The sequence below is a fragment of the Pristis pectinata genome, chromosome 40 (assembly GCF_009764475.1).
Source record: "Pristis pectinata isolate sPriPec2 chromosome 40, sPriPec2.1.pri, whole genome shotgun sequence".
Classification (NCBI taxonomy): Eukaryota; Metazoa; Chordata; class Chondrichthyes; order Rhinopristiformes; family Pristidae; genus Pristis; species Pristis pectinata.
Window position 1 is genome coordinate 905,419 of NC_067443.1, and position 138,617 is coordinate 1,044,035.

At 50.0% G+C, this 138,617-nt stretch overlaps 2 protein-coding genes and 1 non-coding gene across 4 annotated transcripts; 1 reads left to right on the forward strand and 2 right to left on the reverse strand.

Annotated features, from left to right (window-relative positions):
* Positions 1-20,093: 20,093 nt before the first annotated feature.
* LOC127587486 (sorting nexin-27-like) lies at positions 20,094-75,499 on the reverse strand. 2 transcript variants are annotated; one of them, XR_007958785.1, is made up of 14 exons: positions 75,228-75,499; positions 65,056-65,287; positions 62,798-62,990; positions 61,386-61,450; positions 59,703-59,807; positions 56,778-56,856; positions 52,164-52,327; positions 48,393-48,482; positions 47,370-47,519; positions 26,536-26,664; positions 25,713-25,772; positions 23,304-23,366; positions 20,788-21,747; positions 20,094-20,724 (listed from the first exon to the last, which is right to left on the reverse strand). XR_007958785.1 is itself a non-coding variant. In XM_052045842.1 (13 exons), exons 1-13 carry the CDS (start codon positions 75,467-75,469, stop codon positions 21,700-21,702), a joined length of 1,620 nt encoding a protein of 539 aa, XP_051901802.1. In that variant the 5' UTR covers positions 75,470-75,499; the 3' UTR covers positions 20,094-21,699. The 2 variants fall into 2 exon arrangements, 1 of the variants encoding a protein (XP_051901802.1); XM_052045842.1 differs by having other exon boundaries at positions 20,094-21,747.
* Positions 75,500-80,484: 4,985 nt separating this feature from the next.
* On the reverse strand, positions 80,485-106,144 carry LOC127587490 (zinc finger protein ZFP2-like). Its single transcript, XM_052045847.1, has 2 exons — positions 106,077-106,144; positions 80,485-85,040 (listed from the first exon to the last, which is right to left on the reverse strand). Exon 2 carries the CDS (start codon positions 85,021-85,023, stop codon positions 83,422-83,424), a length of 1,602 nt encoding a protein of 533 aa, XP_051901807.1. The 5' UTR covers positions 85,024-85,040; positions 106,077-106,144; the 3' UTR covers positions 80,485-83,421.
* A 15,708-nt stretch (positions 106,145-121,852) lies between these two features.
* trnar-ccu (transfer RNA arginine (anticodon CCU)) lies at positions 121,853-121,925 on the forward strand. Its single transcript has one exon. It is a non-coding gene; the product is annotated as a tRNA-Arg (tRNA).
* The last annotated feature ends 16,692 nt before the right edge of the window (positions 121,926-138,617 follow it).

The following is a 138,617-nucleotide window of genomic DNA, read 5'->3' on the forward strand; positions in this document are numbered from 1 at the left end:
GAGCGTATCGCTCTGTAAGTGATGAAGTTATGATATTATTAGGTTCCCTGATGGGGACCATTACATCCAACCACTGAACACAAGCTGCACTTATTTCATAATTTAGTTTCTTTATCCACTAATCCATTGAAAAATGTCCACGTTTAACTTCCAACGGATGGACCACAGAACTGAATGTAAGAGGTCTTGGGAGTCACCAGATGTCATCTGGAGTCACGAAATGAACATGTATCGGCAAAACACTCGCGTTGTCTGGTTTCCTCGGAGTGTAACCACGGCCCAATGTGATGACAAAAAGTGAGCATTTTCCCCAACCGATAGCATTGCGAAAAGAAATAACAAAAGTTGATGTTTAATGCCTCTAACCCACTGTTAGTCTGGTCACTCACTTGTCCCTTGTCCGTAGATCTCACTCCTCCGAATGGTATAACAGTTAAAATTAAGCTCTTATTAATTAGTTTCCGGTAATTCGGTTCACGGCACGTCAGTCATCTTCCCGTGTGGAGAGTACTATAAATGCAATCAATGATGGCACCGGTGAGGTATTGATTCTGCAGTTTGTAACTTGCTGGATCATCAACAGTTTTATTTTCTGGCAAGGAAGCGGCCATAGACAATTAAATGCATTACCAATGTGGTATCTGTCGGGCTTGAAGAAACAGTGACAGTGCGGTCAGTGATGGCCGGTCCATCATCATCGATAGTAAGTTTGTGCTGAGTGACATTGTTGATATGTCTGTGGTAGGACTGCGAAAGGGGCAACATTACCAGTGCAGTCAGGGTTAGTAATGAACAAGCATTCAAATTATCTGTGTGCTCAGTCGTGGGCCTGAAGTCTCAGTGATGATATCATTGCGGTCATTGCTGGGACTAGACAAGCTGTCATATGATCTGTGTGGTCAGCGATAGGTTTGAATAAGCAGTGTGGTCCATGATGTGCTTGTCGGATCAACGACAGTTCCTTGGACTGCAATCCGTTTGAAGAAGGAAACTACCAGCGATCTCTCTCACGTTCCAGAAATGCAATTAAGTTATTTGTCTCGTCTCTGTTATCCTTCTCAGTCGATGGTGAAATATTATTCGGCTCTTTGGAAAGGTTGCTCTCATTCGAGCAACACCTGGATTTATATATGTTTTCAAAATCTTATAATGCATGTGTTATTGCCATTTTTAAACAAAGAGATTGTAGCGTGGATGCCACCACTACGGTTACAGCCCGCTCGTCCTGCCTGAACTATTGGTAACATCGAATGCTGTGTTGCCATCAATGCCCAGCTTTCATCTGAGTCTCTGTGACAGCAATGTGATTTTCGCATGTGTGACTGAACGTGCTCTGTTTATCGACAGCATTTTTCAGGCTCCTTGGGTTAACGTATTAGCAGGGCGAACATGCATTACTCTGGTGTGCATATTCAAGTCTGTTCTGGCTCGGCAGACTAGACTGACGCTATTTCTCAACCCTAACACTATTAGCACTCAGTGCCCCTTATCTGAGTGAATAAGTCTGAACACTCCCAACAAAGGTAGCAGGCACATGACCCGCCGCGATCGTTTTGAACCGGGTTCGGTTCAGGTGAACAAACTCCGGATTGTACCGGACAACTTTCCCCAGAAACAGTGCCTTTGCAGCAGGGGTCTGAACTCCGGAGACGGTTGTTTTATTTGATGGCCAGTGAATCGCCTGAAGAATAAAAACTATTACCCTTGTTGTCAGCGATGCTCATGGAGGGGAAATGATATTGTCGGCATGGAAAATAATGGCTGGTAATCAGTTACTTTAAAACTGTGGTCAGTGAAGGGCTTGGATAAGCAGTGACATTTTCAGTGATTGATCTCGATAAACATTGTCTATATCAGTGTGTTGAGTGTTGTGTCAGGATGAACGTTGGCATTAACAGTGTGGCAGCCGATGGGCCAGAATAAACAGTGGCTTTATCAGTGAGATCAGCAAGGTGCCTGCATAGACTAATATCGTGGGCATGAACAGTAACAATATCTATCTGTTCAGTGGTTGGTGAGAAAAGCTTTGTCTTTGTCAATCTGGTTAATAATCGGTCGGATTAACAGTAACTTTACCAGTGTGCTAATTAAGTGGTCTGGATAAGCAATGGTATTATTACTATGGTCGAAGATGTACCAGAATAAGGGACAGAATCATTCATTACATTCGTCGGTGATTGACTATGATAAACCCTGACATTATTTGTGTGGTCATTTCCTGGCCTGGAAAAACAGTGCCACTTATTGTGTGACCAGTAAGGGATCTGTACAGCGGTGACATTATCAATGCGGTCAGTGATGGACCTGTATAAGCACTGACATTAACAGCGTGGTCGGTGAGGGGGACTGGATAAACAGCGACATTATCAGCCTGGTCACTGATTACCCACGTAGAACATTGATGTTGTCCGCGTCGACAGTGGAATGTAAGGATGGAAAGTCGAATTGTTAATGTGCACACTGATTGGCCTGGAGAAGCGTTAGAAACGTCAACGTGGACAGTCTGTGTCTGAATAAGCAGTGGCATTATCCGTGCGGTCACCGAGGATTTGGATGTGCAGTGAAGTTATCAGTGTGGTCAGTGATGGGTCTGGAAAATAGTCAGTACATAACTCTGGTCACTTTGGGGTTTGAAGAAGCGGTGACACAAGATACTCCAGATGCTGGAATCTGGAGTAGAAGCAACGTGCTGGAAGGAACTCATTGGGTCAGGCCTCCATCACCCAATGTCGACCAGAATTATCGACTGTCCCTTTGCCTCCGCGGGTGCTGCCTACTGTTCCTCCAGCCTTTTTATTTTTCGTAGGTGGGGTGGATGGGAGTTTGATAGGAATTCCTAGGTTGGAATGCTGCCCGATTTCCACGTGAACTGCCACTTGAAGCTGCTGAAGAAATAAGTTTTTTTTTCTCTGCCTGCATTCAGACAATATGATCGTTGGTATTTTGACCCGGACGCTAAACCGCTTGGAGGCACCGTGACGCGGACGCATATTATGTTGATGCAAACGTGATGTTTTATTGATATATAAGGAATTTGTTCGTCAGTTACGTCGAGAACGACGCCATATATTCACAGACAAAATTGTCCTTCTAAGTCTGACTTTTCGACGCTTTTATCACTAAGAGAATGTGCACGGGCTGCGAAGCTGGATAAACTGGTAATTTCATTGGTAAAGTTGAAAGTTGGCTGTGGTGGTGGCAAAGTTGTGACAATTCTGTCGTTTTACACGCTGCCTCAGTTTGCTCTGCTGTAACACTCCACCCTTGTGTTGCCCGACCACGACTAGTTTAGCACTGTGTCTTGTTTTGGACCAGTTTACCAGCTCAATGTTATTTTGCTGGAGAGAAACAGCAGCATTTTGGGCAGTTTCACAACCTGAGTGACCGCATTACTTGGAGAGTTGCAGTGACTCAAAACGTCCCTTTGGTCTATGGGCCACTATGTTTTCAAGCTACACCAGTTTGTGATGATCGAATTTAAACCCGACTCCTGCTTTTTTTGGATTTTATACCTGAATAGATAATACGGCTTTATTTTATTACAAATGCTCAACTAAACCTTGTCTGTTCAGTATCTGTAATTAATCTCATATGTAATGAGCACTGACTTATCTTGTATCTACATCAATTCTGGTAAACACTGCAGATCCAGGCACATTGCTTTGCTGCATTCATCATTGGTGACAATGATTGAAATAGTAAACACTCGGTTGAGATATAAAGTTGAAATTATGACACATAATGTCGAAAATGAAAGCGATGCCGTTAGATTTGTGAAGGAGAGCACTGTCGCCCAGTGGAGGATATTAATTCCGCCACTGAATACAAGCTCTACCTCTGTTCACTTGCAGTTCTTTTTTTGCAGTACGATTTGTTTCAAACCAGGCAACTGCTCGATGATAATTCAAATCCACAGGCCGGACAGCAAGGTCGGTGTTAAAGTAAAGAACCATCTAATTCGTCTGGACGGTACGGACAGCTATTCAAAGCGATCTCTTGCACTCTCAGATATCTGAGTGTTTCTGCGCCCCGGTAGTCAATGAAGAGGGTATTTCTTCCCACATCGCACACGCGAAACTGAAACAAAACTTAAAATAATCAACAACAAATATTTTTAAAATATAATGTATGTCAGACCATTGAATCATTTTGCCGTTTACATGCAAAGTTGGAGAAAAGTCAACGCCCGTTCACATTTAATTCCTGTGATGCCAAGGCTAGAACTTAATGTTTTTTTTTCAGATAATGTGAGTTACTGAAGCTTGCAGTCCCACTCCACGAGGGTCAATAACAGTTAATTCCTTCCAAACATTCGGTTCTTGAACCAACTCTAAAACCCTGATCACTGCAGTTTAGCAACGGGATGACCATTTTGATCACTTGGCACTGAAATGACTTTGATTTTTCTTGTTCAAATTGTGTCCTTTCTTGTAAAATTATGCATTATTTACATGTAATTCATGTGTTTCTTGAGAAAGCTGCTTATGTGATGTTATGTGCTGTGATACTACAGCAAGTAACCTTTTCATTGCACCTGTGCATACATGTAATTATGCATGTGACAATAAATTCAAATGTGACTGATAAACAATAGATGCACAGACCGTTTCAAAACAGTCGGTATCAGGTCATTGATGTACCTGGCGCACTTTTCAGTTGAGGCCGCTGTGCTTGATTGGGAGGGATATCACGTTTGATTTCAGTGAAGTACCTTTGCACTTGCAAGTGAGATTAACAATGCACTTGCTTTATTGGTCACACTAGCTTTCAGGCTTTGTCACTGTGGTGCAGTCAGTGTTGTACCTGCTCAGTAGCTACAACTGGGTGAGGCCGATCCAAGAGCCTGAGAAAAATTACAAAGCAGGTGATTGGAGTAATATGTCACAGATTCGTGGAGTCGGAGATACAACTTAGCCTGTCCATGCCGATCTATATGCAACATGATGCTAATCCCATTTTCATGTTTTTTTCCTCAAATCAGTCAATTACCTTCCTGTCCCTGCACCTTTGCTGATGTATTTTAAACTCTGTGATTGTACCTGTATCGACAAACTCCTCAGGTAAATTGTTGCATGTTCCACCACACTTCGTGTGAAAATAATTACCTCTCAATTCCTTTATTTTTCCCCATCACACAAAACTTATGTACTATCAACATTAGTGTGGTCAGTAATAGGGTTGTATCAACAATAACACCATTAGTGCTGTCATCCATAGGTCCAGGTAAGCTGTGCTCTTTCTCAGAGTGCTCAGTGAGTGGTCCAGATAAAGTTATTTAAGCAGAGTGACAAGCCATTTCGCCCACGACATCGTTGCAGCTCTCAGTTCATCCCCCTTATTTCTGATGCTTCTCGCATTCAACTAAATGCACTTCAGCCCATCCACCTTACTACTTTTGTAGCCTGTACTCTGCTTCTCCTTCCTCAAAGCCTCTCTACCTGTCAGATCTGACTTTTCCCCATCCCCTTCTACCTCTGACCTACTTCTCCGGTTCCCTTCCCCCTCGCAATCTAGTTTAAACCCTCCTGAACCACCCTAGCAAGCCTGGCTGCAAGGACATTGGCCCCCCTCAAGTTCGGGTGTAACCTGTCCTCTCTGTGCAGGTCCCACCTTCCCCAGAAGAGATCCCAATGATCCAAAAATCTAAAACCCTCCCTCCTGCACCAACTTCTCAGCCACACATTTATTTGCCATCTCCTCCTATTCCTACCTTCACTATCGCGTGGCACTGGCAGCAACCCTGAGATCGCTACCCTCGAGGTCCTGTCCTTCAGCCTTCTGCCTAGCTCCCTAAACTCACTTTTCAGAACTTCAACCCTCTTCCCACCTACGTCGTTGGTACCAACATGTACCAGGACTTCTGACTGTTCTCCCTCCCGCTCTAGAATCCTGTGGACCCGATCAGTGACATCCCGGACCCTGGCACTTGGGAGGCAACAAACCATCTGGGATTCATACTCACTGCCACAGAACCTCCTATCTGTTTCCCTGACTATCGAGTCCCCTATCACTACTGCCTTCCTCTTGTCCCTTCCCTTCTGAGCAGCAGGACCGGTCCCAGTGCCATAGACCTGGATACTGCTGCAAGGCCCCGGCAGGTCATCTCCCTCAACAGACTCCAAAGCGGAAAACCTGTTACAGAGGGGAACAGCCTCCGGGGTCCTCTGCTCTATCTGTCTGTTTGTTTTCTGTTTTCTTTTCCCTCCCATGACAGTCACCCTTCTATCTACTTCCTGGACTCCAGAATTACCTGCTCTAAGGGAGGTGACCGTCTCCTTATGTACAATATCTACAAAACTCTCCCCCTCCCTGATGCTGCGCAGTGTTTGAAGCTGTAACTCCAGCTCATCGATTACGAGCCGAAGTTCCTCCAGCCTCAAGCACTTACTGCAGATGTGGCCATCGTGGACCGCAGCAAGGTCCACGAGTTCCCACATCAAGCAGCTGCAGCACACTATCATGTCCTCCATCTGACCTAATTCCATTTTTTTTCCTCCTAGTTTTTCCTACTTAAATATTTATCACAGATAACAGGTAAACCTTACCTTTTACTTACCTACCAGCTACTCACCTGCATTGCCCTTTACGCCGAAGCCCCTTAAGCCAAAGCCCGACCACTCTGCTCCCTCTCACTTAGCTGCCCGCTCCGACGCTGCCCGCTGGATATGGCTGTTTGCTTTTTAAACTGCCCGCGCCGCGCCAAGCCCAGTCCAGCCCCCACTCTTCCCGACTAAGACTTATAGAAACACTTAAAAAAGAAAATTATAGAAATCTAACCCTAATAATCACAACCCATTAAAAACTAACCCTTATAATTAAAATCCAACTAAAAGATAGATTGAAAAGTAAAACTTAAAAACGTCTCCGCTCCAAAGTCTTCCAAAGCGAAACCCACGAAGCCTCGGAAGACTTTTTCTCCCCACTTTTCAAAATGTCCATGCCGCGCCTGCGAAGTCAAGTCCCCACTCTTCCTGACTAAAGCTTATAGAAAGACATAAAAAAGAATCTTATAAAATTCTACTCATAATAATCACAAACCTAAACTAACCCTAATAATTAAAACCCCATTAAAAAATAGATAAAAAAAAGTAAAACTTGAAAAATTATCTGCTCTGAAGTCTTCCGAAGCGAAATACTCACAAAAACACTCAAATACACTCAATAACACACTAATGCTAACGAAAACAAACAACACAAAAACACACTAATAGTAACAAAAAACACACTAATGCTCACAAAACACACTAATACAAAACAAACTAGTACTGATAAAACACACTAATACTCAAAAAAACATACTAATACTCACAAAAACACACACTACCACAAAAACAGTAAAACTGAAAAAAAAACACAAAATACTCAGAAAAACACACAGATGAACAAGAACACACCAATACTAATAACACACTAATACTCAAAAGAATACACTAATACTCACAAAAGTACATTAATACTCACAAAACACACTAAGACTCACAAAAACACACTAGCACAAAAGCACACTAGTACTAACAACAACATACTAATACTCACAGAAACATTAGTGCACGATTATTATTGCACAGAATCCAAGTGCCACACAACAAAGCACCGTGGAGCCGAATCGAGGGCCAGCACTCGTAGCAATGACACACAGAGTAACACAAAAACACACTAATACTATCAAAAACACACACAAGCACAAAAACACACATATACACAAAAACTCACACCAGCACAAAAACACTTTGAAACTAAAACAAACTAATACTCACAGAAATACACAAATACTTATAAAACACACAAGCACAAAAACACACAAATACTCACAAAAACAAACTAATACTCACAAAAACACAAATACTCACAAAAATACACACAACCACAAACACAAATACTCAAAAAACACACTAACAAATACTAACGAAAATACACACTAGCACACACTATAAAACTAACAAAAGCACATTAATACTCACAAAAACACAGTAGCACAAACATTCTAAAGCTAACAATAAAGCAGTAATACTAACAGAAACACACACTTAGCAGAAAAATACACAAATACTCACAAAAACACACAAATGCTAACAGAAGCACAACAATACTCAGAAAAAGACACACTAGCATAAAAACACACCAATAATCACAGAAACACACGAATACTAACAAAAACACGCTAGCACAAAAACATTCTGAAACTCACAAAAACACACTAATAGTCACAAAGCACACAATCGCACAAACACTAATACTCACAGAAACACAGTAATACTCACAAAAAACACATTAATATTCACAAAAACACACCAGCACAAAAACACACTCATAAACAGAAACATAGAAAACCTACAGCACAATTCAAGCCCTTCTGCCCACAACGCCGTGCCGAACATGTCCCTACCCTAGAAATTACTAGGCTTACCCATCGCCCTTTATTTTTCTTTGCTCCATGTACCGATCCAACTGTCTCTTAAAAAACCCACCCCTGCACTTCCTCATCCAGGTCGTTTATAAAAATCACAAAGAGTAAGGGTCCCAGCACAGATCCCTGAGGTACACCACTGGTCACCGACCTCCACGCAGAATATGACCCTTCAACAACCATTTTTTGCCTTCTGTGGACCAGCCAGTTCTGGATCCACACTGCAATGTCCCCCTGGATCCCATGTCTCCTCACCTTCTCCATAAGCCTTCCACGGGGTACCTTCTCAAATGCTTTGCTGAAATCCATATACACTACATCTACTGCTCTCCCGTCATCGATGTGTTTTGTCATATCCTCAAAAAAATTCAATCAGGCTCGTAAAGCAGGACCTGCCCTTGACAAAGCCATGCTGACTATTCCTAATCATATTATACCTCTCCAAATGTTCACAAATCCTGCCTCTCAGGATCTTCTCCATCAGCTTACCAACCACTGAGTTGAGACTCACTGGTCTATAATTCCCTGGGCTATCTCTACTCCCTTTCTTGAATAAGGGAACAACATCCGCAACCCTCCAATCTTCCACAACCTCTCCCGTCTCCATCGATGATGCAAAGATCATCGTCAGAGGCTCCGCAATCTCCTCCTTCACCTCCCACAGCTGCCCGGGGTACATCTCATCCGGTCCTGGCGGCTTATCCAACTTGATGCTTTCCAAAACTTTCAGCACTTCCTCTTTCCTAATATCTACATGCTTAAGCTTTTCAGCCCGCTGCAAGTCCCCACTACAATCCCCCCAGATCTTTTTCCGTATAGTATTCATTAAGTACCTCTGCAATTTCTTCTGGATAAATACACTTTCCCACTGCTGCACTTGATAGGCCCTATTCTTTCGCATCTTATCCTCTTCCTCTTCACATACCTGTAGAATGCCTTGGGATTTTCCTCAGTTCTGCCCGCCAAGACATTCTCATGCTCTCTTCTGGCTCTCCTAATCTTCTTCTTAAACGCCTTCCTATTAGCCTTATACTCGTCCAGAGCTCTAAGATTACCGAGCTCTCTGTATCTTTTGTAAGCTTTCTTTTCCTTTTGACTAGATTTATTATAGCCTTTGTACACCACGGTTCCTGTATCCTATCGTGACTCCCCTGTCTCATTGGAACATGCCTATGCAGAACACCACACAAATAGCCCCTGAATATCTGCCACATTACTTCCGTACTTTTCCCTGAGAACATCTGTTCCCAATTGAATCTTCCAATTTCCTGCCTGAGAGCCTCATAATTCCCTTTACTCCAAGTAAACGCCTTTCTAGTCTGTCTGTTCCTATCCCTCTCCAGTGCTAACGTAAAGGAGATAGAATTATGATCACTATCACCAAAATGTTCACCCACTGAGAGATCTGACACCTGATCAGGTTCATTTCCCAATACCAAATCAAGCACAGTCTCTCCTCTTGTCGGCCTATCTATATATTGTGTCAAGAATCCTTCCTGAACACACTTTACAAACTGCTCCCCATCTGAACCCCTCACTGTCTGGAGGTGCGAATCAATGTTTGGGAAATTAAAATCCCCCATCACAACACATCTGTTATTCTCACACCTTTCTAGGATCTGCTTCCCTATCTGCTCCTCAATATCCCTGTTACTATTGGGCGGCCTATAAAAAACATCCAGTAAAGTTATTGACCCCTTCCTCTTCCTTACCTCCACCCACAGAGACTCCATAGACAATCCCTCCGTGACGTCCACCTTTTCTGTAGTCGTGACACTATCTCTGATCAACAGTGCCACTCCCCCACCTCTCTTGCCTCCCTCCCTGTCCTTACTGAAACATCTAAAACCCAGTACTTCAAGCAACCATTCCAGTCCCTGAGCCATCCAAGTCTCCGTCATGGCCACCACATCATAGCTCCAAGTATTGATCCAGGCTCTCAGCTCATCCGCCTTGTTCACAATACTCCTTGCGTTAAAATAGACACATCTCAAACCGGTCTGAGCACGTCCCTTCTCTATCAGCTGCCTATCGTACCTACTAGTAGCTTTCTCTATTTGAGAGCCAAACACCTCTTCCCCAGTCTCTCCAGTTCGGATCCCACCCCCCAACAATTCTAGTTTAAACCCTCCCCAGTAGCCTTAGCAAACCTCCCCGCCAGGATATTGGTCCCCCTGGGAGTCAAGTGCAACCCGTCCTCTTTGAACGGGTCATACCCGCCCCAAAAGAGGCCCCAATAATCCAGAAACCTGAATCCCTGCCCCTTACTCCAATCTCTCAGCTACGCATTTAACCTCCTCCTCATTCTGTTCCTATACCTACCGTCACTTAGCATAGGCAGTAATCCGGAAATTACTACCTTTGAGGTCCTGTTTCTCAACTTCCTTCCTAATTCTCTATAGTCTCTTTTCAGGACCTCATTCCTTTCCCTACCTATGTCGTTGGTACCAATATGTACCACGACCTCTGGCTGTTCTCCCTCCCCCTTCAGGATATCTTGGATGCGATCAGAAACATCCCGGACTCTGGCACCTGAAAAGCAAACTATATTCCGGGTTTCTTTCCTGCGTCCACAAAATCGCTTGTCTGCCCACCTAACTATAGAGTCCCCCATCACTAGTGCCCTCCTCTCTCATTCCCTAACCTGCTGAGCCTCAGGGCCGGACTCTGTGCCAGAGACACTGCCACTGTTGCTTCATCCAGGTAGGCTGTCTCCCCCAACAGCAGTCAAGTAGGAGTACTTATTGTCAAGGGGTACAGCCACAGGGGTACTCTCTGGTACTTGACTCTTCCCCTTCCCCCTCCTGACTGTGACCCACTTGCCTGATTCCAGTGGCCTCGGTGGGACAACCTGCCTATAACTCCTTTCTATCACTTCCTCATTCTCCCTGACCAGACGAAGGTCATCAAGCTGTACCTCCAGTTCCCTAACACGGTCCCTCAGGAGCTGCAGCTTGACACACCGGGTGCAGATGTAGCCTTCCCGGAGGCAAGGAGATTCCGGAAACTCCCACATCCGACACTGAGTACAGGAAACCCCAATCATACACGTTCCTTTCCTCAAGTCACCTATTATAGGTCACTTATAAAACAACTTAAAAAAGACACACTAGCACAAAAACACACCAATACACCAAAACACACACCAGCACAAAAACACTGTAAAACTAACAAAAACGAGCTAATACTCACAAAAACACACACATACTCGTAAAAAACACACCCAGCCACAAAAACATACAAACACTCACAAATACTGACAAAAACACAAACTTAGCACAAAAACATTATAAAACTAACAAAAACATACTATTACTCAGAAAAACACACTAATACTCAAAACACTATTACTCACAAAAACACACTGATACTAACAAAACACACACTAGCACAGACATTCTAAAACTAAAACACACAAATAACAAAAACACACGCTAGCACAACAACACTTACACTAACAAAAACACACACTGACACAAAAACACACTTATACTAACAAAAACACACTAATACTAACAAAAACACACAATAGAACAAAAACACACTAAAACTAACAAAAACAAATACCCCAAAAGACACACAAATACTCATCAAAACACACACGAAAACAAAAACACACAAATACTCACAAAAACACACTAAAACTAACAAAAACAAATACCCCAAAAGACACACAAATACTCATCAAAACACACACGAAAACAAAAACACACAAATACTCACAAAAACACACTAATAATCACAAAAACACACAAATACTCACAAAAACACATAGCACCACAAACACTCTAAATGTAACAAAACACACTAATATTAACAAACACTCACTAATACAAACAAAAACTCATACTGAAACCAAAATACTACAAAACTAACAAAAATAAACGTATACTCTCAAAACAAACTAATACAAAAACACACTAATAGTCACAAAAACATACACCAGCACAAACATTCTGAAAGTAAAAAAACACCACTAATACACAAAAACTACTAGCGAAAAACACAATAAAAACAAACCAATACTCACAAAAACGCGCACATCCACAAAAACACACAAATATTCAACAAAACACACTAATACTCACAAAAATACGTTAATACTAACAAGATCACAACAGCAGAAAAACACACTAATACTCACAAAATCACGCTAATACTACCAAAAATCTAACCCTAACCCTGACACTAACCCTAAACCTACCCTAACCAAAAACACAGTAATACTCACTAAAGACACACAACAGCACAAAAATACACTAATAATAACAAAAGACACATGAACACTGACAAAAACACATTAGTACACAAAACCACACTACTAGTAACAAAAACACACACTAGCACAAAAAACACTCTCTCACTAACAAAAACACTAATATTAACAAAAACACACTAATACTCACAAAAACACACTAATACTCACAAAAACACACTAGCAGAAAAAAAACACTAATACCCACAAAAACACACTAATACTAAGAAAAACTAATACTAACAAAAACACACACTAGAACAATAACACACTGATACTCACAAAAACACACTAATACTCACAAAAACACACTAGCAGAAAAAAAACACTAATACCCACAAAAACACACTAATACTAAGAAAAACTAATACTAACAAAAACACACACTAGAACAATAACACACTGATACTCACAAAAACACACTAATGTTCAGAAAAACACAACAGCACAAAACACACTACTACTTACAATAGCACGCTAATGCAACGAAAAGCATACTAGTACTCACAAAAACACACGCCAGCACAAACACTCTAAATCTAGCTAAAAAAAACACTGATACTATCATAAACACACTAATACTATCAAAAACTCACACTGCTACAAAAACACTTTAAAACAAAAAACATAATACTCACAAGAACACATTAATACAAAAACACACTAACATTCACAAAAACACACACTAACACAAACATTCTAAAAGTAAAATAACAAACTGTTTTCCAAAAACACAACAAAACGGCCAAAAACACATTAAAACTGACAGAAACGCGGAATAACTCAAAAACACACTAAAAATGTCAGCAACGCAAATAACACAAAAAAAGCACTGAAACGGCCAAGAACAGATTAAAACTCAGGATAACTCAAAAACGCAATAAAACGGCTAAAAACACACTGAAACTGAAAGGAACGCAGAATTACACAAAAACTCACTAAAAGGGCCAAACCCGCACTAAAACTGACAGAAAGGCAGAAGAACTCAAAAACACACTGAAAAGGCCTAAAACGCACTGAAACTAAGACAAACGCTGAATAACACAAAAAACGCAATGAAAAGGCCAAAAACACACTAAAACTGACGGAAATGCTGAATAGCGTTAAAGCGCACTAAAACGGGCAAAACCACACTAAAACTGTCACAAACGCAGAATAACACAAAAACACACCAAAAAGGCAAAAAAAAACTGTCAGAAGGGGAAGTGGAGGAAGGGGGAGGGGTGGGAGGGGGAGGGGTTAGTGGGGATGGGTGCTTACTCGTTTGGTAACAGTTATTCGATTGTACAACCTAATCCTGAAAAATTATTTGCAATGGCATCACAAAACTTCCAAATTGCCTAAAACTGCATTTTCGAAGGAGAATGCATCAATTCATGCCATTGTCACTTCATACACTTAACCCATGCAGTAACTTGTTGAAAACCACTTTATTTTACGTATTTCATGGTGCTGAGTCGTTTGGTAACATTTATTTGTTTGTACAAATTAACCCTCAAAAGTTAATTACAATGGTATCACAAAACCTCCAAATTGGCTAATTCAGTGTTCTCTAAGGGGACTGCATTAAATCATTGCATTGCCACTTTCTGCAATAAAACTATGTAGTGACCTTTATTTTAAGAATTGTGTGGTGCTGAGTTTAATGGTAACATTTATTGGATTGTACAACTTATCCCTGAGGAGTTAGAGCCAATGGTATCACAAAACCTCCAAACTGGCTAAAACTGCATTTTCGAAGGAGAATGCATCAATTCATTCCATTGCCACTTTCTGCAATAAAACTTTGTAGTAAATTGTTTCAAAGTACTTTATGTTGCATATTTCATGGTGCTGAGTCAGTTGGTAACATTTATTTGATTGTACAGCTTAACCCTGAGAAATTAGAGCCAATGGTATCACAGAACTTCCAGACTGGCTAAGTCAGTATTTCATGGTGCTGGGAAGATCAAGCTGCATGGGATCCACAGTGACTCGGCTGTTTGCATTCAGAATTGGCTCACCCATAGAAGACAGTGGTCGATGGGAGTTATTCTGGCTGGAAGTCCATGACCAGTGGTGTTGCGCAGGGATCCGTACTGGGACCTCTGCTGTTTGTGATGTATATATAAATAACCTAGATGAAAATGTAGATGGGTGGATTAGCAAATTCACAGACAATAACAAAGATTGGTGGTGTTGTGGATAGTGTAGGAGGTTGCCAAAGGATACCGCAGGGAGATGGATCTGTTGGGCGGAGAAGTGGCAGATGGAGTTTAATCTGGGCAAGCATGAGGTGTTGCACTTTGGGAGATCCAATGTCAAGGGACGGTGCACTGTTAATGGCAGGACCCTGAACAGTGCTGTTGTGCAGAGGGATCTTGGGATCCAAGTCAATAGTTCCCTGTAGGTGACTGTGCAGGTTGATAGGGCGGTAAAGAAGGCGTACAGCATGCTTGCCTTCGTTAGTCGAGGCACTCAGTTCAAGAGTCAGGAAGTTACGTTGCATCCTTATAAAATTCTGGTTGGGCCTCATCTGGAGTATTGCATTTAATTCTCTTCACCCCGTTACAGGAAGGATGTGGAGGCTTTGGAGAGGGTGCCGAAGGGGTTCACCAGGATGCTGCCTGGGTTAGAGGGCATGAGCTATAAGGAGAGGTTGGACAAACTTGAGTTGTTTTCTCTGGAGCAGCGGAGGCTGAGGGGAGACCTGATAGAAGTTTATAAGATTCTGAGAGGCATAGAGTAGACAGCCGGTATCTTTTTTGGCCCCCAGACTCGGAACATCTAATACTAGAGGGCATGCATTTAAGGTGACAAAGGGTAAGTTCAAAGGACTTGCGAGGGGCAAGTTTTTTTGTTTACACAGAGAGTGGTGGGTGCCTGGAATGCGCTCCGGGGGGCAGACAGAAGATCTCTAACCCTGTGAAGTAAAGTTGGAGAGACAGGGTGGTCTCCTGGAAAGGGGCAGGTTTAGGGCACATTCAAAGTTCAAAATCAGCGGTGGTTTGATGCGGTAACTAAGGAGGAACCGTTGCCAGTGGCAGGAGAGTCAGTGACCAGAGGAGACATGGTCAAAGATCAGGAGGCTGAGAGGGGGAGATGGGGAGAAGTTGTGACCCAGGACACCCTGCTGACGTAATGGGAGCTTTTCAAGGGGGAGTTGGGAAGTGGTTAAGTGGTAAAACACCTGGGGGAGAATCACTGGGACAAGTTGCAGAGCTCGTTCACTAACCTGGCACAGGCTAACTGGGCAGAATTTGCCTCCCCTCTGACCCTAAACTGTCTGCTCCACATCCAGCAGCAGTGTGAGCCCCGAAGTGACGAACCACTCCCCCTGCTGTGATCATCTGAGACTTGTCCAGCGCAGAAACAGGCCGTTTGGCCCACTCCGTCCCTGCTGTCCGTTGTCCCTCCGCACATCGATCCCACGAACCTGCAAATTTTGTCCATTTACAGTGGAAATCAGCATTGGTCAGAGAGGTGAACATGTCCTCCTCACATCCCCCTGATCCAGGCACTGCCTCTCTCCCCACTGCCCTCTCTTGCATGGCTGATGATGTAAACCCTCATGAAAGGTTTCTGTTGGACTCGCTTCTTCTTCCTCTGCTCAGTTACCACCAACTCGTCCATGTCGACCTGAGTCAGTCCCGTTTGCCCGCGTTTGGCCCATATCCCTCTCCTATCCATGTACCTGTCCTTTAAACCTTGTAATTGTACCCGCCTCTACCACTTCCTCTGGCAGCTCGTTCCATATAGGAAGGACGTGATTAAGCTGGGCAGGGGGCAGGAAAGATTCACGGGGACGTTCCCGGGACTGGAAGGCTGGAGTTACAAGGAGAAACTGGACAGGCCGGCACTGTTTTCCCTGGAGCAAATGAGCCTGAGGGGTGACATTATGGGGGTTTATAAAATCACGAGGGGCGTGGATAAGGTGGACGGGCTCAGTCTTTTCCCCAGGGGAGGGTAGACTGAAACTAGAGAACACAGGTTTAGGGTGAGAAGGGGGAGATTTAAAGGGGTCCTGAGGGGCAACTTCTCCCCACACAGAGGGTGGTGGGGATACGGAACGAGCTTCCAGAGGAAGTGGGAGAGGCGGGTACAGTTACAATGTTTAAAAGAAACACTTGGGCAGGTACGTGGATGGGAAAGGTTCAGGGGGCTATGGGCCAAACGCGGGGAAATGGGACTGGCTCAGGTGGACACCCTGGTCGGCACGGATGAGTTGGGCCGAAGGGCCTGTTTCCCTGCTGGGCTCTAAGACCAGCCGCTCTGGTCTGTTGACGGACCAGGTCTGCCTGTAGTTCCTTGTGTTCTACCCTCAGCCTATGGGTTGAGAGGTTGACCCCGCTGCATGGACTGAAGCCTGGGATCCCTGACGTCGCCGTGGGCGCCGCTCTGGCCAAGGAGATGCTGCGGTTGTTGTACGGATCAGCCCGGTGAGTCTGCTCTGGCACCCAGTAACACCAGTGTGATCCTGCCGCCCCTCCAAACCCCCCCCCCCCCCCCCCCCCCCAGCCTGGGGCCCGTTCTGGTCACTAACAGAGAAAAGTTCCTGATCGTCACTGTCTGTGCTTTTGAAGTGTTCCTCCTCTGTCCTGCATGGAACGGCACAGGAACAGGCCCATCAGCCCACTATGCCTATGCTGAACTAAACCAATCCCATCTGCCTACATGTGATCCATATTCCTCATTGCCTGCCTGTTCATCTGTCCGTCTAAATGCCTTTTAAACATTGCTCTTGTACCTTCCTCCACCACCATTCTCTGCGTAAAACAAAGACGTGCCCCGCACGTCTCCTTCAAACTCTCCTCCTCTCACCTTGAACGCGTGCCCTCTAGCATTTGACATTTCTACCCTGGGAAAGAGATTCCATCCAAGGGAAATAGGAATAATCCAGGCCAGTGAGCCTCAGCTCAGTGGTGGGGAAGCTATCGGAGAGGGCACTTGAGGGATAGGATTCGTGCACATTTGGAAAGGCGCGGCCTGCTTAGAGACGGTCAGTATGGCTTCATGCGGGGCAGGTCATGCCTTACAAACTTGACTGAGGAGTTTGAGAAGCTTGATGAGGGGAAGGCAGTGGACATTGTCTGCATGGACTTCAGTGAGGCATTTGACAAGGTCCATCATGGTAGGTTGATTCAGAAGATAAAGATGCATGGGATCCAGGTAAGTTGCAAGTTTTGGAACTGGCTTGCCTATAGAAGACAGAGTGTAGGGGTGGAAGGCTGTTATTCTGGCTGGAGGTCCGTGACCAGTGGTGTTCCGCAAGGATCGGTGCCTGTAATGTATATCAACGACTTGGATGAAAATGTAGATGGGTGGATTATAGCAAGTTTGCGGATAATATCAAGGTCAGTGAAGCCATGGACAGTGTAAGTGACTATCAAAGCGGTATTTCGATCAGTTACAGATATGGGCAGGGAAGCGGCAGATGGAGTTTAATCTGGGTAAGTTTGAGGTGTTGCACTTTGGGAGGGCAAGTGTAAGGAGAAGGTATACAGTTAATGGTGGGCCCCTTAACAGCATTGAGGAACGGAGGGATCTTGGGGTCCAGGTCCACAGTTCACCGAATGTGGCTACACAAGTGGGTAAGGTGGTAAAGAAAGCATATGGTATGCTTGCCTTCATTGGTAGCGGCATTGAGTATAAGAGTCAGGAAATCATGCTGCAGCTGTATAAAACTTTGGTCAGCTCCAGCACTTGGAGTATTGCGTGCAGTTCTGGTCTCCCCATTCTCGGAAGGGTGTGGAGACTGTGGAGAGGCTACAGAAGAGGTTCGCCAGGACGCTGCCTGGATCAGAGGGCATGAGCTATAAGGAGAGGTTGGACAAACTTGGGTTGTTCTCCCCAGAGCGTCGGAGGCTGAGGGGAGACCTGATAAGAGGCACAGATAGGGTAGACAGTCAGAATCTGTTCCCCGGGTAGAAGTGGCAAACACCAGGGAACATACTTATAAGGTTAGAGAGAGGAAGCTTAAAGGCGACGTGAGGGGGCAAGTCTTTTTTAATGCAGAGCGGCAGGTGCCTGGGATGGGTTACCGGGGGTAGTAGTGGAAGCGGGCAGTTTGGTGAAGTTTTAAGAAGCTTTTAGACAGACACGAGTACGGAGGGAATGGAGCGACGTGGATGATACACAGGAGGAGGACATTTAGTATAAATTGGCATCAACAACAGCATAACATCATGGCCGAATGGCCTGTCCCGTGCTGTACTGTCCTATGATGTACATCTAACCTAATTTCCATACTGGAAATTCACATTGGAAGCCCTCGGAGCGTAAATACAATATGATGGCTCCACTTCATCAGAATGCCAACCTTCTTTGCCACTGCCATCTTCTTAAGCCTAGTTGTTTCATCGTCTTTACCTAACCTATCGGGTCTCCCCTCAGCCTCCACTGCTAAAGAGAAAATAGCCCAAGTCTGTCCGACCTCTCCTTGTAGTCATTCCGCCTCCCCTCCCTTCACCCTTGCCCGTCCGGGAGAAGCCCTGCCTGTCACGTCAGGCGGACGCCAAAGATCCCTCCACTCCCAGTTGGCCAATAACTCCACAGCAATGTCGGTCATCGAGCCGTTCGATTGGCTGGTCACCTCCTGAGAAAACAAAAACCGACTGCTCAGCAGTCCGAGCAGCCATCTGTGGAGGGAAAGGGACGGACAACGTTTCGGGTCGACACCCTGCTTCGGGAGTGCAGAGGGGTGAGGCAGGAGCTGGTGGGTGGTAGGTGGAGCCATACAAGGGAGGGATAAGGGGCAAAGAAACCAGGCTGGGGTTGGGGGGGTGGGGGGAGGTGAACGAAGGGGGAGAGGAACACAGAGGAGTGGGTTACCTGGAGCTGGAGATTTCATTGTTCGTACCGTTGGGGTGTAGACTCCCCAGGCGCAACGTGAGGTGCTGCTCCTCCAGCGTGCATTCGGCCTTGCCCTGGCAGTGGAGACAGCCTGGGAATGGGGAGGGGAGCTGAAATGACCTGAACCAGGAGCTCAAGGCGGCTCGGATGCTCTGCAGAGCAGGTAGCCGGGTCTGCACTTGGTCTCGCCGACGCAGAGGAGGCCACGAGACGAGCACTAAGCCCAGTCGACCAGCTGTGGGTGGTGATCCTCTGCCCGGCACTCTCACCCGTCGCCGTGAAGGAACGTTCCGGAGCTTCTTTGCTCAGTCATTCTGCCCGGTCCAATTTAAGGCCCCCTGGCAACTCTTGTCCTGATACCCCAGCTGGATGGGAGCTTGGTTGGGAGGTCCCAGAGACACGGAAAGGGGCCCTTCAGCCGAACTGGTCCACGCTGACCACAGTGCCGACCCTGAGCTGGTCCCTGCCCGTGTTTGGCCCACATCCCTCTGAACCTTTCATATCCATGTACCTATCCAAGTGTCTTACAAGGTCACCCCTCAGCCTCCTATGGTCCAGGAACCAATGAAGAAACGTCATTAATCTGCAGAGCCACCGCTGTGCTGTTGCGAATAATCAGATTTATTTAAAATATGTTACAGTTTAATTACAATGAACCGCATTTTTGGTAATATTTTTTTACAGAGGAAGGTATTAGTGTTGTTAGAAGAGGATTATTAAAGGGATTTTGAACACAACTGAGGTTTACTCTGCTGGGTCAGCACGGAGGAGTGGGGCCGAAGGGCCTGTGTCCATGTGGTACAACTCTCCGACGATGAGACTGGCGATCCACATTGTATGAAATGGATGGGACAGAAGGGGTGGGTGACCGTGCGCTCACTGGCTGGGGTTCCGCACCGCACCGCTGGGCAGCGACGATCCCCACTCACTGCCCCGCGAGACATGGAGACCCGGGTTCGATCCCGACCACCGGCACCGTCTGCGTGGAGTTTGCCGCGTTCCCCCAGTGACCATGTGGGCTCCCCCCCCCACCCCGGCCGCTCTGGTTCCCTCCCACATCCCAACGGCGTGCGGGGTCAGTGGGTTAATCAGCCGCCGTAAATCACCCCACCTAGTGTGTGGGTGAGGGGGAGAATCTGGGGGGTGGGGGAGAGTTGGTGGGAATGGAATGGGATCGGTGTAAATGGGTTCGGTGTAAATGGGTTGGCACAGACAGGGTGGGTCGAAGGACCTGTTTCCCTGCCGGATCACATCGGTGTAAATGGGTTGGCACAGACAGGGTGGGTCGAAGGACCTGTTTCCCTGCCAGATCTCTCCGTGACGACGAGTTCACTGCTGGGACCCGTGACTCTGTGACTGTTCCACCGGTGAGGCTGTCACCTGTCACTGTACCCTGGGCTGGGCTGGGGCCACTCGCTCACTCACCCACTCACTTGAGGCATTAGAGGCAGCTGAGACAGGACTGCCTGCCAGGAAGGACCACCCCTGCCCAGCTCCACGGTCGGGGGCATTACCTCCTCAAACAACAGCGGGGCGAGAATGGCACCAACACCTTCAACTGGCTCGCACAGAGACATGGCTGGACTGACGGTGGGGAGGGGGGTGGGGGAGCCGCAAACCGTCGGGGTACCCCACCCACTGACAGACAGTGGTTGGGGGCCCAAGGCGGGGAAAGTGAGCTGCTGCTCAGTTTGAGGGGTAATTTGATGGGGTGGGGGGGAACCGGGGCGGGGTTAAGAATGGGGAGAATGGACCTCGCCTCTTCCCGTTTCCCTGGCACCAGACCACCCCCCCCCCCCACCACCCCCGCCCCGCCCCGCTGTCCGAGTCCTCACACTGCAACCGGAGCAGGGGGCTGCAGCCTGAGCCAGCTCCCTGCGTTCCGTTGCATGGGGGGGGGGGGGGGGAGAGAAGCCCCAGCGATGCACGGAGAGGTGGGGTACAGAGACCTGGACGTGGGGCAGTGCACTGGGAACCCTCCCCCACCACCATCAGTGCCGCCCTTCCCCAGTCCGACACATCCCTCTGACAGCGCGGTGGATGGACAGATGAAAAAGGACTCCGTGTGTGACCCAGGGTCCCGGCAGATGGGTCCACAGGTTCAGGGCAGCAGCAGCTTTCTCTGTTCAAGTGCTTGGAGTTACTTGGTCTCCCACTCCTGGCCAGCACACACACACACCATCGCCAGCGGCAGGCTGTTGGGGGGCTAGGAACTGGCCGACCTCTGCTGGGAGCGCAGAACCTGGAAGATATTCTGACAGGGAGAGAAAGACGCAGTCAGTGTCCGGACTCCGGCAGACCTTCTGTGCACAGCAAGATCCCACAAAATGTGATAAAATCCATTCCAAAGTTGGGCCCAGGAGGAATTCCCAGCACACCCCAGGCCGAGGGATGATCCACCTCACCGGGATTGGGTTGATGTGTCTGTGGGCAGGTGACACAGCGGCACACCCTCAGTACTGCCGTGGTCAGCTGGAGCCTCTGCAGTGGACCCGAACACAAGATGTCCCGGGTCCCAGGTGAGGGAGCACTGAGCACAGAGTCCTGGCTGATACTGGCCATCCTGGAAGGCAGGGTGGTGGGTCAGGCTGCCCGCTGGAGGAGCGAGAAGAGGTGGGGTTGGTCAGTGCCGGCACTGCGGTACCGATCCCACACACAGGAGCACGGGCGGGGGATCCCCACCAGGACACTAATGGGACCGCGACACCAGGCTGACAATGTGTGTGTGAGTGCCCTTCTATTCCACCCACCCCGCCAAACATTCTGCACCAAGCCCCATCTTCTGCTCCAACACCAGGACAGAAACACGGCAGCCACCCTCCTCCCAGGAGGCGAAGCAATGCAGCACTCAGCCCTGCAGGGCGCTGTAAGGGACATAACAGGTCGGACAGAGAGAGAAGCTCCCTCCGCACCGTCCCATCACACACTCACGGGGTCACACGCAGTGACGCTCCCTCCGCACCGTCCCATCACACACTCACGGGGTCACACACAGTGACGCTCCCTCCGCACCGTCCCATCACACACTCCCGGGGTCACACACAGTGACGCTCCCTCCGCACCGTCCCATCACACACTCACGGGGTCACACGCAGTGATGCTCCCTCCGCACCGTCCCATCACACACTCCCGGGGTCAGACACAGGGTGAAGCTCCCTCCGCACCGTCCCATCACACGTTCCCAGGGTCAGACACAGGGTGAAGCTCCCTCCGCACCGTCCCATCACACACTCCCGGGGTCAGACACAGAGTGAAGCTCCCTCCGCACCATCCCGTCACACACTCCCGGGGTCAGACACAGGGTGAAGATCCCTCTGCACCGTCCCATCACACATTCCCAGGGTCAGACACAGGGTGAAGCTCCCTCTGCACCGTCCCATCACACACTCCCGGGGTCAGACACAGGGTGAAGCTCCCTCCACACCGTCCCATCACACATTCCCAGGGTCAGACACAGGGTGAAGCTCCCTCCGCACCGTCCCACCCACGGGGGGGATTCAGCATTTACCCCTCTCCCTCCAACTCCCCGTTTTGTGAATGTGACTTGGGAGCTCCCATCACAGAGTCGCCCGTTTCTTTTTGGGCTAGAATGGGGGCAGACCCTCCCTCTCCTAGGTCAGTACCAGTGCCATCACTGACACACGTGACTCGCCCTCTGCTGACAACACGACCCCTGAACCAGCAGCTGCTTCCAGGCACTAACCGTCCTGCTGCATCATTACATCCCCCCCCCCCAACTCCTACGGCTCGGCTGGTACACTGGGACCCTTCAGCCACGGAGACACCTCCCCCGTCAGCCCAGGGACTTACCTTGCCGCACACGTTGGCCTCGTTGCAGTTCTTGTTGTCCTTGTCGGAAGCCTCATTTTCAACCTGCGTGGAGACAGGAGGTCAGGGTGAGACCGGGACACTGGCAGCTGCGGGCTCAGTGTGCCCACAGCCCAACACGGGAATCACCCAAAGGTTTCCTGCAAGGCCCTACATGGATGGCTGTCTGTCAACTGAGTTCGTGGAACTGGGGGGGGGGCGGGGGAGGTGGAGGTTGTGGAGTTGGTAAAGTGGACCAAGAGCCGGTTATCAGACGGAGGGCAATGGGTTGACAGGGGTCAGTGCTCGGGACCCAGGTAATCAATACAATCTGACCACGTCACCCTTCCGAAGAAGTGTCTGCCCCCGTCCCGGCCCGAACAAGAAACAGGTGATTGTGACGGGGGCTCCTGAGTCACATTCACAAGACGGGGAGTTGGAGGAAGAAGGGTAAATAGTGAATTTCACCATGGATGGGACGGTGTGGAGGGAGCCCCCGATCCGTGCTCTCCCAACCCTGTGTGGCGGGACGGTGTGGAGTGAGTTCCCGATCCGTGCTGCCCCTGTGTGATGGGACGGTGTGGAGGGAGCTCCCGATCCATACTGCCCGTGTGATGGGACGGTGTGGAGGGAGCTCCCGTTACGTGCTGCCCCTGTGTGATGGGACGGTGTGGAGGGAGCTCTCGTTCCGCGCTGCCCCTGTGTGATGGGACGGCGTGGAGGGAGCTCCCAATCTGTACTGCCTGATTAAATTACACTCGCCACCTTCAATCCACTGGAACAGTTCCAGGGTGTTGGAAAATGATCACGATTCACAATTTCTATAGCCACATCCTACGGGACTCCGGATGGCAGCTGTAAGGGCAACAAACCACTGGAAGAAATCAGCCGGTCTGCCAGCATCTGTGGAAAGAGAACCCAGTTAAGATTTTGGGTCAGCGACCATTCCTGACCTGAAATGTTTCCAGTTTCTCTTTCCACAGACGCTGCCCGCACAGCTGAGTCCGTCCTGCGTTCCTGGCTTTGTTCAAGACTCCAGCATCTGCAGTTCTATCTGTTTCCCGGACGTGGACTATGGGGCCCTGGGGATTTATCGCTCTTTGACCCCAGGACCATTTCCCCACTGACACCGACATTTTGCGGCTCGTCCCTCTCACCACACCCTGTGCTCCCCAACATTTCTGGGAGGTTATTTATCTTCTCCTTTGAGAGTGAGACCTGCTCCACATTTGAACGTTTCTGACCGTCTTCACTGATCATTTTCTCTTCACGTCGCCACAGGAGCTTGTCCAGCCTCTCCTGACAGCACAAGACCTCTAATCCAGGCAGTGTCCCAGTAAACCTCCTCTGCACCCTCTCTAAAGCCTCAACATCCTTCCTATAGTGAGGTGACCAGAACTGCACTCAATACTCTAAATGCGGCCTAACCAGAGTTCTATAGAGATGTATCATAACTTCTTGACTCCTGTACTCAATACCTCGATTAATAAATGCAAGCATTCCATAAGCCTTCTTAACCACCCTGTCTACCTGTGTAGCCACTTTCAATAAGTCATGGACTTGCACCCCAAGGCCTCTCTGCTCTTCAACACTTTTGAGGGTCTTGCCCTTAGGGTGTCCTGCCTCTTGACAGTAGACCCACCAAGGTGCAGAACCTCACATTTATCCGGGTTAAACTCCATCTGCCATTTCTCTGCCCACATCTGCAGCTGATCTATATCACACTGTATCCTTCGCCAGTCTTCTACACTATTCACAACTCCACCAATCTTGGTATCGTCTGCAAACTTACTAACCCACCCATCAACATACTCATCCAGGTTATTTATGTACCTTCATCACGTGAACCTCTAATCCCCTATTTAATTCCATCCCTGTACATCATCCCAAATCACGGAGCTAACACCCTTCCTCACTGCTGTATCGATCACCTCTCCCACTAACAACGCTACCAAACCTATTTGTGCCTGTGCTTCCTGAGTGTCCCTGGACATTCAGATTCCTTCCCCGTCCATCTGCACCACGTCTCCAGAACCACACTGCATCCACTTGCACGATGTGTGGATCTGAGACACATCTTCAGGCCTTGGTCACCTTGGCTTATTCTGCACTGTGGCCCCGTTTGTTCCAAGCCCACCACCCCTGCCTTACCTTTCCCTCAGTCTCTCCTCTTGGGATCCCACCCCACCCCCCCCCGGCCGTCTATTGCTTAAGCGGTGTGGGATCGCCTGTGTCAGCGTGGCCCGGCCTGCAACGGCACGGTTCAGCCCTTGTTCAGTCCGTACCGGTACGGTGGCTCAGAGATGTTGCCTGCCAACCCCTCCGGTGCCTGAACCGGGTGTCGGCGGGTGAGGGTTGATGGCTCGCTCTCCCGCCCAGATGTTCCGTGAACGCCCCACCACCGACACTCACCTCTTGGTGCCACTTCAGCTCGCAGAAGACCCGCTCGAAGCACTCGTGCATGTAGTTAAACTGCAGAGAGAGAGGGATGGGCATCAGTGGGACAGTCCTGCAGGAGAAAGGCTGCAGGCTGGGGTTAGACGAGTGCCCGGTCCGTCCCCATCCCTGCCCTCCAGGGAGGGGCTCTGTCGCTCAGAGACATGCCAGGGGCACTGGCGGGAGCCGAGCTGTCCGTCGGGGAGGGAGGGAGGCAGTGACTAAATGAGCGAGGTGGGAGGGAGGAGGGGCTTTGCTTTAATCCCTCATCTGTAAGATGTTGGGAGGTGCCCCCGACAGCACGGCACTCCCTCAGTTTCACGACCTCCACTGATCTGCACCCACGGCACCAGAGAGATGACTTCAGCTTTAAACTTTACTTATACAGCACAGGAACAGGCCCTTCCAGCCCAACTACACCCTTGTTAACTTCCTAACCCGTACGTCTTTGGAACGTGGGTAGAAACTGGAGCACCCGGAGGAAACCCATGCAGATACGAGGAGACTACAAACTCCTTACAAACAGCGGCGGGAATTGAACCCGGGTCACTGGCACTTTAACGGCTCCGGCACCGGATCCACCGACCCTGCCCGGTGGACTCGCACCTCACCAGTCAGCCCGCGCACCACCACCGCCAGGGATCTACCCCCCCCCCCCCCCCCCAACAACGGTCCCCCACAGGTCTCCTCCCTCCCCGGAGCCCCGCACCACAGGGCCTCTCTGGGCACATCAGCGGGTGTCCTGCCCTGGGATGTCCCTCGCCCACCGGCGGTGTTCCTGGCTGCGACCGGCACTCACGTAGGGCGTGAAGATCTTCACCCATCTCGGTTTCTTCTCCCCTCGAGCGTACTCGAAGCAGAATGCCATGCCCTCCTCGTCCGTGTCCCACCGCTGCATCTCCTCCCACTCAAAGGTTATGACCTGGTTCTGGAGACCAAACACGGTGGGGCTGAGGCAGTTATGGAGTAGTCAGCTGCCCTGCCATCACAGAGCACAGACACAGGCCCTTCGGCCCAACTCATCCATACTGGCCAATGTCTACTTGAGCCAGACCCACTTCCCCATGTTTGGCCCATATCCCTCTGAACCTTTCCCAGTGTCTTTTAAACATTGTAACTGTACCAACCTCTCCCACCTCCTCTGGCAGCTCGTTCCATATCCCCACCACCCTCTGTGTGAAAAACTTGCCCCTCAGGTCCTCTTTAAATCTTGCCCCTTTCACCGTAAACCTATCCCCTCAGACTCCCCTGCCCTGGGAAAGAAACACTGTGACCGTCCACCTTATCTATGCCCCTCATGATTTTATAATCCTCTATAAGGTCACCCCTCAGCCTCCTTCACTCCAGGGAAAACAGTCCTGGCCTGTCCAGTTGCTCCTGATAACTCAAGCCCTCCGGTCCAGGTAACATCCCCGTGAATCTTTCCTGCACCCTCTCCAGTTTAGACGCCCTTCCTATAGCTGGGCGACCAGAACTGCGCACAGTGCTCCAAGTGCGGTCTCACTGACGACGTGTACAGCTGTAACAGGACGTCCCAACTCCTGTAGTCAGTGCCCTGACCGATGAAGGCCAGCATGCTCCCTTGTGCTGCCACATTTAGGGAACTGTGTACCTGCACCCCTGGGTCCCTCTGTTCTACAACACTCCCCGGGGCCTTGCTGTTACGCGTGGCAGGACCACAGCCATGGCCCTTCAGATTTCCATCCCTTTGCATCTTTTGGAAGGGGGCCCCATTTGGGAAGGACACTTCTCTCGGAAGATGGGACTCAAACCAGAGCAAGCACCCTGCCCGAGCCAAGCGATCTCAAACTGGGCGCGTCACAGTCTCAGAGTAAATGGGCAGGCCAACAAAGCCAAGGAGTGTCTTCATCAAGATTCAGCAGTTCCTTGGAATTCCCTGACCCGGGAGCTGCCATCGACTCACAGCAGACAGGGGCAGAGTTTCAGGTACCGAGGGAACCGGTGGATGTGGGGGGAGTGCAGGAAAGTGGTGCTGAGGGGAAGGATCAGCCGCCATCGTCTTCAAGCAGGAGAGAAAGGCCTCCTCTTGCACGAGATGCGGCGCACCGTGCTCACCCAGGCCAGTTCGACAACACCTCCCAAATCATAGAATCATAGAACAGTACAGCACAATAGAGGCCCTTCAGCCCACAATGTTGTGCCGACCTTTAAACCTCGCCTCCCCTTCCCTCCACATATCCCTCTATTTTAAATTCCTCCATATGCTTATCTAGCAAGCTCTTGAATTGACCAGTGTACCTGCCTCCACCACCACCCCAGGCAACGCATTCCACGCCCCAACCACTCTCTGGGTAAAACACCTTCCTCTGATATCTCCCTTGAACTTCGCACCCATTACTTTAAAGCCATGCCCTCTTGTATTGAGCATTGGTGCCCTGGGAAAGAGACGCTAGCTGTCTACTCTATCTATTCCTCTTAATATTTTGTATACCTCTATCATGTCTCCCCTTGTAAAAGATAGCTGGGAACACAAGGGTTAATGACTGGCAGTGTAAGAGTATGCTTCTTAGTATGCTTTTCATTGTAAATGGGTTGTCAAGGTAAAGAATGATCTCACGTATGGTGTGATTTAGTTTTGTCTAGTTTCAATGCCAGATGCAAGTGGGGAAGTAGTTTTTTAGACAAATCTTGTTACGCTAGAAACTTTATGTAAACAATTGCCTGTGTAAGTGTCACTCCTCACCTAGTTTTCCCACGAAAATGGTACACTGTAGCCGAGTCTTCTTTCAGTGGGTTTCAATATAGAGTTACATGGTTTACTCTCTTTATTCCCCCACTCCCGCTAGCAAAAGCTAACAAAACATTTATCGTAAGTTCTTTGGTTCTGCTGTTGTCTGATTTTTTACAGAAGCGCGGGTCGACTTTGACATTTGGCGTAGTCGGCAGGATTTCACATGGACCTGGATACCTCCGGACTGATTAAGTGACAGACAGCGTTCAGAAGGTCAACGGGAGGAAAAGGCGCCTTCAGACCCCTTGTGTCTTACTCATTGACCCCCAGACACTGTGGTCCCTCATCCGAGGTTGATCTGGTTCCCCGGTCGAAATCCCAAAGAACCAGCAGAGAGATTCACAGGTAGGAGGATGTTATTTTTTAAGAGATAGTTGTATGGTGAAAGAAAAAGAGTTTGTTTTGTGTAACACTGGGGCACAGTGATACAGGGGCGGAGATCTAAGTACTTAGAGTTCGTATGGTATAAGTTCATTCGGTATTAAAGTTCATTTGGTGTTGGAATTCCTATGGAGTAAATAAGTTCATTTGGAAGAATAAAGTAGTACTACAGAGTTTGTTTGGGAAACAGGGTTCGTTTTTAAAAACTGTTCGTTTGAGAAACATAGTCTGGGATAAATTGTAATTCGATCCAAGGCAGTGAGGCCAGGGAAAATTGTGATTCGGACATCAGACATTAATCAGAATGGGACAGTCTCTTGATAAAAGTGAAGGAGGTACCCCGGTGCAGCGGATGTGTTACCTGCACCCAGAACATCAAAAACAGTTTCAACAGAGCTTCAAATGAGAGATTAGGTAATCAAGAGTGGCCGATCGGTGGTACAAGGTGCGCATTAAGTCATCTGTGCAAAGGACGTCAAGGGAGATATTTAATTTAATTTCTTTTAAGGCTCTAATTTCCATCATCTTATTTCGTGCTATCTTATAATTTCATGTTAAGTCCACTCTTTAATGTCAAGAGTGCTTTTCGTTTGTGGTAGGAATTTATGTTTTTTTTAAAAGTGATACTTTTATGTACAAGTGTTTTTGGGTCATTTTTGTTGTTCATATTATGTAAGATTTTTTGAGAATTGAGTTCTAATAAGTTAAGTTTTGAATAGTTAATGAGCAACATTGTGTACGAGGGAGGGTGCACCTAAAAACTGGGAGGCTGAGTGTGGATGGTATGACAAACAAAAACCAGGAGCGTAAAGATAACAAAGTACAGCATCAATTGACTAATAAAATGGCCAGAAGTAGTGAAATTGATAATGACCCCGGGGATCCACTGTCAGGCATGGCGACCCTCTTCTTGCAGAATGATGAGGATGAGGAATTGGAAGATTCCTTGTGGGCGAGACCACCCCCGTATGCCCCTCAGGCACCCCTAGATTACCAAGCTCCAGCACTGCCAGCACAGCCGGAGCCATTACCTCAAGCTCAGGCTCCCGTCAGGGATGAGCAAGCGATACAAACAATAGCTGATGGTGTGAAAGTAGCCCCCCAACCAACGAGAAAGGAAGTCCTTGAGGTAACAATGCACCCTGTTCGAGTACTCCCCAATCCCTGAGTGGGTGCTCAGGGCCAGGCAGACACTGCGGAGCTTTATACGCTGTGGAAACCTCAAGAGATGTTCTTAATTGCTCATCATGCCCCAGATAGAAACAAGATCTCATTGGATTCGTAAATTATATACGATCTACCCAGACCATGTATGGGGCACAACCACGAGATCTCTTTTCCCTCTGTCATGCTGTACCGAATCCTGAAGAGAATATTAAGTGGAAGGCAGCAATGCTGCTTCCTGCAGGAGGGGAGAAATCCTATTGCTACATATGAAGATTTAAATCAGAAAAATGGCAATCTGAATCAACAAGTTACTGTCATGTTAACAGCTCTCTCGGAGAGTTTAAAACGACCAATTGATACGAGCAAGGTTCTGGAGTGTAAACCAACCCCTAAGGAGACAGCCCAGGAATTTTGTGAATGTTTTACTACAGCATATCAGACATATGCTGGAGATCAGGCATACAATAATGGACAGCCGTCCGCCCAGTTTAATGCAGTGCCTCCCAGAGAAAACAGCATCATTAGTAAAGACTAACCTGGACTGGTGTGATAATACAAGGGAACAATCCCACAGGGCAGTGCTGGCTTTTTGGCCCGACAATAAAGAGGAAACTGGGTCCTCAGCTAAACCCCGTGTGAAGTATGAGCCCCCCCACCCACGTGCACCAATGGCAAATACTTGGGATGATTGCTCATACCCCAGTATTGGTGGTCCTCCAGAAGGACCAGCACAGATTCTCCTCCAAAGGTCCTATCAGCAAGGAAGGAGAAGGCCGTGGGGGCGGGGTCAGGGACCTCAGAGTCGCCCTAATGGACCGCCTGCTTTAATTGCGGTCGAGAAGGACACAGGCGACGTGAATATCCCTTTAATTACCAGGAGGATATGGACGGCAGGTATGAGAGAAGGAGGGCACTCTTCACCACTAACAACCCTTTCAGACGATGACTCGAGGTCACAGGAAGGGCTCTGCCACTCACAGCAAAAGGGAGAAGTGAAGAGCCCATTGTGATGATGAAGGTGCAGGAAGTCTCTCTTCCATGTTTAATTGATACAGGGGCAACCTCGTCCACCCTGGATCAGGAACACGTGGAGGAATATGGATTCCCTGTAACTACTCACATTGTTCAAATGTCTGGACTGGAAGGTAATCTCAGAGACCATCCAACCACAGCACCTTTACAAGTAACTTATGATTATGCTACCCATTATGCTGCCTTTCACTATTACAGCAAATCTGGGTTTGAAGGGACTTGGAGTGGAAGTATTGTGCACCGATAGGGGGCTCTATGTGAGTTCACCCTGTGTACAGCCACGAGTCCTCGTGGCAGTCAGCCCTCTCCAATGGTGGTCAGTAGACCTTCCCCCGGAGCCACTCTTTTCTGGCCTGCCTAACCCCCATGTCACCCTGTGCCATGATCCCACTGGTCACGTTTGGGAGAAAGAGCATTTCTACGAGGCGTATGAAGGACACGGTAAATGTGCGCTTGACAGGGAAAGTTGAGGGACGGCAGGGAACAGCCCTGATTGCAGAAGTGCCAGAGATGATGCGGAAGCAAACAAGATTGATCCATCCGCATGTTACACTCACTGTTAATAAGGGACATACGGCTAAGGAACTCGGTGTTTTAGTAAGGCTTAGTTTTTAATAGAGTTGTAATTTATTAGGGTTAATGTTTTTATAAGGTACTTTTATAAGGGTGTAAAAGCTTTTAGTGGTCGAGTGGGGGCTGGATTGCGCAGGCACGGCGCGGGCAGTTTAAAAAGCCAACCACCATATCCAGCAGGCAACGTCGGAGCGGGCAGCAGAGTGAGAGGTAGCAGAGTGTTCTGGGCTTTGGCTCAAGGGGCTTCGGCGTGAAGGGGCGAGGAAAGGTAGGTGACTTGAGTTAAGGAAGGGGTATGAGTGCGCTTTCCTGTACTCGGTGTCAGACGGGGGAGTTCCCGGAGTCTCCCTGCCTCCGGGAGGGCTGCATCTGCACCCGGTGTGTCGAGCTGCAGCTCCTGAGGGACCGTGTTAGGGAACTGGAGACGCAGTTCGATGACCTACGTCTGGTCAGGGAGAGTGAGGAGGTGATAGAGTGGAGTTATAGGCAGGTGGTCACACCAGGAACATCGGAATCAGGCAAGTGGGTCACAGTCAGGAGGGGGAAGGCAAAGAGTCAGGTACTAGAGAGTACCCCTGCGGCTGTACCTCTTGACAGTAAGTTCTCCTGCTTCAGTACTGTTGGGGGAGACAGCCTACCTGAGGGAAGCAACAGTGGCAGTATCTCTAGCACAGAGCCCAGCCCTGTGACTCAGATGGGTAGGGAAGGAGAGAGGAGGGCACTAGTGATGGGGGACTCTAGAGTTAGGTGGGCAGACAAGCGATTCTGCGGACGCAGGAAAGAAACTCAGAAGGTAGTTTGCCTCCCAGATGCCAGGGTCCAGGATGTTTCTGATCGTGTCCAAGATATCCTGAAGGGCGAGGGAGAACAGCCAGAGGTCATGGTACATATTGGTACCAACGACGTAGGTAGGGAAAGGAATGAGGTCCTGAAAAGAGACTATAGAGAATTAGGAAGGAAGTTGAGAAACAGGACCTCAAAGGTAGTAATTTCCGGATTACTGCCCGTGCTAAGTGATGGCGGGTATAGGAACAGAATGAGGAGGAGGTTAAATGCGTGGCTGAGGGATTGGAGTAAAGAGCAGGGATTCAGGTTTCTGGATTATTGGGGCCTCTTTTGGGGCGGGTATGACCCGTTCAAAGAGGACGGGTTGCACTTGACTCCCAGGGGGACCAATATCCTGGCGGGGAGGTTTGTTAAGGCTACTGGGGAGGGTTTAAACTAGAATTGTTGGGGGGTGGGATCCAAACTGGAGAGACTGGGGAAGAGGTGTTTGGCTCTCAAATAGAGAAAGCTACTAGTAGGTACGATAGGCAGCTGATAGAGAAGGGACGTGCTCAGACCGGTTTGAGATGTGTCTATTTTAACGCAAGGAGTATTGTGAACAAGGCGGATGAGCTGAGAGCCTGGATCAATACTTGGAGCTATGATGTGGTGGCCATGACGGAGACTTGGATGGCTCAGGGACTGGAATGGTTGCTTGAAGTACTGGGTTTTAGATGTTTCAGTAAGAACAGGGAGGGAGGCAAGAGAGGTGGGGGAGTGGCACTGTTGATCAGAGATAGTGTCACGACTACAGAAAAGGTGGACGTCACGGAGGGATTGTCTATGGAGTCTCTGTGGGTGGAGGTAAGGAAGAGGAAGGGGTCAATAACTTTACTGGATGTTTTTTATAGGCCGCCCAATAGTAACAGGGATATTGAGGAGCAGATAGGGAAGCAGATCCTAGAAAGGTGTGAGAATAACAGATGTGTTGTGATGGGGGATTTTAATTTCCCAAACATTGATTCGCACCTCCAGACAGTGAGGGGTTCAGATGGGGAGCAGTTTGTAAAGTGTGTTCAGGAAGGATTCTTGACACAATATATAGATAGGCCGACAAGAGGAGAGACTGTGCTTGATTTGGTATTGGGAAATGAACCTGATCAGGTGTCAGATCTCTCAGTGGGTGAACATTTTGGTGATAGTGATCATAATTCTATCTCCTTTACATTAGCACTGGAGAGGGATAGGAACAGACAGACTAGAAAGGCGTTTACTTGGAGTAAAGGGAATTATGAGGCTCTCAGGCAGGAAATTGGAAGATTCAATTGGGAACAGATGTTCTCAGGGAAAAGTACGGAAGTAATGTGGCAGATATTCAGGGGCTATTTGTGTGGTGTTCTGCATAGGCATGTTCCAATGAGACAGGGGAGTCACGATAGGATACAGGAACCGTGGTGTACGAAGGCTATAATAAATCTAGTCAAAAGGAAAAGAAAGCTTACAAAAGATACAGAGAGCTCGGTAATCTTAGAGCTCTGGACGAGTATAAGGCTAATAGGAAGGCGTTTAAGAAGAAGATTAGGAGAGCCAGAAGAGAGCATGAGAATGTCTTGGCGGGCAGAACTGAGGAAAATCCCAAGGCATTCTACAGGTATGTGAAGAGGAAGAGGATAAGATGCGAAAGAATAGGGCCTATCAAGTGCAGCAGTGGGAAAGTGTATTTATCCAGAAGAAATTGCAGAGGTACTTAATGAATACTATACGGAAAAAGATCTGGGGGGATTGTAGTGGGGACTTGCAGCGGGCTGAAAAGCTTAAGCATGTAGATATTAGGAAAGAGGAAGTGCTGAAAGTTTTGGAAAGCATCAAGTTGGATAAGCCGCCAGGACCGGATGAGATGTACCCCGGGCAGCTGTGGGAGGTGAAGGAGGAGATTGCGGAGCCTCTGACGATGATCTTTGCATCATCGATGGAGACGGGAGAGGTTGTGGAAGATTGGAGGGTTGCGGATGTTGTTCCCTTATTCAAGAAAGGGAGTAGAGATAGCCCAGGGAATTATAGACCAGTGAGTCTCAACTCAGTGGTTGGTAAGCTGATGGAGAAGATCCTGAGAGGCAGGATTTGTGAACATTTGGAGAGGTATAATATGATTAGGAATAGTCAGCATGGCTTTGTCAAGGGCAGGTCCTGCTTTACGAGCCTGATTGAATTTTTTTGAGGATATGACAAAACACATCGATGACGGGAGAGCAGTAGATGTAGTGTATATGGATTTCAGCAAAGCATTTGAGAAGGTACCCCGTGGAAGGCTTATGGAGAAGGTGAGGAGACATGGGATCCAGGGGGACATTGCAGTGTGGATCCAGAACTGGCTGGTCCACAGAAGGCAAAAAATGGTTGTTGAAGGGTCATATTCTGCGTGGAGGTCGGTGACCAGTGGTGTACCTCAGGGATCTGTGCTGGGACCCTTACTCTTTGTGATTTTTATAAACGACCTGGATGAGGAAGTGCAGGGGTGGGTTTTTTAAGAGACAGTTGGATCGGTACATGGAGCAAAGAAAAATAAAGGGCGATGGGTAAGCCTAGTAATTTCTAGGGTAGGGACATGTTCGGCACGGCGTTGTGGTAGTGATTTCCGGATTACTGCCTGTGCTAAGTTACAGTGGGTATAGGAACAAAATGAGGAGGGGGTTAAATGTGTGGTTGAGGGATTGGAGTAAGGAGCAAGGATTCAGTTTTCTGGATCACTGGGGCCTCTTTTGGGGCAGGTATGACCTGTTCAAAGAGGACGGGTTGCACTTGAATCCCAGGGGGACCAACATAGTGGCGGGGAGGTTTACTAAGACTATCGAGGAGAGCTTAAACTAGAATTGTTGGGGGTGGGATCCGTACTGGAGAGACTGGGGAAGAGGTGTTTGGCTCTCAAATAGAGGAGGCTAGGAGTAAGTACCATAGGCAGAGAAGGGACGTGATCAGACAGGCTTGAGATGTGTCTATTTTAACGCAAGGAGTGTTGTGAACAAGGCGGATGAGCTTAGAGCTTGGATCAATACTTGGAGCTATGATGTGGTGGCCATTACAGACACTTGGATGGCTCCGGGGCTGGAATGGTTGATTCAAGTGCCGGGTTTTAGATGGTTCAGGAAGGACAGGGAGGGAGGCAAGAGAGGTGGGGGAGTGGCACTGTTGATCAGAGGTAGTGTCACGGCCGCGGAAAAGGTGGACATTGTGGAGGGATTCTCTACAGAGTCTCTGAGGGTGGAGGTTAGGAACAGGAAGGGGTCGATAATGGTGCTGGGTGTTTTGTTTTTATATAGGCCGCCCAATGGTGACAGGGTTATTGAGGAGCAGATAGGGAAGCAGATCCTAGAAAGGTGTGAGAATAACAGAGTTGTTGTGATGGGGATTTTAATTTCCCAAACATCGACTGGCATCTCCAGACAGCGAGGGGTTTAGATGGGGTGGAGTAGGTCAGGTGTGTTCAGGAAGGGTTCTTGACACAGTATGTAGATAGACCTACAAGAGGAGAGGCTGTGCTTGATTTGATATTGGGTAATGAACCTGGTCCGGTGTCAGATCTCTCAGTGGGTGAACATTTTGGTGATAGTGATCATAATTCTATCTCCTTTACGTTAGCACTGGAGAGGGATAGGAACAGACAGACTTTACTTGGAGTAAAGGGAATCATGAGGCTCGCAGGCAGCAAATTGGAAGATTAAATTGGGAACAGATGTTCTCTGGGAAAAGTACGGAAGATATGTGGCAAATATTCAGGGGATATTTGTGTGGAGCTCTGCACAGACATGTTCCGATGAGGCAGGGGAATCATGATAGGATACAGGAACCGTGGTGTACGAAGGCTGTAATAAATCTAGTCAAAAGGAAAAGAAAAGCATACAAAAGGTACAGAGAGCTAGGTAACGTTAGAGATCTGGAGGAGTACAAGGCTAAAAGGAAGGAACTTAAGAAAGAGATTAGGAGAGCCAGAAGGGGACATGAGAAGGCCTTGGCGGGCAGGATTAAGGAAAACCCCAAGGAATTCTACAAGTACGTGAAGAGTAAGAGGATGAAATGCGAAAGGATCAGGCCTATTAAGTGCAGCAGTGGGAAAGTGTGTATGGATCAGGAAAAAATAGCGGAGGTACTTAATGAATACTTTACGTCAGCATTCACCATGGAAAAAGATCTGGTGGATTGTAGTGGGGACTTGCAGCGGCCTGAAAAGCTTGAGCATGTAGATATTAGAAAAGAGGTGGTGCTGACAGTTTTGGAAAGTATCAAGTTAGATAAGTTGCCGAGACCGGATGAGATGTACCCCAGGTTGCTGTGGGAGGAGACTGCGGAGCCTCTGACGATGATCTTTGTGTCGTCCATGGAGACGGGAGAGGTTCCGGAAGATTGGAGGGTTGTGGATGTTGTTCCCTTATTCAAGAAGGGGAGTAGGGATAACCCAGGGAATTATAGACCGGTGATTCTCACCTCAGTGGTTGGTAAGCTGATGGAGAAGATCCTGAGAGGCAGGATTTATGAACATTTGGAGAGGTATAATATGATTAGGAATAGTCAACATGGGTTTGTTAAGGGCAGGTCCTGCCTTACAAGCCTGATTGAATTTTTTTGAGGATGTGACTAAGCACATAGATGAAGGGAGAGCAGTAGATGTAGTGCATATGGATTTCAGCAAGGTGTTTGATAAGGTACCCCATGCGAGGCTTATGGAGAAGGTGAGGAGACATGGGATCCAAGGGGACATTGCAATGTGGATCCAGAACTGGCTGGCCCACAGAAGGCAAAGAGTGGTTGTTGAAGGGTCAGATTCTGAGTGGAGGTGACCAGTGGTGTACCTCGGTACTGGGACCCTTACTATTTGTGATTTTTATAAATGACCTGGATGAGGAAGTGGAGGGGTGAGTTAGTAAGTTTGTGGATGACACGAAGGTTGGGGGTGTTGTGGATAGTTTGGAGGGCTGTCAGAGGTTACAGAGGGACATAGATAGGATGCAGAGTTGGGCTGGGAAGTGGCAGATGCAGTTCAACCCAGATAAGTGTGAAGTGGTTCATTTTGGTAGGTCAAATATGTTGGCGAATATAGTATTAATGGTAGTTAATACTATATTCGCCAACATATTTGACCTACCTATATACTTGGCAGTGTGGAGGATCAGAGGGATCTTGGGATCCGAGTCCATAGGATGCTCAAAGCGGCTGCGCAGGTTGACTCTGTGGTTAAGGCGGCATATGGTGTATTGTCCTTCATCAATCGGGGAATTGAATTTAGGAGCCGAAAGGTATTGTGGCAGCTATATAGGTCCCTGGTCAGACCCCACTTGGAGTATTGTGCTCAGTTTTGGTCGCCTCACTACAGGAAAGATGTGGAAGCCATAAGAGAGGGTGCAGAGATTTACAAGGATGCTGCCTGGAATGCAGAGCATGCCTTATGAAAGCAGGTTGAGGGAACTGGGCCTTTTCTCCTTGGAGAGACGGAGGATGAGGGGGGGACCTGATTGAGGTGTATAAGATGATGAGAGGTACTGATAGGTTAGATAGTCAGAGGCTTTTCCCCAGGGCTGAATTGGTGGCCACAAGAGGACATAGGTTTAAGGTGCTGGGAAGTAGATATAGAGGAGATGTCAGGGGTAAGTTTTTTACTCAAAGAGTGGTGAGTGCCTGGAATGGGCTGCTGGAAACGGTGGTGGCAGCGGATGCGATAGGGTCTTTCAAGAGACTGTTAGATAGGTATATGGAGCTGAGTAAAATAGAGGGCTATGGGTAAGCCTAGTAATTTCTAAGGTAGGGACATGTTTGGCACAGCTTTGTGGGCCGAAGGGCCTGAATTGTGCTGTAATTGTTCCATGTTTTGACACAGTGCTTGGTGAATCTTGCTGATCCTAATTTGACTACTAAGCAGGAGGTCCCTCAAAGTGTGTTGACATATTGGATGACGGCTCAGGAGGTTTTCGGCATATTGAAACACCATCGGTCACAGGATAAGAAGGAAATTCCTGACGAGGTCTGGTCTGCATCTCCATATGAGGTAGGAAAAACTACCTGTGCGCCAGTACGCATATTGGTAAAACCCGACACCCAGCCGCTGTCAATACCACAGTACCCTTTAAAGCCAGAAGCACGTGAAGGCATAAGGGAGCTGGTGCATTCGTTGGTACGTCAAGGTATTCTCGTACCCTGTCATTCACCCTGCAACACACCGATTTTCCCAGTTCCGAAACCTGGACGCTCTGAGTGGCACCTAGTGCAAGATTTACGTGCTATCAATGACATTGTGATGCCAATGCATCCTATTGTGCCAAATCCAGCTACTATATTGTGTCTCATTCCTGCAACATCTACGGTATTTACAGCATGCCTTCTTTGCAGTTCCTCTACACCCAGACAGCCAATATCTTTTTGCTTTCACACGAGCGACAGCAATATACATGAACGCGACTTCCGCAAGGTTTTATTCATTCACCTACAATTTTCTCGCAGACCCTTCGGGAACAGCTGACATCATTAACTCTTCCTGGTGGTTCCACTGTCATTTAATACGTGGATGACCTGTTGCTGGCCAGCCCGGACAAAGAGACAAATGACAGGGATACTGAATCTCGTGAAGGCACTGCACGGATGGGGATATGTCATTCCCCGACGGAAGGTAACGCAGGGTAAAATTCTTGGGAATCATGTTGAGCGCCACAGAGAGAAAACTCACTCCAGCTCGCACTACTCCCATCACTAATTACCCTGCCCCTCACACACCGAAACAAATGTTGGCCTTTTTGGGGTTGGTAAATGAAAAGGAGCCTTGCGCTCTGCTCTCGCACTTGGATGACCTCTCTATGACCGCCCATTCCAACTTTACATTACGGTTACGCAAGGGTGCGCCACAGCTGTGCTTACCCAATATCATGGTGATGTCCGGAGACCTGTAGCCTATTTTTCTGTCAAACTGGACCCTGTGGCACAGGGAATGCCTCCGCGTACACAAATTTTACCGGCTTTACATGACATTGTTTCTGCAGCTGCTAACACTACCCTACACCAGCCGGTTCAGGTTTACATGCAGCATTTGGCCGCTGCCCTGATAACATCAGAACTATCTCGCCACTTGACTCAAGCACGACTAGGGAGATACAAGGTCTCCCTGCTGGCCAATCCATACCTGACCTTCCACAATTGTACAACTGTTAATCCAGCTTCTTTTCTGACACAGCCACCTTCAGAAATCTCGGAGCCTGATCATGACCGTCTACAGAGAAATCATCTTCTAACTTCAGCTCGTGAGGATTTAAAGGACTGTCCGATTGGTGGAGCCGTAACCTGGTTTGTGGATGGCTCATCCTTTATAGATGACCAAGGCCAGCGATGATCTGGGTATTCAATCGTACTGGGAACTGATACAGTAATAGAAGCCGCAGCCTTTCAGCATCTCTCTGCACAACAAGCTGAGATGTTTGCTTTAACACGTGCCTGCATCAAAGGAAATGGTATTTCCCTTAACATTTACACAGACTCGCAATATGCCTTTGGGGTTGCCATGACTTTGGTGCACTATGGCAGCACCGTGGATTTCTGACTTCATCAGGCACTCCTATTAAGACTGCTTTGTTTATTTCAAACCTCCTGGCGTCCCTATCCCAACTAGCAATAATCAAGTGTGATGCACACACTAAAGACCAAGATCCCATTTCCCTAGGAAATGCCTACATGGATACAATCGCAAATGCCGCTGCTATCCAGGGACCCCTTACTGTTTACTCAGACGGAGACAAACAACTCTTGAATAGAACGGCCCTGCCTGACGTGGGGAGTGTAGTGAAACGTCAGGGGGACGCCCCTGCAAATCAAATTGAACTATGGAAACAGAGAGGGCGCACCAGAGATCCTGACACACGGTCATGGACCACCCCTGCTGGATAAGTTTGTGTACCAGATGCATTTTTGCCTACTTTACTGAATTACATACAGGCAATGACTCATCGGGGCAAGGAGGGGATGGTGGGAGTGGCACTACAAACCTGATGGCTCCTCAATCTGAGGAAGGAGGCACAAAGAAAGGCATAAGAACGTAATATTCGCCAGAAGAATAATCCTGGTAAAGCAGTTAAGTGTCCTCCGGGTAGGACAAAAATGCCTACAGGCCCGTTTGAGCTCATACAGATTGATTTTATAGAATTGCCTAGAGTACAGGGTTACAAGTACTCTCTTGTTATTATTGATCTTTTTAGCAGGTGGATAGAAGCAACACCGACAGCGAAAGCCACAGCAGAAGCGACGGTAGGAATTATACTACGGGGAATAATACCTCGGTTTGGGCTTCCTACCATTATTAGTTCAGACAATGGGCCACATTTTACTGCTGAGATAAATGAGGAGTTATGCCAGCATTTCAAAATAAAACAACAATTTCACTGCACCCATCATCCACAGGCAGCTGGGACTGTGGAGAGAGTAAATGGTACACTAAAGAATAAGTTGGCTAAATTAACTGAGGAGGCAGGATTGAATTGGCTGAAGGTACTGCCTTTGGCCCTCTTTGAAGTAAGAATTACACCACACACTAGTACAGGACTAACTCCAGCAGAAGTACTATTTGGAAAACCGCTGCGCACACCATGGGCTGCAGATAAAAACATAGATGCGTGTCTTGACCTTCATGCCCTTAGTGAGAGAATGATTACTTATGTACAGAAATTAACTGATGTTCTTAAGATTCTACATTCACAGGTTCGTAACGCTCAGAGAAGAGGACAACACCAAGGAATGGAGAATCCAGCCTGGAGATTACGTCTTGATAAGAAATTGGGAGCGTAAAAAATTGTCACCAAGGTGGAAAGGCCCCTTTCAAGTGCTACTCACTACGCCCATGGCGGTAAAGGTCGAAGGGCAACCTCGGTGGATACATCATTCCGACCGCAAAAAGATTGTTCGAGGGAAAAGACAACATGTTGGGGGGAAAATGGACAATTAGTGCATTCATAAGTATTCTGGGACTAGTTTTTAAACAGTATTATTATTGTTGTAATCATTCTAGCACGCTATCTCTTTCTGTTAATAGCACAGTATTGTACTCGGTCTCTCGCTTTATAGAACTGTTTATCATGAAAAGATAGAGGAGGTAATATAAAAGATAGCTGGGAATGCAAGGGTTAACAACTGGCAGTGTAAGAGAATGCTTCTTAGTATGCTTTTCATTGTAAGTGGGTTCTCAAGGTAAAGAATGATCTCACGTATGGTGTGATTTAGTTTTCTCTAGTTTCAATGCCAGATGCAAGTGGGGAAGTAGTAGTTTTTTTTCTGAGACAAATCTTGTTATGCCAGAAACTTTATGTAAACAACTACCTGTGTAAGCGTCACTTCTCACCTAGTTTTCCCATGAAAATGAGTATAAAGGTACACTGTAGCCGATTCTTCTTTGAGTGGGTTTCAATATAGAGTTAGGGTTACATGGTTGACTCTCTCTCTGTATTCCCCTACTCCCGCTAGTGAAAGCTAATAACGCATTTATCGCAAGATCTTTGGTTCTGCTGTTGTCTGATTTTTTTTAGCAGAAGCACGGGTCGACTTTGACACCCTCATCCTCCTCCTCTTCAAGGAGTAAAGCCCCAGCTCCCTTAGTCTCTCCTCATAATGCGTACTCTCCAAACCAGGCAGCATCCTGGTAAATCTCCTCTGCACCCTTTCCAATGCTTCCACATCCTTCCTATAATGAGGCAACCAGAACTGGACACAGTACTCCAAGTGTGGTCTAACCAGAGTTTTGTAGAGCTGCAGCATTACCTTGTGGCTCTTAAACTCGATCCCACGACTTATGAAAGCTAACATCTCATAAACTTTCTTAACTACCCTAACCACCTGTGAGGCAACTTTCAGGGACCTGTGGATATGAACCCCCAGATCCTTCTGCTCCTCCACACTACCCAGAATCCTGCCATTTGTACTCTGCCTTGGAGTTTGTCCTTCCAAAGTGTGCCACCTCACACTGCACCAGACTGAACTCCATCTGCCACTTCTCAGCCCAGCTCTGCATCCTACCAATGACCCTCTGAAATCTTCGACAGTCCTCCATACTATCCGACCTTTGTGTCGTCTGCAAACTTGCCAATCCGCCCTTCTACACCCTCATCCAAGTCATTAATAAAAATCACGAAAATTAGAGGTCCCAAAACCGATCCTTGTGGGACACCACTAGTCACAGCCCTCCAATCCGAATGCACTCCCTGCACTACAACCTTCTGCTTTCTACAAGCAAGCCAATTCAGAATCCACACGTCCAAGCATCCCTGGATCCCCTGTCCTCTGACCTTCTGAAGAAGCCTACCATGTGGAACCTTGTCAGACGCCTTACTAAAATCCATGTAGACCACATCTACTGCACTACCCTCATCAATCTTCCTGGTAACCTCATCAAAGAACCCTATCAGGCTTGTGAGGCAAGATCTTCCCTTCACAAAGCCATGCTGGCTGTCCCTAATCAGACCATGATTCTCTAAATGCCCATAGATCTTATCTCTAAGAATCTTTTCCAACAGACGTAAGGCTCTCTGGTCTATAATACCCTGGACTATCCCTACTTGCTTTTTTGAATAAGGGGACATTTGCCACCCTCCAATCCTCTGGAGCAAGGATCAGACTGCAGAAAGGGTGGATAATGTAGAAGGATCCTCTCTAGAGTCAGTATGGGTGGAAGGTAGGAACAAGAAAGGAGCAGTTACTCTACTGGGAGTATTCTGTAGTCCCCCTGGTAGCAGTAGGGATACTGAGGAGCAGACTGGGAGGCAGATTTTGGAAAGGTGCAAGAATAACAGGGTTGTTATCACAGGAGACTTCAACTTCCCAAATATTGATTGGCACCTGCTTAGTGCCAAAGGTTTAGACGGGGCAGAGTTTGTAAAGTGTGTCCAGGACTGAGTCCTGTCACAGTACATTGACAGGCCGACTAGAGGGAATGCCATATTAGATCCAGTATTAGGGAATGAACCGGGTCAGGTGACAGATCTCTCAGTGGGTGAGCATTTGCGGGACAGTGACCACTGCTCCATAACCTTTAGCATTGTCATGGACAAGGATAGGAGCAAAGAGGACAGGAAGATATTTAATTGGGGAAGGGCAAATTATGAGGCTATAAGGCTAGAACTTGCAAGTGTGAATTGGGATGACAGTTTTGAAGGGAAATGTACTATGGAGATGTGGTCGTTGCTCAGAGATATCTTGCAGGATGTTAGGGATAAACTTGTCCCGGTGAGGCAGAGAAAGAATGGCAGCGTGACGGAACCATGGGTGACAAGAGAGATGGAACAACTAGCTAGGAGGAAGGCGGCAGCATACATAAGGTTTAGGAAGCAAGGATCAGATAGGTCTTTTGAGGAATATAAGGTAGCAAGGAAGGGGCTGAGGAGAGCAAGAAGGGGACATGAAAAGGCCTTGGTGAGTAGGGTTAAGGAAAATCACAAGGCTTTTTTCACTTATGTGAAGAGCAGAAGGATGACGAGAGTAAAGGTAGGACCGATTAGAGACAAAGGTGGGAAGATGTGCCTGGAAGCTGTGGAAGTGGGCGAGGTCCTCAATGAATATTTCTCTTCAGTATTCACCAAGGAGAGGGGTCTTGATGACCCTGAGGACGTGTTGGTAAGGGTAATGTTCTAGAGTACTTAGCCGTCAAGAGAGAGGATGTGTTGGAGCTGTTAGAAAGTATTGGGACAGATAAGTCCCCGGGGCCTGACGGAATATCCCCCAGGCTGCTCGTGAGGCGAGGGAGGAGATTGCTGAATCGTTGGTTAGGATCTCTGAGTCCTCGTTGTCCATGGGAATGGTACCAGAGGATTGGAGGGTGGCGAATGTTGTCCCCTTATTCAAAAAAGGTAGTAGGGATAGTCCAGGGAATTACAGACCAGTGAGCCTAACGTCTGTGGTGGGCAAGCTGTTAGAAAGGATTCTGAGAGATAGGATCTATGTGCATTTAGAGAATCATGGACTGATTAGGGACAGCCAGCATGGCTTTGTGAAGGGAAGATCTTGCCTCACAAGCCTGATAGGGTTCTTTGATGAGGTGACCAGGAAGATTGATGAGGGTAGTGCAGTAGATGTGGTCTACATGGATTTTAGTAAGGCGTCTGACAAGGTTCCACATGGTAGGCTTCTTCAGAAGGTCAGAGGACAGGGGATCCAGGGATGCTTGGACGTGTGGATTCAGAATTGGCTTGCCTGTAGAAAGCAGAGGGCTGTGGTGGAGGGAGTGCATTCGGATTGGAGGGCTGTGAGAAGTGGTGTCCCACAGGGATCGGTTCTGGGACCTCTACTTTTCGTGATATTTATTAATGACTTGGATGAGGGGGTGGAAGGCTGGGTTAGCAAGTTTGCAGACGACACAAAGTTCGGTGGTGTTGTAGATAGTGTGGAGGGCTGTCGAAGCTTGCAGAGGGACATTGATAAGATGCAGAGATGGGCTGAGAAGTGGCAGATGGAGTTCAATCTGGTGCAGTGTGAGGTGGTACACTTTGAAAGAACAAACTGCAAGGCGGAGTACAAGGTTAATGGCAGGATTCTGGGCAGTGTAGAGGAGCAGAGGGATCTGGGGGTTCATATCCACAGATCACTGAAAGTTGCCTCACAGGTGGATAGGGTAGTTAAGAAAGCTTATGTGATGTTAGCTTTCATAAGTTGTGGGATCGAGTTTGAGAGCCGCGAGGTAATGATACAGCCCTACAAAACTCTAGTTAGACCACACTTGGAGTACTGTGTCCAGTTCTGGTCGCCTCATTATAGGAAGGATGTGGAGGCGTTGGAAAGGGTGCAGAGGAGATTTACAAGGATGCTGCCTGGTTTGGAGAGTATGGATTATGAGGAGAGACTAAGGGCGCTAGGGCTTTACTCTTTGGAGAGGAGGATGAGGGAAGACATGATATACAAAATATTAAGAGGCATAGATAGAGTGGACAGCCAGTGCCTCTTTCCCAGGGCACCAATGCTCAATACAAGAGGTCATGGCTTTAAAGTAATGGGTGGGAAGTTCAAGGGAGATATCAGAGGAAGGTGTTTTACCCAGAGAGTGGTTGGGGCATGGTATGCGCTGCCTGGGGTGGTGGTGGAGGCTGATACATTGGTCAAGTTCAAGAGATTGTTAGATAAGCATATGGAAGAATTTAAAATAGGGGGATATGTGGGAGGAAGGGGTTAGTCAGTCTTAGGCATGGTTTAAAGGTCAGCACAGCACGGTGGGCTGAAGGGCCTGTGTTGTTCTATGGTATTCCCGTGGACAAAGAGGACTCAAAGATCCTAGCCAACGGTTCAGCAATCTCCTCCCTCATCTCGCGGAGCAGCCTGGGGAATATTCCGTCAGGCCCTGGGGACTTATCTGTCCTACTATTTTCTAACAGCTCCAACACATCCTCTCTCTTGACAGCTAAATACTCTAGAACATTACCCTTACCAACACTGTCCTCAGCGTCATCAAGGCCCTTCTCCTTGATGAATACTGAAGTATTCATTGAGGACCTCACCCACTTCCACAGCTTCCAGGCACATCTTCCCACCTTTGTCTCTAGTCGGTCCTATACTCTCGTCATCCTTCTGCTCTTCACATAAGTGAAAAAAGCCTTGTGGTTTTCCTTAACCCTACTCGCCAAGGCCTTTTCACGTCCCCTTCTTGCTCTCCTCAGCCCCTTCTTAAGTTCCTTCTTTGCTACCTTATATTCCTCAAAAGACCTATCTGATCCTTGCTGCCTACACCTTATGTATGCTGCCGCCTTCCTCCTAGCTAGTTGTTCCACCTCGTCACCCATGGTTCCTTCACACTGCCATTCTTTCTCTGCCTCACCGTGACGTTTATCCCTAACATCCTGCAAGATATCCCTGAGCAACAACCACATCTCCATAGTACATTTCCCTTCAAAACTGTCATCCCAATTCATACTCGCAAGTTCTAGCCTTATAGCCTCATAATTTGCCCTTCCCCAGTTAAATATCTTCCTGTCCTCTTTGCTCCTATCCTTGTCCATGACAAAGCTGAAGGTTAGAGAGCGGTGATCACTGTCCCGCAAATGCTCACCCACTGATAGATCTGTCACCTGACCCGGTTCATTCCCTAATACTGGATCTAATATGGCATTCCCTCTAGTCGGCCTGTCAACGTACTGTGACAGGACTCAGTCCTGGACACACTTTACAAACTCTGCCCCGTCTAAACCTTTGGCACTAAGCAGGTGCTAATCAATATTTGGGAAGTTGAAGCCTCCCATGATAACAACCCTGTTATTCTTACACCTTTCCAAAACCTGCCTCCCAATCTGCTCCTCAGTATCCCTGCTGCTACCAGGGGGCCTATAGAATACTCCCAGTAGAGTAACTGCTCCTTTCTTGTTCCTAACTTCCACCCATACTGACTCTAGAGAGGATCCTGCTACATTATCCACCCTTTCTGCCACTGTAATAGTATCCCTGACCAGTCGTGCCACCCTTCCTCCTCTTCTCCCCCCCTCCCTATCCCTTTTAAAACACTGAAATCCAGGAATATTCAGTATCCATTCCTGCCCTGGTGACAGCCAAGTCTCTGCAAGAGCACAATATCATAGTTCCATGTATTTATCCAAGCTCTCAGTTCATCACCCTTATTCCTGATACTTCTTGCATTTAAGTAAATGCACTTTAGCCCATCTACCTTTCTACTTTTATACCCTGTACTCTGCTTCTCCTTCCTCAAAGCCTCTCTGTGTGTTAGATCTGATTTTAGTTCTTCCAATGACCTACCCCTCTGGTTCCCATCCCCCCTCGCAAACTAGTTTAAAGCCTCCTGAACCACACTATCCCCGACCGACTCTCCCGGGGACAAAAGGCAGCAGAGGAGCACCACCTCAGGCTCCCCACATCCAAACCCCTCCACAACACCCAGTGAGAGGGTTTTCACCACACTGGGTCTGCCCCACCCTGGAGGGGCTTTGCCTGCTTCCCCCTCCCCTCGCTGCACCCACCTCCAGCTCTCCAGCATCCGTACAGGCGTGAAGTTTAAAGTGCTTGATGCTGATGGCGGTGATCACATGGCCTCTGCGCCGTGAGTCACAGGCGCAGTGCGGGAAGATGATCTCGTTGTAGCCTTCACAGCTTCGAACCACGTTCAAGTACTAGGGACAGAAAGAAGTGCGGTGAATCCATCATGCACGACACTACCTGGTTAATGGCAAAGCAGTATTACAGCACAGCTGACCAATCACAGAGGAACCCAGGCTCCTGGACCAATCGCAGCCCGGACCAATCATAGGGAAACCCAGGCCCTGACCAATCGCAGCCCATCCAGGTCCCCCAGACCAATCTCAGAGGAACCTAGGCCCTGACCAATCACAGCCTGGCCAGTCTGACAGCACGCCGGACCTGATCCCGGACAGACCAACACTGGATCGTGAACCGCAGACTGACCGTCATCAAGGCCAGTGAATCCACATTCTCCAACTCGCTACACATCAGGAATTCCTGACGTCCTACATCACCAGCACCAAACCAACCAGCTCTGGGTAACGAGCTGCGCTGAGACAGGGTCTTGACCCAAAACATCAGCTATCCCTCTGCCTCCACAGACGCTGCCTGCCCTGCTGAGCTCCTCCAGCACGTTCCAGCATCTGTGGTCCCTTGTGTCTCAATTCTAAGTTATTGGGACACAACCCTGGATCATTAGTCCCAGATCAGCAATTCCTGACCAATCCAGGACCGACCGACCGACCCTGCGCCAGCCGACCCCGCGCCGGCGATCCTGGACCAGCCGACTCCATGGTCAATTATTCCGGACCGAACAATTCTCCGTCAAAACTCCAGTCTACCAGGCTGCCAATCCTCGTCCAATTATCTCTGGATCAGACTTCCAATCCCAAACCAATGGAATTGAGATTTTGAATCCAAAATCTCCAACCCTTTCAGTTAGCATCCTCATCAACAGATCACATGCCAGTGCCCTGAAATCCCAGTGACAATGGTGAGCAGACTTCAACAAAAGCACATTTTACCATGATCATCTTACGCTGTTCTGCCAGTCTCTGCAGTTGGTACGTCTTCTCTCCCGGCTTGATGGAGCCCTGCTTCACGTCTTCGACAGCCTTATGGAGTGAAAGATGCCAAGTCAGGAACAAAACCATCAGGTAGTAAAACCTCCACAAATATCTTCTGCTAAGCAAGTTGGAATCCATCGTTCCCCAGGACATCCCTTGGTGCTCCCAATAGTCTGCTCCAATTTATCCCGCTCCCTTACCATTGAACCTATTTCCAATGCCCATCAGGCAGCGCTGCATAAAAAAACTTTCTTCCTCTTCACCGAGGCCTGTCACTGAAGGCAGTTCCTTCAGATCTAGACTGTTGAACATAGACATAGAATATTACAGCACAGAACAGGCCCTTCGGCCCACAACGTAGCTAATCCCTCCGACCTACAGAATGCCCATGTCCCTCCATCTTCCTCTCATTCATGTGCCCATCCAAGCCCCTCTTAAAAGCCCCCAATGAATTTGCCTCCACCACCCAATCAGGCAACGCATTCCAGGCATCCACCACTCTCTCAGTAAAAAACGTACCCCTCACACCTGTTTTGAACCTATCACCTCTCCCTTAAATAAATGCATGCCCTCTGGTAATGGATCGCCCAATAATGGGGAAAAGATATTGCTTGTCCACCCTATCTACGCCCCTCAATTTTAATACACTTCCAACAGATCACCCCTCAGCCTCTGCTGCTCCAGACAAAAGAGCCCAAGTTTGTCCATCTTGTAATGTGGAATGCCTCCATTAAATCTCCTCTCAACCTTCTCTGCTCCAAGGAAAACAATCCCAGCTCCTCTGCTCTCCCCACCGTCTTAAGTCCCTTATTCCTGGGACAATTTTGGGAAACCTCTAAAGGCTTAACATCTTTCTGAGAGTGCAGTACTCAGACAGAGCTGGGGACAAAGTAGGACAGGATTTAACAAAAGTTTCTTGCAAACGGGCTCAGGGAGTTTGATGGACGAGTTATTTGTTACGGACAAGGCCAGTGTTTACCTCCATGTAACAGCACTGTAGAAGGTGAACCTGTCTCCACGAACCACTGACAGCCCACAACATCCTGCTGAATCTCCTCTGCACTCTATCATCTGTTCTGTAGTGCAGTGACCAGAACTGTCCAGCCATGGTCTGACCGTGACCTGTTCTCATTTCCCTCTGCCTCAACGAGTGAAGCATGCCTGACGTCTTCCTCACTAACCGATCCACCCGGGCTGCTGCCTTCAGGTATCCTTGGACTTGTCCACCAAGGTCCCTCTGGGTCCTCCAGACTCCCTGGAGCCCCACTCGTCCCTCCAAAAGGAATCCCCACACATCTCATCTGCCGTTGCTCTTCTCGACTTACCAGCTGATCAACATCGCCCTGCAGTCTAAGACTGTCCTCACCACCCACACCACCAATGCTCACGTCATCTCCAAATGCAGCCCATGTATACAGTATATCAGTGAGGGTCCCGGCACCGGTCCCTGTGGCACCCTGCTGGTCACAGCTTCCAATCACTCCAACTACCCTCTGTACCCGATTACCAAGCAAATTCTGAATCCAATTTGCCAACTTCACTTGGATCCCATGGGCTCTAGTCCTTTGGATAAGCCTTCCATGCAGGACCTGGTCAAAGGCCTTACGCAGACTACACGGAAGTAAACTGTTGCCATCACACAGACGTGGATGAAAGAATAGCAGGGCTGGCTTCTCACCATTTCAGTGCACACAATCTCCAGACACGACAGGGAGAAACAGAGAGGAGGGGAGCATTGCGATATTAAGGAGCCCGTTGCAGCAGTAACAATGGTTGAGCGAGCTAGGGCTTTTCTCTTTGAGGAGGAGGAGGAGGATGAGAGGTGACTTGACAGAGGTGTACAAAATGATAAGAGGCATAGATCGAGTGGACAGTCAGAGACTTTTTCCCAGGGCAACAATGGCTAACAAGAGGGGACATAATTTTAAGGTGATTGGAGGAAGGTATAAGGGGGATGTCAGGGGTAAGCTTTTTTTTTACACAGAGAGTGGTGGGTGCGTGGAACGCACTGCCGGCAGAGGTGGTGGTGGCAGATACACTGGGGACATTTAAGAGACTCTTTGATAGACACATGAATGATGAGCAATGGGTGGGGGGAGGAGGCTATGTGGGAGGGAAGAGTTAGATAGATCTTAGAGCAGGATAAAATGTCAGCACAACATTGTGGGCCAAAGGGCCTGTACTGTGCTGTAATGTTCTATGTTCTATAGGGATTGCACAGGATATTGGTGAGACCATGCCTGGAGCACCGTGCACAGTTCTATATTCTGTAGGGTTCACTAGTGTTGGAGGCAGTCCCACGAGGGCCGATCTTACTGAGAGGCACAAGATCCTGACGAGGATAGTGGGGAGATGTCAGGGCGTTTCCATTAGTGGGAGAATCTCAAACAAGGGAACATGGTCACACAAGGTACAGGTGGTTCCCCGGGTTACAGCAGGTTCCTGACCCCGAACAGTCTGCAATTCGGAAACCGGGCCACGAACTGAGTTCCCAGGTGGCAGAAGGTGCCTGCAGCCCTGCTGCGGATATCAGATCCGCCCCACCAGCCTCCCCAACACAGGGAGCACCTGAGAGGGGGGGACTGTTTGACCCTGAGGATCGTGGGGGGGGGGGGGGGGGGGGGGGGGGGTGCGCAGTGGGGTGGTTATTGGCAGACTTCCAGAATTCTCTACCCCAGAGGCGCTGTGGAGAGGGGTGAGGGCAATGGGGAAATGGCACAGGAGTTGCTGAGGCCTGGGGCAGATTAGCCATGATCACGTTCAACAGCAGGGAAGGCTAGAGGGGCCGAGTGGTCCTGCGACCTCGTGCATCATCAGTAAATTTGCGAAGAGTGCATCATCCGGTTCCTCCATCAGACTCATTCACATGGATGGTAAGTGGTGAGGCCCAGCACTGACCCCAATAGTCTCTGACCTCATCCTCCCCACGCGTCCCGTCAGAAAGCGACCCCTCCACGCTGATGGACTTCCGTTGGTGAGGCGCTCCCTATCCAGGCCAGACACTGGCCCCCATCGCACGCCCTCGTCTTCCACAGGGATTTTATTTCTCTCTCTCTCTCTCAATCTGCACTAATGCCATTACACTTATTCTGTGCAAGTTACGTATAATTTATATTAATTTACGTTTATTTTAACTTATGTTAGTCACGTACTGTGCTGCTGCAAACAGCTCATTATACCCAGGGGACGTCTGCCTAAGGCAATAAACTTGAACTTGGCATCTTTACTGATTGGGTTCTGGAAATTCAAAGAGAGAACATCTGCTGGTTCCTCCTGACCCACCCTGTTACACCCTCAAAGGACTAATTTGTCAAATACAATCTCCCTTCCACAAAACCATGCTGACTGCTCGATGGGCTGACGACCTCCAGCATTTTCCCCGACAGTATCTGACTGACCGACAGTTTCCTGCGTTCTCTCTCCTTCCTTTCTCAGATACATTGGCCCAGGATCTTCTGAATTCATGGAACACACTCCCAGTCTCTGCCAGCTGCCCTCAACCGTTTAACCCTTTAACCTGCTCTTCACATGTAACTCCGGACACTGAACACCAGGCATCACTCACCCAACCCTGCCTCTTCCTTCTCCCCAGTTTAAATGCACCGGGCACTGTTCCCATCAAATCCTTCAACTACTTTGGAAGGGTAGGAGGTGGTGCTCAAAGTCCAGCCTGGAAGGAACCAGCGCCGATGATTTAACCCCTCGGGCGCCCAGAGGATGGCTTGTTACCTGGTAGAAGAAGTAGATGACAGCGAGGGCGCTGTCGTTGAGAAGGGCCTCCTCCTCTATGGTGAAGAGCCACTTTCTGACGGTGAGGCAGGTGCCAGGCACAGCCGACATGTAGTTCTGGACGTACAGCTTGTGAGGGAACTCGTTGGGTGCCAGCTTACGCACTGCAAGAGGCAAGGAGGATCATCTGGTCAATGCCACGAGTGCAGAACTGCCTGCTCGAACGACGGGGGAGGGTAAAAGAGGGCAGGGTATGGATGCGTATGGGGTACGAACAAGTACTGGACAGAACAGGAGTTCAAACCTCACTGCGGCGTGCCACCAGGACTGTGCAGCACATGGCCATTCAACCCATTGTGCCTGTGCTAGCTCTTTGATAGACCAGCCGGATTAATCCCCTCACACTGGTCTTCCCCCACTGCCTTGCATTTATATCCCTTTACAACTGCTTATCAAGTTTCCTTTCGAAAGTTCCTCTTAAATTTGCTCCTAACACCCGGTGTGTTTGAGGTCACAAAGTTTATCCTCCCTCTGCTGTCATTTCCATACAGGAAAAGATGAATAAAAAATGGTAAACTGCAGAAAATTTAAGATTGAGAAAGTGCCCAGAATCATTCAAGGGGGAAACGGAACTTCAAAGTGTATTCTGGTGCTGCTCACAAAGTGGGGAGGAAGCTGGAGATGACACAGGGTAGGACTAGCGCACACGGGTGCAGATGGTCAGTGCGGACATGATGGGCTGAAGGGCCTGTTTCTGCACTGTTTGTGTGCAAAGTGATGCATTTTATAAGATATAACAGAGGATATCTTTATTAGTCACACATAAATCGAAACACACAGTGCGTAGTGTTCTGGGGGCAGCCCGCAAGTGTCGCCACGCTTCCAGCGCCAGCATAGCACGCCCACAACTTCCTAACCCGTACGTCTTTGGAATGTGGGAGGAAACCAGAGCACCCGGAGGAAACCCACGCAGACACGGGGAGAACATACGAACTCCTTACAGACAGCGGCTGGAATTGAACCCGGGTCACTGGTGCTGTGTTAGCATTAGGCTAACCGCTGCACTACCGAAAAGAATAAGGGGATTGGACACAGTTGGGATAATAAGCGTTTAGGGTCAGAGGAGTGAGGCAGTGTTGACCCAGAAGCTGTTCTCTCCTCCGGCAGGTGGAAGGGCTGGTCACACACTGCTCTTAAAAGGGATATCAATAGTTTTCTGGACAGTAAAGGGAACAAGGGACACGGGGATAATGCAGACAGTCATCTTCAGAAGCCAACGGGAGCAGCTGCCTCACAGCTCCAGAGACCTGGGTTCGATCCCGACCTCCGCCGCTGTCTGTGTGCGAGGAGTTTGCCACGTTCCCTCCCACATCCCAACCACGTGCAGGGTCGGTGGGTTAATCGGTCGCTGTGAATTGCATCCACCACCAACCCCGCCCCCCCACCCCCCCCCCCCCCCAGGGTGTGGGTGAGGGGCAGAATCTGGGGGAGTTGCCAAGATTGGGGAGAATGAACGGGTGCGTGACGCAGACGTGTTGGGCTGAAGGACGTGTTTGTACACTGCACAACACAAATGTCAGCCCAACACTGGGGTTAGTGCTCAGAGACCAAATGTAAAGCAGGAGTGTAACGCTGCAGTTGGGTAAAAGGATCAGGGAAGACCGATAGGTTGGGGTTCTCAGCCCCAGGAATGTCCTGACATAGACAGGTGTGAGGCAGTAGACAGAGAAGGCACTTCCACTTTTGGTGTCGGAGGAACAGATGAAGCAGCGTCGACAAATCCCACCAGGAAGCTTATTAACCAGGAGGGGGGGTGGGGGAGTGAACGTTGAGCGCTCCTACAGGGAATGCTCAAGGTGAACATCAATGGATTCAAGGGAAGCCTGGATAATCACAAGGGAAAGAGGAACAAAAGATAAGGAAAGAGATGGAGGGAGCACGGGCAAGTACAAACATGGAAATAACTGGTTAGAACTTCTATCCTGGGGCTGGTGACCCCAAAGTCCCCAAGGGTCTGAGACTTGAATAACGGAGGCGAATTAGAAAGTTCATCAGAGAAAGTAAAGACAATATGCTCGGCTCACCAGCTACCCTGCCAGTTGGGCTGCTTACAATTCCCCGTGTAGCCCAACTCCTGGAAGCAGACTGGGGTTGGTGTGTAAAGAATAGCCTACCTCCTTTCTGGAGGCGAGGAAGGGAGGGAAGTGTAAACAAGTGGGGCTGTCCTCCAGAACCACTCGGAGCTGGGCTTTGGGTATGAGGTGTCACAGTAACACAGCAGTTGACACTGCCACCTTGTAACTCCAGGGACATGGTGTCCATCCTGCCTTTGGGGAGTCTGCATCCTACATCTGTGGCCACTTTAGTTCCCCGCCTCCACTCCCCCATCCACCCCCCCCCCCCCCCACCATCCCAAGCATTCTCGGGTCTTCTCACCTCCCAAAGACATGCGGCAGAAACCCTGCAGTGTCTGAATTTTCAGATTCTCATCCTCCTGGTCTCTCTCTGCAACCCCCCGCAGCTCTTCCGCCTTCACAGATCGACATGGCCCTCCAGCAATGCCCACATCGTCATCCCCACTTTTAACTGCCAAGACCTTGTGTATGGGAATCCCGCCGACCCTCACGGTGTAGAGGGAGCGTCACTCTGTGTCCAACCCTGGGATTGTGCGATGGGACAGTGTAGAGGGAGCTTCCCTCTGTGTCTGACTCCCTACCTTGGGAGTGTGAGACAAGACACTCGAATTCACCATCACACTCTGATCTGTCTGTGGCCTCCTGCGCTGTTACAACGAAGCTCAACACAAGCTTGAGCAATGACACCTCATCTTCCGTCTGGGCACGTTCCAGGCATCCCGACTCAGTACAGAATTCTCCAACTTTAGATAACTCGCTCTTTCTTTCTAACTTAGTGGAACTGGTTATTTTTGCCTGATAACTATTTTCCTGTTCCGTTTTATCCTGTATGGTCAGGCTACAAGACCATCAGATATAGGAGCAGAATTAGGCCATTCGGCCCATTAAGTCTGCTCCGCCATTCAATCATGGCTGATTTTTTTTTTTAAAAAGCTCCATTCTCCCACCTCCTCCCCGTAACCCCCTTTACCAATCGAGAACCTATCGATCTCTGCCTTAAATACACCCAATGACTTGGCCTCCACAACCCTCTGTGGCAACGAATTCCACACATTCACCGCCCTCTGGCTGAAAAAATTCCTCTTCATCTCAGTTTTAAAGGGACGTCCCTTTATTCTGAGGCTATGCCCTCAGAATAAAGGGACGTCCCTTTATTCTGAGGCTATGCCCTCAGATCCCGGACTTTCCCACTGATGGGAACATCCTCTCCACATCCACTCTATCCAGGCCTTTCAGTATCCATTAAATTTCAGTGAGATCCCCCCCTTCATCCTTCTGAACTCCAGCGAGCACAGGCCCAGAGACATCAAACGCTCTTCATACGTTAACCCTTTCATCCCCAGGATCATTCTTGCGAACCTCCTCTGGACCCTCTCCAGGGCCAGCACATCCTTCCTTAGATATGGGGCCCAAAATTGCCCACAATATTCCAAATGCGGTCTGACCAATGCCTTTATAAAGCCTCAGCATTACATCCTTGCTTTTATATTCTCGTGCTCTCAAAATGAACGCTAACATTGCATCTGCCTTCCTTACTACCTACTCAAGGAACCTTTAAGGAAACCTGAAATCAGACTCCCAAGTCCCTTTGCGCCTCCGATTTCTAAATTTTCTCCCTATTTACAACATTAGCAACATATTACACAGATAAAAAACTCAATCTCATCTTAGCTGCTCTATTGTTCTACCTTATCAGAGAAATTCCTTCTGACCCATCCACACCCCTCAAACCTTCTCTGAAACATTAGTCATTTCTCTTTCCACACAGCCTGACCAGCTGAGTCTTCACTACAGTGCAAGTGAACTTCACAGAGTAGCCACTTCAGATTTGCTCTGTGTCTAACCCATTTTGAGCTGCGCAGGATACAGAAAAGATCCACGGGGACGTTACCGGGACTGGAGGGCTCGAGTTACAAGGAGAGACTGGATAGGCTGCGAGTGATTTCCCTGGAGCAAAGAAGGCTTATAGGAGTTCATAAAATCATGAAGGGTGTAAATAAGGTGAATGGTCAGTCATTTTCCCCACGGTAGGGGAGTTTAAAAGTAGAGGGCCAAGGGAAAGATTTAAAGGGGACCTGAGGGGCTATGTTTTCCCACACAGAGGATGGTGGGGATATGGAACGAGCTGCCAGAGGAAGTGGTTGAGGCCGGTACAACTAAAACATTAAGAAGACAGGTCCATGGATGGGAAGGGTTTAGCGGGATATGGGCCAAATGCAGGCAAATGGGACCAGCTCAGGAAAGCACCATGGTCGACACGGATAAATTGGGCCAAAGGGCCCATTTCCGTGTCGTACAACTCTGTAACCCGAGCTGTCCCTGCCCTGGGAACATGTGACTGGACAGTGTTGTGGGAGCCTTGCTCTGTACCTGGCCTGGCAGTCTGCGACACCCATGCCCTTCCCAGAACCCAAACACAGACTTTGGAAGCTGGAAAAGAGTCGACAGTTACTCAGATTCCCGAGACTAACTCACTTACCAAATGAGTGATTCACCACTTCAAATAAAGCAAAGTAGTTTGCTGTGATACTGTCCATGCCAATCTGGGATGCAACAGCCTAGAAAACACACAGCCACAGTTAGCAGAAGAAACTGAACATAAAAGTTAATAAAATAAAAATACGATATCTCTATCAGTCACATGTACATCGAAACACACAGTGAAATGCATCTCTTGCGTAGAGGGTTCTGGGGGCAGCCCACAAGTGTCGCCACACTTCTGGCGCCAACATAGCACACCCACAACTTCCTAACCCGTACGTCTTTGAAACGTGGGATGAAACCGGAGCACCCGGAGGAAACCCACACAGACAAGGGGAGAACATAGAAACTCCTTACAGACAGCGGCCAGAATTGAACCCGGGTTGCTGGTGCTGTAATAGCATTACGCTAACCGCTACGCTACCGTGCCTGCCCTTGATGACCCAGAGTGTTCCAAAACGGCAGCAGAAAGGAAAAGAGGGAGCCAATTCACACACAGCGAACTCCCCCAAGGATCAATGAGCAGTGACATTGGTTGACAATAAACAGTGGCATCAGGACAACGAGGAGCTCCCTGCCTCCCTCCTCCATTCGAGGCCACAAGACCCTCTGACCCACCCAAGCGAAGAGGTGGGTGAAAACCCCTACTGCCCTGAACAGAACCGCACTGTGCCTCCAGGAAACGTGGAATGACTTTCTCAGCACCAACTGACTGATGCCGCCACACAGCGAGAGGTGTGAACATTGGGGCTCCACATCGAAGGAGCCAGGAGCAACGTATACCTTCAGCTGTATGCAGAGCTCAGGGTGAGTGGCCCTAATGAAACTGCCAACATCAGAAACTAACTGCTGGAGGAACTCGGGGGGGGTTTGTCGAGCTGCATCGGTGGAGGCAGAGGGAGGGGCGATGTTTCGTGTCGAGACCCTGCATCAGGACTGAGAGGGGAGGGGGCCGGTGTGTGGGAGGGGTGAGGCAGGCTCTGGTGGGTGACAGCCTTTGATGACCCAGAACATTGCAAAACAGCAGCCGACGAGGAAAGGAAGGAGCCAGTTCACTCAGAGTGAACTCCCCCAAAAGATCAACAAGCAGTGATGCTGGTTGACAGTAAACACTGGCCTTGGGACAGCAAGAAGCTCCCTGACTCCCCCCCCGCTCCTCCATTTGAGGCCACCTTCCTCTATCCGTTTTCACCCATCACCAACCAGCTCCCGTCTCTGTATCCCCCCCCTTTCCTGACCCACGTCTACCTGGCCATCACCCCCCCCCCCCCCCTTGTCTGGTTCACCCCTCCGTCATCTACCACCCCGTCTCTGGACCCCCCACCCCTCACCGGGCTCTACCTGCTGTTGGATTCAACTGTTTTAAACATGTGTGGTGTTTAATACGCCTCAAGTGTCTGCACAAAGAATGGCCACTTCCTAGCTTATTGGTTCGTCCATCAGGTGAATACCTGTTTTCTCATTGGTTGGTTTTGTCACAGGTATCTAACAGGCTTTCTGATTGGACAATTGTTATCTCTTATCGGGTATTACAGGTGTCATTTTTTGTTAATCTCTCACTTTCTTTCCCCCTCCCACTAGCTCATCTTTAGTTCCTTTTGTCTGGGCTCATCTCCCAGTAGTAAAGCTAGTGCCATGTGCTCTGTGACTCTTTCTTTGTTTTAAAACTTTTCCAATAAAACTTTGTGAAGCACCAAGTTGTTTCCAACTCATCCTTGGACTCCTGAAAGAACCTGCGGACTCGAAAGTATCCACATCCGACACTGCCCATCACCCCGGCCTTGCATGGTTCCACATCACCTATCGGCCCCCATCTTCCCCCACCTCCCCCTACAGCACCTGCCCACCACCCCTCCCTCCCCTGGTTCCACGCGTCACCTCCCAGCCTGTCTCTACCCTTCCCCTCCCCTGGTTTCATCTGCTCAATTTTCTTTCCTTACCTGTTTCCACTAATCACCCACCAGCTCCTGCCTCACCCCTCCCTCTCACTTCTACACACTGACCATCTCCCCTCTACACTCAGTCCTGATGCAGGTCTCGACCAGAAACGTAATTGGTTTATTATTGTCACATGTACCGAGGTACAGTGAAAAGCTTTGTTTTGCATGCTGTCCATACAGGTCATTTCATCACATCAGTCCATCGAGGTAGTACAAGGGAAAAGCAATGGATGCAAAATGTAGTGTTACAGAGAAAGTGCAGTGCAGACAGACAATAAGGTGTAAGGTCATGACAAGGTAGATTGTGAGGTCAAGAGTCCATCTAATAGTATAACAGTGGGACAGAATCTGTCTTTGAGCCCAGTGGTACAAAAGCCTGAAAGCACGCATCTTCTGCCGGATGGGAAGGTGGGGGGAGAATACAGAATGTCCGGGGTGGGGTCTTTGATTACGCCGGCTGCTTTACTGAGGCAGCGAGAAGTGTAGACGGAGTCCACGGAGGGGAGGCTGGTTTCGGTGACGTGCTGAGCTGTGTCCACTTCTCCCTGCAGTTCCTTACGGTCCCCAGCAGAGCAGTTGCCGTACCAAGCTGTGATGCATCCTATGGTGCATCGATAAGTCAGTGAGGGTCAACAGGGCCAAGCCGACTGTCCCTCTGCCTCCACAGATGCTGCCTGACCCACTGAGTTCCGCCAGCGGTCTACTTTTTGCTGCAGATTCTGGCATCTGCAGCTTCCCGTCCCTCAGGCACGAGCTCCCTGCTACTGGCTCACTGTAGGCGCCGCGCTGAGGCGGAGTAAGGCCGCTCCCGGGACACGTTGCTGTCGGCACAGCCGGGTCACCGAGAGGGCACGAAACATTAGACAGCCCAGGCAGGTGGCCGGAGGCACGATGCCACTCACTCACGGGCACAGGAGGGGTGCCAGCAGAGCTCCGGGTGACACAGCCTCTCCCCTCTGGTGGCTACACAAGGAACCACCTACCTGGTACACCTGGTCGGTGGTGCTGTTCTTCTTCACCTTCACCGTCACCGTGGTCTTGTCGGGTAAGGCGATCCTGAGCTCCACGTCAGACACCCCGTTGAAGTTCTGCGCCAGTAATGAAAGGAGGCAGCGTCTTAGACAGGTTAGAGCAGAGTCATGCGGCATGGAACCTGGCCCTTTGGCCCAACTCATCCACGTAGACCAAGTTTCTTACCTGACCTAGTCCCATTCACCTATGTTTGGCCCATATCGCTCTAACCCCTTCCTATCCATGATTCCGTTCAAATGTAACTGTACCCACCTCTCCCACTTCCTCTGGCAGCTCGTTCCTTATACCCACCACACTGTGTGTGTAGAAAAAGAAGTTGCCCCTCAGGTTCCTATCAAATCTCTCCCCTCTCACCTTAAACCTACACCCTTTAGTTTTAGACTCCCCTACCCTGGGGAAAAAGGCTGTGACCGTCCACCTTATCTGTTCCCCTCACGATTTTATAAACCTCCATAAGGTCACCCCTCAGCCTCCTTTGCTACAGGGAAAACAGTCCCAGCCTGTCCACCGTCTCTTTATAACTCAAGCGCTCCAGCCCCGGTAAGATCCTAGTGATTCTTTTCTAGAGCTTAACGACATCCTTCCTGTAGCTGGGCGGCCAGAACTGCACACAATACTCCGTGCGGTCTCACTGATGTCTTACACGTCTGTAACGTGACGTCCCAACTCCCGCACTCAGTGCCCTGATTGAAGAAGGCAAGTGTGCCATACACCTTCTTCACCACCCTGTCTACCTGTGTTGCCGCTTTCAGGGAACTCCATACTTGTACCCCTGGCTCACTCTGTTCGACAACACTCCCCAGGGCCCTGCTATCTACTGCGGTTTACACCCTGGTTTAACTTCCCAAAATGCAAGACCTTACACTTGTCCGAGTTAATTCTTTGGCCCAGTTTCCCCAGAGGATCGAGATCCTGTTGCAGTCAGATCTCAAACAACCAGAACCACAGGTGTAAAGGGTTGATAACCAGCAGTAGACAGACTAAAGAACCAGTAGTGAGGTGGTGCTGGTTTGGGCTGTACTGCCTGACCGGTGGAAGAAGCAGTAGGGAATTGGGCAGTTACTGAAAGGACACACTTCACAGCCCACAGGAGGAGGTGTTCAACCTGCCAACACCAAAACCACGGCCGAATGACCTCTTTCAGTGCCAAGGGACTGAAAAGACAGATCAGGAACCCATCTTCAGAGAACAGAGTGGTCAGTTGGGAGTAGGTGTACTGGAGAGGGTGGGAGACACAGGCACCCTTGGGTGGGGCCCTGAGAGAGAGAGAGCCTGATAGAGAGAGGGGCTGGCAAATAGATGGAGCACGATGGACTGAACGAAGGAGGCAATGAACAAATGAAATATAGGACAGAAATGAGGGAGTGACACGGTACGGTGGACCGGGAGTTGGGGAGCAGAGCCTGAGAGAGAGATTACGGCCACAAGAGCTGCCGTTTCGTGTCTGTATCAGCTGGGTATTCACCGCACGAGAACGGCAGACGCAGGAGGCAGAACAACAGTGAGGTGGACTGCACAGACATGGACTCCGGCTTATTTTAGGGAAGCGACGGGTGCTGTCCTCACCCTCTGGTGACCACTCCCCAGGACTTGGGACTCTCAGCCATCCCATCACCGACCACCAACTGACTCACCTCATCGGACTCCGAGAGGAATTCCTGCACGATGTCACTTTCGCCAATAACACGCACGGAACACACTGCAGAAACAGACAGGACAGGCTCTTAGTCCAAGGATGGAAGGAGGTCAACTTCTGCCACCCCTCATCCCACAGTCAATTTCCATCCCTTGCACATCCCGCTCCAGCTCCTTCACACCTCCATGGCCACTCGGCCCCTCCAGTGCCCTGCCAATCTACGTGACCATGGCTGATGTGCCAGGTCCCCGTAACCAGCAATTCCTCAAACTTTCAAATACTTATTGAAATTCTCCTTAAATACACCTAATGGTCCGGCCTCCACCACCCTCGGGGGCAGAGAATTCCAGATTCACCACCCTTGGAGAGAAGACATTTCTACACACCTCAATTTCAAATGACCAGCCCCAGATTTTGTAACCACGTCCCCTTGTTTGTGACTGCCCACTGGTGGAAACATCCCAACGTCTCTCCGCCAAACCCCCTTAGGATCTCCTGTATCTGAATAAGGTCACCCTGCATTCTTCTAAAATCCAAGGCATGCAGACCTAAACTGGCCAGTCTCTCTTCATAGGACAACCCTCTCCTCCCAGGGAGTTGGCCTGGTGGCTCGCCTCTTGACTGCCTACAATGTCCTTTTTTAGGTTTGGGGGCCTACACTGTGTGACCTCAGCAATACCCTGTACATCTGGAACCAAACTGCCCTGTTCTGAAGCTCCAACCCCTTCACAATACGCACACTGTTTGCCTCCTTAACTACTTGTCAGCCTCCCTAACATTTTGTGCTTCCTGCAACAGAACATCTCGATCCCTCTGAACACTCACCTGCAGTCTCTCTCCACTTGGGTAATAATCCGCCTTTCGATTCCTCTCACCGAAGGGCATGACTTCACACTTCCCCGCATTGCACTCTGTTGGCCAGGTTTTCACCCGATCACTCAATCTATCCAGATCCCATTGCAGGATCACAACGTCCTCACCACAACTCGCCCTTCCACCCGTATCATCGGCAAACTGGCAAACCTTACACTTTGTTCCCTCCTCCAGGCCATTAATGGAAATAGTAAACAGTTGAGGGCCAAGAACCGATCCCCGAGTTACTCCATTAGTTACATCTCCCCTACCTGAGCTGGACCCATTTATTCTGACTCTGTTTCCTTTGTGACAGCCAATTTTCAATCCTGGCTAACACACGTCCTCCAATACTTGGGCTCTTCATTTGTGCACCAGCCTCTAATGTGGCACTTTGTCGAATTCCAGTGTGGAAATCTAAATACATCACATGTACAGGTTCTACCACACCTACATCTATCGATTCTCTCTGTTTACATCCCCAAAGAACTTGTTCCTGTCAGTCACACCATGCTGCTGGGATCTTGCTATGCAAGAGCAGTGCACAGCAAGGCTCACCTTTCTCCAGGTACTCCTCCAGGCCGCGCCGGCGCACATCCAGCTGCTGTTCCGACAGGGTGAAGGGCCACTTGCCCGGTGGCCGAGGAAACCCAAAGTCTGGGAACTCCCGCTTGAGGTTCTGGTGCAGGATGGCGAACTCTCGGTACCGCTTGGAGCACAGCTGGCGGCCAGCCACGTAGATGTTGTAAACCTGGGAAGATTGGGGGTGGACAATATCAGGACACTTGGCAGTGTGACCGAGGGAAGGTGTGAATCCATTGGTTCAATGGGCGGGGCAGAGGCAGGTGCCCTTTAATCCTGACAAGTGAGAGGTGAGGCACTGTGGGAGGACTAACAAGGGGAGGGCAGACACAGCAAGTGGTAGGGCCCTACAGAGCGTTGAGGAGCAGAGGGATTTCAGCGTATGTCCAATCCCCAAGGTGGCAGCACAGGTACAACAGTGGACAGGATGGAGTCACACAGCCCAGTAACAGGCCCTTCGGCCCAACCACTCCGTACTGACCATGGTGCCCATCTAAGCCAGTCCCATCTGCCTGCGTTTGGCCCATATCCCTCTAAACCTTTCCCGACCACGTACCTGTCTGAGTGTCTTTTAAAATGTTGTTAATGTACCTGCCTCACCCACTTCCTCTGGCAGCTCATTCCACATATGGACCACCCGTTGTGTAAGACAGTTGCCTATTAAATCTCTTCCCTCTCACCTTAAACTTATGCCCTCTAGTTCCTGATTCCCCAACCCTGGGGAAAAGATAGGATGAACGCACTCAATCTATGCCCCTCATGATTTCATACACCTCTATAAGGTCATCCCTCAGTCTCCTACGCTCCAAGGAATAAAGTCCCAGCCTGTCCAACCTCTCCCTATAACTCAGTCCCTTGAATCCTAACAACATCCGTGTAAATCCTTTCTGCACACTTTCCAGTTCAATATCATCTTTCCTACAGCAGGGCGACCAAAACTGAACACAGTACTCCAAGTGCGGCCCCACCAGCGTCCTGTACAACCGCACCGTGACCTCCCAACTTTCATACTCAATGCCCTGACTGATGAAGGCCAGCGTGCCAAACGCCTTCTTCACCACCTTGTCCATCTGTGACTCCACCTTCAGGGGACCAGGTACATGTACTCCAAGGTCCCTGTGTTCTACAACACTCCCCAGGGCCCTACTGCTCCCTGTGAAAGTCCTTCCTGGATTTGACTTTCCAAAATGCAACACCTCGCACTCATCTGAATTAAACTCCAGTTGCCATTCGTTAGCCCACTTACCCAGCTGATCAAGATCCTCCGGCAATTTTTGATAACCTCCTTCACCATCCACCACAGCCTACCATGCGGAACCTTATCAAAGGCCTTACTGAAGTCCATGTAGACCACTTCTACCACAGTGCCCTCATCGACCTTCTTAGTTACTTCTTCAAAAAACTCTGTCAAATTCATGAGACATGACACACAAAATGGTGCTGACTATCCCTAATCAACCCCTGTCTTTACAAATGCATGTACATCTTATCCCTCAGAATCCCCTCCAGAAACTTACCTACCAGAGATGTTAAACTTATTGGCCTATAGTTCCCAGATTTTTCTTTGCAGCCCTTTTTAAATAAAGGCACAAAAATCAGCCACCCTCCAATCTTCCAGCACCTCACCCATGGATAACTATGATGCATACATCTCAGCAAGGGCTCCCACAATTTCCTCTCTAGTTTCCCATAGTGTTCTTGGATGTACCTGATCAGGCCCTGGAGATTTATCTACCTTCGTACGTTTTAAGACATCCAGTACCTCCTCTGCTGTAATTCAGGCTATCCCCAAGACATCCCCATTAACTATCTGAAGTGTTCACGTCCTTCTCCACGGTAAAACCGGAGAAATACTCATCGAAGACCTTGTGGCTGTGGCTCAACATGAAGATGTGCCCTTTGGCCTTCGAGGGGCCCCTATTTATCCTCTGCCTAGTTTGAGGAGATGGAGATGGGAGGAGCTGGAGAGAAGTGGAAACACTGGCCTCCCTTGCCATTCTTCCTGTGACCGAGCCTCATCCCAAAGGTGTGCAGGTTGGTGGGTTAACTGCCTACTGTGAACTAGCTGCGGTGTAGGTAGGTGCTTGAAAAATCAAGGTGGAGGTAATGTGCATGTGAAAAAGAATGGGTTACAGGGAAAGAGCAGGGCAGTTGGGATGGCTCAGGAAGCCGGCACAGACACGATAGGCCAAAAGGCCTCCTTCTCCGGCATGAGAAAACACAACGGTACTCACGACAAATTTCTCCCCATTTTGCTCCACATGGTTGTAGCTGGGAATGGAGATGGGAATGGACTGTTTCTCCGTGTAGTCGTAGAAGGACTGGCCCCAGGAATCGTCACCCGGATCCAGGCTTTCCACCTCGTGCGGCGGCACAGACAGCAGAGTGAGCAGCAGCTCCTTGTCTCCAGCCCGGATCAGGTCCACCACTTGCTTGTGCGTCGCCCCTTCCACATTCACGGCGTTGCTAAGGAGAGGGAGAGGGGATTGGGGGGTTGGGCAAGGCAGAAAAGCCGAACAGTCAGGCGAACTTTGCCCACATATGTCAGCACGGGCGGCAAGACAGGATACAGTTAGTGCCGTGGCAACGTCCAATCACGGCAGACGTACACTGCAGAACGCTACAGCACAGCAACAGGCCCTTCGGCCCACCCACGCCGATCCCACTTGTCCGCATTAGACCCCCATCCATCCACAGCCTTCCCCATCTAAATATCCGCCCAAACACCTTGTCGCTGCATCTGCCCCCAACGGCAGCTCATTCCAGATAACCGCCACCCTGGGTGTAAAACCTACCCTCGCTCTAATCCCCTGCCCCATGCAAGTGCAGAGTGGCTTCTGACACATTCTCAGGACGCCCCCAAACACTCACAGACCCTCAAAGGAAAACAGGACACCCCAGCAAAGGAGGTGGCTGACTGTCCCGCCAACGACGTCACGCACACAAGATTCCTCAGATGCTGGAATCTGGAGCAACACACACACACACACAAAATGCTGGAGGAACTCAGCAGGTCAAGCAGCATCCGTGGAGGGAAATAAACAGTCGATTTCCCTCCATAGATGCTGCCCAACCTGCTGAGTTCCTCCAGAATTTTGCGCGTGTTGCTCCACCGAAGCTGTGACCTCCTTCAAGAGTGCAAGCTGTGCCTGGCTCAGGGACTGGACCTTCCTGGGCTGAACATTTCTGGAGATCAGCTGAGCCCAAGATCAACTGACCAACCCCTCCTCCTCCTTCAGCCCCTTCTGTCCCAGGTCACTGCCATCACGTAGTTACCCAGCTCCCGTCCAAAAGCTACCATTACACATGTATCCATCACCCCAATACTCAGGCAATTGCAAACCATGCTTTGGAACAAGACTATTGAACACGCTGCCCCCAACTCGAATGGGTGGTTTCGCTTTCAGTGTGGTTGTTGTAACACTGGAAGCAGGACACCAATTTACACAGAGCAAGCTCCCATTAAAAAAACAGGATCAGGAAAAATCAGAAAAAAACTGCAGATGCTGAAAATCTGAAATAAGAACAGGAAATGGTGGAGGCAACAAGAAATTCTGCAGATGCTGGACTCTGGAGCAATACACAAACAGTGCTGGAGGAACTCAGCAGGTCAGGCAGCATCCATGGAGGGAAATAAACAGTCGACGTTTCGGGCCGAGACCCTTCATCAGGACTGGAAAGGAAGAGGGCAGAAGCCAGAATAAGAAGGTCGGGGAGGAGCACACGCAGGCAGGGGACAAGGCGAGTTCAGGTGAGAGGGGGAAGGGGGAAAGAGGTAACAAGCTGAGGTGAACGGTAGAAGAGGCAAAGGGCTGAAGGGGGAGGAGTCCGGTAGGAGAGGGCAGTGGACCATGGAATAAAGGATGGGGGAGGGGAAGAGAGGAGATGGGCAGGGGAAGCGAGCCACGGAAATAAGGGAAGCCAAATGAGTTGTTCGGGGGGGGGGGGTGGGTGGAGAAAAAGAAGGGATGGGGTTACCGGAAGTTAGAGAAATCGATTTTGAGGCCATCAGGTTGGAGACTCACAAGGCGGAATATGAGGTGTTGTTCCTCCAACCTACGTCAACCTGGGTCAGTGGAGAGGAGGGCAGTTAACGATTCAGGTCAAAGATACTTCGTCTGGTGTCAACCACACTGCCTGATCTGCTGAGAGCTTTCTGTTTCAGGCACAAGATCTACATTCTTACCCCCCCCCCCCCCACCCCAAATCCCCACCCCAACAGAGTAAAAGGATAAATACAAAACTCCTGATTCTCAACACAACAACGGGCACGTTGCACCCAGACAGGTGCGTGGTTTGACAGTTCAGGGCATTAACTCCAGGTGCAGTGCTCCCTCCAAAGTGTGGGCCTACACCAGCCGTTGCATTTGTAAGATGGGTTACAAAAAGGGATTCCTTTTAAGGAGCTACATTTCAATTCAGCTGAAGGAACTACAAACTGACTGACAAACTCCAGAAGAAACTTCTACATTCGGACAAGCTGCACCCACCCGGTCACCGTACAGGAACGGAGTGAAGAACGTTAAATCCCCAGCCATTTCAAACAGTCATTAAAAAATGCAAGCTGCATCATACAGCCACAAGAAGGCTGTGTTAGAGAGCGGCAGACCCGTCCCCACCAGTACCGTACCCCGATGTTATACAGCCACAGACCCGTCCCCGCCGGTACCGTACCCCGGTGTTATACAGCGACAGACCCGTCCCCGCTAGTACCGTACCCCGGTGTTATACAGGGACAGAGCCGTCCCCGCCGGTACCGTACCCCGGTGTTATACAGCCACAGACCCGTCCCCACCAGTATTGTACCCATGTTAGTGACATACCCCAGATTCTATAATGCCACTGCTGTTCCAGTGAGAGACCAATACCAGTAATGAATAATCTTAAATCACAACCACCTCGTTGTCAGAAGCATCATTTTGTAGAGCATCATAACATCTCCTGACAGAGAGCTGCTGTGTAGAAAACCTCGTAAGCAGATTTTATGCTTACCTATCGCTCCAGCTTGTAGCGACTCACCATCCAGGCAAGCGACCTGGCTCGGCAGTCGGGTCGCACGGCGTCAGAGTGGTGAGGCCCAAGATGGCGGCGGGCCTTCGTCTTCCCCGAGCGACGGGGAGAACCCGCACGCGGGTAAGACTTGATGACATAGCATATACGTCATTGCCGGTTGCATTGGGCGGGAACAGTCTCCCTTAAAAGGCCCGCGCAAGGCGGGAAAATAAACCAGTTCTGTTCTGAAACTCTACGACTCGCGTCTTGTGATCATTCTGCTGTAGCAACCGCTACATTGGTGACCCCGATGGTCCAAACGGATTTTGGACCTGCACAATGGACGGCAACGCAGCATCCAACGCAGTGGCACTCAAGCTGCCCACCTTTTGGACGCTTCGTCCCAGCGTCTGGTTTCACCAGGCCGAAGCGCAACTCCACCTTCGGCGGATCACCTCCGACTCCACAAAGTACTACCATGTGGTCAGCTCTCTGGACCAGGAGACAGCCGCCCAGGTCAGTGATTTCATCCAGTCCCCTCCGGAGGAACGTAAGTACCCGGCTTTCAAAGACCTTCTGATTCGGACCTTCAGCCTCTCCCGTCGTGAGCACGCCACCCGCCTGCTTCATCTCGATGGCCTGGGGGACAGATCCCCATCTGCGCTAATGAATGAGATGCTGGCATTGGCCGAGGGGCACAAGCCCTGCCTAATGTTCGAACAGGCCTTCCTCGAACGACTACCTGATGACATTCACCTGCTGTTGGCCGACACTGATTTCAGCAACCCTCGTGAGGTGGCTGCCCGAGCAGACGTCCTGTGGAAGGTCAAACGCGAGCACGGTTCGTCCGTCGGCCAAAGCGCCAGGCCGCGAGCCCAACGCCTGCCTGAACCAGTCCCAGTAACCGGGAAACCACACCCCAGAAACACAGACGACGACACTGTGTTTCTACCATCAGAGGTGGGGCTCGGAGGCCCGTCAATGCCACCCACCCTACAAGTCAGGGAAACACCAGCGCCAGCCGCCGCTAACAGCTACAGCGGCTGGCCACCGACAAAGCCTCCTATTCGTTCGGGACAAGCCGTCCGGCCAGCATTTTCTCGTCGATGCTGGAGCAGAGGTTAGTATTTTGCCCCCGACCGGCCGCGACACTCATAACAGGCAACAAGGTCCAGTACTCAATGCCGCAAACGGCACAACCATACGGACTTTCGGTACCCGTACACTTCAGTTACAATTCGGCAGCAGCCGTTTCACCTGGACCCTCACCCTTGCCACCGTCGCCCGACCACTCCTAGGAGCCGATTTCCTTCGGGCCCACAACCTGTTAGTCGACCTGCAAGGGAAATGGCTAGTCCACTCCACAACCTTCCAGACCTACCCCCGAGAGAAACCAGCCTACCAGCCCCGCGCTTGGACTCCATTTTCCTGTCCGGCAGCGAGTTCACCAAGCTCCTAGCCGAATTCCCATCAGTTTTGGCACCTCAGTTTACGAATTCTATGCCCAAATACGGGGTCCAACACCACATCATTACCACAGGGCCACCACTTCATGCCCGAGCTCGACGCCTACCTGGCAAAGGAAGAGTTCCGTCGCATGGAGGAGCTGGGGATTGTTCGCAGGTCAGACAGCCCCTGGGCCTCCCCCCTGCACATGGTCCCCAAAGCCACCAGAGGGTGGAGGCCCTGCGGCGACTACCGCAGGCTGAATGACGCCACCACCCCGGACCGCTATCCCATCCCTCACATCCAGGACTTCGCAACGAACCTACATGCGGCCCGCATCTTTTCCAAAGTGGACCTCGTTCGGGGATACCACCAAATCCTGGTCCCTCCGGATGATGTCCCCAAAACTGCAATTATCACCCCATTCGGCCTTTTCGAATTCCTTCGAATGCCATTCAGCCTTAAGAACGCCGCGCAGACCTTCCAGCGGCTGATGGACACGGTAGGCCGAGACCTGGACTTCGTGTTCATTTACTTAGATGACATACTAATCGCCAGCTGTGACAGCCAAGAACACCTTTCCCACCTCCGCCAGCTGTATTCTCATCTCCATGATTTCGGCCTCACAATCAACCCGGCCAAGTGCCAATTTGGGCTTGACTCTATCGATTTCCTCGGCCACAGAATCACCAGCGATGGAGCAACACTCCTACCTGCCAAGGTGGACGCTATCTGCCATTTTGCCCACCCCAGCACGGTCAAAGGCCTACAGGAATTCCTGGGGATGGTCAACTTTTACCATCGATTCATCCCTGCAGCAGCCCATATCCTGCGCCCTTTGTTCGCGCTGATGTCTGGCAAGGGCAAGGACATCGCCTGGAAAGACGAGGCTGCGGCTGCCTTTGTTAAGGCCAAGGACGCCCTAGCAAACGCCACGATGCTTGTACACCCTAGGACAGACGTCCCAACCGCCCTCACGGTGGACGCATCCAACACCGCGGTCGGTGGGATACTGGAACAACTAATCGAAGGCAGTTGGCAACCCTTAGCATTTTTCAGCAGGCACCTTAGACCACCCGAACTGAAATACAGCGCTTTTGATCGGGAACTTCTAGCGCTGTACCTGGCAGTCCGGCATTTCCGGTACTTTTTGGAAGGCAGGCCTTTCACCACCTTCACCGACCATAAGCCTTTGTCCTTCGCCTCCTCCAAAGCCTCTGATCCCTGGTCAGCTCATCAGCAGAGACATTTGTCCTATATTTCCCAATTCACAATGGATGTCCAACATGTCTCTGGGAAGGACAATGTCATTGCTGACGCACTTTCCAGACCAACCATTCATAGCTTGTCCCTGGGTATCGACTACAAGGCCCTGGCTGCCGCACAGCAAGCCGACAGCGAGCTGCCCAGCTACAAAACCGCAATCTCGGGCCTGCAGCTCCGAGATTTCTTGGTTGGTCCTGGTCAGCAGACCCTCCTTTGCGACATCGCAGCAGGTCAACCCCGCCCTATAATTCCTGCAGCCTGGCGGAAACACGTTTTCGATTCGATACATGGGTTGGTGCACCCATCCGTCAGATCCACTGTCCGGCTGGTTGCCAGCAAGTTCATCTGGCATGGCCTGCGCAAACAGGTCAGAGAGTGGGCCAGGAATTCTCAGCACTGCCAGACATCGAAAATCCAACGACACACCAAGGCTCCGCCACAGCAATTCGAGCCTACCCGTAGAAGGTTTGACCACATCCACGTCGACCTCGTAGGCCCTCTGCCGGTTTCAAGAGGGGCTCGGTACCTCCTTACCATCGTGGACCGGTTCACGAGGTGGCCAGAGGCAACACCTCTATCTGACATCACGACTGATTCCTGTGCCCGGGCACTGCTCACAACTTGGATTTCACGTTTTGGTGTTCCAGCTCACATCACTTCAGACAGAGGCACACAATTTACCTCCAGCCTCTGGTCTGCATTAGCGAACATGCTGGGGACGCAGCTGCACACCACCACGGCCTACAACCCTCAATCAAACGGGTTAGTGGAACGTTTTCACCGCCATCTGAAATCAGCCTTGATGGCCCCCCTGAAGGGTCCTAACTGGGTTGACGAACTGCCTTGGGTCCTGCTCGGCATACGCACTGCCCCCAAAGAAGACCTCCGCGCTTCGTCAGCTGAGCTTGTGCACAGGGCGCCCCTAGTTGTCCCAGGGGATTTCATACCTGCCCTTCGAGACCAAGGGGAACAACCCCCAGCAGTCCTACAAAGACTGCGCGAGAAGCTCGGCAACTTGGCCCCGATCCCCACCTCGTGGCACGGTCAAGCCCCATCCTGTCAGCCCGAAGAACTACGAGACTGTAAGTTTGTTTTCGTTCGCAGGGGCACACCTCGGGCGCCGTTGCAACGACCATATGAGGGACTGTTCCAAGTCATCAGGAATAATGGATCCACCTTTACTTTGGACATTGGGAGCAGGGAACAGGTTTTCACGACGGACCGCCTCAAACCAGCCCATTTAGATCTGCAACAACCGATTGAGGTTTCAATGCCGTGACGCAGAGGCCAACCCAAGCGGCGGCTGGCACAGCCCGCGGACCTTGGGGACTGTATCGCTGGTTCTGGGGGGGGGGGGGGGGGGGGGGGTTGTGTAGCAATTCACCATCCGGGCAAGCAAACCGGCTCGGCAGTCAGGTCGCACGGCGTCGGAGCGGCAAGGCCCAAGATGGCGGCAGGCCTTCGTCTTCCCCGAGCAACGGAGAGAAACCGCGCGTGGGAGACTTGATGACGTAGCATATACGTCATTGCCGGTTGCATTGGACGGGAACAGTCTCCCTTCAAAGGCCCACGCAAGGCAGGAAAATAAACCAGTTCTGTTCTGAAACTCTACGACTCGCGTCTTGTGTTCATTCCGCAGTAGCAACCGCTACAAATTCTTTAAAGCCTTCAACCACCTCAGAATGTCCCAATATGCTTTACTGCCAATGAAGTATTTACAATGCAAAAACTGCCAATCTGAAATAAAACCAGACGACACTGGGAATACTCAGCAGGTCAGGCAGCATCTGGGGGGGTAGAGAAACAGAGCTGACGTATCAGGTCGAAAACCCTTCGTCGGAACTGGGAAGGAGACAAAAGCTCGTAAAGCTCCTTCAACAGTCTCCGTTTCAACAAATGAAGCAGGCGCACTAATGGGGCCAAGCAGAGATCGGACTACAGAGATCACACTCACGCTAAGTGGCACAGTCGGGCCCAAAGGGCCACACCTTTCGACGTTTCTTCACACAATCGCAATTCCAATTTGTTGGTGGCAAACTCACACAGACAGCTATGGTCGGATGGGTTTTAGTGAGGCTACTCGAGAGAGGTTTTGACCTCAGGTTGGAGATTCTTGCCTACTCTCTAGACACTGGCAGAGAATCTTTCACAGCGCAATAAAGAGGTTGGTTTAAAGTCACATCCAACAAAAGTGAAGACTAAATTTTCACACAGTCCTCAGTAAGGCTACCACAACCTCCTCATTCTTGTGCTCCAACGGCCTCCCAATGAAGGTACCCAGAGCTGTCTCAGACCCGCATATTAACCTTGTGACTTACAGACAACGTTGCAAAAAGTGCCAGCTAAACACATCCTTCGATGAGAGGAACCTCCAAATTGTTTTAGTCAGCACCTTACATTTCTACAAGATTATTCAGCAAACAGATGTGGCAACATTTTCACACAGTGCAACAAACATTGCTGCTTTTAATGTGAACTGCAGGTACAAGTTCGCACGCAATAATCAAACCGATCAGAACCAGCAAGGACCAGGTATCACTCGCGGAGAATCGGGCAGCATTCCAGTGACTTGCGGGGACACGTCAAGAGATCCTCAGTGAAAATATACATGGGTAATAAATCAATCACCCCACCACTCCCCACATTTGATACCATCTCAAAAGGTTAAGAGGCAAATTTTTCCCCTCTCAGAGGGCTGTGTCTATAGAATGCTCTTCCTAAAGGGGCAGTAGAATGTAGAACATAGGACAGCACTGGACGGGCCATTCGGCCCACGATGTTGTGCCCTTCATTTCCTCTTAAACTCCACCAAGTTACCTGCGTCCACCACTAGCCCCCAGTAACCTATTCCGGGCACCGACCACTCTCAGTGTAAAAAAACTCACCCCCCCCCCCCCCCCCCCCCAAACCTTAAAAGCATGCCCTCTGGTGTTTAACATTTCTACCCTGCCGAACAGATTCTGACTGCCTACCTGGGCAGCAGTGGCTTCAGTAGAAGCAGTGGCTTTGTATATCTTTAAGGCAAAGGCAGGTAGAAGCCGGAGTAAGCGAGGGAGTGAAAGGTTACTGCAGGGATGCTGAGCTGAGGTTACAATCAGGTCAGCCATTGACTTATGAAGAGGCAGAGCAAGCTCAAGGAATGGCCTGTTCCTGCTTCAAGTTCATATCCTCAACATCCCTTAGGTACGGGATATCATTGCTGCCAAGCTATGCAAGTACAGAAGGAAGCCAAGTTGAACCTCCTTCGACATCTCAACGTAACAAAGGTGCTAGTTTGCAGGCCAGCCATCAGGTTCTGTAACACACCACCATGACTCGATTCAATCCCTCCCTCACCTTAGGGCTGCGGAATTGGGTCATCTGCTAGTTCCCATTGCTTACACCATGGAATCTCAGCTAGCAAAAGATCTGGGCTTGGAGGGAGGCTGGAGGAGGAAAGGCAGGGAGAAAGAGGAAGACTGGCAGAGGGAGAAGACTGGGGGGGGGGGGGGGCTGTTTTCCCCGGAGCGGACGGAGTATTATAGAGGGGTAGGGTATTGTAGGTTGCTTGCCCAAAGACTACAGACTCTGGCCCTACTGTGCCACACAGAGACTGGGCTTCAGCCCTCTACAGTTGGAGGGTATCTCACAGAGATGTCCAAACTCCTGGTGGCATCAGGGAAGGAAGCGGGCGGTGGGAGGGACGGGGAGCCAACACTGAGGTAACATGGCAGCCCTAGTCTTAGCAAAGGGCTCCTGGTCGTCACAGGCAACCTCCGCCCCTCCCCCCCCCCCAACCCCACCAACACAAACAGGGCCCTGCCCCTGGTCCTGACACCCACCATAGGGCCCTGCACCTGGGTCTGACACCCACCCTCCCACAGGACCCTGCCCCTGGTCCTGACCCCCACCATAGGGCCCTGCACCTGGGTCTGACACCCACCCTCCCACAGGACCCTGCCCCTGGTCCTGACCCCCACCATAGGGCCCTGCACCTGGGTCTGACACCCACCCTCCCACAGGACCCTGCCCCTGGTCCTGACCCCCACCATAGGGCCCTGCACCTGGGTCTGACACCCACCCTCCCACAGGACCCTGCCCCTGGTCCTGACCCCCACCATAGGGCCCTGCACCTGGGTCTGACACCCACCCTCCCACAGGACCCTGCCCCTGGTCCTGACCCCCACCATAGGGCCCTGCACCTGGGTCTGACACCCACCCTCCCACAGGACCCTGCCCCTGGTCCTGACCCCCACCATAGGGCCCTGCACCTGGGTCTGACACCCACCCTCCCACAGGACCCTGCCCCTGGTCCTGACCCCCACCATAGGGCCCTGCACCTGGGTCTGACACCCACCCTCCCACAGGACCCTGCCCCTGGTCCTGACCCCCACCATAGGGCCCTGCACCTGGGTCTGACACCCACCCTCCCACAGGACCCTGCCCCTGGTCCTGACCCCCACCATAGGGCCCTGCACCTGGGTCTGACACCCACCCTCCCACAGGACCCTGCCCCTGGTCCTGACCCCCACCATAGGGCCCTGCACCTGGGTCTGACACCCACCCTCCCACAGGACCCTGCCCCTGGTCCTGGCTCCCACCTTCCCCGGCACTCACACGGCGAGGATGCGGTCCCCCCCCCCCCCCCTGTCCTCCCGCTGCCCCCCCCCGGTACTCACACGGCCAGGATGCGGTCCCCCCGCTGCCCCCCCCCGGTACTCACACGGCCAGGATGCGGTCCCCCCGCTGCACGCCGGCCCGCTCCGCCGCGCCGCCCGGTAACACGGCGCTGACGTGCTGCAGCGGCGCGTACAGCTCGCCGTTGATGCTGCGGAGCTGGCCGCCCTCGCTCACTTGGCCCCGCACGTTGAAGCCGTAGCCGCTGTCGGACTTGAGGACGCGGACGGTGCGCGGCCCCACCGCCGGCCCGGGACCCGGCAGCTCGCCGTCCTCCTCCTCCGCCATCTCGGCGCCCGCTCCAGCGGCGGCGGGAGGGCCGCGCGCCAAGCCTGCCGGGAGTTGTAGTTCCGGCCGCCACCTCCCCCCATTGCGGCGCCGCACTACGGACTACACGTCCCAGCAGGCATCGGGGCGGCGCCCGGGTTCCCGCCGCCGGTTGCCCGCTGGGAAATGTAGTCAACCGCGTCTCCCACAAGAGCCAAACCAACGTCCAGCAACCAGGCAGGTTCACTCCCCACAGAGGCTGCCTGACCTGCAGGGTATTAACTGCTCTCTTCTCCGCATTGATCCATGTTCTTGACTTCGATGCATTTAAATAGTTGAGAGTGGACCAGACTGTCCAGAAGTCCTTGGCTGACTGCAAATTGTGCCCCCCAAGTTTTATCCAATCTTTGGCACCCATTGACTTCAGTCTCACCTGGGCTCTGTCATTCCATCAGATGGCAAGGGCTGCCCCTCTCACTTCACACTCGAGCTAATGACGGGAGGAGGCGCCAAGAGCACCCTCAGAGATGGCAAGGGGCCATTTCGTTGCCCGTCACCAGTCACAAAGCTGTCGAGGTTTGGCTCTGATCCTTTGGTGGGTGAACCTGCCGTCGCATGCTGTGCTGCAGCCCTACAAAGCTGGCACCATTAGGCATGCCCTTCTTCACTCTTAGCTAGGATATATCCATAAGTCGGGAGACACAGGAGCAACAAACTATCTGCTGGAACGACCTTGCAGGTGTCGTGACGACAAGCTCTCCCTCTACGTCACCAGAACAAAAGAACTGGTCATGAACTTCAGGAAGAGGGGCGGAGTACAAGCCCTGTCTGGATCAATGGTTCTGAGGTGGTCGTGGTTGAGAGCTTCAGTTCGTAGGTGTAAATATCACCAACAATTTGTCCTGGTCCAGCCACACAGATGTTATGACCAAGAAAGCACACCAGCATTTCTACTTCCTCAGAACGTTAAGGAGATTCAGCATGTCCCCATTGACCCTCACCAATTTTTACAAATGCACCATAGAAAGCATCCTATCTCGATGCATCACGGCTTGGTATGATAACTGCTCTGCCCTGGACCACAAGAAGCCTCAGAGAGTTGTGTACACAGCCCAATCTACCATGAAAACCAGCCTTGACTCTGTCTACACTTCCCACTGCCTCAGGAAAGCAGCCAATATAATCAAAGACCCCTCCTGTCCCAGACATTCCCTCTTCTCCCCCTCCCATTGGGCAGAAGATACAAAAGCTTGAGAACAGGTAAAGAGGCTCAGGGACAGCTTCTATCCCGCTGTTATAAGACTCTCGAATAGACCTCTTATATGATAAAGATGAACTCTTGACCTATCAATCTACCTCGTTGTGGCCCTTGCACCTTACTTGTCTGCCTGTGCTGCATTTTCTCTGCATCTGTAACACCATAGAACTATATTTGCATTCTGTTTATTCTTCCTTTTGTACTACCTCAAGTTACTTCTGTATGGAATGATCTGTCTGGATGGCACGCTAGCAAAAGCTTTTCACTGTATCTCAGTACATGTTCCAATAATAAAACAATTACCAGGTTGAGCAGCAGTGGGGATGGGGGTGGGGTGGGGTGGGGTGGGGTGGGGTGGGGGGGGGGGGGAAACAATTCCTCTCTGCCCACAGATGCTGCTCGACTCACTGAGTTCCTCCAGTAGATTGTTTGTGAAGCTTTGATGTGACGGCTGTAGACTGGACTGGGTATGGATAAAGCTTTCACAATAAGCAGGTAATTCTGTGGTCCTTATTACTAAGACAATTTTTGTTTAAATTCCAGATTACTAAATCTAATTAATAGTCTGTTTTTAAAACAAAATAATGTTAATTAATCCATTAAAATAATCAGACTCTCATAAAATCCCATCTGGTGCAAGGGGGCAAACTGCCATCCTTAGCCACTTCAGCCTATATGTGTCTCCAGATCCATCAATGTGCTTGACTCTTACATGCCCTCTGTAACAGCAAAGCAAGCCATCAGTTCAAGGGCAAATAGGGACGTGCAATAAATGCTGGTCTAACCACTGATGTACAGATCCTGAAAAACTGTCAATGTATAAAACTGCCCATAGTACCAGTGAGGAAAAGCTCATCATTGTATAACACAGGCACAGCACATTTGGGCTCCAGGTTTCTCATTGTGCAACCCTCAATACAGATGTCTCCAAGTCTGTCTGATGTCATTCAGACAAGTACAGCAACCCCACATATTCTCACCTGGGTGACCAGAAAGTGAGGACCCTGCAAAATCATGGGCAAGATTTGACAAAAGGATGAGTTCTCTGGTGTTTTGGAGGGGATGGGTGCCTTCAATCACTCTGCTCAAAGAACCACCCATGGTGCAAAACAATGTATTCATCAGCCAAGAATTGGGAGGTGAAGGTTGTTGCAATGTCCGAGGTTGAGGCAGCCTCTAGATTAATCACATCACCTCATTCAGTAGTGTTCAAGGGCAAGTTCCTGACCTAGAAATAAGCCCAAATCTGTTTCCCTGCCACTTGTGTGTCACAGGCCAACAATAGTGAGAAGCATAGATAGCATCTTTGCTTCCTTAGGAGGTGAAGGAGGTTCAGCTTGTCACCGAACATTCAAACAAACTTCTACAGATGTACTGTTGAAAGTGTCCTGACTGGTTGCATCACGGTCTGGTACAGCAATTTGAATGCGCAGGAATGTAAGTAGCTGCAGAGAGTAGTGGACTCAGCCCAATACATCACGGGCACATCCCTCCCAGCCATCGGGAGTATCTACAGGAGGCACTACCTCAAGAAGGCAACGTCCATCATCAATGATCCCCCACCATCCGGGCTGTGCCATCTTCTCACAGCTCCCATCGGGCTGGAGGTACAGAAGCCTGAAATCCCACACCACCAGGTTCAGGAACAGCTACTTCCCTTCAACCTTTTGGTTCTTGAACCAACCAGCACAACCCTAATCACTACAGTTTAGCAACAGTGTGACCACGTTGCATTAAGATGGACTTTTTTTTTGTTCTAATTGTGTTCTTTCTTAGAGAAATTGTGCATGATTATGTCTAACATAGAACACTACAGGCCCTTCAGCCCACGATGTTGTGCTGACATTTTATCCTGCTCTAAGATCTATCTAATCCTTCCCTCCCACATAGCCACATGAATGATAGAGAAATGGGGAGCTATCTAAGAGTCTCTTAAATGTCCCTAATGTATCTGTCCCCACAATCTCTGCTGGCAGTGTGTTCCACGCACCCACTTCTCTGTGTAAAAAACTTACCCCTGACATCTTCCTCCAAAAATTATGTCCTCTCATGTTAGCCATTGTCACCCTGGGAAAAAGTCTCTGACTGTTCACTCGATCTATGCCTCTTATCATCTTGTACACCTCTATCAAGTCACCTCTCATCCTCCTTCTCTCCAAAGAGACAAGCCCCAGCTCACTCAACCTATCCTCATAAGACATGCTCTCCAATCCAGGCAGCATCCTGGTAAATCTCCTCTGCACCCTCTCTAAAGCTTCCACATCCTTCCTATAATGAGGCGACCAGAACTGAACACAATACTCCAAGTGTGGTCTAACCAGAGTTCTACAGAGCTACAACATCATCTCATGGCTCTTGAACTCAATAACCCAACTAATGAAGGCCAACACACCATACGCCTTCTTAACAACCTGCATGGCAACCTTGAGGGATCTATGGATGTGGGCCCCAAGATCCTTCTGTTCCCCCACACTGCTAAGAGTCCTGCCATTAACCTTGTATTCTGCCTTCAAATTCGATCTCCCGAAGCGTATCACTTCACACTTATCCTGGTTGAACTCCATCTGCCGCTTCTCAGCCCAGGTCTGCATTCTATCAATATCCTGTTGTAATCTACAGCAACCTTATACGCTATGTTGTCGGAATTTGTTATTGTGAATGCTGCCTATATGATGCTCTGTGTCTGTGATGCTGCTGCAAGGAAGTTTTTGATTGCACCTGTGCACACGTGTACTTGTGGATATGACAATAAACTCCACTTTGACCTTGGAAATGAAAATCAAAACAAAAACTGTAGGTGTTGGAAATACAAGAAACAGAAAATACTGGAGATACTCAGGTCAAGGAGCATCTACAGAACAAACATTTTAAGTCAAAACTGGGAAAGTGAGATCCGGACAAGCAGCAGGAGAGAAAAGAGAATGCAGGTCACAGAATGGAAACCCGGATCATCCAGGTGACAGCCATGCTTAATATCATCTACCGGAGGACAGTGAAACTCATTACACTGAACTTAGCACAGGAACATTCTCCAAACAGGAGAGCTGGTAACAGGAACGTGAACGAGGGCAGAAACAAAGGACAAGCTGGAACAGTGAGATGCAGATCCCGCCAGTTGCTGGAAATCTGAGGTGGGATGCTGGAAATCGTCAGCAGGACAGATCAGGTAGCATCTGCCTCGTGAGGAACATTGAGGAAACATTCCAAGAGGGAGGGGGAGTCCTGGCTAACACTGTCCTCTCCTCGCCTAGAGAACTTCAGCTCTCAGGCCAGCTATTGACTCACTCTGTGCCTCGTTGTTGGAAGGTTGCGGGATCAAGTTCCACTTTCATCCACAATCCAGGCTGATGTTGCCAGCGTCAGTATTACAGCAGCGTCTAGGTGTTGTCTATCAGATGAGATGTTAAACCAAGGGCAAGTGTCCAACCAGTGTCCATCCTGCCCAACCAAAGGCTGGAAATGTTCAAGAGCTCCCTTCAACACGTGGCAATTGCTGCCCGGTCAGAGGTTTAATGTTAAAATATGAGCATAATTAACAAAAATCGATGGTTTTAAGGTGCAAGCAAATTGTCACAGATCACCCAGGACACAAACGGTGGAAAAGTTCCAGGCCAAATTGTCCACCAGATGTTCTACTCATTCTTCACTGTTGTCTGTGGGGTCCTGCTGTGCATATACTGGTCCCATTTCCTCGGAGAGCAACGAGTTATCGTGTTGGCTACAGGTGCTTTGAGATGCACTGGGGCTGTGTAAATGAATTGTTTTGGGGGCAGCGGGAGCAGGTTGGGTGGGGAGACGAGAGGGAAGACACCAAGCTGAGAATGATTCACGTCTTGCTTTATTGCAGGAGTGTAACAGATACCAAGGATTCAATCGGCCTCCCGAAGTCACACAACTCCGACAGCAGCACTCCCTGCTCGGGAGAAGATGGCAGTTTTCCAGAACAAGGCTCCGACAGGAAGTGTGGCTCCGTTAGTCCCAGCCTCCCCCGGCAACTTGCCGTGTAGTGGGAGAGATCCCACTGGCTTTAGCCAAAGATCCACCTCATCCATCCAGTGACACCGCTTGGGCCAGTTGCAGGCGGATCCTCAGCAGGAAGTGGGGCCTCTCCTCAATATTGGTGGGTCAAGGCAGTGGATCCAGTACAGCTGGTTATTAGTGCCGCTCAGTTGTGACATTTCTGCTCACTCCACGTCCCAAATGTTCTAACACTTCCTTCCCTGGGCACCATCTTCCTTCCCTGGACACCAACAACCTGCCCAAGTCCTACCTAGCACCAAATCTTGTTAACCCTTGCTGATCCGTACTGAGTCCCAGTTTATCAACCTTCTCACCCTTTGCTTCCAGGGTCTGGACCCAGCCCACCCTTTTCTCTGTAACCTGCTCCATCACCACAGCCCCTCAAGAGCTTGGGACTCCTCCAGCTCCCGTTCTTTCGCTCCACAACTGCCAATTGTGCCTTCATCTACTGGGGCCTGCAAACTGGAGCACCCCCCCCCCCACTTCCTGAGCCCTAACGGACATCCCCCTCATCAATCATCCTGACTTTGGGTACACGTTGGCGTCCTTCGCTGTGTCAATACTGCCACCTGACAGCACCGCGGGAACACCTTCAGTGCTCTGCAGTTGCCTTCTCGAGGACCGCGAACGTCCGACCTGCCCACAGACTGCAAGGTCAACAGGTTCACTGGAAACCCAGCCTGTTCCCTGCCCCCCCCCCATTGTCCTCAAACCCCAGTCTCAAGGCTCCAACTCCCACCTGCAGGGGCTGATCTTTCAACACCAGCTCATTCAAGAAATGAAAGCCCCTCTTTCGGGGACCGGAGTTCAAAAGAGGACAGTCACACAGCACGGAAACAGATCCTTCGGCCCAACCAGTCCTCGCCAACCAAGATTTCCATCTGAGTCAGTCCCATTTGCCCACATTTGGCCAATATCCCTCTAAACCTTTCCTGTCCAAGTACCTTTTAACATGTTTTTAAACATGGCTTGCCCTTGTTGCATGCACCCTCAGACATGTAGAACCTTCCTTTGTTAAGGATACCTCAGGAAATTTGAGAGAGGCAAGTCTTATGGAATCTCACAATTCAGATGGACATTTGGCCCCATCAAACCTGTGCCCACTCTGGAGACATTTTCAATCAACCCTACTCACCCTTCTCTCTCCCCACAGCCCTGTAAATGGAACCACAGAATTTCTGGGACTTCAGCATGCGCCCCATGCGGACTCAGCCCGACCAACCCCATTGCCCTGCTCTTCCAAAGGGAATTGACTGAGGTTGTGGCAGAAGATCCACAGGAGACTGCGGATGCTAGAATCCGCAGCGACAAACTATCCGTCGGAAGAACTCAGCGGCTCGAGCAGTATCTGTGGGAGGAAAGGAACGAGGAATCAGTCCTGATGCAGGGTCTCGATCCAAGACGTCGATAACTCCTCTCCTCCCACGGATGCTGCTCGACCTGCTGAGTTTTCCCAGCAGGTCGTTTGTTGTCGCTTTTGAAGATCAATTGATTCTACACACAAGGAGACAACTTCCCTGTAATTCCTCATCGGAACCTCCTCATGATCTCCCCTCAACCTGTGCCAGTCTAACGCTGGAGCAGAAATCGCTCACCCTTGGTACCTCTGGTAAACCTCTTCTGCACCCCCCCCCCCCCCCCCCCCCCCCGCCCCCACCGAGACCTTCAAGTACTTTCTAAACTGCGCTCCGCAGAATTGGACGCAGAATTCCAGTTGGGGGCTGAGAATTATCCAACTGCTTCCCCACCCCCCCCCAACCCACCCCTGAAGGGTCCTAGAAAATCTTGGCTCTTTCAGGGCACACATTCCAAATTCCCACAACTCATCTCTGCATTTTATCCTTCTCCCATTTACGTTAAATCCACAGCCTGTGTTCAGTGACTCCCCTGCCGCTGGAAATTGTTCCTCCTCACTCTCTGTCTCAGCTCCGTGGGATTTTTAATGCCTGAACCTCCCTGTAATCTCTCATCCCAGGGGAACTATCCCAACCTCCCCACCAAGCCCCTCATTCCAAGGTCCATTGTGGGACACGGCCCCTCTCAAGAGTTGGCATCCTTCCTGCACGGGGAACCCATAAATGGCCACAATGGTCCCGGTGGTGAAATCAGACGCAGATGAGGCAACAAGAGAAGTGGCACTTGGGGCAGGAGGGAGGGGGGGGGGACCCTGGGGAGGAAGGCGGAGAGGCATTTGGGGGAAGGAGGGAGGGAGCGAGCACTTGAGGGAAGGAGGCACAGCCTGGGGAAGGAGGGTTTGGGCATCTGGGGGAAGGGGCACAGGGTGGGGAGGGAGGGAGGAGGGGGCACAGGGCGGGGAGGGAGGGGGCATTTGGGAAAGGGAGGGGGCACAGGGTGGGGAGGGGGAGGAGAGGGCGAGAGCATTTCGAGGAAGGGATGGGTGGGAGGGAGGGGGCACAGTGGAGGGAGGAGGGAAGGAAGGGGGTTCTCGGCGTGGGTCAGGGAGAGAGTGGGGGGCACAATGTGAGGTGGGGAGAGGGGGAACCCAGGGTGAGGGGGCACCCGGAGTGAAGGGGGCTCCTGGGGTGAGGGGGGGTGAGAGAGGAGGGACTGTGGGGCAGGAACCGGGCTCCCAAGGTGACGGTGGGGGGGTGGGGGGGGGGGGGGTGCGTACAGGGACCGGGCTCCTGGGGTGACGGTGGGGTGGGGGTGTACAGGGACCAGGCTCCCGCGCCCCTCACCGCAGGTGGATGCGCCGATGCCCCAGCAGGTTGGAGGCGCTCTTGAAGCCCTTGCCGCACTGCGCGCAGCGGTAGGGCCGCTCGGCCGAGTGGGTGCGCTGGTGCACGGCGAGCGCCGAGGACTGGCGGAAGGCCTTGCCGCAGAGCGGGCAAGCGTACGGCCGCTCACCAGTGTGGGTGCGCTGGTGCTTGACCAGGGTGGAGCGCTGGCGGAAGCCGGCGGCGCAGACCGGGCAGCGGTAGGGCCGCTCGGCCGTGTGTGTGCGCTCGTGCACGGCCAGGTTGTGCGCCAGGCGGAACGGGCGTGCACACACCGGGCAGCGGTAGGGCTCGGCGCCCGAGTGCAGCGCCCGGTGCTTGGACAGCGATGAGTACTGCTTGAAGGCCTTGCCGCAGTCGCCGCAGCGGTGGGGCCAGGGCCCGGCGTGCCGCCGCCGGTGTGACTCCAGGAAGCGGGCCAGCTTGAAAGCCTTGCCGCAGTCGCTACAGCGGAAGAGCGGCCCGGGCGGCTCCGGGGGCGCACCCGTGCATCCGCCACGCCGGTGATCCTCCAGCCGGCGGCAGTCCAGGAAGGCCTGGCCGCAGCCGCCGCACTTGCAGAGCTTCTGGCCGGCGTGCGAGCGCAGGTGGCGGGTCAGCAGGGCGGCGCTGGGCGCCTGCAGGCCGCAGAGGCCGCAGGGCGGCGGTGGCGGTGGCGGGCGGGCGTGGGTGCGGCGGTGGGCGGCCAGGTGGTGTGCGTGCAGGAAGCGGCGGGCACAGCACTCGCACTGGAAGCGCCGCTCGGCACCGTGGATGCGCCGGTGCTTGGCCAGGTTGGAGGAGCTCTTGAAGGCCTTGGCGCAGTGCGGGCAGCGGTAGGGCCGCTCAGCGGCGTGCGTACGGCCATGGGCGCGCACGGCCGAGGCCTGGGCGAAGCAGCGGCCGCACACGGGGCAGGGGAAGGGGCGCTCGCCGGCATGGCGCCGCCGATGCGCCTCCAGCTGCTGGTGCTGGGCGAAGCGGCGGCCACAGGCGGGGCAGCGGTGCGGCCGTGGCGGCGAGGGCGCAGCATGCAGCAGCTGGTGGCGCAGCAGGTTGTAGGAGGTAGCGAAGCAGCGGCCGCACGGCTCCGGGCAGCGGAACGGCCGCTCGCCGCTGTGCACCCGGCCGTGGCGCTTCAGGTCACAGCGCTGGCGGAACCAGCGGCCGCACTCAGAGCATGGGAAGCCACCCGGCTTCCGTGCAGGACCTGGTTCCAGATCTGGCTCCGGCGGGGCCGGTGACTCGCCCGGGTCCGAGTCCGGCCGGCAGGTGTCCGATCCCGGGTCACAGTCCGAGCCCGGCCAGCAGGGGTCTGAGCACGGGTCACAGTTCAAGCCCCGGTCACAGTCCAGCCGGCAGGGGTCCGAGCCCGAGTCATAGTCAGGCCGGCAGGGGTCCGGGCCCGAGTCACAGTCCAGCGATTGCAGGTTACAGTCCGGCCGGCAGAGGTCTGAGCCCGGGTCACGGTCCGGCCGGCACGGGTCCAAGCCCGGGCCACGGTCCGGCCGGCACGGGTCCAAGCCCGGGTCACGGTCCGGCGATTGCAGGTCACAGTCCAGCTGGGTGGTATGAGCCATCTGTCTGTCTGCACCTCCTGCAAAAGGTCACAGAAACAACAATTAGTGGAGATAGAACGAAGAGACGGAAATCGCCCCTGGTCCCAGGTTGCAGCCATTTCAACCGCCACAGAATTTCATTATTACTATTGCAATTCAAGAAACATTTCATTGGAAGAACGTTGGACCATGAAAGGTGCTTTCTTTGTACTAGCTGGGATCAGCAATGCTTTTCATCCGGCTGACTCTGGCCCCTTGGGGTATTGAACTCGGGCCTGTCAAACTGACCTCACTTCCACTGCTGACACTGACTTCCTGAACAGTAGTTCCAGGCCACAGCTGATGAATGGAGGACTCCCTTCGGTATAAAGGTGCTCACTCCTTCACTGAGACAATTCCAGAGGGGAGCCGAGAGGCCTCGAGGAACCAAGATAAACCGGTCAACAGCAAAAACACTCCCAATGGTTGGGGTCAGACCTCACAGCCAGGGTGTCAAACATCCCAGGACATCACTGCGAGAGTTCCTCACGGCATTATCCTGGGCCCAACCACCGCCACTGACCTTCCTTCCATCAGAGGGTCACTAATGCCCGCACCACGTTCAGTTCCAGTCATAACTGCCAGGAAAATGCCGGCATGCAGCAAGATCTGGACAACAGTCGGACGGGGGCCAATGTGGCAAGTAACATTCCAACCAGGAACAAGAGCCCCACCACCACTACAATGGCACCGTCACCATGCCTCCCTCCATCAATATCGTTGACCAGAAGCTCAGCCTTTTCAGCAATAGAACACAAAACAGCACAGGAACAGGCCCTTTGGCCCTCGTTGTCTGTGCTGAACACAATGCTGAATTACACTAATCCCATCTGCTCGCACATGGTCTGTGTCCCTCCCCTCCCTGTTCATCCTTGCTGGAACTGAACTGCATACACGACTCTAAATGTTGTCTAAACAGTTGCAATATGTCTTCCCGACTCTTCTACTCAGTGCCCCGAGAGATGAAGAGAAACCCTGTGCTGACGAGAACAGGTATCCCTGGTGTCCTGTGGCAGCTGACCAACCTCTGATGCCCAAAAGCCTTCCCACCATCGACAACTTGCTCTCTCAGATCAGTGCAGTTCCAACAACATTTACAGAGCTTGACAGCATTTAGGACAAGGCTCTCACCCACCTACAGCACTAAATATCCCAACTGGTTTATTATTGTCACTTGTACCGAGGTCCAGTGAAAAACTTGTCTTGCATACCATTCGTACAGATCAATTCATTACACAGTGCTTGAGGTCGTACAGGGTAAAACAATAACAGAATAAAGTGTCACAGTTAAAGTGCAGTGCAGGCAGACAATAAGGTGCAAGGTCATAACGAGGTAGACTGGGAGGTCAAGCGTCCAGCTTATCATACTCGGGGACCGTTCAATAGTCTTATAACAGTGGGATAGAAGCTGTCCTTGAGCCTGGTGGTATTTGCATCCAGGATTTTGTATCTTCTGCCCAATGGGAGGGGGGAGAATGTCTGCGGTGGGAGGGGTCTTTGATTTTGTCGGCTGCTTCACCAAGGCAACAGGAAGTGTAGATGGAGTCCACGGAGGGGAGGCTGGTTTCCGTGATGCGCTGGGCTGTGTCCACAACTCTCCGCAGTTGCCGTACCAAGCCATGATGCATCCAGATAGAATGATAGAATGGTGCATCGATAAAAGTTGGTGAGTGTCAAGGGGGACATGCCGAATTTGTTTAGCCTCCTGAGGAAGTAGAGGCGCTGGTGAGCTTTCTTGGCCGTGGCCCACTGCATCTCAGCTCCAGCGTTTAACGTGTGCAAACTGCACTGCAGTTCCTCATCCCGGCTCCTCTCCAACTCATGGCCACCACCAGCAAGAAGGAGAAAGGCCCCTCTGGGTCATTCAGCAGCCTGGCCTCACACCTCGAGCTCTGTCCCTATCACCACTGTGGGAGCACCTTCGCCAGGACTACACAGGTTCAAGAAGGTCGCTCGACACACCAGCTCAGAGCCAGCAAGAGGATGGCAAGAAACTTCCAACCTCTTTCCTCACACCCATACCCTCTTGTTCTACCCTGTCGGTGCCCGTCAGAGTTTTACTTGGCTCTCTCAGGTCCCCCCTCAGCCCTCTCCACTCCAGGGACAACAGACCCAGCCTCTCCTTGTTACTGAAACGCTCCAACCCAGGCAACATCCTGGTGATTATCCCCTGAACTCTCTCCAGTGCAGTCATATCCTTCCTCTAGTGTGGTGACCAGACTCCAGGGGGCACCTAACCAAAGTTAGACAGCACAGAAACAGGCTCTTCGGCCCTACTCACCCACGCTGAGCTAGTCCCACTGTACTGCACTGTCCCACCGAATGCACTGTGTAATGAAATGATCTGTATGGACGGTATGCAAGACAAGTTTTTCCACTGTTGTCCCGTACATGTGACAATAATAAACCAGTTTGCCAGCATTTGACCCATATCCATCTAAACCTCAAGGACAACTTCTATCCCGCTGTTATAAGACTATTGAATGGTCCCCTGGTAGGATAAGATGGACTCTTGACCTCACAATCTACCTCGCTATGACCTTGCACCTTATTGTCTGCCTGCACCGCACTTTCTCTGCAACTGTGACACTTCATTCTATATTCTGTTTATTGCCTTTCCCTTGTACTACCTCAATGCACTATTGTAATGAATTGATCTGTATGGATGGCATGCAAGCCAAAGATTTTCACTGTACCTCAGTACACGTGACAATAATAAACCAATTTACAATTTAAACCTTTCCTATCCATGTACCTGTTCAAATGTCTTTCAAACATGAGAATTGTACCCACCTCTACCACTTCTTCTGGCAGCTTGTTCAATATACTCATCATCCTCCCGTGTGAAAAACTTGCCCCTCAGGTCCCTTTTAAATGTCTCCCCTCTCACCTTCATCCTACGCCGTCTCATTTTAGATTCCGCTACCCTCGGGAAAAGAAAGCTGTACCAAGACTTCCCTGACGTTCTATGCCGCAGCTGATGAAGGCAAGCATTCCAATATACCTTCTCCACCACCCGATCTACCCAGAGCTTGCCTCCAGTCTCTCCCCTCCCTGCCTCGCCGCACCTGCCACAGTCCACAAAAGAGGAGTGGGAGATTATTCCAAACACGGCAAAGAGATAGGACTGGTCGGCAAGTTAAAAGTCCTGCAGTGGGCCAAGGGAAACGTTAATGGCATTAGACAAGAACTTGCAAAGGTTGACGGGGAGAGGCTGTTCGTAGGGAGAGGGACATCAGGCTTTTAACAGTGAGGTAGGGAGAGCTCAGGGCTAACATGTTCCTGTTAGAGTGAAGGGCAAGGCTGGCAGGGGTAGGAAACCCTGATTGACGAGGGGTATCGAGGCTCTGGTCAGGAAAAAGGAGGTAGCATGAATCAAGTACAGGCAGCTGGGACCATCCGTTAAGGAGCGTAGGAGCATGTAAGCATACAGGAGGAAGTCAGCAGGGCAAAAAGAGGATACAAGGTAGCTTTGGCAGGTAACACAGAATCTGAAGGGATTCTATATTAAGAGCAAGGGGAGAGAATAGGGCCCATTACGGGCCGTGTAGTCATCTACGTGCGGAGCCACAGGAGATGGGTGAGGTCTTAAATGAATATTTCTCATCTGTATTCACTGTGGGGAAGGTCATGGAAGATGGGAAACTTGGGGAAGAGAACAGTGATGTCCTGAAACATATCCACATTACAACAGAGCAGGGGCTGGAGGTCTTAAAGCACAGAAAGGTGGTTAAATCCCTGGGGCCTGACCAAGTGCGTAAGAAATAGGAGCAGGAGGCGGCCATCTGGCACGTCGAGGCTGCTCCGCCATTCAATTAGATCGGGGCTGATCTGGCCGCGGACTCAGATCCACCTAGCTGCCTGCTATCAGTGATGCCAAGAGGCAATACCAACTCAAAATAGAGTCCCTGACCAGCCGCCAGTTATGGCAGGGCTTACATGCCATAACAGGCTACAAGACGAAGTCGGGCTGCATAGCTAATAACAGCGCATCCCTTCCTGATGAACTTAACGCATTTTATGCGTGTTTTGAACAAAAGGGAAGTGGATTGTCACCATCCACTCTGACAGTCACCAGCGCAGCTGAACCTGTGATCACAGTGGAGGACGTAAGATCAGTCTTCCGGAGAGTGAACATGAGGAAAGCACCTGGCTCAGATGGTGTTCCAGGCCGCGTGCTCAGATCTCGTGCTGATCAGCTGGCAGAAGTATTTGCGGACATATTCAACCTCTCCCTGCTTCAATCTCAGGTTCCCTCTGAAGACCACTATCATCCCGGTACCAAAGAAAAGCAGGGTAACATGCCTCAATGACTACCGACCAGTGGCTCTGACATCCACCATCATGAAGTGCTTTGAGAGGTTGGTCATGGCACTCATCAACTCCAGCCTACCAGACAATCTGGACCCATCGCAGTTTGCCTATTGGCGAAACAGGTCTACAGCGGATGCCATCTCCCTGGCCCTACACTCAGCTCTGGAGCATCTGGACAGTAAAGACACATACTGTCTTTAGAATATTGTTTATTGGCTACAGCTCTGCCTTCAATACAATAATTCCAAGCAAGCTTGTCACCAAACTCCAAGACCTAGGACTCAACACCTCCCTCTGTAACTGGATCCTTGACTTTCTAACAAACAGACCGCAATCAGTGAGGATAGGCAGCAATACCTCCAGCACGATTATTCTCAACACTGGTGCCCCACAAGGCTGCATCCTCGGCCCTCTACTCTACATACATTCACAACTGTGTGGCCAGATTCTGCTCTAACTCCATCTACAAGTTTGCAGATGATACCACCATTGTAGGCCGTATCTCAAACAGCGATGAGTCGGAGTACAGGAAGGAGATAGAGAGCTTAGTGGAACGGTGTCAAGACAACAACCTTTCCCTCAACGTCAACAAAACAGAAGAGCTGGTCATTGACCTCAGGAAAGTGGGCGGTGTACATGCACCTGTCTACATTGATGGTGCTGAGGTCGAGAGGGTTGAGGGCTTCAAGTTCCTGGGTGTGAACATCACCAACAGCCTGTCCTGGTCAAATCACAAAGATGCCACAGCCAAGCAAGCTCACCAGCGCCTCTACTTCCTCAGGAGGCTAAAGAAAGTTGGTTTGTCCCCTTTGACTCTCACCAACTTTTACTGATGCACCATAGAAAGCATTCTATCTGGATGCATCACGGCTTGGTACGGCAACTGCTCTGCCCAGGATCACAAGAAACTGCAGAGAGCTGTGGACACCAGCCTCCCCTCCTTGGACTCTGTTTTTACTTCTCGTTGTCTCGGTGTAGCAGCCAGCATAATCAAGGACACCATCCACCCGGGACATTCTCTCTTCTCTCCTCTTCCATCGGGTAGAAGATACAGGTGCCTGAGGGCACGTACCACCAGACTTAAGGACAGCTTCTATCCCACTGTGATAAGACTATTGAATGGTTCCCTTATACAATGAGATAGACCGTGACCTCACGATCTACCTTAATGTGACCTGCACCTTATTGCACTGCACTTTCTCTGCAGCTGTGACACTTTACTCTGTAATGTTACTGTTTTTTACCTGTACTACCTCAATGCACTCTGTACTAACTCAATGTAACTGCACTGTGTAATGAATTGACCTGTAATATCAGTTTGTAAGACAAGCTTTTCACTGTATTGTACAAGTGACAATAATAAACTAATACCCCTTAATTCCCCTACTATGCAAAAATCTATCTGTGTTTTAAATATATTTAATGAAGTCGCCTCTACTGCTTCCCTGGGCAGAGAATGCCACAGATTCACTTCTCTGGGAAAAGCTGTTCCTCCTCATCTCCGTCCTAAATCTACTCCCCGGAATCTTGAGGCTATGTCCCCCAGTTCTAGTCTCACCTACCAGTTGAAACAACCTTCCTGCCTCTATCTTATCTCTCCCTTTCATAATTTTATATGTTTCTATAAGATCACCTCTCATTCTTCTGAATTCCAGCGAGTATAGTCCCAGGCAACTCAATCTCTCCTCATAGGCTAACCACCTCATCTCCGGAATCAACCTGGTGAACCTCCTCTGCACCGCCTCCAAAGCCAGTATATCTTTCCTCAAGTAAGGAGACCAGAACTGCACAGTACTCCAGGTGCAGCCTCACCAGTACCCTGTACAGTTGCAGCATAACCTCCCTGCTCTTAAATCCAATCCCTCTCGCAACCAAGGCCAACGTTCCATCTGCCTTCTTGATAACCAGTTGCACCTGCAAACCAACCTTTTGCGATTCACGCACAAGCTCTCCCGTCCCTCTGCACAACAGCACGCTGCAATCTTTCACCATTTAAATAATAATCTAAGCTTCTATTTTTCCTTCCAAAGTGGATCACCTCGCATTTACCAACATTGCACTCTATCTGCCAGACCCTTGCCTGCTCACTTAACCTACCTACCTCTCTCTGCAGACTCTCCGCATCCTCTGCACAATTTGCTTTTCCACTCAATTTAGTGTCAGCAGCAAACTTAGACACACTGCACTCGCTCCCCTCTTCCAAACTGTTAATGTATATTGTGAACAGCTGCAGGCCCAGCACCCACCCCGCGGCACCCCACTCACCACTGATCGCCAACCAGAGAAACACCCATTTATCCCGACTCTCTGCCTTCTATTGGTTAACCAATCCTCGATCCATGCTAATCCCTTACCCCCAACTCCGTGCATCCTTATCTTTTATGCGGCACCTCGTCGAACGCCTTCTGGAAATCCAAGTATACAACATCCACCTGTTCCCCTCGATCCACTGTGCTCATCATATCCTCAAAGAACTCCAGTAAGTTTGTCAAACAGGACCTGCCCTTCCTGAATCCATGCTGCATCTGCCTGATGGAACCACTTCTATCCAGATATCTCACTATTTCTACCTTAATGATAGCTTCAAGCATTTTCCTGACTACAGACATTTAGCTAACTGGCCTATAGTTACCCGCCTTTTGCCTACATTGTTTTTTAAACAGTGGCGTGACATTCGCTGTCTTCCAATCTGCCAGGACCTGCCCAGAGAATTTTGGTAAGTTATCACAAACGCCTCTACTATAACTTCTGCCGTTTGTTTCAGTACCCTGGGATGCATCCCATCAGGACCAGGGGACTTGTCTACCTTTAGGCCCACTAGTTTACTCATCACTGCCTCTTTACTGACAGTGACTGTATCGAGCTCCCATCGCATCCATAACATCTCTATTTGGCATGTTAGACGTGTCCTCCACCGTGAAGACCGACACAAAATAGTCTTTCAAGACTTCGGCCATTTCCACATTACTCAATATTAATTCCCCCTTCTCATCTTCCAAGGGACCTACGTTCACTTTAGCCACCCTTTTCCACTTTATATAATATAAAAACTTAATATCTGTTTTTATATTTTGTGCTAGTTTACTTTCATGATCTACCCTTTCCCTATTGCTTGCTTTGTGGTTCTTTGTTGCTTTTTTTTAAAGTTTTCCTGATCTTCCAGTTTCCCACTACTCTTGGCGACTTTGAGCTCTTAGCTTGATACCTTCCTTTATTTCCTTAGTTATCCAAGGCTGGCTCTCCCCACCCTCACTGTCCTGGCTTTTGACTGGAATATACTTTTGTCGAGCCCCATGAAAAATCACAAGATCACAAGATCACAAGATAAGGGAGCAGAAGCAGGCCATTCGGCCCATCGAGTCTGCTCCAAGGAAAAGGGAAAAAGAAATGGGGTGGGAAAAAAAGAGAGAGAAAAAAAAAACTATTCTAATCCCATTTGCCAGCCTTATCCCCATATCCCTTGATACCCTGACTATTTAGATATCTGTCTATCTCCTCCTTGAACACCCCCACTGATCTGGCCTCCACTGCTGTGCGTGGCAAGGAGTTCCACAATTTCACCACCCTCTGGGTAAAGAAACTTCTCCTCATCTCTGTCTTGAAACTGTACCCTCTAATTCTAAGATTGTGCCCTCTGGTCCTGGACACGCCCACCAAGGGAAACAGCCTAGCCACATCTACTCTATCCTTACCTGTCAACATTTTAAATGTCGCTACGAGGTCCCCTCTCATCCTTCTGTACTCCAGCGAGTACAGTCCAAGAGCCGACAAACGCTCATCGTACTTAAGCCCTTTCATTCCTGGAATCATTCTCGTAAATCTCCTCTGAACCCTCTCCAACGTCAGCACATCCTTCCTAAGATGCGGGGCCCAAAACTGCGCACAGTATTCCAAATGAGGCCTCACTAGCGCCCCGTAGAGCCTCATCAACACTTCCTTACTTTTATACACTATACCTCTCGAGATGAATGCCAACATAGCATTCGCTTTCTTAACCACCGATCCAACCTGGTGGTTAACTTTTAAGGTATCTTGTATAAGTACCCCCAAGTCCCTTTGTACTACCGCACTATCAATCTTCTCTCCTTCTAGATAATAATCTACCCGCTTATTTCTACTTCCAAAGTGTACAACTGCACATTTCTCAACATTGAATCTCATCTGCCATTTTCTTGCCCATTCTCCTAAACTGTCTAGGTCCCTCTGCATTCTTTCTATTTCCTCTATGCTCCCTACTCCTCCACTTATCTTGGTGTCATCCGCAAACTTAGCCACACAACCATTTATTCCATCATCCAAATCATTGATGTACAAGGTAAAAAGGAGAGGCCCCAACACCGACCCTTGCGGCACACCACTAGTAACCGGTAACCAACCAGAACGAGATCCTTTTATTTCCACCCTTTGCTTCCTGCCAACCAGCCAATTCTCCACCCATTTTGCTACCCTGCCCATAATTCCATGACCTCTCATCTTATTAATCAGTCTCTTGTGAGGCACCTTATCAAAGGCCTTTTGAAAGTCTAAATACACAACATCTACCGCCTCTCCCTTATCCACCCTACCTGTGATTTCTTCAAAAAACTCCAATAGGTTGGTCAGACAGGACCTCCCCTTCACAAAACCATGTTGACTAGGTCCTATCTTGCCTTGCGCCTCTAGGTATTCGGTAACCTCCTCCTTGAGGATAGACTCCAATAATTTTCCCACCACTGACGTCAGACTAATAGGTCTGTAATTGCCTTTGTGCTGCCTCCCACCTTTCTTATATAACGGAACTACATTCGCTACCCTCCAGTCCTCCGGAACCATGCCAGAATCTATCGATTCCTGAAAAATAATCGCCAACGCCTCCGCTATCTCCACAGCCACCTCCTTCAGAACCCGGGGATGCACCTCATCCGGTCCGGGAGACTTATCAGCCTTAAGCCCCTTTAGTTTTCCAAGCACCTTCTCCCTATTAATCTCAATTGAACTCAGCTCCAATTCGTGAGACTCCTGACTAATGGGCACATTGCTTATGTCCTCCACGGTGAAGACCGATGCAAAATATTCATTCAATTCCCTTGCCATCTCACTATCATCCATTATAATACCTCCTGCACCGTTATCAATTGGTCCTATGTCAACCCGTGTCTCTCTTTTATTCCTTATGTATTTAAAAAAACTCTTAGAATCCTTCCGAATGTTGTCCGCCAGCTTCCTTTCGTAACTCATCTTTGCTTTCCTAATGACCTTCTTAGTTTCTCTCTGCAGATTTTTAAAATCGTTCCAATCTTCTGTTTTCCCACTAATTTTTGCTACTTTGTACGCCGCCCCTTTTGCTTTTATTTTATCCTTCACCTCCCTCGTTATCCACATCTGTGCCTTTTTTCCATTCAAAACCTTCTTTTTTCTTGGAATATATCTGTCCTGCATTGTCCTTATTTCCTGTAGAAATTTCTTCCATTTTTCCTCTGCCGTCCCTCCAGCTAACTTACTCCTCCAATCAATTTGGGCCAACTCATCTCTCATACCTTTGTAATTTCCCTTATTCCACTGAAATATCGATACACCAGTTATCAGCTTCTCCTTCTCAAACTTGAAACTAAACTCAATCATATTGTGATCACTTGTTCCCAGTGGTTCCTTTACCTTTAGTTCCCTAATCACCTCGGGTTCACTACACAGCACCCAATCCAAAACAGCCGATCCCCTGGTGGGCTCCTCAATAAGTTGCTCCAGAAAAACATCCCTTAGACATTCCACAAACTCACTCTCCTGAGTACTACCGCCTTGCTGCATTTCCCAGTCCACCTTCATGTTAAAATCCCCCATAATTATCTTCACATTGTCACTCTGACATGCTTTTTCTATCTCAATCTGCAACTTATGGTCCACTTCCTGACTGCTGTTCGGGGGCCTATATATGACTGCTATTATTGTTCTTTTACCCTTGCTATTTCTCAGCTCCACCCATAAGGATTCCACCTCCTCTGACCCAATGTCCTTCCTTTCTATTGATTTTATATCGCTACTAACCATCATGGCCACACCTCCCCCTCTGCCTACCCTCCTATCCTTCCTATATACTGTATACCCCTTGACATTCAGTTCCCAATCACATCCATCATGAAGCCACGACTCAGTGATTGCAACGATGTCATATTTATTAACCTGTAGTTGTGCCACTAGGTCATCTACTTTATTCCTGATGCTACGTGCATTTAAATATAGTATGTTTAGACTGGTATCTGTTATTGATTTTATTGTACCTCTATTGATCAGCAGATTATCCTGACTTTCTACCTGTCCATCCTTCTTACTATCTTCGCTACCTACTATCTTAGACATGTTCGTGTAGACCTCATCCCCTATCCTAACATTCGGTATCCGAACATCCTCATCCCCGATCCTAACATTCTGTATCCTAACATCCGGATTTGTTGTACTTCTATTATTCAGTAAATTATCCTGACTTATCACCTGCCTGTCATTCTTGCCATCCTCAATGGATTCGTTTCTATACACTTTCTCCCTCACCTTAGCATCTTGTAACCTAGCATCCTGGTTACCATCCCCCTGCCAGATCAGTTTAAACCCTCCCCTACAACTAAATTAAACATTCCCGCCAGGATATTGGACCCTTTGGAGTTTAGATGCAACCCATCCTTAGCAAATAGGTCTTGCCCCCCCAAAAAAGGTCCCAGGTATCCAAGAATCTGAAGCCCTGCCCCTTGCACCAGTCACTCAGCCACGCATTTAACTGCCAGAGCTTTCTATTCTTCCTGTCATTGATACGCGACACGGGTAGTAGTCCTGAGATTACTACCCTTGAGGTCCTACTTTTCAACCTTCTCCCTAATGCCTTGTATTCCTCCTTCAGGACCTCTTCTCTTTTCCTACCTACATCATTGGTACCTACATGTACCAAGATTTCTGGCTGCTCACCCTCCCCCCTCAGAATATTCTCGACACGGTCTGTGATATCCCGTACCCTGGCACCAGGGAGGCAACACACCATCCGAGACTCATTATCGCTATCGCAGAATCTGCTATCCGTACCCCTTACTATCGAATCCCCAATAACCACTGCATGTCTCTTCCTCTGCTGGACCACTGCATGTCTCTTCCTCTGCTGGACCACAGTATCAGACACGGTGCCAAGGTCCTGGCTGCTGAGGTCTTCCTCTATGAAGTCATCCTCTCCAACCGAATCTAAAATGAGATATCGGTTTTTGAGGGGGACTGCCACTGAGGTGCTGTCTACATAATCTTTATAACTCCTGTCTATCTCCTGCTCGCTCTCCCTAACCAACCGAAGGTCATCCAGCTGCTGCTCCAGACTCTCAATCCGTTCCTTGAGGAGCCGCATCTCGGTGCACTTTGCGCAGATGTAGTTATCAGGGAGTCTGGTCGTCTCCCAGGGGCCCCACATCTGACACTCCAAACACAATACTAATCCCAGATGCATACTGCTGAATATCACTGAGCTCAACACTAAACTAAACTAATAACTCACCCCTCTCTATAATCTCGCCTCTTACCCGCTCTCGCCGAAGCCCGTTGAGCCAAAGCCCAACCCACTCTGCTCCCTCACACTCAGCTGCCCGCTCCGACGCTGCCCGCTAGATATGCTCGTCTGCTTTTTAAATCGCCCGCGCGCTTCCGGGTGACGTCACGCGCCTGCGCAGTCACTCGCCGCTGTCCCGAACGCTAGAAAGAGAAAAAAAAACCTCGTTATTTTCCGGCAATCTCCGCTCTCTCGTCGCTGGAAAGAAAACTTGAAGGCGAACCTTCGACTTTTAAATCGCCCGCGCGCTTCCGGGTGACGTCACGCGCCTGCGCAGTCACTCGCCGCTGTCCCGAACGCTAGAAAGAGAAAAAAAAATCTCTTTGAAAGTCTTCCACTGTTCCTCAACTGTCCCACCACACAGCCTGTGTTCCCAATCTCTGCTCGCCCACTCCGCCCTCATCCCATTGTAGTCTCACTTCTTTAGGCACAATACACTGGCTTTAGATCAATCTATTGCACCCTCCATCTGTATGAGAAATTCAATCATACTATGATCACTCTTTCCAAGAGGATCCCTAACTACAAGATCATTAATTTTACCCGTCTCGTTGCACAGGACAGGATCCAAGATAGCATTTGCCCTTGTAGGTTCACTAACATGCTGTTTAAGAAAGCTATCGCGGATGCTTTCTATGAAGTCCTCCTCAAAACTGCCTCCACCAACTTGATTCGCCCAATCTATGTGGAAATTAAAGTCCCCCATGACAACTGCCGTTCCATTCTTACCTCAAATATTTCCTGGTTTATTGCCTGTGCCAGTGTAATGTCATTATTCGGTAGCCTATGGACAACTCCCAACTTTACTGTCCCTAATCTCTACCCAGATGGACTCAACACTCTGCTCCTCAGATCTTGTATCGTCTCTCTCTGTCACCCTGATCTCATTCTTAATTGAGAGCACTACCCCACCTCCCTTACCTTCCTGCCTATCCTTCCGTATTACCTGATACCCTTGGATATTTAATTCCCACACATCTCCACCCTGCAACCACATTTCTGTAATGGCCACTAAATCATACCCCTTTGTAGTGATTTGTGCCACAAGTTCACTGGCCTTGTTTCGAATACTACGGGCATTCAGATAAAGTGCCCTGACACTCACTGCCCTTTTAGAATTTAGTAACCTTTGTGTCTTTTGCATTCAACTTCATCCTAGGACATGGTGAGAATATAGGGAAGGATTTTACAGAAGGAGCCCGGGAGCAGCGGGTCCCCTTCAGGTCTGGTAAGTGTCTTTTAAAAGCTTTTGTGTTTCGCGGGCTTTTCTTTTACAGGAGGAGCCCGGGAGCTGTTGGAGCAGCGGGTCCCCTTCAGGTACGGTGAGAGTCTTTTAAAAGCTTAATAAGTGGAGGGCAACTGAAGGGTTAAACAGAGTGTTGAGTGGTTGATTAGAGAGAGCGGTACTTGAGGTAATTGGCAGCAGGGGTATCTGAAGAGGAGTGGCCAGTAAGGAGCAGAGCTCTGAGGCTTTGGCTCAAGAGGCTTTGGCGAGCAGAGGGTGAGGACGAGCTTGCCCCCAGAGAGGTAAGGCTGGTAACTTCCTTTAATTTAAATAACTTAGGAATAGGTAGTGATGGCAGCAGTCGAGTGCTCCGTATGCAGTATGTGGGAAGTCAGGGACAGCACACTTGTCCCTGATGACCACACCTGTAAAAGGTGCATCCAGCTGCAGCTCCTGGCAAACTGAGTTAGGGAACTGGAGCTGGAGCTGGATGAACTCTGGATCATTCGTGAGGCAGAGGTAGAAACAGACAGGAGTTTCAGGGAGATAGTCACCCCTAAAAGTCAGGAAACAGGTAACTGGGTGACTGTCAGGAAAGGGAAGGGGTATAGACAGACAGGTCAGAGCACCCCTGTGGCCGTTCCCATCAACAATAAGTATACTGTTTTGGATACTGCTGGTGGGGACGACCTACCAGGGACGAGTGGCAGTGGTCCCGTCGCTGGCACTGAGATGGGACCCTCAGCTCAGAAAGGAAGGAGGCAAAAGAAGAGAGCAGTAGTGATAGGGGATTCGATAGTTAGGGGGACAGATAGGAGGTTCTGTGGGAGAGATCGAGAATCCCGGATGGTCTGTTGCCTCCCTGGTGCCAGGGTCCACGATATCTCGGATCGAGTTCTCGATACTCTCAAGAGGGAGGGTGAGCAGCCAGGTGTCGTGGTCCACGTAGGGACCAATGGCGTGGATAGGAAAAGGGAGGAGGTCCTGCAAGGAGAGTTCAGAGAATTAGGTGCAAAGGTGAAGGACAGGACCTCCAAGGTTGCAATCTCAGGATTGCTACCCGTGCCACGAGCTAGTGAGGCTAGAAATAGGAGGATCATGCAGCTAAATACGTGGCTAAGGAAATGGTGCAGGAGGGACAACTTCATGTTTCTAGACAATTGGGCTTTGTTCCAGGGAAGGTGGGACCTGTTCCGATGGGACGGTTTGCACCTGAACTGGAGGGGGACAAACATTCTTGTGGGTAGGTTTGCTAAGTGCTGCTCCGGGGGGGATTAAACTAGATTTGCAGGGGGAGGGGAACCAGAGTGTTAGAGCAGCTAGTGAGGTGGAGGAGGATAAAAGTCATGTGAGGACTGCAAGTATAAACAGAAATCAAAGGTTTGTCCATGATAGGAATGTTCTCAGGTGCATCTATTTCAATGCAAGGAGTATTGTAGGTAAGGCAGATGAGTTTAGGGCGTGGATTGGCATGTGGGATTACGACATTATTGCTATTAGTGAGACTTGGATGCAGGACGGGCAGCTTAATGTTCCAGGCTTCCGTTGTTTCAGACGTGATAGAGGGGGAGGGATGAAAGGGGGAGGAGTGGCATTACTAGTCAGGGAAAGTATCACAGCTGTGCGGAAACAGGACAGCCTGGAGGGCTCGGCTACAGAGGCCACATGGGTGGAGCTGAGGAACAGGAAAGGTGTGGCCACACTAATAGGGTTGTATTATAGACCGCCCAATAGTCAGAGAGAATTGGAGGAACAAATCTGTAGGGAGATAACAAACTGATGTAAGAAACATACAGTTCTGATAGTAGGGGATTTTAACTTTCCACATTGACTGGGACTCCCACACTGCGAAAGGGCTGGATGGCTCGTAACTTGTCAAATGTGTTCAGGAAAGTTTTCTAAATCAATATATAGAGGTACCAACGAGAGAGAATGCAATACTTGATCTCCTATTAGGGAACCAGACAGGTCAGGTGACAGAAGTATGTGTAGGGGAGCATTTTGGGTCCAGTGACCATAATGTCATTAGTTTCAAGTTACTTATGGATAAGGGCAGGTCTGGTCCTCAAGTTGAGGTTCTAAATTGGAGAAAGGCCAATTTTGTGGAAATCAGAAAGGATCTAGGAAGAGTGGATTGGGATGAGTTGTTTTCTGGCGGGGATGTGCTCAGTAAGTGGAAGGCCTTCAAACGCAAAATTTTGAGGGTACAGAGTTTGCATGTTCCTGCCAGGATTAAAGGCAAGGTTAAAAAGCATAGGGAACCTTGGTTTTCAAGGGATATTGGCGATCTGCTTAAGAAAAAGAGAGAGGTGTATAGCACGTATAGGCAACTAGGAACAAATGAGGTACTTGAAGGGTATAGAAGAAGTAAGAAAGTACTGAAAGGAAATCAGGAAGGCAAAAAAGAAGACATGAGGTTGCTTTGGCAGATAATGTGAAGGTAAATCCGAAGGGTTTCTACAAGTATATGAAGAATAAAAGGATAGTAAGGGACAAAATTGGTCCCCTAGAAGATCAGAGTGGTCGTCTATGTGTGGAGCCTCAGGAGAAGGGGGAGATCTTAAACAATTTTTTTGCATCAGTATTTACGCAGGAAACGGGCATAGTGGATATGGAAGGAAGGGAAACAAGCAATAGTCATGGAACATATAGAGATTAAAGAGGAGGAGGTGCTTGCTGCCTTACAGTGAATAAAGGTAGATAAATCCCCTGGGCCAGACAAGATATTTCCTCGGACATTGAGGGACACTAATGTAGAAATTGCAGGGGCCCTGGCAGATGTATTTAAAACGTCCTTAGCCACGGGTGTGGTGCCGGAGGACTGGAGGGTAGCTCATGTTGTTCCGTTGCTTAAAAAAGGCTCTAAAAGTAAGCCAGGTAATTACAGGCTGGTGAGCCTAACATCAGTAGTGGGTAAATTATTGGAAGGTGTTCTGAGAGATCTGATATACAAGTATTTGGACAACCAAGGGCTGATTAAGGATAGTCAGCATGGCTTTGTGCGTGGTAGATCGTGTTTAATGAATCTTGTAGAGTCTTTCGAGGAGGTTACCAAGAAAGTAGATGAAGGAAAGGCTGTGGATGTTGTCTACATGGACTTTAGTAAGGCCTTTGACAAGGTACCACATGGGAGATTAGTTCAGAAGGTTCAGACACTAGGTATCCATGGAGAGGTTGTAAACTGGATTCGAAATTAGCTGAGTGGGAGAAGACAGAGAGCGGTAGTGGACGATTGCTTCTCAGACTGGAGGCCTGTGACTAGTGGTGTGCCTCAGGGATCTGTGCTGGGACCATTGTTGTCTGTTGTCTATATCAATGATCTAGATGATAATGTAGTAAATTGGATCAGCAAGTTTGCTGATGACACTAAGATTGGAGGCATTGTGGACAGCGAGGAAGGATTTTGAAGCTTGCAGAGGGATCTGAACCAACTGGAAGAATGGGCCAGAAAATGGAAGATGGAATTTAATGCAGACAAGTGTGAGGTGTTGCATTTTGGAAGGACAAATCAAGCTGGACTTACACAGTAAATGGTGGGGCACTGAGGAGTGCAGAGGAACAAAGGCATCTGGAAGTTCAGATACATAATTCCCTGAAAGTGGCATCACAGGTAGACAGGGTTGTAAAAAAGGTTTTTGGCATCCTGGCATTCAGAAATCAAAGTATTGAGTATAGGAGTTGGGATGTTATGGTGAGGTTGTATAAGACATTGGTGAGGCCAAATTTGGAGTATTGTGTGCAGTTCTGGTCACCTAACTATAGGAAGGATATCAGTAAGATTGAAAGAGTGCAGAGGAGATTTACTAGAATGTTGCTGGGTCTTCAGGAGTTGAGGTACAGGGGAAGATTGAACAGGTTAGGACTTTATTCTTTGGAGCGCAGAAGAATGAGGGGAAATTTGATAGAGGTTTACAAAATTATGAGGGGTCTAGACAGAGTTAATGCGAGTAGGCTCTTTCCACCTAGATTAGGAGAGATAAGTACGAGAGGACATGGCTTTAGGGTGAAAGGGGAAAAGTTTAGGGGGAACATTAGGGGGAACTTCTTCACTCAAAGAGTGGTGGGAGTGTGGAACGGGCTGCCATCTGATGTAGTAAATGCGGGCTCACTCTTGAGTTTTAAAAATAAATTGGATAGATACATGGACGGGAGAGGTCTGGAGGGTCATGGACTGGGTGCAGGTAAATGGGACTAGCAGAATAACGTTTCAGCACAGACTAGAAGGGCCGAATGGCCTGTTTTCTGTGCTGTAGTGTTCTATGGATTTGCAGGGGCCCTGGCAGAGATACCTGTATCTTCATTTGCCACGGGTGAGGTACCGGAAGACTGGAGGGTGGCTAATGTTGTGCCTTTATTTGAAAAGGGCTGCAAGGACAAGCCAGGGAACTACAGGCCAGTGAGCCTAAAATTAGTGGTGGGAAAGTTACTGGAAGTTCTGAGAGACAGGATCTACTTGCATTTGGAAAGGCGAGGACTGGTAGGGATAGCTAGCAGGGCATTGTGCGTGGGAGATCGCGTCTCACGAACTTGCTTGAATTTTTTTCTGAAGAGTTGACAAAGAGAACCGACGAGGGTAGGGCGGGAGATATTGTCTACGTGGCCTTTGACAAGGTCTCATGTGGTAGGATGGTCCTGAAGATGACATGGATGCCAGGGTGAGCTATCCAACTGGACACAAAATGGGCTTGGTGGTAGGAGACAGAGGGTGGTTTCTCAGATTGGAGACCTGTGCCCAGTGGTGTGCCGCAGGGATCGGTGCTGGGCTCCCTGCTGTTTGTCATCTAGATTAACGATTTGGATGAGAATGTAGTTGGCGTGGTGAGAAAGTTTGACACCAAAAGTGGTGGTATTGTTAACAATGGAGAAGGTTGTTGAAGATTACAGCAGGATCTAGATCAACTGGGAGATTGGGCCAAGGAATCTAACAGTGCAAAGTGATGTGTTTTGGGAAGTTAAACCAGGGCAGGACAGAGTAAACAACAGGGCCCTGGGGAGTGTTGTGGAACAGAGACCTAGGGGTACAAGTGCATAGTTCTCTGAAAGTGGTGACACAGGTATACAGGGTGGTGAAGAAGGCATTTGGCACACTGGCCTTCAATGTCTTGCACAGTTGTAAATGACGTCACAACACCTGCCCTGACTGATGGTGAGCCCACACCTGGAGTACTGTGTGCAGTTCTGGTCGCCCGGCTACAGCAAGGACGTCATTAAGCTGGAGAGGGGGCAGGAACGATTCACTAGGATGTTGCAGGGACTGGAGGGCTTGAGTTACAAGGAGAGGCTGGACAGGCCAGGACTGTTTTCCCCGGAGCGAAGGAGGCTGTGAGGTTTATAAAATCACGAGGGGAGTAGATGAGGTGGATGGTCACAGCCTTTTTCCCAGGGTTGGGAGTCAAAAACCGCAGAGCACAGATTTAAGTTGAGAGGGGAAAAATTTTGAAAGGGACCTGAGGGGCAAGTTTTCCCACATCAGAGGGTGGTGGGGAGATGGAACGGGCTGCCAGAGGAAGCGGGGGAGGCCAGTACAATCATGATATTTAACAGGTACATAGGTAGAAAAGACCTGGAGGGATCTGGGCCAAATGCTGGCAAATGGGACCAGCTCAGGTAGATATCTTGGTCAGCGCACACTTCGGCCAATCTTGAACCACTGCACACGACATCTATGCATCCATGGCAACAGCAGGCAGCCATTCAGCCGCTCAAGACTGTTCTGCAATTCAACCACACCTTAACTCCTTCCCTCTTTAACCTCGGCCTACAAAGCACGCCAATTGCAGCCTCGAAAGGTCGTCTGATCTCCAGCCCGAGATTCTCAGGGGAAGGGAGTTCCAGTTCCCCTCCCCCTCCACCTCACTCTGCATGAAGGAGAGTTGCCCAGCACCCTCTAGAGCTCCATACCCTGGTTCTACCTACAATCCTGAGTCAGCCTGCCTCGATCCTTCCTGTCAGATCACCAGCCCAGTCTCCGTGACCCAGCCTCGGGGTTTAACCCTTTGGACCCTGGCTTCAACCTGGTTACATGCATTATTGTCCCTCAGAAGTCCCGTGGTGGGATCCACGGTGAGGCTTTGTATAACTTTAGACAATTTAGGCTTCCATGGCAATTTTCCCTGCCCACGCTCCCAGTAACCATAGTTACTGTGTGCTTGATGTCCCTGGTACCCACACTGCCCCCCACCCATGTACGTGGGGTGTGGGAGTGGTGGGACAAGCCCTGTTGCCAAGTGCACTCAGTCCCAATTAACCCGTGGGACTCAGCTTTGTGGTGCACATTTGGACCGAGGCACCTTTCCCGTCCCTCTCAGGACATCCAAGAACCAGTGAGCGGCCCCTGAAGTGCAGGTCTGGTCGGGTTCCAGAGGGAGACTCTCACGGAGAGAGACCTAGTCCCGGCCGTTCTTCCAGCATGTGGAGGTGGGGGGTGCACGAGGCACCCATGGACCCAGCCATCACCATCTTGCAGGGAGAGAGAAGGAGCAGTGGCCGAATCCCCCGGGGGGGGGGGGGGGGTGGGGGGAGGTCTCACCAACAGGGAGATGCCGGTTGAGGGAGGCAGACTGAAGCCCCAGGTCCCACTGCCCCACACCGGGAGACCCACCCCACCTGGTTCCCCCGCACCCCCTCCCCGGTCATCTCCACATCAGCTCCCGCCCTCCTAACCCCACACCCCTGATCCCTTTCACCACCGTCCCCCCCCCCCACCCACCTCCGGTCACCACATCCACTTCCCGGCTCTTCCCCCACTCCCCTCCCACCCTCCTTACACACCCCCACCCCAGTCCCACGATTCCTCTCCCTGCCCCCTCCACCTGGTCACCACCCACCCACCCTCCTATGCCCCCTCCCCGGTCCCAGTCACCTCCCATCCTCCTTATTTCCACACCCCACACCCCCACCTGATCCTGATCCCCGGTCCCGCTCACCCCACCACCCAGACCCGTCCACATCAGCTCCCGCTCCCCTCCCACCCCCAGTCTGCCTGGTCCTGGTCCTGGTCCCAGTCCCGTCCTGTCCTGTCCCAGGTCCCCAGTACCCCCCACCATTGCCGCCCCCCCCCACCCCAGTCCCCACCCAACCCGGTCCCCGGTCCTTCCCCCTCCCCACCACCCAGTACCAGGTCCCAGTCCCCACCCAATAACCCCACCCCCGCCTCCCAGTCCCCCTCCCCCCCGGTTACCTCCACATCAGCCCCCGGTCCCCTCCACATCAGCTCCCGCTCCGCCTGTGTACCGTACCGGACTCCCGCTCCCCCACCCCCCCGATCCACCAGTCCCCTGCGGTCCCCCAGTCCCCCCAGGTCACCGGTCCCCCGCTCCCCCCAAAGGTCCCCCGGTCCCCCACTCCCCCCCCGGTCCCCCTGTCACCAGTCCCCGCTTCCCCCTCCCCAGGTCCCCTGGTCCCCCAGTCACCGGTCCCCCAGTCACCGGTCCCCCAGTCCCCCCGTCACCGGTCCCTGCTCCCCCCCCCAGGTCCCCTGGTCCCCCAGTCACCGGTCCCCCAGTCACCAGTCCCTGCTCCCCCCCCCCCCAGGTCCCCTGCTCCCCCCCCCCAGGTCCCCCACTCACCAGTCCCCCACTCCCCCCCCCCCCAGGTCCCCTGCTTCCCCCCCCCCAGGTCCCCCACTCACCGGTCCCCCACTCACCAGTCCCCCACTCCCCCCCCAGATCCCCTGGTCCCCCGCTCCCCAGTCCCCCCTCCCCCCCCAGGTCCCCTGGCCTCCTGGTCCCCCAATCCCCCCCCGCTCCCCCGGTGTCCCAGTCCCCCACGGTCACCGGTCCCCGCTCCCCCCCCAGTCCCCCGGTCACCCAGTCCGTCCCGGTCCCCCGGTCCCCCCGGTCACCGCTCCCCCCCCCCGGGTCCCCGGTCACCAGGTCCCCCCCCCGGGTCCGGGTCCGGGTCCGGGTCCGGGTCCCGGTCACCAGGTCCCCCCCCCCCCGTCACCTCCGCATCAGCTCCCGCCGCCTCTTCAGCCCTTGCAGCTTCTACCCACAGTGCGCCGCGGACCCCTGGCTTCCGGACATGCGCAGTGCCCCCATTCCGCCGCCGGAGCGGAGCACTTTCGCGAGCGCTTGGCCCTCTGGGTAAGGTGGGCCGTCATTGCAGGGAGGCGACGAGCTCCCCCCCCGGTTCCATTTCCCTCCTTTAACGTTGTCTCGGAAATTCATAGAATGAAAATATCACCTAAATCTCACAAACCCGAAACAAGGGCAGAAATAACCAGAGAAGTCAGGCAGGCAGCAACCCGTGGAAAGAGAAACCAATGTCAAAGCCGAGTTTACTGGCATATTGCCGGGGCGCACAGGTGCAATGACCTTACCTGCTGCAGCACCGCAGGCTCAGAGCATCACACAAGCAGCATTCACAGCAAACCAGGCAACATTCCGGCTCAACAACCCTTTCTTCGCCAGTCCTGTTCAAGGGTCCCTGGCCCGAAACGTTGCCTGTTATTCCCTGCCCACCGGTGCTGCCTGATGGGGATGCTGAGATCTAGTACTATTTCTCTGTTTTTGTTTCAGATTCCAACGTCTGCAGCTTTATTTGTTTAACTCTCACAGGTATGATGTTTTGGCGGCTATAAGGCAGGTACTGTATTCAGGTCTTAGATAAACGGGGGCCAAATATTTGCACCGGTACACCGAGGTAAATCTTACCCAACCGGCGCCGTGAAGCAGTCGGCCCCTCGTGGAGAGAATGTTCGGGGTACATTGTGTGAAATTGGGGTGAGGGATAAAAGTCCCTTTTCCCAATCCGACCCCTAAATCCCACTCCCAAAATCCCAAAGGCGACCTCAGCCCCGGACCCAATTCCCAACCCGAACTCTAAATCCCTATCTCAATCCTTTCCCCGACTCCTAATGTCAACCCCTGTCCCAAATCTTAATCTCAATCCCAAATCCCATTCCTAAATCAATCCTCTCCACAAACTTTAATCTCACACAAATCTCCACCCTTGCGCCAAATCCTGATCCTGACTTTCAGTCCCAACCTTTGCCCTAACTCCTGAACCAACCTGAACCAATCCAAACAGCTGATTCAAACTTTACCCAAGACGCTGACCCATGACACTCATGACTGTGTGGCTAGGCACAGTTCAAATGCCATTTTAAAGTTCGCCAATGTTGTTGGCAGAATCTCAGACGGCGACGAGGAGGCGTACAGGATTGAGAGAGATCGGCTGGTTGAGTGGTGTCGCAACAACAGCTTCGTACTCAACGTTGGCAAGACCAAGGAATTGATTGTGGACTTCAGGAAGGGGAAGTCGGGAGAACACACACACCAGTCCTCACTGAGGGGTCAGTGGTGGAAAGGATGAGCAACACCTCAGAGGATCTATCCTGGGCCCAACACATTGATGCGATCACGAAGAAGGCACGCCAGCAGCTCTACTTCGTTAGGAGTTTGAGGAGATTTGGTACGTCACCAAACACTCTTGCAACTCTCTACAGACGTACAGTGGAGAGCATTCTGACTGGTTGCATCATCACTTGGTATGGAGGCTCTGATGTGCAGGATCGAAAGCGCCTGCAGAGGGTTGTAGACTCAGCCAGCTCCATCACGAGCACGAAGCCCTACCATTGAGAACATCTTCAGGAGCAAGTGCCTCGAGAAGGCAGCATCCATCACTGAGGACCCTCACCACCCGGGACATGCCCTCTTCTCATTACTACCATCGGGGAGGAGGTACAGGAGCCTGAAGACCCACACTCAATGATTCAGGAACAGTTTCTTCCCCTCCACCATCAGATTTCTGAATGGTCCATGAATCCATGAACACTACCTCATTATTCCTCTTTTGCACTATTTATTTATTTTTTTAACTTATAGTAATTTTATGTCTTTATGTCTTGCATTGTACTTTTGCCGCAAAACAACAAATTTCATGACGTATGTCAGTAACCATAAACCTGATTCTGATTCGAACCCTGAACCCCGATCACCATCCAAAACTCTAAACTTGACACAGCTCCCCACTGCACTAGCCCTGGATCTTTCGACCCCAACCTCACTTCCTGCACAAACCCAACCTCAACCAGCCTCCATAAAACAATCTCAGCATCGACACATGCAGCCTCTGAACAGTACACGATTTTCCTTCCACACCACCCCCCACCCCCGCCCATAAAGCTGGGCAGTGGGGTGGTGAGATTTGCTGGTTCTTTGGCCCGGGCAATGGGCTTCACTGAGGAGATAACGCATGAGATTTCAGGTGGGAGACCGTGGAGGAATCCACCCCCACCTCTTCCAGTAATCACCTCACTAACCTTGTCTCTCCTCTTCTTGAAAGGCAGCATGAAAAGAACAACAGTGGATATACAAAACATAGTAAGTTCATCACTGTCTACAATGCCTATTCCCCTTGTAATTTTGTAAAGTCCTATCAGGTCCCCCCTCAGCCCCCTCTGCTCCAGGGAGAACAGACCCAGCCTCTCCGGTCTCCCCTCGTAACTGAGACGCTCCGTCCCAGACACCGTCCTGGTGAACCTCCTCTGCACCCTCTCCAGTGCAGTCACCTCCGTCCTGTAGTGTGGTGACCAGAACTGCACACAATACTCGGGGTGTGGCCGAGCCAGTGTTATCACATTCCACCGTGGCCTGTACGGTCTTATATTCTCTGCCCTGGCCAATGAAAGTATCTTGCATACCTTCTTCACCACCCTATCTAGGATTTTCGGACGTCCACTGAGGTCCCCCAAGGTCCACCCAGGTCCTGCTGCACACACCCAAACTGACCCGTCCCCATCACTGCTTGATTCCCTTCCTCCACTTCCTCTGTCCGCCCGTCACCCACACCCCTCCCAAAGGGTCCCCAGACTCTGTCACTATGTCCACACTCCCCTCCTCCAGCTGCCCGTCACCCCTCCTCACCTGGATCCACCCATCACCTGCCAGCTCTTGCTCCACACCTCCCCTCTCACCTCTTTACACTGACCATCTCCCCCTCTACTCTTTCAGTCCTGATGAAGGGTCTCGACCGGAATCGCCGACTGTTCATTTCCCTCCACAGATGCCGCCTGACCTGCTGAGTTCCTCCAACGGCCTGTCTTTTGCTCAAGGTTCTTGTGTTCCTCGATATACCCCAAGGCCATGGCGTATGACCTCACAGAACGCATCACCTTGTCAGGAGTAAATTGCATCTGCTGTTGCTTTGACTGTTGTACCAACTCAGAAGTATCTTCCTGTCCCCTGTCCACGACACCGCCTGTTTTTGTGTAATTTGCAACCCTGTGAATCATACCTCGTACATTCACATCTCAGTGATTAGTGAATATAACAAACAGTAATGCGGCCAGCACTGATCCCTGTAGGACACCTGCTGCTCACAGGTTCCAATCACAAAAAAGAATACCCTCCACCGTCACACTCTCTCTCCCTTTCCCAAGCCAATGTTGGATCCAGTTCACCCACTTTCCCTGGATCCCATGGCATTGAACATTTTGGGCCCGCCTCCCAGGTGGGACCTTGTCGAACGCCCGACCGAAGTCCATGTGAACTACATCTGCCGCACTGCCCTCGGCAATAAACCTTGTTCGCTTTTCGAAAAATCCAGTCACATTTGGTCAGTCAGGATGTCCCACCAACAAAACCCTGCCAAGTATCCCTGATCAATCTCTGCCTTTCACAAGAACACAAGAGGGAACCCCGGCCCCTCAAGCTTGCCCCATCAAACTAAGTAAGAAAACTGATGAAGGCTACATGGTGCACACACATGGTAGCCTCAAGGTCAAGGCAGAGGGTAGTGGTGGACCGCAGCCGGACTCTAGATGAAAGACACAATGACGCTGGACGAATTGAGCCTGACCTGCTCAGTTGCTCCAGCATCGTCGTGTCTTTCATCAGAGGGCAGTGGTGGATGGGTTTCTTTCTGATTGGAAGTCTATAACAAGTAGTGTGCCGCAGGCCTTGGTGCCAGGGCCTTTGGTTCTGCAATACGTACAAGTGAGTTGGATGAGAACACGGGTGGTCTGATTAGTAAGTTTGCAGGCAAATTGAAAACTGGTGGAGATGAGAAAAGCAAAGAACTCAGAGAGCAAATGTGGTTCCTTTATTTCAGGAAGGGCAGAGGGGACCAGCTGGTGTATTGTGGAGGGGCGTGGCTGTCACATGACAGTGACAACATTGACCCCATCTAGTCAGATGACAGCACTGCACCTACCTGGTCGGAAGACACGCCACTGTCAATCAAGGTTTGGCTCCACCCCCACCCATTAGTGTGCACCTAATTATTGGATCTTCGTTCCTGGCACACTTGACCATTGGCCCTTTTGAACTACCTGGGCTGGACCACCCCCAGCCCTCCAGCACTATAAAGAGTGCCACATGTGCTTGGTCCTCCCTCTTTTGTGTTCGGGGGACGCTGAGATAAACTGTGCACTGCTTAATAGAAATCAGTTGAGGATCCCTGGGACCATAGAGCCGATGCTTGCACTGAGTCAAGGGGTGGCAGGCACCGTACTGTTTCTTTTTGTACCTTGTTTGTTGTGTGTGTGTGTGTGTGTGTACGTATCTCACCCTTGTTGCGATCCCCCCACATTCGCAATCACCCGTGTGTGTGTGTGTGTGTGTGTGTGTGTGTGTATTGTCCCCGTTATCTTTTCCCGTGTTTGTCTTTGTAAATAAAATCATTTTAACTCCAAAGATTGTGTCCACAGTCCTTGCCCTTTGAGATCTTACGAACTTGTCTTACAACAGCTGGTGATTACAGACCCATGAGTCTCGTATCAGTGGTAGGGACGTTATTGGGGGGAAAAATCTCCAAGGGACTGGACAGGAAAAGGTAGGAATTAATCAAAGAGAATGGGGCTCTGTTAGTGGGACATCCTGACTGACCAAGGTGACTGAGTTTTTCAAAGAGCAAACAAGGTTTATTGCCAAGGGAAGTGCAGCTGATATCAGGTGTTCAAGAAGGTCCCACATGGGAGGCGGGTCCAAAATGTTCAAAGATATGGGATCCAGGGATTGTGGGCAAATTGCATCCAAAATTGGCTTGGCAGTGGGAGAGGGAGGGTGACGGTGGAAGGTTTTCTCGTGGACTCAGCCCACACTGCCAGCTCAGCATCCTGTGTGTGTTGATGAAGAGGTGGCAGATGGAATTTAATCCAAAAAAGTGCTAAATAATCACTTTGGGAAGTCACATTCTGGTCAGACAAGTGGCAGGGACCTCAGGGGCATTGATGCACACTATAATGAGTCAGGCGCCGGCCGGAGTTCTTGGTTGAGCAGGAAACGGACAAAGGGCTACTGCAGATGGACAGAGAGCAGCCTCACACCCCAGGTTCAGCTAATCGTTTTGCAATCAGGTGAGACAAAGGCAGGTATCGCCTTCACTGTTTGAGACAGCCTTCCCATTTCACAAGATCACAAGATCACAAGACAAGGGAGCAGAAGCAGGCCATTCGGCCCATCGAGTCTGCTCCAAGGAAAAGGGAAAAAGAAATGGGGTGGGGAAAAAAAGAAAAAAAAAACTATTCTAATCCCATTTTCCAGCCTTATCCCCATATCCCTTGATACCCTGACTATTTAGATATCTGTCTATCTCCTCCTTGAACACCCCCACTGATCTGGCCTCCACTGCTGTGCGTGGCAAGGAGTTCCACAATTTCACCACCCTCTGGGTAAAGAAATTTCTCCTCATCTCTGTCTTGAAACTGTACCCTCTAATTCTAAGATTGTGCCCTCTGGTCCTGGACACGCCCACCAAGGGAAACAGCCTAGCCACATCTACTCTATCCTTACCTGTCAACATTTTAAATGTCGCTACGAGGTCCCCTCTCATCCTTCTGTACTCCAGTGAGTACAGTCCAAGAGCCGACAAACGCTCATCATACTTAAGCCCTTTCATTCCCGGAATCATTCTCGTAAATCTCCTCTGAACCCTCTCCAACGTCAGCACATCCTTCCTAAGATGTGGGGCCCAAAACTGCGCACAGTATTCCAAATGAGGCCTCACTAGTGCCCCGTAGAGCCTCATCAACATTTCCTTACTTTTATACACTATACCTCTCGAGATGAATGCCAACATAGCATTCGCTTTTCTTAACCACCGATCCAACCTGGTGGTTAACTTTTAAGGTATCTTGTACGAGTACCCCCAAGTCCCTTTGTACTACCGTACTATCAATCTTCTCTCCTTCTAGATAATAATCTACCCGCTTATTTCTGCTTCCAAAGTGTACAACTGCACATTTCTCAACATTGAATCTCATCTGCCATTTCCTTGCCCATTCTCCTAAACTGTCTAGGTCCCTCTGCATCCTTTCTATTTCCTCTATGCTCCCTACTCCTCCACTTATCTTGGTGTCATCCGCAAACTTAGCCACACAACCATTTATTCCATCATCCAAATCATTGATGTACAAGGTAAAAAGGAGCGGCCCCCAACACCGACCCCTGCGACACACCACTAGTAACCGGTAACCAACCAGAACGAGATCCTTTTATTTCCACCCTTTTGCTTCCTGCCAACCAGCCAATGCTCCACCCATTCTGCTACCCTACCATAATTCCATGACCTCTATCTTAATTATCAGTCTCTTGTGAGGCACCTTATCGAAGGCCTTTTGAAAGTCTAAATAAACAACGTCTACCGCTCTCCTTATCCACCCTACCTGTGATTTCTTCAAAAAACTCCAATAGGTTGGTCAGACAGGACCTCCCCTTCACAAAACCATGTTGACTAGGTCCAATCTTGCCTTGCACCCTCTAGGTATTCGGTAACCTCCTCCTTGAGGATAGATTCCAATAATTTTTCCCACCACTGACGTCAGACTAATAGGTCTGTAATTGCCTTTGTGCTGCCTCCCACCTTTCTTATACAACGGAAATACATTTGCGACCCTCCAGTCCTCCGGAAACCATGCCAGAATCTATCGATTCTGGAAAATAATCGCCAATGCCTCCGCTATCTCTACAGCCACCTCCTTCAGAACCCGGGGATGCACCTCATCCGGTCCGAGGAGACTTATCAATCTTAAGCCCCTTTAGTTTTCCAAGCACCTTCTCCCTATTAATCTCAACTGAACTCAGTTCCAATTCGTGAGGACTCCTGACTAACGGGCACATTGCTTATGTCCTCCACGGTGAAGGACCGATGCAAAATATTCATTCAATTCCCTTGCCATCTCACTATCGTCCATTATAATACCTCCTGCACCGTTATCAATTGGTTCTATGTCAACCCGTTGTCTCTCTTTTATTCCTTAATGTATTTTAAAAAAACTCTTAGAATGCTTCCGAATGTTGTCCGCCAGCTTCCTTTCATAACTCATCTTTGCTTTCCTAATGACCTTCTTAGTTTCTCTCTGCAGATTTTTTAAAACTTTCCAATCTTCTGTTTTCCCACTAATTTTTGCTACTTTGTACGCCGCCCCTTTTGCTTTTATTTTATCCTTCACCTCCCTCGTTATCCCACATCTGTGCCTTTTTTCCATTCAAAACCTTCTTTTTTCTTGGAATATATCTGTCCTGCATTGTCCTTATTTCCTGTAGAAATTTCTCCATTTTCTCCTCTGCCGTCCCTCCAGCTAACTTACTCCTCCAATCAATTTGGGACCAACTCTTCTCTCATACCTTTGTAATTTCCCTTATTCCACTGAAATATCGATACACCAGTTATCAACTTCTCCTTCTCAAAACTTGAAACTAAACTCAATCATATTGTGATCACTTGTTCCCAGTGGTTCCTTTACCTTTAGTTCCCTAATCCACCTCGGGTTCACTACATAGCACCCCAATCCAAAACAGCCGATCCCCTGGTGGGCTCCTCAATAAGTTGCTCCAGAAAAACATCCCTTATACATTCCACAAACTCACTCTCCTGAGTACTTACTGCCTTGCTGGATTTCCCAGTCCACCTTCATGTTAAAATCCCCCATAATTATCTTCACATTGTCACTCTGGCACGCTTTTTCTATCTCAATCTGCAACTTATGGTCCACTTCCTGACTGCTGTTCGGGGGCCTATATATGACTGCTACTATTGTCCTTTTACCCTTGCTATTTCTTAGCTCCACCATAAGGATTCCACCTCCTCTGACCCAATGTCCTTCCTTTCTATTGATTTTATATCACTACTAACCATCATGGCCACACCTCCCCCTCTGCCTACCCGCCCTATCCTTCCTATACACTGTATACCCCTTGACATTCAGTTTCCCAATCACATCCATCATGAAGCACGACTCAGTGATTGCAACGATGTCATATTTATTAACCTGTAGTTGTGCCACTAGGTCATCTACTTTATTCCTGATGCTACGTGCATTTAAATATAGTACGTTTAGACTGGTATCTGCTATTGATTTTATTGTACTTCTATTGTTCAGCAGATTATCCTGACTTTCTACCTGTCCATCCTTCTTACTATCTTCGCTACCTACTATCTTAGACATGTTCGTGTAGACCTCATTCCCTATCCTAATATTCGGTATCCTAACATCCTCATTCCCGATCCTAACATTCTGTATCCTAACATCCTGATTTGTTGTACTTCTATTATTCAGTAAATTATCCTGACTTATCACCTGCCTGTCATTCTTGCCATCCTCGATGGATTCGTTTCTATACACTTTCTCCCTCACCTTAGCATCTTGTAACCGAGCATCCTGGTTACATCCCCCTGCCAGATCAGTTTAAACCCTTCCCCTACAACTAAATTAAACATTCCCGCCAGGATATTGGACCCTTTGGAGTTTAGGTGCAAATAGGTCTTGCCTCCCCCAAAAAGGTCCAGGTATCAAGAATCTGAAGCCCTGCCCCTTGCACCAGTCACTCAGCCACGCATTTAACTGCCAGAGCTTTCTATTCTTCCTGTCATTGACACGCGGCATGGGTAGTAGTCCTGAGATTACTACCCTTGAGGTCCTACTTCTCAACCTTCTCCCTAATGCCTTGTATTCCTCCTTCAGGACCTCCTCTTTTTCTACCTACATCATTGGTACCTACATGTACCAAGACTTCTGGCTGCTCACCCTCCCCTCTCAGAATATTCTCGACACGGTCCGTGATATCCCGTACCCTGGCACCAGGGAGGCAACACACCATCCGAGACTCATTGTCGGTATCGCAGAATCTGCTATCCGTACCCCTTACTATCGAATCCCAATAACCACTGCATTCGCTCTCCTCTGCTGGACCACGGTACAGACACGGTGCCCAAGGTCCTGGCTGCTGAGGTCTTCCTCTATGAAGTCATCCTCTCCAACCGAATCTAAAATGAGATATCGGTTTTTTGAGGGGACCGCCACTGAGGTGCTGGTCTACATATTCTTTTTAACTCCTGTCTATCTCCTGCTCGCTCTCCCTAACCAACTGAAGGTCATCCAGCTGCTGCTCCAGACTCTCAATCCGTTCCCTGAGGAGCTGCATCTCGGTGCACTTTGCACATATTAGTTATCAGGAGTCTGGTTCGTCTCCCAGGGGCCCCACATCTGACACTCCAAACACAACACTAATCCAGATGCATACTGCTGAATATCACTGAGCTCAACAACCTAAACTAAACTAATAACACCCCCTCTCTATAATCTCGCCTTTTTCCCGCTTCTCGCCGAAGCCCGTTGACCCAAAGCCGAACCCACTCTGCTCCCTCTCACTCAGCTGCCCGCTCCGACGCTGCCCGCTAGATATTGCTCGCCTGCTTTTTTAAATCGCCTGTGCGCTTCCGGGTGACGTCACACGCCTGCGCAGTCACTCGCCGCTGTCCCGAACGCTAGAAAGAGAAAAAAAAACCTCGCTCGTTATTTTTCCGGCAATCTCCGCTCTCTCGTCGCTGAGATTGACCATCATCTCCATAGTCAAAACAGAATGGGAATCCAATTAAGTTTCCAGACACAGCAATTACCACACAGCACCCAGCTCAGGAAAGCAGTGGTGTAGCTGTTCTGGCCTGTAAGGACACTTTTTACATCAGTATTTCGAGCAGCCATTAATTCTCATCCGTCTTAAGATATGAATACAGTTATAGTTTATTAATCCTACAACTCCACCTTCCCCCCTTTTATCATATCATGATGACATCGAGAGGTGCTTAGAACAGAGTTGAGATTTTATTAATAAGGACCTTGCCAACAAGTATTCCAGCATCCCCTTTCTTGGCCCGGTAACAGGTTAAATGCCCGTTTGCTGTGGACTAGGCATCCTGAGACTACCAAGTGATTCCAGCAACTCTCCTCCCATGAATTCTCAGATAACTTTCCCTAGTTAGCCATTCCAAAGGACATTTGACACTTTCACATGGGTACCGTTCCCTTCCCCACAAACCCATCGCTCCCTGCAAGTAGTTCAACACACCCTAGTGTTGACACACTCACACCTAAACCATCCTCCCTTAACGCACACTTTCTCTCTCTACAAGTGGTGGTGGCACATGATAGCGGGTGCTGTACTATCGCTAGCCCACAACCCCATCCCTTACCATTGAAGCAGTGAGGGAAGGACTGGTGGCTAGTTGTGCTGCTTAGGTCTGCTGTGGTTCCTTGCAAACATTTACCTGGCAGCACCTCCCGTAAGATCCCGTCTGCCCAATGCACTTTGTTTTCGAGTATTCATATCTTAAGAGAGCCCTGGGGCTCCAGCTGGGTGTGGCCTACAAAACGACTGTTACTGATTCTCGCCAAGGGGTAGCAAACTGCGATTGCCATGCAATTGTATATGGCTTTGTAAAATAAATTGTCCCCCCAATGCCCACACATGAGTACCGGTAATGATGAAGAGTCCAAATTTAAGAAGCATCATTTTCCCTCTGGTGGCCATCGTTTACAGTCACTTAGATGAATCCAGCATTCCTAGCCCTGTACTTTCACCGCTGTAGGGGTCTGGAGTAGTACTTGGAAGGGACCTTTCCACCGACGGTCCCAGCTCAGGTCGTTTCCCAGTGCTGTATCAGCATCGACTCTCCAATTTCCAGGTTAGGCAAACTCCGCATCATTTCCCTCCTGCTGCGCAAAGGCGCTCTTCACCTGTGAATGAAGGAATGAAGTAAGTTGCCTGAAATATCTTTGTAGTTCATTCCCCATAATATTAAGGGTGACCTGGATGGGGAGCTGGGTGTCAGCATCCATGGGGTTCTTCCCGGCCGTCCACAAATGGATTTCGGCAGCCAACACCCCGGTGGCCGGTATGGGGAGTAATTCTCATGTGGTATAAAGCTAATGGGAGAACCTTCAGCCAATTTAGACCTGTCTCTGAGACTAATTAGTCAATTTGTTCTTCAGGGTGCCATTAGCTCGTTCTACCATACCCGCTGCCTGAGGGTGGTAGGTGCAATGGAACTGTTGTTTGATATGCAGTGCTTCGCACAACCCTCTATTTATTTTCCCTATGAAGTGAGGACCATTGTCTGAACTAATCTGTCGAGGGTACCCCAAACCTTGGTATGATCTCTGTAAGCAATAATTTCACCACCGTTGAGGCCTTACTGTTAGTGGTAGGAAAAGCTTCATCCATCTACTAAATACATCGACAATAATAAGACATTGGGTATAGCAATGTACACGCAGTAATTCAATAAAATCGAGTTGTATACATTCAAAAGGATCCCCGGCAAGGGGGTTCTGCCTGCGGCGCACCTCACCCCTTTCCCAGCATTGTTTGTTGGCATATTAAACATGATCGTATTTTGCCTTGTGCTGCTTCCTCCTATCTGGGGTGCCACCAGGTACGTAGTAAATATTACTCATTCCCCCCTTGTCAAGGTGGGTGTCAGAATGCAGGCAGTCAATAAGCATTGGTCACAAAGAATCAGGTATACATACTTGACCAACTGGCGTGGTCCAGAGGCCATGTGGCGCAGAGTGAGTACACCCGTGCGCCTTCCATACTTGTTTTTCTAAGTCAGGGGTGTCCCCCTGTAAGTGCTGCACAGTAACCACGTCTGGGGTGCCCTGCATTGCTATTGTCGGTTTATAAACAACCGCCTGTTTTTCTGCAGTCAAAACAATATTAGTCCCCCAGTGTGCTGCCAATTTTGCCTCTGCATCTGCCCTGTTATTGCCCTGTGTTATTAGGGAGGCATCTGAGAGGTGGCTGAGCATTTGATGATGGCGAATTTATTAGGGAGAAGGATGGCTTGGAGGAGGTTCTTCACGTAAGCCGCATTCTGTATGGGCTGCCTGTAGACATCAGAAATCCTCTGTGCGCCCACAGTTGACCGAGATCATGGGCGACTCCAAAAGCATTAGCAGGAATCAGTAAAGATATTAGCTACTCTGTCCTTGGCTAAACCACAGGCTCTGGTAAGGATGAAAAGTTCTGCCTTTTGGGCAGAGGACTGGGGGCTGCAAAGATGCAGGACTCCGCAACGTGGGAGTCATCTACTACAGCGTAGCCGCAAAAGGCGGATTCCCTGTTCTGTAACGGAGGAACTGCCGTCGACATACAGGTTTAAGTCTGCTGGCTGGAAGGCTTATCTGAAGATCTGGACGGGGTGTAATCAAAAAGTGGATATGCAGTAAACAGTCATGTGGTGGGTCTTCAAGAGCCTCATGTGGGGTCTCTAGGAAGGTGGCAGGGTTAATGGTAGTACAGTATGCAAAGGAGAGGAGCGGGTTATTCAGGAGCACTATCCCATATCTGTTTAAGTGGGCCCTGGGTAAGGTTGTTGGGGTCTGATGGGAGGTCAGGAGTTGCCGTTATGGTTATGGGACGAATAAACAACCACGGACCATTGCAGGGTTAATATTGGAGCGCTGCTGTTACGAGGGAGTAGATTGCTGGAAGCATCTGAGATACGGTGGAAGTCCCTAGGCAACCAGGTCCAGCCGAGTTAGAGTTGATATGCCACTGGTCTTTTTCTATCCCCATGGGCTTGAGTAAGGACGGCGTGGGGCTGTCCTCCAGAACATTCACAAAAAGCTGGAATGGGTGATCATATAGGGTTCGTCCCAGGGCTGGGGCGCTGGCAAGGGCCTGTTTGGGCTTTATTCAAAGGCCTCCTTTTGTTTCCTCCGGAAGTTCAAAAGGTCCCACGGACTGGCTTGAAGCCAGGGGTGTGAGGTGCTTAGTAAGGAGGGCCACGTTAGGTAGCCACTGCCTGCAGAAATTTACTAAACCTAAGAAGGCGGCGGCATACCCTTCGGGGTAGTGGGCAGTGGGGGTAGCAATGATGAGAGCAATACGTTCAGGGTGAGCTGCTGCTCAGTAGCACTTAAAAGGGTGCCCAGAAATTTTACCTTGCGCTGGGTTTGTTTTTACTTTCTGTGGAGGTATCACATATCCCCAAGAATGGAGTGTGTTAAGTAGTCTTTTGGTGTCCGCGATGTTGGCGGTCTTAGAGGGGCTGCCAATAAAGGTCATCGACATACTGGACAACGGTGAATCGTCAGAAAGTCGTAACTTCTTGGAGTTGTTTATGCAAAAACTTGGGAGGAAATAGTCGGGGAGTGTATAAACCTGCGGGAGGTGCGTCCAGGCGTATTGCTGACCTTGGAAGGTGAAAGCAAACAGGTACTGCGAGTCAGGAGATAGAGGAATTGCAAAAAATGCGTGCTGGAGATCTACAAGTGTAAAAATACAAGAGTCGGCAGGGATGCTGCTGAGAATGGTGGCTGGGTTCGGGACCACGGGATGCAGTGGCTGAACTATATCATTGACCTTACACAGGTCTTGTAGCAGGCACCATTCTGCCCGTCCGGGTTTGGGGACAGGCAAGATGGGGGTGTTTCCTGGTACATCTGAATTGTCCCAATGACAATCTATAAAATCCTCCGGGTTTGTTTTACAGTTTGGTGCCTGACTCATGATTAGACACATCTCCTGAGGCTTCCAAGGGGCGTAAATCTGGATCGTGGGATTAGCGGGCGCTCGGGCCGGATCGGGATTGGGGACACCCCTATTGGGGAGCTGTCTTTTAGCCTTCCCTTTCCCTTATTCGGCAATGGTGGCGGGTCGGGACCTCTAGGGTCGTCATTATCAGTGGTTGAATCGGAGTCGTAATCATTGTCCGTCTGTCCCCTACCAAAAGGTTCCACCGTATGTCTGTGGCTTTCGAACCGTTCGGCGGCACCCTCTCTCTCTGTCTGAGCTGATTTCTGGTTCGGGATGTGACAGGGTCAAGGGACTGTTCTCGGGACGGGGCTTGGCTGGCGGTAATGGTTTGCGGACTAACCACATTGTATGGGGGCTGCAGTGGAACTGGGGGTAGATAGGGGCTGTGGGTCGAACCCTCCAATCCTCCTCACTCTTGTCCGTATCGTTATTTTGGAAACAACAGGGGCACACCAGACATGTCGGGAGCTACCTCCACTTTCTCCGTGCTATGATTCGTTTTTTTACTATGTTTTTCCTCATTCTTCTGATCTACCCCACCCCTCTCCCTTCTGCTTCTCTCCGCATCGAGGTCTCCGCACTGAGACCTCAGAACTTCCCAACTCTTGGGATTGCCTTTCGCATCACATACACTAATCCCTCTTCTACGTGCATTATGCTCCCAACTATTCTGTTTAGGTCTACTTGTTAGGTCTTCGGCCGTTTTTCTCCAAGTCGACATTAATATTTTCCATTTTTCCCCAGTATTGTGTTCCCAAATCGCCTTTTCTGCCTTTTGGCACTAATCCAAATCCCAGGTTCCCCCTAATGGCCATATTTCATATCCCAATTTTTTTACTGAGGCATGCCGATGATCTGCGGAAGTTATACTCATTTTTCGAGTCGTGTTTACATAATTTAGATAGTGGGGTATTGGACCCAGACTTATTGAGAGTTTTTTTTTGGAATAAAAGTCCCATTTTTTTTCTTTCTTACTTTTTTTTCCCTTTTTTTAACCGGACGGTACAGATCGCTGCGATTATCTATAAGATCGATCGGTCTCTTTCCTTCACCCACTTCACGTTCCTGACCTTCCCGTGGGGGATTTCGCCTCTTAAGAACCGGTCTAAGGCAGGGTGGTAGTACCGGAGAACCGATCTTAACATTTAGAGCTCTAAACTTTAAAATTCGCGATCTTAAACTAACCCTGACTGGGGACTTGAACCCCAAACCTTAAATTGAGCCTTGATGCTAACAGGGGCGTCCAAGCCCAATCATATAAAACTTGCCCAAGGCAAACCAGAAATGAACCTTGACATTAACAGGGGCGCCCAAGCCCAAACATATAAAACTTGCCCAAGGCAAACCACAAATGAACCTCGAATAACTTTGATTTTAACCCCAGTTCTCTTACCTGTGGCACTCAGACAGGTTTGCGAGGAGTCCGTCAGAGGGTTTTCGAGAAGGGAGGGGATTGGTCAGGAGTCCAGCTGCCCGAGAGGGATCAAGGTGAAGTTCACCTTGTGGGCCCTTCCGTCTCAGGTAGTCGTTGTTCCCGTCGATCGCTCAAACCGCTTCCGAAACCTCGTCTTGGACTCCTGGCTGGCTCGCCAAATTGTTAACCTGATTTTGAAGTTCCCCTTCTGTCTGTTGGAAGATCGCACAGTGCCACAGTTTACTTCAAACGCGTTTATTTAGCAATATATCGCTAGGGAGAGATCTCCTTATTTATCGTGGAGCCTGCTGCGGAGTTCTCCGAGTTGTTGGACTCACTGTTGCTGATGGTCTCGACCCGAAACGTCGACTGTTTATTTCCCACCACAGATGCTGCCTGACCTGCTGAGTTCCTCCAGCGTTTTGTGTGTGTTGATGGAGAGGTGGCGGTGGAATTTAATCCAGAAAAGTGCTAAGTAATCACTTTGGGAAGTCACATTCTGGTCGGACAAGTGGCAGGGACCTCGGGGGCTTTGATGCACAGCCCCAGTGGCCTAATGGATAAGGCACTGGCCTCCTAAACCAGGGATTGTGGGTTCAAATCCCACCTGGGGTGATGAAGAACTTTCCTTCTTTCCCTGTAATTGTAACTCGACATTCTGTTTATTTCCTTTACGTACAACCTCGATGTACGTACGGACACAATGACCCGTCTGAAGGGCACGCAAACAAAAGCTTTTCCCTGTATCCTGGTACACGTGACAATAATAAACCAATTACCAATTATAGAGAGAGTGTAACGTTCAAGTCCAGAGCTCCCTGAAAGTGGAGACACAGGTGGATCGGGAGGTAATCTGAACCCTCCCGCAGCCATCGGCACCTTGGTGAGTCCTGGGAGAGGAGAGCTGAGACGTGTACAATCAAGTTTTGGTTGTCAATACAATGAAACTTCATGATGTCGGTCCCCGGTACTGATGTGTGTTCTGCTTCTTTGGCCAATGGACCCAGCCCACACTCCAAAAACACAACCCCTGGATCATTCTGGAACTGTGTGAAATGGCTGGCAAACATCTGTTGGCAAACATCTGTCAGCAAATGTGGCCAGTTAGCTCAGTTGGTTAGAGCATGGTCCTAATAACGTCAAGGTCGCAGGTTCGATCCCCATACGGGCCAGTTCTTTTGAGGGCAGGCGCGCTAGTGTAGGGGTCAGCGTAACGCTTTACAGCAGGGTTCAATTCCCGGCGGTGCCTGTAAGGAGTTTGCACGTTCTCCCCGTGTCTACGCAGGTTTCCTCCCACATTCCAAAGACGTACGGGTTAGGAAGTTGCGGGCGTGCTATGTTGGCGCCGGAAGCGCGGCGACACTTGCGGTCTGCCCCCAGAACACTCTACGCAAAAAGATGCACTTCACTATGTGGCTCGATGTACGTGACTAATAAAGGCATCTGATCTGATCTGAGCTCAACATCCAAAGGTCGCCAACACATCTGTCAGCATAACATACAAAACTGCCTTTCCAATAGGATATTAAGTAGAGGTGTGAAAGTGGACCCGCACTGTAATAAATCAGACAGCAGCAGAACCAAAGAACTTACAATTAATACTTTTTTATTTTAACACTGGCGGGAGTGAGGGACACAGAGAAAGAGTAAACCATGTAACCCGAGCTCTGTACTGATCCCCACTCAGAGATTTACTGGTTAGCGTCCCTCCTTTTATACCCACTTCGTGGAAAGCCTCAGTGGAAAGTTGCACTTATGAAGGCAGTTGCTTATAGCAGAACGAGATATGTCTAAAAAACTTCTTTCTTCCTCACCCGCACCTGGACATTTTACAGTCATAACTGTGGTCACTCCATGGCTGAGGCAACATCACACCATGGGAAGAATAGCTGCACACCATTAACCCTTACATTTCTGGTCATTAACCCTCGCATTTCCAGTTTTCTTTTATATTCCGTCCTTTTATCATTGCATGATAATAGACAACTTTACAAAGTAAGAGACCGAGTACAGCATCGTGCTATTAGTGGAGAAAGACAACGTGCTGCAATGAGTACAACAATATTAAGTATTACTGTCAGACCATTATGTAATATCACAGCCCACATGCTACCAAACAGGCCTACGAATGGTGGCCATTTAGACCCTTTGGTAAACCCGTGTCAGTCCTGCCCTACTTTTCTTATGTTGTTAACTTCCTTGGCAATGTGCTCAAAGAGGGACGTTATATTGGTGGACTCGTCTGGAGTATAGGTACAGGATTCGTTCCCCATGATGGCACATGTTCCTCCTTTTTCTGCTGGAATAAAGTCAAGGGCCATACAATTCTGCAGGACTGCTTGCCAGATCGCCATTATTTTGGTGGATATCTCCGTTACTTGGGCCTGTGTTTGTGTCGGGGCTTTGGCAGTGTTGTTGGCCAATTTCTCAAGTGCTGCAGCTGGGTCTATTATTTCCCTCGAGTTTCTGGCCGTCCCATAGGAAGGGAAAGCGATCATCCAAAATCGCTCAGCTTCAGGTATTCCTCTTCGCTGCCTGGTCCAATGGGAGTGATTCTGCAGCTGGGTCATAGCTCTCAAGTGGGGTATTATGTACCCCAGATAACAACAATTGGCCCACTTTTTATCGGATTTTTCTAAATCCTGTGTTCTCCACCTATCACCAGTTTCCCCTGGGAGCCACATGTATGCCCGATCCCCGCATATCCACTGGGTACCATTTACTGGTGGGGGAGGGGATGCTTGTAGATGAGACCGTGGTACCCCAACCTTCATAGTGGTACGTCTACTATTCCCCAGGAAAACTGCATCTTTGTCTCCTTATGTGGCCTTTCCTACTTTATCGTCTTTAGGTACCCGTAAATATGGCCATGGGCCAGGCCCAGTTTTGGTTAATGGAGGCCTGATATACCAGCCGTCAAAGCACTTACAGCCACAATCGCTAACATGGTCTAACTTCCTTGTCCCCATGTCACAAAGTCCTGGGTCGTGCTGCCGAGTTTTATTCCAGAATGCCCAGACAGAGAGTTCTTCACTCTTGTTGAGGGGGACTACTGACGTCGGGAACAGGGTACGGCTGTGTTGCGGGATTTCGGCACAGACCCAACAGGCTTCTAATCCCACCTGTTTGGCATAAGTGTGACAGAGGGACAAAAAGGCGTTATCAGGGGTGTCCCTAGTTATTACGAGACTGCCCAAAACAAGTTCCAGAATACTTATAGATGCATTAACTGTCCATTTTTGCCCCGTCATGTCGTCCTTTTCCAAGATCAATCTTTTTGCAGTCGGAATGATGTATCCACCGAGGTTGCCCTTCGACCTTTACCGCTGTGGGCGTAGTGAGTAGCACTTGAAAGGGGCCTTTCCACCTTGGTGACAACTTTTTCCGCTCCCAATTCCTTATCAGGACGTGATCCCCGGGCTGGATTCTCAGTCAGGATCCTTCTGTGTTGTCCCTCCTCTTTTCTCTGAGCGTTATGTACCTGTGAATGCAGAGTCTCAAGGACATCGGTTAATTTTTTACATAATTAATCATTCTCCCCACTAAGGGCACGGAGGTCAGGACACACTTCGATATTCTTGCCTGCTGCCCAAGGTGTGCGCAGCGGCTTTCCAAATAATATTTCCGCTGGGGTTAGTCCTGTACTAGTGTGCGGTACAATTCTTATTTCAAAGAGGGCCAAAGGGAGTAACTTCAACCAATTCAATCCTGTCTCCTCGGTTAATTTGGCCAACTTATTCTTTAGTGTACCATTTACTCTCTCCACAGTCCCAGCTGCCTGTGGATGATGGGTGCAGTGAAATTGTTGTTTTATTTTGAAATGCTGGCATAACTCCTCATTTATCTCAGCAGTAAAATGTGGCCCATTGTCTGAACTAATAATGGTAGGAAGCCCAAACCGAGGTATTATTCCCCGTAGTATAATTCCTACCATCGCTTCTGCTGTGGCTTTCGCTGTCGGTGTTGCTTCTATCCACCTGCTAAAAAGATCAATAATAACAAGAGAGTACTTGTAACCCTGTACTCTAGGCAATTCTATAAAATCAATCTGTATGAGCTCAAACGGGCCTGTAGGCATTTTTTGTCCTACCCGGAGGACACTTAACTGCTTTACCAGGATTATCTCTTCTGGCGAATATTACGTTCTTATGCCTTTCTTTGTGCCTCCTTCCTCAGATTGAGGAGCCATCAGGTTTGTAGTGCCACTCCCACCATCCCCTCCTTGTCCCGATGAGTCATTGCCTGTATGTAATTCAGTAAAGTAGGCAAAAATGCATCTGTACACAAACTTGTCCAGCAGGGGTGGTCCCATGACCGTGTGTCAGGATCTCTGGTGCACCCCGGCTGTTTCCATAGTTCAATTTGATTTGCAGGGGCGTCCCCCTGACGTTTCACTACAGTCCCCACGTCAGGCAGGGCCGTTCTATTCGAGAGTTGTTTGTCTCCGTCTGAGTAGACTGTAAGGGGTCCCTGGTTAGCAGCAGCCTTCGCGATTACATCTGCATAGGCATTTCCCAGGGAAATGGGTCTTGGACTTCAGTGTGTGCATCGCACTTAATTATTGCTGGGTGGGAGGGTTGGGACAGAGACGCCAGGAGGTTGGAAACAAACAGAGCATTCTTAATAGGAGTGCCTGAGGAGGTCACAAGTCCACGATGCTGCCATAGTGCACCAAAGTCATGGGCGACCCCAAACGCATATTGTGGGTCTGTGTAAATGTTGAGGGAAATACCCTTTCCTTTGATGCAGGCACGCGTCAGAGCAAAAAGTTCAGCTTGTTGTGCGGAGAGAGGATGATGGAAGGCTGCAGCCTCTGTCACTGTATCAGTACCCTGTACGATAGAATAACCAGATGGCCACTGGCCTTGATCATCTACAAAAGGCTGAGCCATCCACAAACCAGGTTGTGGCTCCATTAATCGGACAGTCCTTCCAGTCCAGACATTCGAACAGTACGAGTGGTTACAGGGAATCCATATTCCTCCACATGTTCCTGATCCAGGGTGGAAGAGGTTGCCCCTGTATCAATCAAACATGGAAGAGAGACTCCCTGCACCTTCGTCATCACAATGGGCTCTTCACTCCTCCCTTTTGCTATAAGTGGCAGAGCCCTTCCTGCGACCCTGGGTCACTGTCTGAAGGGGTTGTTGGGTGAAAGGTGCCCTCCTTCTCTCATATCTGCTGTCTGTACTCTCCTGGTGATCAATAGGAAAATCCCGTCGCCAGTGTCCCTCTCGCCCACCATGCATGGTGGTGGCGGTCCATTGAAAATATTTGGGTGACCCTGAGGTCCCTGACCCCGCTCCCATGGCCTTCTCCTCCCTGGTTGATAGGATCTTTGGAGGAAAATCTGTGTTGGTCCTCCTAGAGGATCACCACTGCTGGGATACCGCCAATCATCCCGGTCATCAACTCCCATCGGTGCACGTAGGAGAAACTCGGGGTTACTTCATGCGGGGCTTGATTTATGGTCCAGTTTCCTCTCTATTGTTGGACCAAGGGATTGTTCCCTTGTATTATCGCACCAGTCCAAGTTGGTCTTTACTAATGATGCTGTTTTCTCTGGGAGACACTGCCTCAGAATGGCATTAAATTGGGTGGACGGCTGTCCATTATTGTATGCCTGATCGCCAGCATATGTCTGATATGCTGGAGTAAAACGTTCCCAAAATTCCTGGGCTGTCTCCTCAGAAGTAGGTTTACATTCCAGAACCTTTCTCATGTCAGTGGGTCTTTTCAGACTCTCCAAGGGGGCTGTCAACATTATATTAACTTGTTTCAGGTCATTATTTTGCCGATTTAAATCTTCATATGTAGCAATAGGACCTCCTCCTTCTCCAGGAGGCAGCATTGCTGCCTTCCATTTAATACTCTCTTCAGGATTCAATATGGCATGAGAGAGGGTAAAGACATCTGGGGGTTGTGCCCCGTACATGGTCTGAGTAGATCGTATATAATTTATGAATCCAACTGGATTTTTGTTTCTATCTGGGCCATGATGGGCTATTAGTAACATCTCTTGGGGTCTCCACGGTGTATAAATTCGCGTAGTATCTTCTTGGCCCTGAGCAGCCGCTCGGGGATTGGGGACTACTCAAACAGGGTGCATTCTAGCATCAGGGTTTTTCTCCCTCTTTGCTCCGGGGTCTGTATTCAGACGTTCAGATACCCCCCCACTACTTGTTCATCTCTGAGGGGAGGCTGGGCTTGGGGTAATTGCTCTGCACCATTGGGTGCTTGTGCCAGTGCTGGCAGTGCTGGAGCTTGATGAACCTGAGGTCCCTGGGGGCGGGGGGGGGGGGGGCATACAGGGGTGGTCTCACCCACAAGGAATCTTCCAATTCCTCATCCTCGTCATTCTGCAAGAAGAGGGTGGCCATGCCTGACGGTGGGTCCCCGGGGTCATTATCGGCCTTATTATTTTTGGCCATTTTATTAATCAATTGACGCTGTGCCTGGGCTTCGTTATCTCCGCACTTCTTTTCTCGGTTGTCACAAAATTCACACTCAGCTTTTAACACCCCCCAGTCTTTAGGTGTACCCTTGTATTGTGAGGGTCACGGCTGTCACGTGACACCATTGACCACCTGGTCGAAAGCCACACCACTGTCAATCAAGGTCTGGCTCCACCCGCCCATTAGTCCACACTTGACCATTGGCCTCTGCAAACACCTTTGCACCTGGCCCTGAGCCATTGGCTTGTTTGAATCACCTGGGCTGGCTCCACCCAGCCCTCCAGCACCATAAAGAGTGCCACACGTGCGTGGTTCTCTCTCTTTTGGTTGCCCCAGGAATCGTGAAACAATGCTGAAGAGACCATTGGGAAGCGTGCGCACTTCCACACGGGTGAGGAGCGTCCTAAGTAGATTCCTGGGAGCGTAAAGCCGATGCTTGCACTGAGTCAAAGGGGTGGCGGGTACCATATTGTTCCTTCCTTGATTTGTCTGTACCCAGTTTGTTTTGTGTGTGTGTGTGTGTGTGTGTGTGTGTGTGAGTGTGTGTGTGTGTGTATCTCACCCTTGTTGCAATTTCCATGTTCGCAATCACCCATGTGCCTCTGTGTGCGTGTGTGCGCATGTGTGTTAGTTCCTTCCTGTTCATCCTGTCCTGCGTTTGTCCTCGTGAATAAATCATTTTAACCCCAAAGACTGTGTCCAGAGTCCTTGCCCTTTGAGACCTTATGAACTCGTCTTACAACAACCCTCCTTAGTGCATAACTCAATCCCTCTTCGCCATGCATTATCCCTCCAACTACCCTCTTTTGTTTTCTGCCACTCTTTTAAACCTTGTTCTTTCCATCCCTTGTCGTTTTATCCACTTTTCCCCTACATTCCTTTCCCATAATGATTGTTGTGCTTTCTCTAAAACCTTCACTGACCACGTACCACCGATCGGCCACTCTTCATTACCGAATCTTTTTGCTAATGCTGCTGACAATTGTCGATATTGCTTTCAATGTTCTGGGCGCAAATAACACATTTATTGCGCTGGGGCACCTCCATCAGTTTTATCCAGGTTCTGTCCCATTCCGTTATACGTCTGATGTCCGAATCACAATTTATCCTGGCCTCACTGCCTCAGGTTGAATTACAATTTATCCCAAAATAACTTATTCCATACAACTTTAAGGACATTTTTACACCATATGACTATTCCTTAAAAATAACACATTCCTACTTGTGAATCTTTTTGTTCTCTCTCCTGGTTCTTTGGGATCTCGGCAGGGAACCAGATCTACCTCGGACGAGGGACCACGGTGTTCCCGGTCGGACACATGGGGTCTGAAGGCGCCTTTATTTCTCCCGTCGACCTTCCGAACACTGCCTGCCACTTACTCAGTCCGAAGGCGTCCAGTTATCCCAGCGAGGTCCTTGCCGACTACGCCAATGTGAAAGTGGACCCGCGCTGTAATAAACCAGACAGCAGCAGAACCAAAGAACTTATGATTAATGCTTTATTATTTTAATGCTGGCGGGAGTGAGGGATGCAGAGAAAGAGTAAACCATGTAACCTGAGCTCTGTACTGATCCCCACTCGGAGGTTTACTGGTTAGTGTCCCTCCTTTTATTCCCAGTTCATGGGAAACCTCCGTGGGAAGTTGCACTTACGAAGGCAGTTGCTTATAGCAAAACAAGATAGAACATAGAAAACCTACAGCACAATTCAGGCCCTTCGGCCCACAAAGCTGTGCCGAACATGTCCCTACCTTAGAAATTACTGGGCTTACCCACAGCCCTCTATTTTTCTCAGCTCCGTGTACCTATCCGAAAGTCTCTTAAAAGACCCTATCGTATCCGCCTCCACCACTGTTACCGGCAGCCCAGTCCACTATACCTACTCCCCAGCACTTTAAACCTGTGTCCTCTTGTGGCAACCATTTCAGACCTGGGGAAAAGCCTCTGACTATCCACACGATCAACGCCTCTTATCATCTCTAAAACTTGTCTTAAAAACTTCTTTCTTTCTCACCAGCACCTGGACATTTTACAGTCATAACTATGGTCACCCCGTGCTTGAGGCAATATCACACCATGGGAAGAATAGCTGCACACCATTAACCCTTACATTTCCAGTCATTAACCCTCGCATTTCCAGTTGTCTTTTACAGAGGCTCCCTCTGTCCTCTGTGGGAGGGATCTCCCCCGGTGTCCTGGCTCACCGTCACACAGCTCGGCCCTCCGTGTGTCGCAACCAACAACTACACACACAGTTCAGCACAGGAACAGGCCCTTCGGCCCATCATGTCTGTACTGACCACGATGCCAAGTTAAGCTAATCCCATCTGCCTGCACATGGTCTCCGTCCCTCCATTCCCTGCCTTTTCTTTTGCCTGTCAGCACATCGCAGGCGCCCACCACTCTCTGTGTAAAAAAACTTTGCCCCGCACATCTCCTCTGAACTTTCCCCCCTCACCTTGAAGCTGTGCCCTTTAGCATTTGACATTTCCAACCTGGAAAAAAGACTCTGATTGTCCACTCTATCTATGCCTGTCATAATTGTATAAACCTCTATCACGTCTCCCCTCAGCCTCTAGTACTCCAGAGAAAACAACCCAAGTTTGTCCGACCTCTCCTTATCGCACATCCCCTCTGGTGCAGGCAGCGTCCTGGTGAACCTCTTCAAAGCTTCCACACCCTTCCTAGAATGGGGCGACCAGAACGGCACAAAATACTCCAAGCATGGTCCGACCAAAGTTTTATACCAACTGCAACGTGACTTCTATACTCAGCGGCCTGACCAATGAAGGCACACATGCCATATGCTTTCTTCATCACCCTATCCACGTGTGTAGCCACTTTCAGGGAGCTGTGGACCTGCACTACAAGGTCCCTCGGTACATCAATGCTCCACAGGGCCCTGCCATTTGCTGTAGACTTTCTCCTTACGTTTGACCTCCCAAAATCAGCACCTCACATTTCTCCAGATTAAACTCCATCTGCCATTTCTCTGCCCACAGTTCCGACTGGTCCATATCCTGCTGAATCCTTTGACAAACTTCCTCACGATCCACAATTCCACCAATTTTCACGTTGTCTGCAAACTTCCTAATCAGCCCACCTACATTTTCCTCCAAGTCATATATCACAAGCAGCACTGATCCCTGCAGAACGTCACTTGTCTTGGGCCTCCAGAGAGAGAAACACCCCTTCACCACTACCCTCTGTCTTCTGTGGCCAAGCCAATCTTGAATCCAATCTACCTGGTGGATCTTCTAGATCAGACCCCTATGAGGGACCCTGTGGAATGCTTTACTAAAGTCCACGTAGACAACATCCACTGCCCTGTCCTCCTGAATCATCTTCGTCACCTCCTCAAAAAACTCAGTCAAGTTAGTAAGACATGACCTGCCCTGCACAAAGCTATGCTAACCGTTCCTAATAAACCCATGCGTTCCCAAACATCTGTTCTATTCGGTTAGCGTGACGCTATTACAGCGCCAGCAAACCGGGTTCAATTCCAGCCACTGTCTGTAAGGAGCTTGTACGTTTTCCACGTGTCTGCGTGGGTTTCCTCTGGGTGCTCCGGTTTCCTCCCACATTCTATGGGTTAGGGAGTTGTGGGCGTGCTATGTTGGCACCAGAAGCGTGGCGACACTTGTGGGCTGCCTCCTCCCCCCGTGCCCCCCCCCACCGCCGAGAACACGCTAAACAAAGAGATGCATTTCACTGTGTGTTTCGATGTACGTGTGACTAATAATGAGATCTTATCTTATCCCAGGGTATTTTTCTCAGAGCTGAATATGCCTTGGTAATCCAAGTGTTCATCCATATGCTTCTTAGCTCTTGTGGCAGTCTCTGCCTCCACCAGCCCCTCAGGCAGTGTGTTCCATGTTCCAGCCCCCCCCTCCCCCCCGAGGGATACATTCCCCCTCAGACCCCTTCGACACCTCACACTCCTCAATGTGAGCCTGTCACCTCTGGTCTTCTCTGCCACGGGGAAGATGTCTCACTCTCCACCCAGTCCATTGCCCTCGTCATTTTGCCTTCCCCACCCACGCCAAGCCCCTTATGCTTGAAGGAAGTCTCTCCTCGTAACTGGAAAACTCCATCCCAGGCACCGTCTGGGGGAACATCCTCTGCAACCTCTCCAGTGCAGTCACCTCCCTCCTGTAGTGTGCTGACCGGAACCGTACCCAGTGATCCAGCTGTGGGCTGACCAAGGTTGTACAAGGTTGTACCAAGACCTAAAGCACGGCTAGTGAAAGCCAGAATCCGGTAAACCTGCTTCCCCAGGTGACCTGCTAGATCTACTAGATACTAGATAGGTACTGCTAGATCTTTGTACACTGAGGTCCTGCTGTTCCTCAATATTCCCCAGGGCTCCACCATTCACTGTGTACGTTCCCCCCCCCCCACCCCAATGTGCATCACCTCACACCAGTCTGCCCAATTTACCAACTGATCAATATCATTCTATAGCCTCAGGTGATCCACACTACCAATGTCACAGAGCAACTGTACATGTTACCTCTGGAGGGAGCAAGCCCTGGGCTGGGATCTCCAGCCATAACTCGGCACAGCCAGGAGGTCCTACAGCCAGTTCACCCTGCCTGGTGAAGGAACCCTCTCGTTCCCTCCTGCTTGTCTGTGTTAATCCTGGGGCCAGGAGTTACGTCCAGAGTCACCTAACGTAGGGATGTGGGTAAAGGTAATGGCAGGGTCATCAGTTCCTGAGTCAGCGTCACAGGCTGTACAGGAGAGGGCCAACTTCATCCCAACACTGGGGTCCCTGGTCCTGCGCAAGGGGCTCACTGTGGCCAGGACCTTCTTGCCAGTTGAAGCCCTGGAGGCCGTCACATAGGGCGTCCCCTCTGAAGAGCTGGTCATTGACTACAGGACGGTGGGGGGGGGGGGGCAGTGCACATGCTCCTGTCTACATCAATGGTGCTGAGGTCAAGAGGTTGAGGGTTGTGAGCTTCAAGTTCCTGGGAGTGAACATCACCAACAGCCTGTCCTGGTCCAACCACCTAGACGCCACGGCCAAGAAAGCTCACCAGCGTCTCTACTTCCTCAGGAGGCTAAAGAAATTCGGCGTGTCCCCTTTGATATTCACCATCTTTTATCGATGCAGCACAGAAGGCATCCTATCCGGATGCATCACGGCTTGGTACAGCAATTACTCTGCCCAGGACCGTAAGAAACTGCAGAGAGTTGTGGACACAGCTCAGTGCGTCACAGAAACCAGCCTCCCCTCCATGGACTCTGTCTACACTTCCCGCTGCCTGGGTAAAGCAACCAACATAATCAAAGACCCCACCCACCCCGAACATTCTCTCTTCTCCCCTCTCCCATCGGGCAGAAGATACAAAAGCCTGAAAGCACATACCACCAGGCTCAAGGACAGCTTCTATCCCGTTGTTATAAGACGATTGAACGGTCCCCTAGTACAATAAGATGGTCTCTTGACCTCACAATCTACCTCGTTGTGACCTTGCACCTTATTGTCTGCCTGCACTGCACTTTCTCTGTAGCTGTGACACTTTATTAAGAAGGCAACATCCATCATCAAAGATCCCCACCACCCGGGCCTGTAGTGTGAAAGGTCATGGTTGCCATGTGACACTATTTGGCGCTGGTCGAAAGCGACACAACTGTCAATCAAGGTCTGGCTCCACCCACCCATTAGTGCCCACTCTCGACCAGTGGTTCCTGTACACACCTTTTGTACCTGGCCGTGACCTACTGGACCTTTTGAATTACCTGGGCTGGCTCCACCCAGCTCTCCAGCACTATAAAGAATGTCACATGTGTGTGGCTCTCTTTCTTTCGATTGCTGCAGGAATCGAAACCACGCCAGAGGGACCACGGGTAAGAGTGTGCACTTCCACAGGGGTTAGGAGCGCTCTGAGTAGATTCCCGGTAGCGTAGAGCCGGTGTTTGTCCAGAGTCAGGGTGTTCAGGCATTGTATTGTTTTTTTCCCTGATTATTTGTAACCAGTTTGCTGTGTGTGTGTGTGTGTGTGTGTGCCTCACCCCCCCTTGTGATTTCCCCCCACGTTTCGCGATCACCCGTGTGCGAGTGCGCATCCGTTCCCATTCATTCTGTTCCCACGTTTGTCTTTGTGATTAAATCATTTTTAGAACTCCAAAGCCTGTGTCCAGAGTCCTCTACCTTTGAGACTTCAAAGAACCTTTTCTCACAACAGGGCTATGCCAACTTTTCGCGGCTACCAGCGGACAGGAGGTACCAAAGCCTGAAGACCCACACCTAGCGGTTTGCGTAACGCTGTTACAGCGCCAGCGACCCGGGTTCAATTCTGGCCGCTGTCTGTAAGGAGTTTGTATATTCTCCCCGTGTCTGTGTGGATTTCCTCCGGGTGCTCAGATTTCCTCCCATGTTCCAAAGACGTACGGGTTAGGAAGTTGTAGGCATGTTACGTTGGCGCTGGAAGCGTGGTGACACTTGTGGGCTGCCCCCAAACACACTATGCAAAAGATGGATTTTGCTGTGTGTTTTGATGTACATGCAAATAATTAAGATATCTTATCACCAGGTTCAGGAACAGCTACTTCCCTTCAACCATTCAGTTCTTGAGTCAACCGGCACAACCCAAATCACTACCTCCATATGGCAACACTATGACCACGTTGATCCCTTTGCACTAAAAAGAACTTTTGTGTTCTTCCTTGCAAAAATTGTGCATAATTTATGTTTTTCTTGTGAATGCTGCTCACCTGATGCGATGTGCCTGTGATGCTGCAGGTTTTTCACTGCACCTGTGCACACATGGACTTGTGCACGTGACAATAAACTCAACTTTTGACTCTGAACTGATCCATCCACATTTTTATCCAGGTCACTTATATACATCACAAACAGCAGAGGTCCCAGTACAGATCCCTGCAGAACACCACTGGTCACGGACCTGCAGCCAGAATAAGTCCCATCAACCACTACCCTGTCTTCTGCGGGCAAGCCAACTCTGAATCCAAACGGCCAAGTCACCATGTATCCCATGCGTCTTAATCTGCTGGATGAGCCTTAACCCGGGTTCAATTCCGGCCACTGTAAGGAGTTTGTACGTTCTCCCCGTGTCTGCGAGGGTTTCCTCCGGGTGCTCCGGTTTCCTCCCACATTCCAAAGACGTACGGGTTAGGAAGTTGTGGGCATGCTATGTTGACGCCGAAGCGTGGCGGACACTTGCCGGCTGTCCCCAGAACACTCTACGCAAAAAGATGCATTTCACTGTGTTTCAATCTACATGTGACTAATAAAGACATAAGATAAGGGACCTAGTTGAATGCCTTATTAAAATCCAACATCCTTCACTTGAAATCCTTAGTCACCTCCTTGAAAGTTAGTAAGACACAACTTGCCCTGCACAATGCCATCAATGTCGGCTCTGGGTGCGAGGGGAAGGTGACAGGTGACACAGGAGTGGCTGCAGATGGACGAGGCTCTCAACACTTACCTGTGTACATACCTCTGCAGCTGGAGCTCCGATGTTTTGAGGGACAATTGAGAGGGAGAAAGCCTTCAGCTGGGTGCGGGGTGGGGGTGGTACACTAGCGGGGAAGGGTTGCCATCACAAACCAATCGATCAGATCCCTGAGTGGAGCCAACCTGACCCACTGGCCCTGCTGTCCGTCAGAGTGCCGAGTGCCTTGGGGCTGGGCAGAGGTGGGTGGGTGGGGGCACTGTGCTGTTTGTCACCCCCCCCCCCCGGACAAGCCGGGCACTGCAAATGTGAAGCAGCACCAGGGGTGGCCGCAATATCCTGCATGAGTGAACATTCTCGAACTTTGGGAAGGGACTTTGGTTGGTTGGGAAAATAACTGGACAGGAACCAGTGGAAGATAAGCACAGAGGGAGATAAGTGACCAGGACACAGACATTGTCCCGGCAACAAGTGACAGCTGCTCCAGACTGGGGTCTGGGCTCCTCTCTGTCTTACCCAATCACATGTCCTTCCAAACCTCAACCAGTCGCTGTGGGAACCGATCCATTCCTCCCTGGGAGTTGCCCACTGAATCAGTGCACTTGACGGCCCCGGTTTCCGATCTCACCCCAAAGTGGAATCACCCACTTGGGTAACCCCCTCCCTGGGGCCAAAGCACTCCATCAGCTCACCCCTCTGCCTTCCCATCTTCCGAGGAGGGAGGATGGAAGGGAGGGAGGGGAGGGAGGAGGGAGGGAGGGAGGGAGGGAGGGAGGGAGGGAGAGAGAGAGAGAGGAGAGTAGAGAGAGAGAGCGAAGAGAGAGACGAGAGATGAGACGAGGAGAGAGAGGAGAGCGAGAGAGAGAGAGATATATATATATCTATATCCTGGCTCGTTCCGTCTTTTCCAAAGGGTTCGCCCCCCCCACCCCCAACCCTGTAAACTGCTGACACCTGTGAAGGACACTTGGACAGGTATGTGGATAGGAGGGGTTTGGAGGGACGTGGGCCAAACGCGGGCAGGTGGGACTCATTCAGGTAAGAAACCGGTTGGGTATGTACGTTGGGCCGAAGGGCCTGTTTTCCATGCTGGATCACTCTCAGACCCGCAGTGCCTCTGAGCCATATAACCTACAGTCAGAACTGCTTCAAACGGTCAGACTCCGACGACTGCCATTCAATTGTTTGGAAAACCCGATGGGTCAGCACCTGGCTCACATTGCAGATCCCTGCACTGCTTCAAACTCACTGGGCTCTGGTCCCTGAACTCCCGGTAAACTCGCAGCCCCATTTCCCGCTCCCTTTAAACTCACCGAAGCCCCAGGCCCCCTTTAAACACTCTGGGTTCACCGGAAGGTGAATTACATGACTGTAATACTTTTAAAAAGTTGAAATGAAAGTTGTAGGTCATTAATAGCAGGAAGATCCAATCCACAAAACTGTCAGTCCTGCAGCAAAGTGCGGAGGGTGCTGCCGGATATCAGTTTCACTGGTCTGACTCCATACACATCACCAATACAGAGCTCAACCCTCTACAAACTAACCACATCACCTGATGAGCTTCTGCTGATGGCCTTATTAACCCTTTAGTGATTCATTAGCCGGACGTCAGTCAGAGGGAGATTAGATTTTGAGGAAGTAGCAACAGAGGACGTGTAAAGTGACAATAGGACTGGGCAGTCAGCGTGGACTGATGTCCAACAGGTCTGTCCTAACCAGCAGAGGAGGGAAGGGTGTGTTTGGGCTTTCAGCAGCCTTCAATGAGGCGCCACACAAGGAAATGCTGTAACACGGGCACGGGTTGAGGACTGGTGAAGGACAGATAACAGTAGAAACACACTGGTCATTGTCAGGTTGGGGGGCTTGGTACCGAGAGGGGAACTGCTGATGACACAACGCGAGGTGTCAGTGTGAGCCGTGAGGAGGATACAAACTGGCTGAGTGAATGGGCAAAGACACTGTAGATGGAACACAATGGGAAAATATACAGGCCATCCACACTGGTAGAAATAAAGAAAAAGTCTTTCAAACGTTGAGAGGAGGAGAGATGTTCAGAAGGCCCTGGGTATTCTTGTGCGTGAATGACTGAGAGGTGCTGGTGTTCAGAAGCTCCTGAGTATTCCTGTGCATGAATATTCTTGTGAGTATCCTTGTGGTCGTCTATGTGTGGAGCCTCAGGAGAAGGGGGAGGTCTTAAACAGTTTTTTGCATCAGTATTTACTCAGGAAACGGGCATAGTGGATATGGTAGGAAGGGAAACAAGCAGTAGTGTCATGGAACATATAGAGATTAAAGAGGAGGAGGTGCTTGCTGCTTTACAGCAAATAAAGGTAGATAAATCCCCTGGGCCTGACATGTATTTCCTCCATCCTTGAGAGAGACTAGTGTAGAAATTGCAGGGGCCCTGGCAGATATATTTAAAATGTCCTTGGCCACGGGTGCGGTGCCGGAGGACTGGAGGGTAGCTCACGTTGTTCCGTTGTTTAAAAAAGGCTCTAAAAGTAAACCAGGTAATTACAGGCCGGTGAGCCTGACATCAGTAGTGGGTAAATTATTGGAAGGTGTTCTGAGAGATCGGATATACAAGTATTCGGACAGCCAAGGGCTGATTAAAGATAGTCAGCATGGATTTGTGCGTGGTAGATAGTGTTGTACAAATCTTGTAGTTTTTCAGGAGGTTACCAAAAAGTAGATGAAGGAAAGGCTGTGGATGTTGTCTACATGGACTTTAGTAAGGCCTTTGACAAGGTCCCACATGGGAGGTTAGTTCAGAAGGTTCAGACACCAGGTATCCATGGCGAGGTTGTAAACTGGATTCGAAACTGCCTGTGTGAGGGAAGACAGAGAGTGGTTGTGGATTATTGTTTCTCAGACTGGAGGCCTGTGACTAGTGGTGTGCCTCAGGGATCTGTGCTGGGACCATTGTTGTTTGTTGTCCATATCAATGATCTAGATGATAATGTGGTAAATTGGATCAGCAAGTTTGACGATGACACTAAGATTGGAGGCGTTGTGGACAGCGAGGAAGGATTTCAAAGCTTGCAGAGGGATCTGAACCAACTGGAAGAATGGGCCAGAAAATGGCAGATGGAATTTAACGCAGACAAGTGTAAGGTGTTGCATTTTGGAAGGACAAATCAAGGTAGGACATACACAGTAAATGGTAGGACACTGAGGAGTGCGGAAAACAAAGGGATCTGGGAGTTCAGATAAATAATTCCCTGAAAATGGCGTCACAGGTAGACAGGGTTGTGAAGAAGGCTTTTGGCATCTTGGCATTCAGAAATCAAAGTACTGAGTATCAGAGTTGAGATGTTATGGTGAGGTTGTATAAGACATTGGTGAGGCCAAATTTGGAGTATTGCGTGCAGTTCTGGTCGCCTAACTATAGGAAGGATATCAGTAAAATTGAAAGAGTGCAGAGAAGA

What these genes read in the sequence shown, in the direction of transcription:
- LOC127587486 (XM_052045842.1), bottom strand. Translation starts at nt 75,469, where the DNA reads ATGGCGGAGGAGGAGGACGGCGAGCTGCCGGGTCCCGGGCCGGCGGTG. An exon ending in GGGGACCGCATCCTGGCCGT is followed by an intron (nt 65,288 to 75,227) that starts GTGAGTACCGGG and finishes CCCTCTCCTTAG; the next exon opens with CAACGCCGTGAATGTGGAAG. An exon ending in TCCTCTCGGAGTCCGATGAG is followed by an intron (nt 59,808 to 61,385) that starts GTGAGTCAGTTG and finishes TTACTGGCGCAG; the next exon opens with AACTTCAACGGGGTGTCTGA.
- LOC127587490 (XM_052045847.1), bottom strand. Translation starts at nt 85,023, where the DNA reads ATGGCTCATACCACCCAGCTGGACTGTGACCTGCAATCGCCGGACCGT.